This window comes from Sipha flava, unplaced genomic scaffold (assembly GCF_003268045.1).
Source record: "Sipha flava isolate LNK unplaced genomic scaffold, YSA_version1 73_pilon_pilon, whole genome shotgun sequence".
In the NCBI taxonomy this organism is placed as follows: Eukaryota; Metazoa; Arthropoda; class Insecta; order Hemiptera; family Aphididae; genus Sipha; species Sipha flava.
In genome coordinates, this window is record NW_020273613.1 from 317092 (window position 1) to 419276 (window position 102185).

The following is a 102185-nucleotide window of genomic DNA, read 5'->3' on the forward strand; positions in this document are numbered from 1 at the left end:
TAACAAAAATCAAAAAAATATTTACAACTTTCTAGCACAAAAACGTGGTCCTAACGTTAACAAATAATTATTTAACGACATTTCATTATTTTTATATTTTTTCCAAGTATCAATTAAAAATACAATATTTTCTTCTTGCTCTTTACGAGGCTTGTTAATATTTTTTTGTTTTATACTAAATATTTTTAAATAAGATTCACTTTGAATATCCAATAAAATATGTAAAACTTGATGAATAGACGGATGAGATGTATAAAACTGTGCATTATAGTGGTTATGGAAAGACTCTGGCCCATTGGTCGTTCTTGCCTCTGTTGAAGGTTCAGTTGCCCGTAAAATCGGTGGAAAAACAGCATCAGATGTTATATAATTGTTCAGTATATAATCAGTAAATTCAAAATTATCAGTAGGGCTATTTTCAATTAAATAAGTAAAAGCATTTTCTACATCTTCCGTGGGTAAAAATCCGAGTGCAAAAAATTGTTTCAACCAAACGCCTAGTTCAGATTTTGAATTATAATTTTTTAATAAATTACTGTCGCTTTGAATTTTCCTGAACCAAGATTGGCCTAAATGAAATCTGCAGGCCATAATTTTGCAGTTCGGGAAAAAATGTCTAACAGCGTTATGAGCACTTTTTTTCAAAATCAAAATGAAAATTTGAATGCTTTAATGTATTTTTTATATCTATGTCAATACATTTTAAACATAAATTAATAATTGTGTGCCACATTTGTATATAAGTTTCAGTTGATTTTGAAATTAAAAAACAGTAAATTACAGGAACATAAAACCCATTTTGTAATATATGTATTGAATACAGTTGTTCAAAATATTTGGGCGCATATGAAAACGTCCCGTCTGCAAAAATATGAGAAGATTGACTCAATAATTCAAGATTGGTTTTACAAGTGAATATAACTGGACTTGAAGTTTTTTCCATGTGACAAAATAGTTCACCAGTATTAGTTGTAATATTTTCACGACCATCAAACAACTGACTTATCGCTTCCTCTAAAGATTTTGGAATTTTTTGCATATGCTTTCTACGTTTATCGTACATACACTTTCTCCATAACTTTATATCAGAATAAACGGGCTGGATATATTTTTCGGTATTTCTAAGTTCTTGCCTAATTATTTTATTTGGCCTTGTGAGAAGATCATTTTCACATTTTCTTTTTAAACGAGAACTTACAATTTGCCTACCAACAATATTTTTTGGAATCACGCCATGTGTGTGCTCATTTAACATACTTAATATTTTAGTCACATCCTTGTCAACAAGTAAACTAGCAGAACAATTTTTATTTGTACAGCGATACCGAAGGTTCCCACACTTTTTCAGAACTTTAAATTCACTATATTTATAATCATCAACTAAAATGCATGGCTTACCTTTTTCTGTTTCGAATTTTTTTTTAATTTGTTTTTCCATTTTTTCAAAATGAAATTGTACGAAAATAAAATGGAAATATGTACTTTGCGCGATATAAGATTGCCACAATGACGTACGTATGTGACTGACGACTGCCACACTATACATATCGTTATTAACGTACAGGATTGTCGGGATTAGATAACTATCAATAAAATCCGGTGAAATAAATATTATCGGATGTGAATACGTTGGAAAAACAATATGTTTAAAACCACAGTCACTAACACTTATCAGTTATTATAGTAATAAAATATTATTTACAATTGTGTATAGGTACGTATACTATACTATAAGTGGGTTTCTTAAACTTATTATTTATTTATGTCCATCATTTACGCTAAAAATATTAAATTAAATTAATTTTGTGCACAATCGTGTGGTGTTTTTTCAAATATAAAAAGGTAAAAAGTGCGCAATCGTGTTTTATTTTTTTCAGGTAAAAAGGTAAAAAGTGCGCAATCGTGTTGTGTTTTTATCAGGTAAAAAGGTAAAAAGTGCGCAATCGTGTTACGCCCCCGTGCTTGTAGTGACGGGAATAGTCGGCATGAGCGCAATTTGGGGGGGGGCTTGGGTGCGCTTAGCCCCTCAATTTTCGAAATTAGCACCCTCAAATGTGTTTATGTTAATTTACATTTAAATACTCATTACTCATTCTGTATAGAAAAACATAATAGTTTTTGAGTGTTTTTATATAAATATATAAATTTTTATACAATACAATAATATTTTGCAATACGGAAAAAAATATCTTCGCTATAGGGTATAAGTTTCGAGTTTCTAGCCACATTACTTTTGGGATTATGACTAAATAACTAAAATTTGAAATGTGAAAGTCTTACTTACAGTGTATTTTTACCATTTCAGGACAGTTTTTTTTCATGTCTAGAAAAACTATTATGATTTTAAAAAATTATTTATCTAAAGTACCACCGCATGCCAATTTAAAATCTATAAAAGTCTAGAAAAAACTTTTGGACCAGTATTTCTATCCAAAAAAGTGTTAAAAAAATAAAATACAAACATCATTATAAAACCATAATATCCTTCGCTTCAGTCAGAATCTAAGTGATCATGTGATAAAACATTTGTGTTTATAGACAGGTAATTCGTTATACGTGTAATAAAAATATAAAATTAAAGTGAATAATTTAAATTTAGAAATATTTATATATTTACCAAATATTTTAGTAACTATTGAATTGTACGGTTTGCGGGTGTCTATAACCAACAAGGAATATGAAAAAGATAGAAGGGCTTCAGCACCCCCAGTTTTTTCATTAAAATTACGCCCCTGATAGTCGGTATATTGTAATAATAGAGTATATTAATATACTATACAATAAAATTTTGATTATTTATTATTTTTAAGCCTTAAATGAATTGTACAGAATTAGGTTTATTAATAAGATTATTTTTACGTACTGTAAAATTTGTTTTTCTCTTACTGACGGTGAAAATAACATTATTTGGATTTTAGAAATTAGGTACATTGAAAATGGACAGTTTACAAAATCTAATCGACCGTTACGGTAGTGTTTATTATGTGCATAATAATTATTAAAATGAGTTCTTTGCAATTAAACGAGAATTCTGTATGTGACTGTGTTTACAATGATTTGCCATTAGACGATCAAAGTTATACGACAGTAGATGATACAGATGAAAACCAGGACTACTTACCTCTACAAAAGGCCATAATGATAATAATAATCATAATAAAATATCTATAAAAAGACCATAATGGTAGTAGAAGATAATCAAGCTAGTGATGATACAGTTAATGCAGATAAATATTTAGCAGATATACTAAATTTGAATGACAATGAAATTTTAAAATTACCTAGTCCATATAAAATTTGTAAAAATTTTAGAACTATTAGTAAAATTGTTTCTCGTTCATTATTTTCTTCCGGTCCTACGTCCAGTTCAACAATTACTTTAAGTAGGGGAGACTTGGGTAAGTTGGCGACATTAAGATTTAAACATTTTTAAATAGTTCAATTTAAAAGATAAAAGTTTATAATTTTCACAATATCTGCTAAGATATTCACAGATTATATATAACAAATAAATACATCTTAATTTTCATTGTATATAGTTTTTTTTTTAAATTCGCCATCTTACGCGGAAGATGGGGTAAATTGACATCATGTTTCATTACAATATATAGTGCCCGTAAATGCTAAACTAAAAGTTTTAATAATGTTAAATAATAAATTATCAACCTCTTAAAATAAGTAAATATTTCGCTAAACAAATACAAATGTACCTGTTCAATATAAATAAAACTATTAAATAATAAAATCATTAAATATCTTAATTAAAAAAAATAGTATAATTTGATCATTCAAAATGAAATCTAAAACACTTTTTTAGATATAACAATTTTCACTTATTTTTATAATAACAAATTAAATATCTATATTGATATATATATATATATATATATAAAAATATATATATAAACAAAATCATTAGTAGTCAGAGTTTTAATATTTTTCTTTTTATAATTTTTTTGGCATAGTTAAACCAAAAACTATGTAAATAAGTACATATAATATTTCTATTAGTGTATACAATTAAAATTGTTCCCTATTTATTTTTTAAAAATCCTCACACAATGGAAAATTCAATAAATTTAGTCTATATACATTATACATTATGGTTATAAACTTTACATAAAAATAATCTACGGAAAATATACTACTTAACAAAGAAAACAAAAAATACATTTTTACTTACCAAGATTCAATAGTCCTTAAGACTACGTGAAAAAAACATTTAACGGAAATAATGGTTTAACAAAACTGATAACAGAAAATCATGACTTTTTCATAGGAACCGCAATCAAGAAATATTAGATGTTGGAAAAACTGTTTAGTATCTTGTGGAACAATTGTAATTTTTGATTAAAGTCTTAATGAGTTATAAACAATTCGACAACTTACCCAGGTATCTCCTACACCAGAGGTACTTTTACCGAATATTTCAAATATTGATAATTCTTTACAAATTCAAGTGTTTTATCATACCAAAAAGTCTGTCGAATTCAATTTCATACCACCGACATGGTTAAAAAACGATGAATTATTAATGAACCCATTATCCGATTTATTGGAAAAACAGGCCCTAGTGATTTAATCGACAAAAAACAAGATCATACACCATTTTCAGTTTTCAAACTATTATATTTCCGAAGGATTCGTTAATTTAATAGTAAAACAAACTAATTTTTATGCCCAGCAAAGATATATGAAGACAGAAAAATTGTATATGAAAATTACCAATCAAGAAATTATGACATTTATAGATATAAATATATTGATGGGTATTAAAAGATTATCTAGCTATCGAAATTATTGGTCATCAGCACTAGACCTTCTCGACAGTTATATAAGTCAATTAATGATGGTTAATCGTTTTGGTTGATTGCTGTCTACTATCAGGCCCGTATTTAAAAAATTGCCCCCCCAGCATATAATTTATGTCCCCCCAACCAAAAATAAATAATAATAATATAACATTTATTATTTCGTCCATAATCGAGATTCTTTAACAAATTATAACATAGTAAAACATACAATTACCTTTTTTTTTTAATTAACAAATTATAATATAATAAAAATACAATTTTTTTTTTTTTGATTTACAAATTATGACATAGTAAAACATACTTTTTTATTTTTTTTCATTAGGTAAATCATTTTTAAAATTAATTTTGTTAAAATATGTTGCCACCCCTGAAATTTGACGCCCCCGAGCATATGCCTACCTGTCCTCCCTAAATACGAGCCTCTCTACTATACACTTAAATTACAATAACATGATACCTAAAAAAGGTGAAATAGGTTATGATAAACTTTATTCAGTTATTAAGTTCGGCCATATTTAATAATTTTAAAATATAATTTTGTAAGTATTATTATACTAAGAAAATTATTGCGGTCGACGAATTAATGATCAAATTTAAAGGACGATCTACTTTGAAACAATATATGCCGAGAAAACCCATTAAAAAGGGATAAAAGGTTTGGTCACTTGCAGATAAAAAAGGGTAGGTAGGTACTTATGGAATTTTGAGTTATATTAAGGTAAAGTCGGTGACAATATGGAAAAAAATTTATGCTGTTGTGTTGTAAAAGATTTATCATTCATTACAGAACAAAAACCATCATTTTTATATTAATAATTTTTGTACAAGTTTGCCCCTCCTATCATAAACTGGTAATTATTTAAAAAAAACCATCTTAACAAAAAATATGCAGAAATTAAAGAATTGTATAAATTAATATGTTCTCCTCCTGATCTATGTTTAAATATTATATGTTTAAATAAACTATCCAAAATTATCCGAGGTTGTAAGTTTGGTTCGATCATTTTGATGGGGCGGGCAAAAATTCGCAAAAAATCGACAAAATTAGAAATTTAATTTGCAAATCGTAAAAATTAATTTACAATTATTTGCAAAATAATGACGTTGGTTCCGATTAAATCGGTTAACTTGGTGGAGCTACATGAAGTTAGCTCCCCCAATCGAATATTGTTTATTGCCAAGTGGAGGTGATTTGAAAAATATATAAATTTAATTTGCAATATAGTGACATAGGTTTGAAGTTTATATGTCAACTTGGTAAGGATAACTTTATGAACATCCATTGTTTTCACATTATGTCATCATATGATATCAGTGACGTGTGAGCTGGATGAGTTACCAGATTTCGCTACCGATCCCGGCAACAGAAAACCGATCAAAATATTCATATCAAGTTCACCGTCTGTACAAGCGATTCGAAACGAGGAACCAATTACGTAGGATTTTGGGTAAACAAGTTACTTCCGATGTCTCGAGGCTTAAGTCTAACAGGACTCGTTAAATTTGGTTTTTTTTCGCAACCGTCCTGATTTAATTATATTTTATTTTTATTTTGCAATAAAAAAAAAGTAGTTTTGAAATTTATTCGACAAAAACATTAAGTAATATAGAATGAAATCCATTTTAAGATAAATGTATAAAATTTAATTAATTCATTGTCATACATCAACTATAAAACTTATTTATATTTCAACAGTTTAACTTAATATAACGTATTTGTACTTTAACCAAGTGGATATTGATTATATAAGTACTTCAATAAACATTTCCTAAAAATTATACAGTATCCAGCTTATAATACTTATAATCGCAAAGATTAAATGGTCACACTTCTGAAATACTTGAAATACCAAAACCGAAATAATTATAAGCGCACTATTGTATGATGTCATCGTGTAATTTTTGGATATTTGTGAAGCGTATACGCTAGTATAAGGTCCCACTTCAACGGCGCAGAAAAAAAATAAAATTGTTCTAAATCGTTTTAAATACATAAAATGTACAAATATGTGTCGTCACATTGGACATTTGATATAAATATTATTACGTTCACACGCGCCCACGCGATTAAGGCAGACGACACAGGACGCGTTCACACACAGTGAGACTCTAACACGTTTAACCTACCTATTGGAAAGTATTTGAAAGTTAAAAGGCTATTTTGAAAGGCACGTTCAATTTTATCGTAATGACATAATTATATATTGCTATCACAAAAATCGCTAATCGATCAAAATGTGTAAAATTTATCTAGTGCGTTAAATTATTGTTCAAATTAATTTTTACTGTTTTCAACGTTGGCAACATCCAATTTTAATGGCTCTGAAATCTACATAACATATTTTATATTTTATAGTGTACATGCAAACGATACTAAGCAGGGCTGTCCCTAAGGCAGGCCAAGGAGGGCCTTCGTCCGGTTCCGAGCTTAGCTCTGAATTTACAGTCCCCACGTTTTCATATTTAGTTTTTCAAATGATAAATTGTTTTCGATAAACAAAGTTTACGAGCAAAACAATTGTTCGCAGGAGAAAGTTTAACTAAGAAAGTTCTTCTAATTCTACAAGTGAAGATCATTTTAATAATTAATATTATTTTTTCCAATTCTTGACCAAGGAATTTCTTCTTTGAGTAGAATATTTAAACAATTAAAGCAATATGTAAGTAATAATAAAGAGTAAAAATTGAAAATAATACATTTTTATGTATGACATCCCCCTCGTACCAAATTCCTGCGCACTCCGCTGCTTCACAAAGTTCGTAAAAAGAGAGTTATCATAAATAATATCTAAGTCCCTTAAAAACTTAATTCCATATTATTGTCTTTTGTTATAAGTAGCAAATTAATATTTTGAAATGAATAACGTAGGTATAATTAGAATAATCATCTGTTAGTGGCATAACCAAAAATGTCTTATAATGGTTTAAGGATGGACAGAATTTATATTGGTTTTAGTTCTATTTTATCGGAAAACGAATGGTAAAATATACTACGAGAATATTAATAAAAATTCCGAAATAATTAAAAGCTTAAAATAAGTGATTCGTAAAAAATGATCCAATTTGTCAAAGAAAATTGTCTAATCGATCTCTCTGCTAACGCGAAGAATTAGTTACGACTAACCGATCGATGTAATATTATAATAATATCATGTTTAATACAGCAAAGTACCGTGATTGGTGTGGTAACGAAGTCCCAATTCACCCGACGGACTATTGTACGAGAAATTATATTATACAGTGCGATCCATTTAACGGAAATTAGGATTTATTCTAGAGTATAAGAAGCAATATTTTCAATCGATGTTCACGATCCTCCAGTTCTCCTGCCCAATATTAAGACATTGTTGTACAATACAAAGGTACTCGAGAGGATTTACCAGTCAAAAATCAAAAGTTGATGGCGTCCTAATAGAAATTTATTTTAAGACAAAAAACACGTACTATAGAATGTATGAAACCGATAAAATCCAGTATGCCAGCAAACCTTGCTGGTACGCAAACACCGACGCTAAGTGTACCTAAAATATAATATTACCGATGTATTATCGCTGAAAGAAGAACGACATTGCCCGGACACTCTGTATGACGGTTGTCCTGTGTGTCTACGCGGAGTTCATATTATGAACCGCGTTTATTAGTTTTAAACGGCCGGCCATTACCTAAAGGTTAATTTACAGATTAAAAATCAAGGTCGGCGCGCGCGTTACAACATATTAATACGAACAAATTATAGGTATTAAAATACATTGTATACGTAGGTACTGTTGTCTGTAGATATGCGTGGTATGCACACAGTATAATGTTTCAATAACTTTATCGATGTATAATATAGCCGTATTGAAATGAATGAATCAATATTACACATTTCACATGCATTAAATGTAACATATTAAACCTACACGTTTCGTAGGTAGGTACCTACCTCCTGATATAGCTATTTATACCAAGCGCGCACTTTTACACTCGACACGCGCACACATCCTCACAACAATCCGTCTAGATCGCGTACGGATTGTGATTAATGTACAATATATATGTATTTGTGTCGGATGCAAAATGAATGAATGAATGGTCAATAATAATAATAATAATAGTATTAACATTAATTCGCGAGCCGTGAAAATGCGAATCAACAGCAGGTCGCCGTCGTTCTCGTTATTAGTTGCTTTTGTCGCGTTCCATCTGATGGTTTCTGTCGTCGTCGATGTGCACGGTCTGAGAAACATTAGTCCCGACGGTACGTACTTTCTTTTGACGTCCCAACCTGCAATAATGCATATGATAAAATTATATTATTATTGTTGTGACCCTTTTCTTTTATTAACGCGTGCGGTACATAGTGTCGTCAGGGTACGATTATACCCTGAACCTCGTGCTCACTATTTTTATTCTTCGTACTAAAAGTTAATTAAACTACATTATAACATCGCTGCTTTGATACCGAAATAATTTTAAATTCGTTTCAATAGTGATATTTAAAAAAAAACCGGAACGTTTTCTAATTATATTATACGTATATATAATCGATGTGTTAAAGAAAAAGTAGATACTTATAAAATTTCACAGGATTCAGATATTGCTCGATTCCCACTTTATAATCAATTTTTTCATATATGAATGACGTCTACAATTCTATGCACATTCCACACTTCATTGAAAAACCGTTTAAAACCTAATATAATTATTTGCACTATGAAATAATATACATAGGTATAACTAAAATAAATAAATTTCTATTTTTAAATAAAAATTCGAGAAAATACAGTTTAGACCTATATTTTACCTATATGCGTCTGTACTTTATGGAAACAACAGATAAGCAGTAGAATAAAAAATTGAGTTTGTTTTAACAGAAATCTAGTCAGTCATAAATCTAAATCTTATTTGTATTGAATTGGAAAATACTATTAATTAATAACTCCAAAGTATACTGATATTAATGATAAGAAATAAAACCTTATATTCAATAGACTATTATACATCAATGAAATATAATTGTCTTAATAATAACGTGTAAATATTTTTTATATAAATTATATTAATAATTATAATTTTAGATCAATGCGAGCCCGGAGAATTGGTATTTGTGGGTTTTTGCAATCTGTGCTTGTGCAATTCAAAGGGTGTGCCCAATCAGATTTGTGCTAAATCATGGTGCCCGGTCAAAACTACATTTCCATCTAAAAGTATACTCAATCCAAGCACAAGTACACCATTCACATAGAGATTATCATTTGCCAAGGACATAAAATCAAATATGTATCATAGTAATTATCATGTTTTTAAATTTTACTAAATACATACAAATTTTACAGGGCTTATTTATTGTTAAATTTTATAAAGGATAATGATAAAAATAGGCACAAAATATGCTCATGTCAGTTATTTAATTATTTAATATAATCTCTTAACCATGTTACAAAATATTAATGGTTTTATAAAAATTATACATGTTAAACAGTGGTTTTAATCTATTTTAAAAAATATATGTTTATATAAAGAAATCTAGTTTCTAATGTACTTTTCTTAACACCATCACCAAATGTACAGTAGTTAAGAAACAAAATATTAATTTACAATAAGCTATAAATTACAACAAAATTATTGCAATTATTAAAACTTAAACGAAAATTAACAATGATAAAAAAAAAAAACTATTAATAGAGATAAAGATTCAAACTATAGATTCATCTACAGTTGAAAAATAAATCTTAACATTATCGGAGACATTCAACATAACACTTTGTAATATTGTAGTTTGTTGGATAAAATTAGGACAACAGAATTAACCATAATAAAAAAACCATTGAATCATGTAGCAAATAATGTAGGTTTGTTTTTAATTAAAAATACTTAATTTAAATTGTTCAACAAAATAGAGTGCATCAATTGAGCACACGGATTTCTTATTTACATTTCAATGTACAATTATAAAAAATACCTCAGACTGAATATTTAAAGATAATATTTTGTATAGTTTATATTAATTAGCAATTTCATCTGACTAGATTTTGTAATAATTAAATACCTACTAAATTTTTTTTAAATAAATCTAACATGGATGATTTATTTACGTCAAAAAATTGTGGATGACTGAGGTATAGTTCAATTAATATCAAGTTCTTAATATTTACAACTGGACATTAAAGTTAATATACATATATATTTATTATGAAAAACTTGAAATAATTTTATAAAATTATTTATTTTTAATTTCCTTAATTGTTAGGGTTAGCTTCGATGATTAAAACCTTTGGTGTTATCAGGCCCACGTGGCTGTCGAATTACATTGTCTTCAACAGCTACAGCTGTACGAACTATTGATTGCCGAAGTACTTCAAATTTTGAACTTCCCGAAGAACTAGCCCTAAAGAAATTTGAAATAAGTTTCAATTGCATTTTATAAAATAATGGTTATAAATATTAAATAGTTAACTAATTGTTTATTATTAAATTATTATTTGAAATAATAAAACAAATATATTATATATCATAAATTTCTTAATTAAAGCTAAATAATACCTAAATATTTAAATAAATTTATTGCAAATTGTAAAATAATTAAATAGATTTTCTGAAATAACAACATAAATAAACTTTCACTAATTATCAGTATCATAACTAATATTTATTAAGTTTAAATTAACTAACTCAATGAAGTTAAATAATTTTTTATGAATAATATAAAGATTAAAGAGTTTACATTTTTCTATAAGTTCAAATCTAACCACATCTGCTTTAAACTAATTATTTATATTAAAGAATGAATTAAAAAAATTATCTAATTTAAGATTAAATAACTTTTTTATGATTTTTAATCACTTAACTGTATTAAACGAATTAAATTATAATAAAATAGAACTTTAGTACTTATTTATTTATCTAAAGAGCTTTTTTATTTATGTTAATAGAAATATATCATGTTTTTATAAATTGGGAGCTATCGTCAAAAGAGGCCAATATTACTTTTTGGAGAAAATAAATTGAATCATATAATTGCTTATATTTATCATATAAAAATGTGTATACTTTTTTTTTAAATTTAGCCAAAAGTGATGACATTTATCAAAGTTAAGATTGGTTCATTTTGAACCCAGTTCCAAAATTATAACTACATAGAATTGTATGTAAAAAATATTATTTAGTATTATTATAAAATACATTTACAAGTAAAAGCAAATTTTTTTTAACGAAAATACATTTTAAAGACTCATACAATATTTAACTGTTAAATTTAAAATATACTTTTCTTAAAGATGTTAAATGTTTTGAAATCTGTTCTCTGATTATCGTATTATATAAATGATCTAAAATAATATTAAGAATTTTTTATTTTGTATACTATTTAAAAAAACAAATTAATTTAAATGAAATGTAAAACATTAGATTTCCTTGAATTTAACATGTTCTATAAGCATAATGTCACTTATACTTTGTACTCCAAATAAAGGACACTTATTAGAATAATAATATAATAATAAAAATAATTTTAAGATAACACAATAAAAAATTGCATGGAATAAAATAATACTTCAACTAATATTTAAAAGAGAAACATTTGATAATATAATATAATATATACATATATATATATTGTTTTACATTTTTTCCAGAAATGTAATAAAAACTGGAGAACTTAAAGAAGACAATATTTTATGATATGAGAAAAATACCTTTATAAAAGCTTTAAACATTTTAAAGAAAAATAATAATATCAAATACCAATTTTATGAAAGAATTTTTGATTATAAACTACTCGTTCATTTATATATAAATTATTATTAATTAATAATACCTACATCATACTTACTTTTATATTTACAAAAAATTCATTATTTTAATAATAAATTGCATAACTAAATGTATAAATTATATGTACTTAATTTTTTTTTTTACAGTTATTTTTCATAAATTATATTAAATCTCAATAACTCTATACTAATTTCTCAACTATTATGGATCATGTGTATTAATTTAAAATACTATATAATTAATTTATATTTGGATAATAATTACCCTTCATCGTCGGCATTGAGGTCTTCTTCGCGTTCTTCACCCATTATTCGTAGTCTAGCTTCTGCATACTCTTGTTTTCTCTAAAAACAAAAATAATAATGCACTGATTATGAACAACAATTAGGTCTAAATTTATCATACTTGTTCCAGTGATTTAACTTGTACTTTAGGTTTGTCCGCATTTTCATTAGCAGAATTATTTTTCTGTGGTCGCTTAAGTATTTTAACAGTAGGTTGCTGAGGAATTGTCATCTGTTGGTGGCTGTACGTCAATTGTAAGCCGGGTGGTAATATTACAACATTGCTATTGCTAAAAATATGCATACACAAAAAATATGTTAAGCATCTATAAAGGAATAAGACTAATATTAATAATTTTTAAAAATAATCACTTTTCATTTTTATTAGCAGAAGCCAGTTGCATCTTTTTTATCTGTGTGTTGAGAACCTATAAAAGATAAACAGAAGAGTTGGTTCAAACATTTAAAAAATTAAGCTCAAAGATTGGCTTAATTTACATGGGAACCTCAGACACCTGACTTACCGTACCAGACGACGGATAGGACGAACTCCCGTCGGGACCAAAGCGGAAAACGGAAGAAAAAAAAAATAAATACATAAGATCAATCACGACTTACGGACGGATCATCCAGAGCTTCCCAGCTTTCGTACGGTTCGGTGCCCGAGTCACAAGCAGCCATAATATTGTACATACTACTCACTCTGTACGGGATGAAATAGGTGCGCGCGTATTTGCGACGTCAAGTGACTACAAGCAGAGGCATAGTTCGAAGTGAAGATAAAAACAGGACAAAAAAAAATTCCAATGAGAGCACGTTAACGACGACCGTATCGGACGGACGGGGACGACGGGGTTCCGTCGAATGTCATTGAATCGTTTTACAACACTATTATACGATGCGTCCGTAGAACGCGAGAAAAATTATTAAATACGTATTGGACGACAGGCGAGTTCTACAATGATCATATAATGATATGCTGTCTGTCTCGGGCCCGATGACAATTATTTGACAACACGTCGAGATTACACGCACCAAGGGCCGCTCATGGAACGTACGGTCGGCTAGTCAGGTTTTTATTTATTGCTGTCAGTTTCTCTTTCCCTTCGCTCTTCCACACACTCGCTGAAGAGGGTTGGCAATGTGTGTCACACATTATCAGTACATTTTTTCCTTCCAACCGTCACTACAGTACTGCCAATCTCCAAGGCACCAACCGTAATCGCTTACGAGTTACGAACTTACCTATCAAATTGTGTCATTTATAAAGTAATAATTATTAACTCGAAAATTCGAAACCGGTCACAATCACAAAACATATTATTGTAACAGCGAAACACATATATTGTTTAATGTTATCGTATTCAGTCTTACGACGGAATCAGTAACGGTTAAACGATCATTGACTAATCCTATGAGCTTGCCATAGTTCAACCCTTGCGAATTCCATCTGCTTCCAACATCTTCGTTAACGTAAGTATAAATCATTACGTTGTCACGTTGATGGCAACTTATTTGCTCAAAAGTCGTATGCACGAAACGTCCAATTTCTACCTTCACAGGTGAAACTATTTTGTGTTTTAAAAACATATTCAGTTTTTAATTGAGCAAGTTAAATAAAACGAAATGATCTTGACCTAGAAGTCTAAGCTGTATTACCGGCACATATAGTTATTTCTATTACAGTTTAACAAAACATTTATAAAATTTAAATTTTAATATTTTAAACTTTAAAATTGTTGAAACAAGATGTATCGGAAAATGTTCATTGTAGTTTATTAAAAAAAAACGTTGTACTGAAAGTAACAAAACAATTTAATAAGCATTAAATTATTTATATGTTGACTGATTTATTAATGGTATAATTTATTTTCTTGTCTAGAGACATTAACCATAGAAGTTTGAAATATATACTAGATTTTTATATTTGCATGATAAACATAATAATTTTTACTTAAATAAACTTAAATCAAAATACTTTTACTTTATAACTTAGTGAGAGAAAACAAATTGTATACCTACAAATTTAACACCATTGTATAAAAAAATTATATTAGATACCTATCAATGATTCATTAATTATATAATATTATATATTATTTGTATTATACATATTTACATTACACCGAGCGCAGTTCCAGAAAATTTTAACAGGAGGTGCTCAAAAATAAAAAAAATGTACATCTTTCTATTTATTTTAATTACTATTTTGTATTTGATTTATTGATGCTAACTTTTTTTTTTTTTTAATCTAATGCCGATTAGAATCCATCTAATCCACTTGGAATCGATTTTTGTATAGCTATTTTTAAACATTTGTCTGTGTTATTGTTGTATGTGATGGTGATTACGAAAAATACGGATATTATTATTATTTTTATTTTGAAAAATAACAAATGAGACCAGTCCAATGTGTGATTAACTTGTGATTGTTTATGTCCTTAATATAATATAATATAAATTACTTTTGTTGGTGGCTAAGACGACAGGGGGTGCCTGAGCACCCATAGCCCCCCTAAATCCGCACCTGCATTACACTCTATGTGTATTACAATGCATTTACATTACACCTGTACCTACATCTTACACAATCTCTATATTTTACCTTTTTTCTATTAATTGAAGCTCTTAATGTATTATTATTGTAATAACTCATATTTTTTTGATTTATTTTATAGGTAGAATTAAAGAAGACGTTTGTAACATTATACTCTAAAGTAATACTATACGATGGCTCCTAAAACAAAATTATATAAAAATCGGCAAAAACTTTCTTATATTCATAATAACAATTATGTAAAAAAACTTAATCGTTCTATTGCCATCAATGCTAAACTGCGTAACCGTATTGAAGAATTATCTTCTCAAAACAAAGAATTATCAATAACTAGAAACAGTTTATTGCTAGTTAAATTATCATTAGAAAATGAAAATAATTCTCTCAAAAATGCAAATATTCAACAAACTGCAATGCACCGGGCTATCTCTAAAAAACATGAATTAATCGAACAGAATTTACAAAAGTGTATACCTGCATTAGTAACACTGTCACAATGTATTCCAAGTATTATGGAAGATATACATACAATACGTAAATTTGATACACTCAGTGAAATTCAAACTACTGAAAAAAAAGAAAGACAAACAAAAACTGTACGACCTATGATAAATGGTATGACTATTAATCAACCAGCTGTTTCACTTAGACGATTAGAAATGTCTCCTATTGTTGAAAGTCCTGTAATTCAAAGTCCTAAGACTGAAAATTACAATTCTGAACAAACACCTAAACGACCTAGAAAATCTTTGTTTAGAGTATCACCACAGTGTAATCTTAATTTAGAACCATATGTAAGATTAAAAGACGTTGCAGTTATGTTAAAAAATTCAAAATCTGTTCAAAATTCAAAATCTCCTAATCGTCAACTAAATGAGGATTTAGGTGAAGGACCAAGTTATTTGTATAATCAATCAAGTCAAAATCCTGATATTCATAATACTGAACATCAGAGTGATAATTCTTTAGTTTCAAATGCAACACCTTTATCAGATAGTAAGAAAACATTGACATTAAATGAAGTTCATACTGATAAGTCAACAAACACTTCAAATTTTAGTCTGAATAACACATTTTTAGAAAATGAAAGGCCTCCTAGTGAGCTAATATCTCCTGAAACAAGTATACTAAAAAATATTACAATTCGAAAGCGTCGGACCCGCAAATCAAATGAAACAATGATTGCATCAGACATCAACGATTCAACTGATTCTATAAATTCAACAACTTCTACAACTTCAACAAGATCCAGAAGAGGTACTGCAAAGATCAATTACAAAGAGATGGAACTTCGGACTAAATTGAGACGAAATTAACAATTTATAATTCTTTGTTTCTATGTTGATTGTTTATTAGAGTTATTTTATTTTACTCAGTTTTATATTTGTATTAAAGTTAAATTAATTGTATTATTGTACATATTATGTTATATTTAGCTTCTAGATAAATTATTTGATGTTGGAAACATATGATTTTTGTTCTTATGCAGCAAATACTATAATTTTATATCATACACTTTACATTTATTAAGGTGATGCAATTTATATATATTGTAATATGTTAGGTAATATCTTACATCTATGAATTTAATTAATAATATATTGGATTTTAAAGCATGTTTTTGTAAAAATTAATCATTAAATATGGACTTACATAATTTATTTTATATTGCTTACAAATAAGTCTGATGATATTTATATAATAAAATATTAATTTAAAGAAAACATGAGTATTTTTGTTATTTTTTCAGTGGTTGCTAAAAGTGGTGAAATACACATATGCACTATTAAAATTGGCCGTTGGTTATTAATTATTATTATATTCATAAATTGCTTCCCAATTTCACATATTCATGGTTTTAGGTTGCATTCCTACTGCAGCAATATGAGAGATCATACATTGTACATAGAAATGTGTTCCAATTGTAAACATAATAGAAGCGCATTATAATATAGTAGTGTTGACGCATAATGAAAATATTATATTGCAAATATTTAATTAATTTTATTTTAGTTAGTATTAAAATATTAAATTTTATTATTCGTTACTCATTACTATCTAAATAGTCTGCAAGGTTCAGATGATGTGGTAAGTGTGATTTTGCCAAAAATTGTTTTCACATTTTAGGAATAAACTTCTTACTTGAACCCACTATTCATTGGCATAACAGGATTTTTTTAAGGGTGGAGGGGTTCAAAAATTTTATTATTTTAAAGTTTGTAGCAAATTTAATTATTATTTAATAGTTTGGTTATTGTAAATATTGTAATTATAATGTAAAATTGAATGATAATTAAATGTATTATGTAAAAAAAAAAAAGGTAAAATGTATGTACAAGATTATAGATTGAAATCTAAGCAATGTTTTGTACAGCTTAAATGTTATATTTTCAGGTGTTACACTAACTTCGTAGTAAACACTGAGAGTAGCTGATCCATTGAGTCTTTCTAATGTGAAATTTCTTAAATTAATCTTCGAATCAATTATTCAATTTTGCCAAACATTATCATTTTAGAAAGATACGACACGTTTCAATGGGGGGATACGGACCCGGGGATCCCCCTGGTTGCACCACTGCCACTATTCATTAGTTCATTATTATATGTACACTATCCTAACATTTGCGATTCGTAAATTACGAATTAGGTCTAGAACTATCAACGAGCATTAATAATATTAATTGTAACTGTAATTGTAATTGTAAATAATAACAATAATTGCGAGCGTAGTTTACCCTAAACCTATTCCGTTGATTTATAGTTTTTATTATTAATTCTATGAATCAATCATTTTATTGACTATTTTAAATTTGAAATGATAACAAAATACAGTTGTTGCTCGAAAAAAAAATGTCTATGGTACATCATATTCACTCTTCAATTACTTATTATTGTAACAGATTTAAATAAATAATTGATTTTATATTATTTTATTAATAATCAAAATAACTGTATTAATAAATTTAAAAGTTCCCTTAGGTCTATATATGATCTTACTATAATTTAAGAATGAAACTCAAACTGTTCTCAATATTGCAGAAATTCGATACCTACTGTTAAAAATAAATACATTTATTGCATATGTCAGCCTATGAATTATAATAGTTTCAAACAGACCCGAGTCATTTTCAAAATCTTAAATCACTTCCAATGTAAATTATGTTATGATCATACTGAAAATGTATTACATTTACAATTTTCAAACGGTTTTTATGAAGCCTATACTGTAGTTGTATTGAGTGTTCGAAATTAAATTATTCGATGATTTAAAAATACAACAAATCAATAAGCACATAATCACCAATCTTAATGTGTACATATATGTATATGTTGATAAACTATTGACAATTACTTTCACATTAGCAATATGAATTATAGTGTATACATATATCATTAACAAGTTGGTGTGAAACGGACCTGATAAATTGTCCAATGTATTCCCTACCACATTTTGTAAACCTAGCCGAATTTATTGAGAGGGGGAAGGTTGTTGTTTGATAAAAATTGTATTAATACATATAACCGGTCAAATAAATTACGCACTTTCATGTTCTCACTCGACTACATAGTGTATACATACAGCTCACAAGTCTTATGGCTCCAACATTGGCCGTCTATCCTATAACAATATTATAATACTATTATTATAATTATACAATTATAATAATGTCTACCTACTATTTCATATAAACACGTATTAAAACATTGAGAGACCAATGGTGCCCAACTTTATCACTTATGCGCTCCATAACAAAATAAACTTTTAATTTTTACATAATTATAATATAGGGTTGCCATAAATTTATAAGGCGAAACCGGGATAAAACAAACAAATTATTGAGTAATAAACTTTTTATATAATTTTTAATATACTGAGAGGACCAGTGGTGTATACAAGGTGGGTATGTGGGGTCAGTTCCCCTAGGCATTTTTTTAAATGTTATAAAATAATGTTCTTAGTGTGAGGGCGTTAGAAAAGTAAAAAAAAAAAATAACAATAAAATAAAAATTATGATTTGTTTGCAAATCACCCCCGCCCCCCCCCATACAAAAGTTATGTATACGTCACTGAAGAAGACCATTAATAGCCGCCAATATAATATTTAAAAATCTTTTTGTAAAATAAAATATATTACATGTGTAAATTACATATTATTTTTTTATTATATATTGTTAATCGATTACGATTAAAAATATACTTTGAGATAAACTGGTCGAAATTAAAAATTAAACAATACTACATTTCTTCAAGACGTCTAAGCCGGGATATATGGACGTCCCGAAAACATTTTTCGGGACACGAAGTCCAAAACCAGTGACAATCCCGGTTTTCCGGGACGTACGACAACCCTATTATTATATGATGTCATATAGTGATACTAAATGGCTACAAATCATTTATTTATTACTGCCTTCCTACTAATGTAGTACTTACTTTGGGAAAAAAATACAATATATAAGCAAATTACACTTTTTTCTCGCTTTTTCATTTAAAATTTTCTTAACATTTTATCACAATAGTAATGAGTACATATATTAAATAATCAGTATTATATTATTTTCGGATGCCGTTAACTTTTCATATGTAATGCTAGACGCTGGTGATTCTATACTTATTTTTAACTTAAACTAGTTAAGGCTCTTTCAACTTAACAATTAATACTCAGAGTATTAAAGGTTTAGCGAGCAAGCACCTGCCTAAAGCGGCACTGTAGTAGGGGTGGTATTTCAAAATTTTATCCGAAATCAGTTCTTATATAGAAACAAGTTGATAGAACTATACCCCAATACTTATGTGGTATTAAGAACTAAATTGAATTAACTTGTAACTGCTGTAATAGTCGAGAAGAGTTTCAAAAAACTTAAAATATTAAAAAAAATTATTGTTTCACTAAAAGCAAGAAAGTTAAATTTTAAATAAAATTAAGCTTGTTTTATTTTATTTTATCAATATTATTATAATAATAATTTGTTTAATTTTTTAAATTTATGACAAAGGTTTAATTTTTTGTAAGGTTAAAAGTGAAAAATATTTTAAAAAGCAATTAATATTTGATCATATGAATTCCTAAAATCTAAATACTAAAATTTTCACATAGGTAGGTATGATACATAGAAATAGCGGGAGGGACGACGTTAAAGTTAAAGCTCAATTTTTTTTTAGAAGTAACATAATTTGATTTTGCCTAGTGCACTATTTTTGCTTGAGCTAGCCCTGATAGTACTCGATACTTGAAATAGTTTAGTAGGTATATTTTGTGAAAGGGGTTACATCATGTGAGAAAATGCATACAATTCTAATGTTCGTTACATAAAATGAATAATAATATATGGGTAGTTTTCAAGTTTTTGTCTAAATTAATTCTGTCGATATTGACATTGCCCATGTCGAGTATTTTGAACAGTCGACGATAATGTGTGAACTATGACAGAAACTTTGCATATGTCACACCAGAGGCGTTCTCAGGATTTTTTAATAGGGGGGAGGGCAAAGCCCCCACACCCCCTTTTTTATATAAAAACAACATACATTAAATGAAAATTAAAAAACATTATTTGTTAGTTAAAATATTAAATTTACAAAATAATATTGAGTTTTCTTGATTTTTGAGCCATCATATCAAGAAATTCCTTGGCATCAATTGCGATTTCTCTATGGACAGCTAACAATGTTAAGCTGTTAAGACGATTCTATGAATAACATTAAATTTTAAAAAATATAAATTTATAATATTGAATTTCTAATTTTTGAAAAAAAGGTAGTATCCTTCAATTACTTCGTTTCATTTTGATCAAAAATAAAAATACAATTCAGTCGTCGAACGTACCTCGTCAATATACTATACAGTGCCGTAACAACAAAATAGGAGGCCCGTGTGCGGTAATTATATAAGGCCCCTTCCTAGAATTTATTTTTGTTGTACGTCTTATTTATAAGTATCAATTTTTTTTAGGTTTTAAAACACATTTCACATCAGTTAGTGTATAATATATGTATATATATCAAATTAAATACCTACAAATGTTGTATGTTATATTTCACTACATATTTATGTAGTAAATTAATTTAAGTACCTAGTTTAGATAGGTATGTTGTATGCCTACTCAAATACTCAATGGACTCATTGTTAAATAAATATTATATTACTCTAAAATATTATATCATCCTTACTTGCATTTTAAATAAAGTTTCTTTTTATTATAAAATAATAATATAATATTATTAAATAATTGTGTGTATGTAAAGTGTAGTTTATTTTAGGCTGGGACTAGAAGACCTCCCAAATGTATGTAAGACTTGGGGCCCGTGTTCGCGACAAACTCTGTACACCCGGTTTTTGCGGCACTAACAATATACCAATCGTTAAAAAAAATAATAAACACAAATTTGTTATCACTTGTATAATCAATGTTATTGTGATACTAATTTATTGTATACATTTTACAACAGTTTAATAAGAGATTACAGATATTATGCATTAACCTGTAACCATGGTCTGTAATCTGTTACTTGTGTACTAATTATATATTCGCATGGAAAATGCTATCGAGTCAAACAAATATATATTTATTTAATTTTCATTAAAATATTCAATATCACTTTTCAGTTAATTATGAAAATCCATCTTACCGGGAAAAAAAGGCCATGAGAGGATTCATCCCTCATACCTCCCCCCCAGTGAGAACACCCATCACACGCAGGTTTGGGTTCCTTGGTGGCTTATTTGAGGGGGGCGAAAGGGCATTCGCTCTCCCCATGGCTCGTATTTTTTTTAATACTAAACATTGATTTATTTAAATAATGTAATATATAAATAATTAAGAATATAAATTATTAGTCTATCACTATGATATGATAATAAATTAGATAATATAGTAGGTATTTTAATAAATATAAATTATTATTCATAAGATATTACTGTATTGGAATTTGTTATTTGACTACTTACCAACCTTATGTTTTCTACTTAGATATTTGTTAAATTAAGTTACCTATCTTAATTGTTTTTTAATGTTTTAAAAAAAAATTAATAGGTAGGTACTTTTACTACTATGATTATTTGTTACAGGATTCAGACTGAAAGTACAATTTTTATATAGAAACTATTTGTGTTATTATTATTAATACTTATTTTATAAGCAGTAGGTTTTAAATATACAGTATTTACAGTATTTATTAAATAAATATTTAATTGAATTTGGTAATTGTGTTTTTATTTATTTACTCGAATGAGCAACGGGAACATGAACAGTAGATAATGAACTGTAAATTATTTTTAAGTTTGTATAGAAGAAAAATTACTTTTGCCCCACCCCCATGGCTTCAACTCAAATACGCCCTTGCTTGTGGTAAGATACAAGTGCGTGAGATGAGAGTGGTCTATTTTAGCTCTGTTTATAACTATTTTTTTTTCTCTTGTTTTAGTTGTCTGGGTGCAGGGGTGGCTCCAGAAGGGGCCCTAGGGTTCGCGGCCCCCTCCTAAGCCCGTACCGTATTTATAAAAAAATGTATATGATTAACAAAAAATGCATATTATAATATGTACTATCATACGACACGCACAAGTATGTAGATAGAGCCATAGAGGTATGACGGTTGAAAGGAGTTTCTTCACATTTCGGAGACTAAAAATCTGGTTTCGTTCAATGATGACTGAAGATAGAATATCAGCATCATTTCTAATTAATGTATATCATAAAGTAGATATTCTACATCAAATAGATCATATTATTGATATTTTTGCCAATTTTAAAAATAGACGTTGAATTTGTGTTGTAAAAAATGTTGTTTTCTTTTTGTTATAAAATTTTGTAAAATTATAAATTCCCCCCCCCCTTCTAACCAAGGTTTTGGAGCCACTCTTATTTGAGTGTGTCCATTTGGATATTGACTTTTTTCATGTTCTTTAAATTTTTATCGTGTATGATGGAGTCCCATTGGTTTTGCCATGTTTTTATTATTAGCTTGATTTATTGAGTCAATGGTTGATAATTTACTTACACTGTTCATATTGTTTGTAGTTAAGACTAAAGACGCTTCATTCACCATTGCGTCTCGTCTGAATTTGACTGGGATTCCTAAATGAGATGAGAACCACATTTATTTTATTTTATTTTTTGATGAAAACACAATTTTTTGTATATGCTGCAGTGGTTTGTTTTTCGGATATTGGACGTGAAAAGAGATTAAAACACTGAGACAGTCGTTAATTTATAATGTAGGATTATTGTTATATATAACTGAGTAATGTGTTGCCATGTGTATTATGTTTATTTCCGCTGTGTAAATGAAGGTTGTTGGTTATGTATATATATGTATAAGTATATAAATGTAAATATAATAAAAATAAAATGTAAAATGTATGTTAAAATATAATTTAAATCTTTTAAAATGTATTGATCAGTGAAATGGTAGTGCTTGGTGATTCAGAGCCAATTTTTTTACGTTTGGTTTAAAGTATGTGAGATGAAGGCATAAGTCTCCTCTTTTGACGATGTCAAGTCGATTTCTTTTTTTCGTTATTAGATAATAACGCACTACCTCTGGTATATGTAGTTTATATTTCATAAACTTAGAAATCGATAAACGGGAAACAATTACAGATAAATCTTGATGTGTTGCATTGAACGGAAAAAAAGTTCAGCGCTCCCTTATCGCCCAAAAGAAGCTCACAGCCCCTCGGTACCCCTTCACCGCCCACCGGGGGGCGATATGACCTTCGTTGAGAAACACTGGTGTAAATCAATGTGTAATCTTTGAAATATTGTTCTACTATCTCATGGAAATATGATGATGATGTTGGCAACAGATTTTTTTTTGCTGTGTTTAAGGAGCTATGCATTAATTTTTGGAAACAAATTCCAAGGAAAAAAAGATGGAAATGGAATTTTTTTGATAGGGTCTATTTTCAGACCAATACTTTCTTTTATCTTGGAGTGATTTTCGTAGGATGTAGTACCTAGGTGTATTTGTTTGATTATGTTAAAAGTTTGAGAGGAAGTTAGAGGATGTAATATGATTTGATAAATTTAAGGTATTAATATTATGAACGATTTGAAAAGGAAGTTCACCGGCAATGCATAAGATGCTAGATAGGTAAGTATATCTATAGATATTTGAAGGATATACACACTATTATTTTACGTTATTAGACATATTACTTATTATTATTTGTATATATATATATATATATATATACATACATTTCGTCTCGTAAAAACAGATTTTTAATTGAAAAAACTGACAAGTTCGTTAAATATATAGATTAAAACGGTTCCACTTTTTTTTTTAATTAATTACTTTATCATAATTTACATTAAGATGTAATAAATAATAATGCGTAAATTTGGTATACCACATATTAAAATTATCATAAGTATATTTTGTTTTTCTGAACAAATATTATCAATATATTAATATTGTTAGTTTCAATTAAAAAAAAAAAAAAAACAAATAATTACAACCTCAAGGGGAAAAAAATAATCACTTCATAAAAATGTGTCTGAAGTATTAAATAATAATGCACTTTCAGTCTTATGAAAATTAGCTTATGACGTCATGACGCAACCTTTTCATATTGACAAACTATAACATCGGTATACAAATTAACGGTGATTTTATTGATTTAATTAATTAATATAATGTTATCGAATTATTAATTGTCCTGATAATTTAAGTTTTATAAAACTTCTTTGCTATTTGATTTTTCATGAGTAAATTAGAATATTATTTTATAGCATACACATACATAATCATTTGGTTTCTAAAAAATAATAATTTGACAGTATATTTTCTTATTATTATTGTTATGGAGACAACCAGAGGCGGATTTATCTTTTTTACGGCTATAGGCACCAACAATTTGCCACCCCTATATAGGCGAAGAAGTTATATTACCCCTTCCGAAACACCTAATCTAAATATTAAATATACAAACGTATGTATCTACATTCGTTTGAATTTTTAAACTATTTTTATCGCTTTTATTAATTAGTCTACTTTGAAAAAATGTCAATAGATGTTCCCCAAATTTTAATAAAAACAGATTTTATTAATAACAGTATAGGATTATTAATATATAGTCGAATTAGTAATATAGTGTGGCAGTGGGGGTATTTATTTTTTCCCGAAATTCTGATGATAACATATTAACAAAATGCACCCATTATTATCTAATTATTTTTCGTAAATATAAAGTAAATAATTTTCCAATTTTTTTGGCATACGTTTGATGTTTTCGAATAAAACATTACAGAATTAGCCGTCCCCAAATTTTGCCGCCCTAGGCAAATGTCTACAATCTCTAATGGGAAATCCGCCTATGGAGAAAACGAGTTGTTAAATAATAAGCCTTTCGAAAAAATTTTAAGTCCTAAAGTTTAAGGCCAATTCCTTCCCTCTCCCACTCATTAAGCCGGGATTAGAAAAATAGATAGTTTTAATTTGCAAATGATTAATTAAAATAATATTGAAAGTTTTCATTTTTAATTATATAGTGATTTATATAGTGATCCACTGAAAGATTATTATAGTAATTATTTTGTGATTAGAATCAACGAAAACTGTTAATCATCGATTAAAATTTACTATGGCTTTGAAGAATATTTTTATATTTTTCATCGCTATAACATTATTCCACAATAAATTAATTAATTATTGATCTTAAAAAGTCACTAAAATTTATTAGATTGGTTCAATTAAAAAAATTCATCGTACATAGAAAGATTGTTTATATTTTCATTAGTATTAATATCTGTTTTAATCATATTAATTTAATTTTAAGTAGGCCTCTATTTATAATACTTATATGATTTGTGTTACAGAAATGTTCACATGCGATGATGGCCAATAGACTGCATACGACAGTTGTAAAATATGTGTACGGAACAAGTAGATATTAAAAGCACAACAAAATATCAAAAGAAACTTTAAAAATTTTAAATATAGTAAGTTATAATATATTGCTAAATCATAGTTAAATATTTATTTTCTACTTATATTTTTATAATTCAAAAAATATTTTTGCTATGTTGAAATAAATTTATATTATAATTTGTATTTTAATAAATAAATGTATACAAAATATAGATGGTTATAAAATATAATGAGAACCTATTATTTTATTATCAAAATTAATTATATCAGCATTTTTGGACAATTATAGTGTTTAAAAGTTATACAAACTATTAAATACACCTTTCAGTACTTATAATGCAAAAATACTTTTAACATGTTATTTATTATTTTCAGTTTATGTTTATAGCATATATGGATATAGTGTTATTACTTTTCACGGATACGTTTAATCATGCATTAATCGTTGTATTCAAACGAGTTCGTTATTCACTACACAATACAGTATTATTAATTTAAAAAATTATTATCATACACAAGCGACAAGTTCGAAATAATAGAATGCCAGGGACTAAGTACTCAGGGTTCATTATAATATTATTATCCTAAAATCGAGTGTATATAGTGATCAGTATTTAAAATATCTAAATAGATACTTGATTTAATTTTCTTATTTCATACTTATAATACGTATATATATATATATAATATATATATATAACAATATAAATTAATATTTAAAATTTAAAATACATTATTTAAAATTTTAGTGTATTCATTTTTTTTATAAAAATAATTTATAAGACTTATAAATAAATATTATAACTTGAACTATTTGTTGTTGATTCGTTGTTTTATTTTTGCAGTTCTAATTATATGTAAAATGTTCATTAGGGTAATTGGGTAGGACACGATTGTAAACAGCTGCAATGGTCGAACCTGAGTGTTAATAATTAGTAATTAATGTTGTTTATAAATGATTTTTTTTTTTTTTTTGTTCATAAATTAACAATAATATTTGTATAGTTACAATTAGTTGCTACTTTTTATATTATATTTGATTACGATATTATTTATGAGAAGTAAAAACTAGTTAACTAACCACTACACCTGAAATACGAATAAGCAATCATAAGATTATAATGAGTGTATTGTTAGATTTTATTATTTGATCATAACTAGTATGAATTATTTAAATAATTTTTAACTAAATCTTAGAACCTTAGACCTTAGATTCATAAGGTCATAGAAAAAAATATAGATTTATACACCAATCATTTAAATGGTTTAATTTCGAATGTAGATACTAACAAATTTATTTTTACATCTTAGGTATTATATTTAAATTAAAAATTAAATAAGTAGGTTAAGAAATTTAAGAAACGTAAGTATATGCGATTAAATGTTCATAGAATATAGATATTTCAGATAAAGAAAAATACATTAATGATTCTTGTTAATATATAAGTCACACCTATTAAATTATTAAATTAATGAATTATCTAATTTAAATATGCATAATTAATGATTTCCCAATATTAACGAATATAATAATAATTTAAAAGAAGTAAACATTTTATAAGTAGGTCAACATACAGGGTATTCCATGTAAATTTATTAATTTTAAATAATGAAATGTTTGTACATGGAAGTGATTGTAATATATTAAATTATTTACGATTATTACGATTTAAAGTTAACAATCCATCGAGTATTTAGGTACATCCTATTAATGTATTAACGAGTTATTAATAAATACTGTTATTACATAAAAGGTCAGGTTCGGAATATTTTATGTACATTATGCAAATAGACGTATGCCTAAATACGTCACCTAATTAAGATTTTATGGATATACAGTATAACACGAGTATAATTAATCTACAACTGAAAATTATGAAATAAAATAAATATATAATATTATATTTTTTGGGATAGACTTAAATAATTAGTTATTTATTATAATTAGCAACTTATTATGATTAGACGTATAGTAGCCTCAGAATGGACTAAAGTGATATACTCATGCGCTGTTCAGAATATATATTATATGTTAACTGGGGAATCAGGAATAAAACATAACAATTAATACCTAGAAACTATTTGAAAAAAACTAACAGCTGAAAATGTTAACAAAATATCTTATACTACAATAATGACCTTTTCTTTTTCTTTACTACCCTATTTTTTTATAATTGTATTAGATGAATTATTTAACCTCAGTCGGAAGATATTTACTATTTAATATTAGAGCTATTACTATTTTGACGTAAAAAATTTTAGGTTAAAAAAGTGCATAATCCTTGTATATTTTACATTGTATTAATTTTTCTATCATTTTTCTATATCGCTGAAATATTTACATTATTTATAAAAAATACATGTCCGATGGTTTGTTCTCAGTGTACTCCAAAACTACTGAACCGTTTTTGATGACATTTGATACAGAGATAGATTAGACTTTGGAGAAGGATTTGGGAACTTTTTGTTGCAAAAAAAGGAAGAGGAAGCACCAGCAAACTTGATAAGGCTCGAACCGGTAATTGTTGTTTTGTTGTTAATACAGAAACCGAAAAAACGGTAAAGAATTCTATAGATACACGCATAAAAAATAGTGAGCGTGTATATTCTACTAAAAATAATTTCTAAAAGCCACTATCTTCTCTTCCAAAAACGATACGTTTGGAGATACCTCGGGTATTAGACTTGGAGCATAACAGGCCGATAATGGAAAACCTGCATTCAAGGAGATCCTGTTCAGAATTGGCCTGGTGTTAAATCTAGAAATGCCTTAAGTCGAGTTTACATGGTCCATGTTAGTAATATATGTGTAGAATGTTTTTGTTTGAAAATGCTTTTATATTATGTGAGTGGGCCAACTTCTTTCGAAGATTTAAAAAAGCTAAATAATCAGTATTTTTCGATATTTTGAGAAGCATCAGAGAATTATGGAAGTTAGTAGTACTTTAATACAAGTGCTAGATCATAATACTGCTTTTTTAAAATGACAAATAACGGAGGTTGTTCTATTTTAAATCCAGAACAAGGATAAATTATAATCATAATGATTAAATATAAACATCTATAATATTGTTGGTATTCACGATACCGTATCTATAGTTATTACATAGCACTACGCAAGACAGCAATATTTAACAGAGTATCATGGGAGTGATGATGGTATTAGACAAAAGAAGAACAAAAACAAAATAATCAAGTTTAAATATAATATATAATGTATTTAATAAAATAAATATGGTACAATTTATTTCAAAACTACAAGAGTGAAGCCGGGCAATTCAGCTAGTGCATATGTATATAATACAATAACCTAGGCTTGATGTATTTCATTTTTTGGTTATCTAGGAAATATTTTAATTGGTTTAATATGTTGAATTTAATTATTACCGATTGAGGTATTTAAAAATAATTATCATTATAATACATTAGGCTTGTGAGAATTTCTAAACTTTTACTATAATATTTATATAACTTATATCTAGGGCTCGGGACTTATAGCTCTTAAAATTATTAAAATAAGCACTTAAAAACATCATAATAAGCACTAAAATAAGCATTTAAAAAATTTAAAATTAAGCAAAAATATTTATCCAAAAAAAAAAAGCTATAAAATTCTAACTAAAAATCAAACAAAATAAAATAAATTAAATAAATAAATAAATAAATAAATCTTCACTTTCAAGACTTTAAGGATTTTATGGATTTTCTAAGGGATTTTTCAGAAAAATAAAATGTAAACTGTTTTCTCTGTTCTTGATCATTCTGACGTTTGAAACTCTGTTCTATTTTCAGCGTTTGGAACATCATTGTTGCGATGAACTACGTGACAACGTAGTTAAGATAAGAATTATTTTTAATTTTAATTCTATCAAAAACGACTTTGTAGGAGAAAACTATAAAAACGTAAAAAAACTGGTCAAATAAGCAAAAATTATTAGAAAAACTGGAAATAAGCATTTTTTTTAAAAATTGCTGAAAAGAGCAAAAAAGGTACTTTAAAATTTCATAATTGTACGTGTTATAACCTGATATATACTTCTATAGCACTCTGCTACATTTTAAGTCAATCCATAAAATAAACAAATGCTTTAAATCCCGAGCACTGCTTATAACATATAATATACACTTAATCATTAATTTTATCTATATTATGTATAGATAAGCTTGTTAAGTATTATTGAGTATATTCAATTTAAAATTTAAATATACCTACTCATTAAAATAAATGTATAAAAAAAATTATATGCCTTCTTCTAATCCTCCAATTAAATATTAGCTGATAAATCCATTTGTATGAAATTTAATTTTTGTAATTTAAAAAAAAATTATATGGATATTTAAATCATTACAGATTCAAGGAGTCGAGGTTGCCATTTGAAAATTAAAGTTACTACAAACTATAACCTACATGAACAGTAGCGGCCGAGCATAGGCGTGTTTACGGCCAGACCTGCAAAATCCAGTTCCGTTTTAAATGTATGGTTAAATCATTAAAAATAATGACTAAAAAGTAGTGCTCGACTTGAGGAGGGATGCAAGGGGACGGAGTACCCCAACTAATTTTCAGAAATTTTTGCGTCCCCCTACTATTATTACGCTATAATCATAACGCTCAACTAGTTTTGGGGACATTCTTTTTTTTTAAAATACAGTTCCCCTTCTTTAATTTTGCCAAGTCGAGCACTGCTAAAAAGTAAAAAGAATGATTAAATAATAAATATTTTCACATAGGTAATATATTATTTATATAATATGTTTGTGACAAAAACTAATCAATAATATTTATTATTAGTACCTATGTAGTTGTATGTTATATTATAGATCTTTTATTTTATTTTTTATTTTATTATTTTTTTTTTTTTGAAGGAGATTAGTATATTATTTACTAACTATAACCAGGGTCGGCCCTTGGGTAGGTCAACTGGGACATTTGTCCTAGGCCCTGCGCGAATTTTAGGGCCCCACGCTTAGGTCATGAGAGCTAGGTATATATATATAGTTTAATTGAAAAAAAATATATCATAGAATTAAAGTTTTATGTTTTTGTAGTATTTATTTGTGATGGGCAACAATATCAATAATTCGATAAAATGTCGATATCGTGACACATTTTCGACACTGATATCATTCTAGTTGTACAATATATCGCAATATCAAATTGAAGAAAATGAATATAGTACACCTACCATACAAGAATATTTTTTAGATTTTGTAACGGTCGATTCTACTACCGGTTTAAATTTGTCAGAAGTTCTGATCACACAACTTAAATTATATAAAATAAACATTGAAAATTGCCGAGGTCAGGCTTATGATAACGGATCGAACATGACAGGAAAATATCAAGGAGTTCAATCCCGAAAATTTATTAAATATAAATCCTCGAGCATTTTTTACTCCTTGCGTTGCCCATAATTTAAATTTAGTCCTGTGTGATGCTGCTAAAAATTCAACTATAGCCATTACATTTTTTGGTATAGTTCGATGTGTTTATACATTATTTTCGGCATCAACATATCGATGGAGTGTTATTAAAAAACATTGAACAGTATTCACGGTTAAACAATGGTCAGAAACGAGGTGGGAGAGCCGTATAAATAGCGTAAAAGCTTTACATTTTCAACTCTCAAGTATTTTAAATGCTTTAGAAGAAGTTTCTGAGACAGCTAATAATTTGATGGCCCAAAGTGAGGCTGTTTCACTATCAAATGAAATCGGTAATTATGAATTTATATTGAGTCTTGTGATTTGGTATGATATTTTAACAGAAGTAAATATTGTGAGTAAAAGTTTACAAGATCATAATACGGATATAAATACTTCGGTAAAAATGGTTCAAAGTCTTATACAGTTTTTGCATCAATATAGAGAAAATGGGTTTAATTTTGCGAAAATTGCTGCTAAAAAATTAGCCGAAGATGCCGATATTGCAGTTGCTTTCAAAAATCCAAGAGTAAGAAAAAAGATGAAATTATTCGATTATGAAAATGTCAACGAACCTGTGTTAAATAATGAAGATCGGTTTCGTACAAATTATTTTTTCATCGTTCTTGACCATGCAATACAGTCGATTGAGAAACGCTTTAATCAGTTGAAGACTTATTCGGACAATTTTGAATTTTTACATCGCATTGGCAAGTTGAAAACAATGGAAAATGATGATATATTAAAACACTGTAAAGATTTACAAATAATTTTAACAGATAATAATTTAAAAGATATAGATGGATTAGATTTATTTTCCGAACTAATTATTTTTCGATCTTTAGTTGACGAAGATACAAATACGTTCCAGGCACTTAATATTTTAAAAACAACTCACGGATCATTTCCTAATCTAACCATTGCTCTTAGAATAATGCTAACTATTCCTGTGACATCAGCTTGTGCAGAAAGAAGTTTTTCAAAGCTAAAATTAATAAAGAATTATTTGCGCAATCGGTTAGGCCAAGACAAACTTTCTGAACTAGCTTTAATATCAATTGAAGAAGAAATATCGTCCACCATCGACTATAAACATCTCATCGACATCTTCGCTTCGAAAAAGTCTAGAAAGAAAATGTTTAGGTAAGTTTTAATATGATAATTTCTATTTTACTTTATTTTAATTGTTAATGATATTATGATAAAAAGAATTAATCATGTATATTATATATTTACTTTCCACGATAAAACAGTGTAAAGAATATTTGATTTTAATTATTATTTATTATATTCCAATAGAATAAAATACCTAATAATAATTTTTTTGTTTTTTATTATTTTTTTTTTTTTTGTTTGTATATGGAGATCGCTGGGTCTCACTGAGAAGTCTCGTATGAAGAAAAAAAAAATAAAAAATATATGAACTAGACTGAAATGCATACTAAATATATCTGGGTAGAAAGAAAAATAATAATAATATATATAATGAAAACATGGAAAAAATATATCAAATATATGTACATATTTAAAAAAAAAAAAAAACATTGAAAATTATTTTGTCCGGGGCCCCGCAAAAACTAGGGCTGGCCCTGACTATAACTACTATAGTAACTAAAATTACTAAACATGTACGTTCTCGAGGTAGTGTATTGTGTATAAATTACTCTTTGTTTTCGTATTCTAAATGAAAATTTATATTTTCCTAATGAAAAATTTTACTGGCCATACCTGCGAAAATATTTTAGACACGCTTATTGCAGCCAAGTATGAAGACAATTAATTAAGCATTAAAAATACAGAATAGAATTTTATGAGAATAAGTGGTAACAAATTATATAGAATTGTAAAGGTGTTTCAAAAAAAAAGGCAGGATTTAAATTTGCTATAAATTAAATTCATTTCTTTTAAAAAAACATACATATTAAGTATTTTTAGTTTTCTTTGATCAGACGTGGGAAAATTTATCGTGGTCCAGAGCGCATAGTTTCACAGGCTGCGGACGTCGTTCTTCTGTCGCTACGAGTGGCTGCACTGGATTAACGTATCCATGTCTCACACTGTGAATATTGCATAGAGTACTCTATGGAATATTGCCCTGCTCGACCGATAAGGACAACAATAACAATAATACGATGACCGGGCGATAACGACGACGACCGACTTGTGACGACCAAACTCAGGTTGTTGTTCGTGATCGAGAAACCTCCAAAAATCAACGAGTTATACATGGCCTGTAGTCCGGTCGCCGAACGTGTGCTGCCGGGACGGTAAAAGTAAAACTTGTCGCTTTCGTTTTACGATGATCGCGTAACGCTGTAACGGTCTCCGGACCGGCACCATGACGACGTCGTCAATCATCGGCATCTCGCTCGACTCCTGTGATATTTTTCATGCGAGTTCTTGGGGGTGGGAGCATATGATATAATTCGATAAGACCGATTACACGGTGTCTCACATCGGAACGGAAACAAAATTATGACCGTTTCAACAATTTTATGTTAATAAATATTAAAAAACATAGTAAAAAGTCCGATCCCCGCCGCCCGTTTGGTTCGCGTGACAGCGCTTCGACGCCTAGGCTATCAAGTAGTGGCGAACGAGGTGAGGGGAGGGAGGTAACTTTTCCCGTCGCTACTCGCCGCCGAGGAATAACCGTCAGTGCTCTCGCGATTGCCGTATGTTCGTTACTGTTCGATGACGCTCGGTCACGCGTCCCGATGAAATCGTTCGCAAGATAACACACGGACGTCCTCTTGGTCATTTTTATTATTCGTTTGCACGTGAACGCGCATTGAAGCGATTGACCGCTTTGATAAGTATTAAATAAACCGTATTCCGTTTGCGATTTTCAACTTTTGGCTGTGTTTTCGTTCATCATCATACGTGCCGCGTTTTCGTGAAAGTCTGTCGTGCCTCCACCCTATGTCCCCGCTGCGGGCTTTGACTTAAGCTCGTCACACACACACGCACGCATCATACCGACATATCGTTCATCACCGTAACCGATCGTGCAATGGAAAACAAAAAGCCCAAAGAGAAAAGAAGGTAAAATAGTTATATCGAATTAACAGGAAAAATCGTTCGCGCTCTCGGTCATATCACAATTATGATAACGTTGTTATTATTATGAAACGCTGCTGCCGTGCAACGGGTCGGCACGTTACGCGTGTAATTGAGGTCACAAATCGTCCGCATTCGCGGTCATGTAAGCGTACGTCTTTGCGTGTATATTAATATTATTTATCATTATGCCTGCGTTCGGTAAAATTATGCCGTGCGTGGTGTGTACGATTGTCAAGCGAATTTGTTGGTCGTTTTTCCTAAGCGCCGTGCATTAGACACTCGCAGTGATGGGTTTTTGTCAACATCTCCCGCGTCGTTGACCGAGATCGTCCTGACGAATGACTAAAAAGTTCTGTCTCATCGCCAACCGCTAATGTTTATAGTATACTCATTTTATCTTTTTGGTATATTCATTAATGTTGATATTTCGTTCGCGTGCATCGATTGTAGACGTATTCACAACAATCATGGCGGTTTACCCGAATTCGTTCATATTATTAAATTAATTGACCACTACGAATTGCGCATATACATACACGTTCACACGATCGCGCGTGCGTACTGTAGAGGTTAAACGAGTTACTGGAAAATATAAGTTATCGTCCGTCGATCGGCTATAATGTTATTACATTATAAATAAAATTAATCTTTAAATCGCTTTATTAATATACCGATAAAGAACAAAAACAGAAATAGCTTTTCAAATCATAGCTTTTTTTCCGGTCGAAAGTCATTGTTTATTTCTTATCTCGTCATCTCGATTTATAATGTAAATCGGTAAATTAATGGTTCAGTCTCCAATTAATATAATAGGCAATAAGTAGGTAAAAGCTGTAATAGCTACTTATTTATAATGATTTTAGAGTAATATTGATACCATGTTTGCATTGAAAACTACTATTTTGAACAGAAAGAATCGTGTAGTTTATGTCACCTTATTTATTTGAACACCATATTATTTTAATATGCATTCCAACCTATTTTTATGTTACAACAGACATGAATTGAGTGCATTTTAAGTGTATTAGCAATTTAATAATTACAATTTAGATAATATGAGTGACTGTGAGTGTAATTTGCTTATTCTCAACATTCTCGTTTCTGTAATACTATTTTTGTCTATTAACCTGAAGACTTGCCTGAAGCTAGATATATGCCCATGAAAAACAACTTAGATTAGTAAATATTGTTCAGTATGGTAATTAATGATGTTATTAACCTAATGAACATGAATATCTAGATGTTTAGATAATCAACATGGAATAGCGTTATAAACAGTAAATCAAATATTTGTTTTGGCGTATGTATCAAAGAATTTGTGGAATTTCTAATTTTATCAGTTATTGAATTTAATATTGTATATATTTATTTACTGTTTATGTATTTTTATTCAGTTTTAAATTTTAATTATATTTAGAATAATATCCATCTATAGCAATGATATCAAATTATTAAATAAGTACCATTGGTTATCAATTTTATCATAAATGCACTGAACAGAAATGAAAAAAATTTGAACATCTATATATCTATAGATTCTGAGATTATTGTTAGCACTAGGTATATATTGAAATTAAAACACAATAAAAATTATTAATTGACTATTATTTATAGATTATGACATTAAAGTCTGGGTTTTGCTATATGTGTTTGTTATTATACTTATTTTTGTGTATTAATTGCTGCTTACAATTCTTTACAGTTAGTTTACCTAGAGTAAATTTTTTGGAAGGAAAGATTCACTGTCAAATCTCTATATTTGTTATGATAATGCTTATTTTTTGGATACATTTTTTCTTTATTTATCTTATTATTTTTGTAATTAGGTATAATTATCTGTGTAAATTAATTAAATGTTTATATTTTAAAAACACTTTTTCATATTTTTATGTTTTATATCTAATATTATTTATCATATTGGTTTGTAGGTATATTATAAGTTACGAGATAAGTAACAATAAGAAATTAATTGTATAACCAAAAATGTATATATCATTACTTATACATATTGGGTAGTTTCATAATTTTCATAGATGTGAGTATAGATGTTAAATATAATAAGAAATTGAAACTATTTTTAAGTTAATAATTAATATTTAAATTAAATTGACTGCTAGATTAAAAAGATTATGAACATTTTGACTTTTGTGATAACTTTTTAGTTGATAGTTAATCGTGGATTAACTATAAATTTAATTAATATTTATTATATTAAATATATTTATAGCTAGTATATGTTAAACCTCAATTACTTTTTTGCATTTTATTGCACTAATTTAAATAATAAAAATAATTTTAAAATTTAATTAAAATTTTTAAACATTGGTATATGTATTTGAGGATTATTCTCAGGTAATCTATTGGAAATTGTTATTATTTGAGGTTATTATATTTTATCGTGCATTTTATATAATCCTAAACTAGAGTTGCTTAAATACATCCAAACTAAACAAATCATATTCTAATAAATAATGATCAAGTCTTTGAAGTTGTAATTTGGTTGCGATTATTTTTAGTTAATTATAATTTTGAATTAAATATTTATTTTCATCAAATAATTTAAAAACTGTCATTTTGTTTAATTATATATTTTGGGATATATTTGTAAACATATATTTTGGTTTAAACTTAATCATACATTTTTATTTATAATACTTATTTAATAACTCATAATAATATATAGGTAACTTTAATTAGATATAAACTAATTCATGTTCTTTTATTTTTAATCTACCATATTTTAGTTGTGTAAGATCCAGTAAAGTTAATGACAGGATTAATGCAAACTTTTTCTTGATTCTTAGTATCAGTTGGTTATATCATTCCTGTCCATTCTGCTCTTTGTAAATTTTAATGCCATGTTTAAATATAATCCTTTAAAATAGTATTTGATGTTTGGTTTTAAAATACTGGTTGGATATTAAATAAACTTACAATTTAAATAATAGGAACCTACTTTTTAACAGACTTTTTTCATTATAAATATTAAACATAAGTCTGACTATTTGAGTTCGGCCACTCTTGTCCTAAATCTCCATTCGTTTTGACTTTCTACGTCTATGCACACACCAACATCCTTCATATTATTCTCAATCATATTCAACCATCTTTTTTCAGTTTTCTTCTTCCTTTTTCTTCAACATTCATTTTTTTATAATAACTCTTACAGCATTTGCTTCCTCTTGTCTCATCATATGTCCAAATTATCTCTGTCTAATTTCTTTCATCTGGTCCACTAACAATGTTTTACCAATATTATCTCTCACATATTCGTTCCTTATTTTATCTTCTCTTATCACTTATAATATTGGGTATAAATTCACTCATCTATGTAAACATTTTTATTTCCAAAAAACTCATACTATGTTTTATTCTCCTGTCAACTACCCAATACTTTGAATCATATAAAATAGTTGGTCTCACTAGTCTCCTGTGTAATAATGATCTAAATTTAAAATTAAAATAAGTAATATCCAAGATATTATCTATATCATTAGCATTCATTATATTTTTAAATAACTATTTTACCATTTACCTTACCTAGAAAAAAACTTGTGGAGTAACTTTTAATGATCATGCTATTGTTTCTTCTAGATTTTGATACTTAAAAGTATATAGTTAATAAGGTCTTACCTCATATTATTTTTCTAAACATAAATCAACAATTCATGCGTTTTCAATTATAATTGTTTTACTATACATGTTTTAAGTTTTAATTATAACTATATAAACAAGTAAATACTACTGTAAATATCTACATTGTACTCATATTGTTTTTGATATATTTATTGCTTTGACTGAATTAATTCCATGTTTGATGTTGCATTAGTAATTTTTTAAAAGTAATGAAATTATTTTCAGTATTTGTTGCTAAGATTAGTTACAGAATTAATTTTTTCTATCGGTTTTAACTATTTATTAAATTTGATGTACTTAGGTAATAAATATAATTTTAAATTAAAAAACTTAAACTAAAATTAAAGATTTCCAGATGGTATGGCCATCTTGATAAGAAAAATAGAATATTAATTATAAAAATAATAAATTAACAAATAAACTATAGGTAACACTTCCATGTATTTCCATGTTCAAATTACATTTTGAAAAGTAGGTTACCGATTAGTTTTAATTATACAATTATAACAGATATACTTAGTATTAATGGAAATCAATATTTTTACTGTAATAAGAAATTTTTATCATAGTATTCCTTAATACTACCAATTTATAAGAATTTTAATTCCATATTAGATAAAAAAACTAATCTTTGGTCGAATTCATATTTTAATGCTGTACTTATCTTATGTTATATCTACCCATAAATTATTGATTTATTATTTTCAAATTTATAAAATTACAGTAACTAAACATAGAATATTCATCTAAATAGGCATTTTGCATCCTTTTTTTTATTCACAAATTAGTTTTAATAGAAAATAAAATAAATAACTATGAAGTACTATTATTTATTTATTTATTATTATTAATTAATTTAATAAATATTAATAAATAATAAATAAATATATTTATTAGTATTAATTTATTTTAATCAGTATACATCATACAATGTATAAAAAAAACTTTTACATTTTACAATTTAATTTTAAAGTGATCTTTTGAATTGTTTGGTAATACTTAAATATTTTAAATTTGGTTCTACAGATCAGAACTGTTTCCAAGGGGAACAGAATCATTTTGCCCCATGCAAGTTTAGAAAAATTTAAAGGGTACCCCCTTAAAGTCTAGATTAGAAATAGTTTAATAAGTCTAAAGTCGAAGTTAGAAATACTGATCTTATTATATTATTTTTAAATTCTTTTTTTTTTTTAAGTAATAAATTTAATTATTAAATAAATAAAATTAACTTACATTTATAATTAAGCGCTATTATAGGCTACATTTAATGTTATTCTAATTTCTAAATAGTAATCAGGGTAATTTATTATTGTTATTGCTGGAGTGTGAAGAATCACATAATTTTATCCAAATTTACATATAAATTTGTTATCACAAGTATTGACACAACAACATTTAAGTTCTTATTTTCTGTGCTTGTTTATAATTTATCTAGGAATAAAATTAATTATTATTTAATATAGTAACTGGTAATATATTGTTGAGGAGTAAAAATTTAATTCATAGTATCGATTCATTTATATGACCATAATCGGTTGAGGTTTGGAAAATTATAGGTATTTACCAACACTTTATATTTATTAACACTTTGCAAACTTAGTGTATATTTTTTTTATCATACTCGTGTACTATTTTGATGATTTAATTGAGAGACCCTCAAATTAAATTGCCTCAGGCATTAACAATTCTTAGAATGGCTTTGTCACAGATAATAAGTAAACTAAAGTCTGAACCCACAAAAAGTCTTTTATGTATTTTATTTTTAATGAACGTGTATGATGATAAAACGCTTTTAAAAAAAAGTAGGTACTCATTATCAAATATTTCATGAATAATTTATTAATTCTAATTCATCAATTATTACTTTTTCTGCCACTTCCCTTTTTTTCCCGAGTATTCTTTAATCTTTTCTTGTAACATCAGGGATACGCATACCTCCGCTTGAGAAACACTGATTTAAATTAAATATGAATGAATGTGAGTACATTATTCTATTTAAAAAACATTGACAATAATTATATCTAATTTCTCTTATTAATTTAGAATCTGTTGTTTATAGTAATGATAAAACCATAAGTACACATTTGTAATCACTATAAGGTACCTTATAGGTAACCTACCTACCTATATAGAACTTCAAATTAAGTTAAAAGATAAAATACTTGTTGTGTTTACTAAGTTCGTTAAAATTAAAAATGCATATTATTTACTGATTTTATATAGAAGTTATATAACAATAATAATAACTTATAGTTAGGTAACTATTAAAGTTTTCAATATTTGATTCTAGAGCTTTTTTTCACTTACAGAGCTTAAATTAGGAATGAAACAGAAGGAAATCTCTTATTATATAATACTAGGAAACAATTACTCTTTTTATAATATTTTAAATTTTTGTATGTGTTTTGTGATTCTAGCTTAAAGAAATATCTGATATTAAGTAAATTGAAGTAACCACATAAGGTATAAAGATAACTAGTTAATAAATTCATGTTCTTTACTTTATTGGTTTGTTTTAGTTTCAAACAAATAGTTGCAGTAAAATTGTTTTACAGCATGACGTAACAATAAAACAAAAATGAAAATGGTTGCTTGTTCATTAGTTACTTGTCAAATTATTATTTGCATCTTGAGAATGAGAAATAGAAATTACATAATTGTTCAAATAATTTGTGTTTAGATAATTCCAAGGATTATTCATACATGTTTGCTTCAGATTCATCTTATTTCTAAATAGTAAATAGATTGTAAATCATGTACGTATAGGTATTATTCCAATGTTGCAACTATGAATATGACGTTTTTGTGCTGATCGAAACAGACTTCACTAGGACAACTGGAGTACTGGATTAGATAAGAATGGATTATCAAAATAAAGTATCAATACTTTTACTTGGTACTTGTATTGAAAACAAATATTAATTTGTATATTGTAATATTGACCAGTAAAGTATCAATCGAAACAGAATTACTGATATGAGTAGGTATTGAATAATTGGTATCAAATGAAAAAAAAATATATATATATATATATATATATATACGCACATTCCATAAATAATAATAATATAATAAATACGATTTTAATATAAGTATTCAATGGATAAATTATAGTTTATAAATATTTATCTGTTTAATACTTACATTAGAATTTATACATTTCCATTGTGTATATCAGCGGTGTGCAACTTTTTTTGATCTACGTCCCTTAATTTTATTTATTTTGATTAGGCAACCCCCTTCCTACAAACATTATATAAGTGTATAATATACATTTACTTAATGTGTACAATCATTTATTCATATAAATGAAATCGTTAATTTTAAGCAATTTTAATAATTCTTTATTTTAATTTATCCAAAATATGTAAAAAAAAAAAAAAAAAAAAATACAAAATTTGAGTTATATAAAATATAAAATTAAAAAAAAATACTGAAATTCTTATAATTATTATATTTCGTTTTAATACTTTTAATTTTATAAAATTACATTATTTAATAGTTTTAATGAGAGACTTAAGCTTTGCAATGTAAACATTAGGTTTGATATTTGACACTGCTACTCTTAAATCTACTTCGACATTTAATCTCTAACGATATTTTTTTTGTTTTTTTCATAATCACCAGTGTTGAAAATGCTGTTTCGCGTAAATAATTTGATGCAAAAAGAAATAAAATCAATATGGCTTGTTTTAATAACTCTGGATATTCAGATTTGATAGAAATCCAAAATTCCTTATATGCATTTTCTTGAAATCAGACGCCTACGTAGATTTTTATCTGATGATAAGTCATAAGTTCTTCACTTATTTTTAAGTTTCCAAATTGTACTTCATTGATATTACAATTAAATGGATTTCTTATCAATCCTAAATTTTTTTTCTGGAAAATCTTCAAACTGTAGGTATATTAAAGTTTGTTTATAAACTTATTAGATCAGGGGTGGCCAACTCATATGATCTTACGGGCCACTTTGGAAATACATTACGGTCTCGCGAGCCACATATAAAATTATACTAGTATTTTGCCCCAATGCAAAAAAAAATTTAGAGTAAACATTTTAAATAGGATTAATTATTATTACAAAATAAGTTTTGGTGTATTCATTATTTGAAATAAACAGAATGACGTATTATTGATTATATCACCGTATTCTGAATCCAATTTTTTCAAGTACTCTTTAAATTTTCGGTGCGGAAGCGCATGTGGTCGAATGTAATTGACTGTTTTTATGACTACCTACTTGTATAACATGGTTCATCGACAATATTTGGGAGCAAAGATTTTGTTGATGAATCAAACAATTTGTTGCGATTACATTGTTAATAATACGGATTCCGCATTGTGTGGGCATTCCAGAATATTTTATTTGGACAAAAACATTTTTTTTTGTAAATGATAAATCTTGAGAGTTGCAAACTTTCCAAGGTGGGTCGCGGGTTAGCCAACCCTGTATTAAATGATCAGTTGTAAATTCTTTTATCTTCTTAATATCCATATCGTTATCACCGAGGAATTCTGATAAGCATGAAAATATTTCAAATTTGTCATTGTCCATATAATTTTTTCACTGAAGTATTTTCTTTTTAAAAGTATTGATTTTGTTAACATGAAATTAACTATTAGTATTTTTCCCTTGTGGACATAAGTTTAGACAGTTTAGACGATTAAGTAAATCGCCAAGATAACCTAGAATCTCAAACTATTTTTGTCTAAAAGGTGTTCCAAAAATGTATTATTATGTATAGAACAAAAATGTGTGTTTTATCACTAAGTTCAAAAAAATCTGATGATATTTTACCCCGAAACAACCATCTTATTTTAGTATTAAGAAGAATCAATTTTTAGTGGTCAGAACCCATTTCATTGTAATGTTTAGTAAAAAGTCTGGAATTGAATGACTGATTTTATAAAATTTAGTACACTTATAACATTAAGGAGTACTTAAATAACACCGGGTTGAAGTTTTTTAAAAGTTAAAGTTTCTCTGTGAATGAAGCAAATGGTTAACATTATATTTGGAGACACTTCTAGAACTTTAGAATTCAAATCTTTGTACTAGAAAGGGCAGCTGCACGGTCAGTGTATAATGTCATACACTTTGACCAGGGAATTTCATTAATTTTTAAAAAATTATTTATAAAAACAAAAATATCTTCACTAATAGTACGTCCTTCTAATGATTGACAACATAAAAACTCTTCTTCAATTTTATCTCAATAAGAATATCTGAATTAAAAAAGTTAAGAAAAATTAGTTAAATTCTTACACATTACTTCATACTTTCTAAAGCTTATCTTTATAAACCTAGGTTGTCAATTTATTTTGGAAGCGGACTATAATTTCAATTAAATTTATCTGGTAGAACATCTTACGAAGAAAACTTGTTTACACTCATAATTCATCTATATTATATACACAGATACTCAAATACATAAGTATTTAAATCAAACAATATTTTAAATTGTGCATTTTATAATAATATAAAAAAAAAAACATCATTGATACCTACGAAAGATCTTATTAGCTAATAATTTTTCAATATTTGGTGATAAATTTGATGTTAATTATAACATCAATCTGAAATATGAGACTTAATTGACGAACTGTGATATTTATATTTTTACATAGGTTAGAGTAGAAAAAGTATTTTCGCAAATATATGTTGATCCAAATCTGCTTGAATTCTGCAAGATAATATCACACGTTACAGGGAAGTCTTCCTTTGGTACTGATTTCCAAAATTGTATTATTATTAACTAGCTTGAATATACAAATAAAAATACAGAATAAAAGTAATAATTAAAAAATAATGAAATGTATTCTACATCAAAATATGACTTTATTTAATATTAATGACGTATAATTACGACTGAAGAAAAAGGCTGGTGCAGGGTAATACTTGGGTATTTTTACAATATTTCGAATAACAAGTTATTCTCTAATCTTGTCGAGTCAATATACCACAACAAATACGTCGATGGACAAAAAGTTATGACAATATTTTATCATGAAAATAATATCGATAAGTTCGTGACAAATATACACGTACATACTACATGACTATGCATTTTGACAGGTCCGAATAAGCTTGATTACTTTGGTTCTAATTATAAGCGTCACACTTTAGCGTTTTATCACGACTGGTTGATTCCGGTTAAAACGTAGTGTGAAATGATCCTAATGCTAACTAGATGCACACGCCTATATAAAATAAAATACATAACAACATTTAAATAAATAATTATTAAAAATCAGGGCTTTAAACCGGTAAAACCGTTTTTTTATTAACCTTTTTATTGGAAAATGTGTGTGAACGAAAACAAAAATTTAACCAAAATTATTAATTTTATAGAACGAAAACGAAATAGTTAACCAGAAAAATATTTTTCGTTCTCGAACGGAAATAAATACATTTTTAATTACGAAAAATAATTAAAATTTTATTTTAGTTTTTACTCATTTTGTTAAGTTGGTCAACCTGTTTTGTTTGACAAAAGACAGGTAAAAATTATTAGATAAATAAAAAATAATTTGCAAAATAAAAATTGAACAGTTAGAAAGTAGGACTACTGGTTGTTATCCCACACTACTGTACACACTACGTGAACACGTATTATCGTATTATGACAACCAGAAACCACATTGATTATTGTTACAATACCACTTTTAATGGACGATGGTACTATCTTAAATTGTATCAAATATTTGTAAATTTGTTCAACATTTTGAATTAATATATTTCTTCTTTTTTGTCTTACTCGATAATAAATATTGCAGTTATGTGTGTTAGTATATTCAATATTGTAATAAAAACTTAAAAAAACTTAAAAAAAATGTGTATCATATTATTTATTGTATATTAATATACGGTTTCTGAAATAATATTAATATACGGCCTCTGAGGAGAAAAAAAATATATTATAAATATGTACATTATGAACTTATTTTAAGAATATCTCATGATAGTTGAATTTTCTAATTAATTATTTCATAATTATGACAATGAATTGTCTGAGGTATAAAATTGTTATAAAAAAATATATTTTTTTAAAAGAATAAAATTAACTGGTTTCATTACATGTTAAACCGGTTTTAAAAAACTATAAAATATAAGATCAATATTAATCATTTTTTAAAACCCAATAAAATAGTAGATGAACTAAAACCATTAACCATAAAAAATCATTATAGTTTGAAGCCCTGATAAAAATACATAGAATATTGACAGACAAATTCAAATGCGTTGATCGGCCTAGTTTTGGGCAGCTTGGTTCTAAACAAATAACACATTTTGGCTTACCTTTTTCAACATCGTAATTTAATTCAAACTTGATGTAACTGTCTTGGTATTTACTGTCCTTTTTATTAGCTTTTTCGTTCATACATTTTCGACTGTTCTTTATATCTGACGATGTTTCTGATATCATATGAACTGTAATTTCAATAACACTTTCATCACTATTCATTGGTCGTTTAATTAAAAATGTATCAATATTGATGTATTAGCTTATTTATTATAAAATATTAAAAATAATAGTTGAAAATAATACAAAATTCAAATATTTATTACAAATTATACAAACTTTAAGCAATAATATAATTAACTCAATGGCTTGTACATGATGAAGGATGGGTAATTCATAAATGATTCGATTCAATGGTGAAAAATTAATCGGTTCATTAGTGACACTGATTGTTTTATAGAACTGAAAGTCAAAGAAGATTTAACGATTCAATTTAATTAGTGATTCAATTCTACATTAATTATTGTAGTTTGTGGTTATTAGTAACCAGTGTTTTGTGAAAATTCTGTAATTTTATATTATCTGTGTTTATTTTATTTCTAAATTATTGCAGTAATTCTATGATATTTTTTTACAAGACTGTTCAATTTAACTGTTATAAGACATTTTTTTTATCATTTTTCTTAAATTAATAGTTATAATCTTCTAAATTAATTTACATACATTGTAATAATAAAAATAATAACAATATTTATGTTAAGTCTAAAAATAAAATTAAAACATGTGGTTAAATCATATTTTCATAAAAAATATTATAAAACATTTTAAAAAGTTGAGTAAAAAGTAAAAAGTTCAGTTTTTTTACAATTATAATATAGATTCTATGCTCCCCACCCACTTCCACAACTTGGACATACTTTGGGGACCTCTGCTTAAATAACGCCACCGGGCCTACATTTATAAGTTTATAACATATAATATTTAAAATGAAACGTTAAAAAATTTGATAACTGCTTTATAGTTGACACATAAACATTCTAAATAGTTAGTTATTATTATCAGTATAATAATAATTTTAATTCAGTTAAAATATCGGTTAAAATTATATTTAAATTATTCAAAATGAAACACTAACTCGATTTAATGAACTTAACTGAATAAGAAGAATCGATTAGTTTAACTGAATCATATTTCCCATCTCTAGTACATGGCTGTTTCATAATAATCATAAATTTACATAAAATTTAAAAATAACCCGTATAATGGTAAAGGGGTAAGGAGTAAAGTACGTTGTTTAATAGAACTTTTTAAAATTAAGATATGATATATTACATGACACGGCCATCGATGGTATAAAATAATTTTACATTATATGAAATAATATACATAATATGTAACTTTTTCGTTTGGTGTTAAATTATTGGTGACCTCTTTGGGGATCACGATCCCCAGGTTGCGTTCTATTGGTGTTTATTTAACTAATTTAGAATCTGTATAAATATTATACTTATAGAATGACATTCAATATTTATGAAACAATGTATTACCATTCTCACTGTCTTATTATTTTTTTTTATATTTGCTTAAATTAGAACATACATAAATAATTGTTCATCGAAAAAAAATTTTTTTATACCATTCGATACGAAAATATGAGACATGAGCATCTCGAATGATTGAGTACATTTGAACCGATATATCAGCGATATGACGGTATGTAAGTGGATTCGATATTATTTATTCGATACCAGTACTTTTTTAACGATGTGAGAATGAAGTATCGAAACAGTGGTATCAATAACAAATTAACTTGTATCGAAAGAAAAATATTGATATTTTACCGGTATCGGTAGTATCACAACGTTCTTTGGACTAGCTACTCTGTGATTTATCTTCCGATATTATAAGTGATGCAGAATGAGATCAGTTTGTTAAGCTCTCTTCAGATTCTTACATAAAATGGTGTAAAGTAATTGAATACAGCTCAAAATAAACATTAAAATATATAATATTAATAACCGAATATATATTTTTCATAATGTGATATAAATATAATATATCAATAAATACAATAATTTGTAAATACTGTTGTCATTTATGATACCTTTTGATTGTAATTTATATATTTAAAAACTCAATATAAAATGTATTTTAATTTTTATGTATTTTAATTTTAATTATTTAATGCGGTTAATACATTTAACAGCAAATCTAATTTAGTAGTAGATAAACGGATGTGTAGCGTACAATATTTTCAACTAAAAAATATACGTAGTATACGTGTCATAATTGTGTAAATTACTCACTTAAATATATGTTTGCGATGCTAGATCGATGCTTATCATTAGAGCGCGGATTTGTATGCATTTGTATATTTATTCTGGTTGATCATAATATGATCATCATATGATATGCTAAGTGAGCACAAAATTTGTTTTACTACATAACAATTTAAAAAATGAAAATTTTTTAGCACATATTTTTGCATATTTTGACATTTTTCTATTTTAAGGGCTTATTTTACAATTTTAATAGCTTTTTTCATATTTTAGGGCATATTTCGATGTTTTTTGTTTTTTTAGACATTTTTGAAATATATAGTATTATATTATAAGAAAAAAATATTATATTTTTATAGTTTCCATTAATATCAGAATAAATTAATAGGTATACTTGTAGGTATAAACGGTTTTCCCAAATATAACCTTAGATAATTAATCGGGGAAATAAAATATGTATACTTATATAAGATATAAGATTTTTTTTTTGCTAATTATTTTTATGCTAATTTTTTTATTATTTGTGCATATTTTAACATTTTAGTGCATATATTTATGCATATTTAGGGTTTTTTTAGCGCTTATTTGGTTGGTTTTTAATGCATATAAATCCGCGCTATACTTATCATACTATCATAATATTAAACGACAGTATATTGTAAGAGAAGTGAAATAGAATAATATATGGCACGCTCGATCTCGTTTACCTCAATTTCAAAGAAGATTCGTCTTTTATCTTGGTTCTAAAAATAATTATTAAATACTGATATTAATATAATTGTGTGTTATCTGTGATAAAATTAGAATATACGTACAAATAATGTATATTTTAAATATCATACATTATTTTAAATTTCATTATGAACATAAAAGCCATTCAATCGTATTATTTATAATATACATAACAAAAATGATAAAAAAAAAAAAATTCTTGTGTTGTGATTTTGTTTATGTGGTTTTGAAAGATATGTTATTTTAAGATCGTGTTAATTTGTATGAATTCATGTATGAATGATATATTTATCTATGTATGTATTTTCAATATATATAAATTGATGATTGAAGGCCATACATTCATATTGATGTAGGAGTTTTGTTTTTACTGCCATATTTATTTTATTCTAGATGTGATTATATATTCGGTTACACGATCTGTAAACAATTTAGGTATTTGTATGATGAACCTGATTGCATAAAATGATTGTTATATTTATACTGATGTGCTTCAGAAGATAATATGTTATTAGATATTGAAATTATTCATTTTTTTTAAATTTATTTAGATATATATATATATTTCACAAAATAATAATAATAATTTTTATCAGGAAATGTATTTATTCGCATGTATTACACATATGCAACAAGAACCTGTTTCTATTAAAACTATTAAAATGTTTTAATAGTGTTATTTAGCATAGTGCTATTTCGTATATTTGCACAATCGTTGAGTTTTAGAAATAAGTTTCTTGTTTTATATTTAATAATTATGTTCAGATTATATGTACCAAAAAAATGACATACCTTTATATTAGAGACGGCCAAACTTTTTTCGACCACGATCTACTAAAAATATACTTCACCTTTGAAGATCGACTTTATTAGACATTTTTTTTATAAATCAGAATAAAAGATAAAAACTATACAGATAAAACTCATCGACAATTTGTTCATAACCACCACGATTAATTATCGTGCACGTGGCTTAAAAATATATTCTAACATGATCGACTCTGAAATCTTCCGCGATCGACCGTCTTGCCGCCCCTGCTTTATATAGATATTTATGCATCGATTTGTGTTTGTGTGATACTTATTAGTGTATATAAGTGTTTATGAGATTGTAGGGATAAAAACAATGCTACTTAGATTTTTAGTTTTCTTGGTTGTACACGGACGGTAAATGTTTTGCTTTTTATCACTGATTGATATCTACAATTCTAAATAATAAAGCGCACTTTAACTACAATATCTTTGTATTAAAATTGTAGCTTTAATAATATTATTTATTAATTATCAGTTATTTGTTATTACTTAGTAATGTCATATTATTTTATTAAGGTATTGTCTAGCAGCTTACTATAAACAAAGTATCGAAACTTGAATTATCGTTTTAGTGGATTTGTTTATATTTCAAATGTCAAAATACCAAAATATACAGATTGTCGATCATTAAAAGTAAAAATAAATTAAGAGGAAGCTATATCTGTATGTGTTGTTTCTATCTTATAAACTATCAAGTATATAAAATTTGCGTTCAGTAAAACTAATCTTGTATTGTTAGTTTTAGTATCAAAGTAAACTGATATATTATCAAACTTCGAGGGAAAACATTATGTGTGATTAAACGACGATGTTCATGATATTTTAATTTTTAAGCAAGCTATGAATATGTAAAATATTATAATCTATATAAACTCACAAACTGGTTTGAAACTTCAAATATTCAAATCCGTCATAGAAACATCAATTATAATCTAATCCTATTAACTAGCTAAACAAAATAGTTATTGTTAATATTTGCCTTTATAGTAAAGGGTTTTTACTAGGGTTTTTTATTTCTTCAACTATCCAATTTATTTAATCTTACTTATTGTTATTATTATAGTTATAATAATTAATGGAATATTTTATTTTAAAATTTAACTGTAACTTATACATATAAACTCATATATTAGTTATTTATAATAAGATTAGGCATATACCCGATAAATTAATGTATTATTATTATATTGTATTTTATTTGTATTGATTGATTGATAACTGATTAATTTCTCAAATTTATATATATATATATTTTATATATATATATATATATATATAAGTCAATGTTTTTGGTTGTTTACTGAAACATTAAAAATTTTAACATTTTTATTAGTAATGGTTTGGAGCTGAACGATGTTGTGTTGAACTTCATCAAATATATAATCAACGTTTATTGCGTACTTTTATACATTTATGTAAATTTAATAAATTTTGTAAATAATAATACAATAGACGCCGCTATATATATATATATATATCATATATACGTATATGACTCACTTTGAAACCAGCATTAAGTGAATCTTATAATCTAATGAATCTTATAGGCTAAAAATCTAATTAAAAGTATTAACTTTATTTTGCTTTTACTACATATTAGATATTACATAATATGTTTTATAAAATAAATATATTATGATTATTTATTACAATTTATATTATTTCTTAAAAACATTTGTGATTTTAGTTTGTTTTTTTATTATTTTTAATTATATTGGAAATATACTGCTCGTATTCGTATTGTATATTAAACTAAATAATTCGGTGATGAGCAGCTCTCCTTAGCCGTTTTAAAGCTTCTAGACTCTTTGGTGGTGATTTAACTACATGTTAATAAATAATTACCAACGCAGAAGTTTATTTTCTACGATTTTTCTTACAAAATTTTAGTCTTTTATCCGATTTTTTTTTTAATGTATTTGGATACTTCTGGACCGTTCCAAGCGATTTTAATTTTATTAAGCTGCTAAATGTTATATCCTTGAATCTTATAAGCAGCGTCTACTGTATATAACTAATATTCTTAAATGTGTTAATTGTATTAAACAATAAATTTTAATTGACTATTCAAATATAAATATATACACTGTTGGTCTTCATTTAAGATTTTGATTTTTCAGTCAAAACATGAAAATAATATAGGTATATACCAAAGTTTGTACAATATTTACATTAACGTTATTATAGTAAAAATTTACATTTTAAATTATTTTTAATTTTTTTGAAACTGATGAAATATATTGAAACAAAATATGAGTAGTGTGTAATACTTCAAACCACAATTTATTTCATTTTTATTTTAAATATTATATTTAATGTGTTTTATTAAAACTATTTTATTTACTTATATTTAAAACATGTCAAGTTTTTTGAATAAGTACACATTTTGTGAAATTCAGTGTTACAATTTTATCTGATTTTTTTTTCAAAAACTTTATAATATATTCAGCAAGGGTTACTGCTTCTTTCAAAACAATTTTCTTTTCCGAAAAAATATGCACAATGGTTGACCAAAAGAAAAAACCAACTGGATAAACATTTTTATATTAAATTCAGTAAAATAAAATCAAGTTTTATTGATTACTTGTAGTACATTAACATAAATAATTTTGAATCAATAGCTTTTACAAGTAAGTTAGCTCCAATTAAAGTGGAATTATTTCAATTAGCAATATTTTCTTGACATTGGATTGCAATTACAAATAATTCAATGAAGTCTGTTTCTATATCATCACGCTTCACCCATTGTGTGGCACATCATTTTTTTAACGATTTTACCTAAGAATTATCATTACTATTTTCAATATAGGCCAAAAGAACATTTTTGCGTTTTGGGGTGTTAAAGAAAATTTAGTATTTTTAATAATTCTTAAGCAGTTTCTTATTGGTTTAATTTCACTTGTAGTTGAAACTATTAATAGACTGATACAACTAAATGTTTAAAACTTTTTTTTTTAAGTAGTTGCTAATTCCTTAATTTGTGTAAGATAACTATATATATATACGGCTTATGAGGAGTCTATTCCCCATATCCTCTCCCCTAGTAATTACGTCCCTGAAATGCATTAGAATTATTTCTAACTAAAGAGAGAGAGAAACCATTAAGAAAGAAGTTGTACCTGGGAAAACTATTTAAAACCTTTTTAAGTATTAATTTTGTTGAGATATTGATGATAAAATTGACAAAATTTGCGTTAATTATTATTATGTACTATTATATTTCAAATATTGTTAGATTTTTTTCTTCCATCTTAACCTAATTACTTCTAATTATTATTTGTTTAAAATATAAAATAAAAATATATTCAATTTATACCTTTGAATACTCATATTATTTATTATATTATGGTTTTTGTTATTTATCTTAAAGATCCGCCTAAGTATTAGTTTTATATCATTACAGGTGAATACTTATATTCTTTAAAATGTTTTTACGTCCTATTGGCTGCTTATTTGTGTAAATAAATATATTAGGTATAAAAATCATTATTCATTTTTTTATTATATTTTTAAGTTGTATTTATTTAATTAGTGTTTTTATAAATATTGGTAAATAATTTTAGAGTTGTGATATTATTATATATTATGTGTGTCAATTGTTATTAGTATGACATTTAAGTTATTGTTTAGTAATTGATTGTTAGATGTGAGCTAATTCAAAATGGCTACCATACTTCTAATGTTTGAAGACGTCCTGTTAATAATCACAATGCGTTAAATTACAATATCTTTAGAACAAAAAAAATAAATACTTTTAAAATTTTAACAACTTTAAATGGTAACTTACCTACTTATTTGAAAATAATTTAAATTTATATTGTGTTTGGTAAGTATTTTAATTTAATACTCCCATTGTAATGGGTATTGTACAATAATTACTTATTTTATTATTTATTGGATATATAAAAATAATAAAATCCATTCGGAAATTTTTTCAATAATAATTTAAAAAAAAAATTGATAACAACATCCTAATTTATATGATTTGAATAAATATATAAAGAAAATTGTCTATGATGAATTTATTGAATTGAAAAATTAAGAAGTAACAAAAGTATGTCAAAACATCTTGTTTTTATATTTTTTTTGTATATATATGCATTTATAAGTTATAAATTATAACTATATAGAATTTCAATAACCTTTGATAGTTTTTATGGATTTTATTTTTTATCTGAAAATATTTTATTCTATTTTAACTAACTTCATCTTTATTATATTTAGACTAAATGCCCATTTACTGATTTTATCGAATAATAATAATAATAATAATTGTAAAAAATAGGTTGATCAATAGGTGTAAAGAAATCAGAATGTGTTAAATATATTTTTCAAAATTATACTGTTGATATTATTGAGTAGAAATATTAAAAGTCGGGTTAATAGCTAAATTAGAATAGAAAAATCGAGTGAAAAATGTGGGCGTTGAGTTATAGCAAATGATGGAAACATTCTATATTGTTACATATGATAAAACATCAAAGTTTAGGGATTTTTTTTTTTAAATTGAATGTGTTATTTTAAATACAGTCTTCATGAAAGGATATGATAAGAGAATTCTTAAGTCTTGGTTACGAAATATTTTACATTAGCCATAGCATTTGGAGCTATTAAGATTTGTTAATAAGGTATTACGATCAATTTATAGTTTATTCTAATATTATAAAGATAAATCAACACCCTGATAAGAAGCTAGCAAAGAAGAATATTATTTATTTGAACATTTTATAGATTTTACTCAAAATTTCAGATTTTATAATTCAATATTATAAACCTTTTTTGAAATTACATTAAGTTATATTTTATACTAATAACTGAATATTTTAATTTATTTTATGTGTACCTATATGTAGATGTAGGTGAGGGATTTTAATATAATTAATTCTGTTATACTTAGCGCAATGCTTATTTTGCGTTAAAATATTCTTATTAACTAGAAAAATATTACGTGATAGATAAAAAATGCGTTTACGTACATAGTGAAATTAAAATATCAGTGCCCAAATAAATAATTAAATAAACTATAAGAATATTATTCAGATTATATATATTTATATACCTAGGTAAAGTTTTATTATTATCAGTTCAATTTTTTAATAACCGATTTCGCTTATTATTTATTTGACTAATTAATAATTTAATGAATAATATTTAATATTAAATATAAATTGTAATATTTATTGAGTAATTATTTTATTTTGAAGTATTCAAATTTAAACATCTAATTAATGTCGGATATAATAAATATTGTTTCATACCAATTCTAATATAATTAAAACATCAATTATTGTCAGAAAGACTTTTATGTACATTTTATTATAATGGGTTCCTGCCAATAAATATAAATGTATGTAGGTATGTATGTATGTATTATTATTATTATTATTATTGCACGATTTTGTTATTTTATCTATTCATTATTAATTATTTGTATTAAATTACATATTATTCCAAAATTAACGAAACCTTATTACTAGATTGACATGCGTATTAAAAATTAATTTCTTAAAAAAAAGAGTCTAGTGTTGATTATTTTTCTACCTTTTGGTATACTTGTTTCAATGTTTATCGACGTTCTTCGATCATTTTTTTTTTAACTTGGGAATAAAAGTATTTGCCGCACATTGATCAGCACTTGCAGCTTCATCAAGTAACTTTTATATTATGAAAATTAAAACGTTTTTTGAAACGCTCAAACCGACCGACCTCTACTAGCATTAATTTCAATAATACGAGACTTCACCATTTTCTTCTTTTAATTTATTAAATAACGATTAAGTTTTGAACTTAATAATGTACTTACTGGAATTCGACGTTGGTTTTTATCCTCAATCCACAAACATAACATCTTTTTCATAATCTCCATTAAAGGATTTCTGTTTCGATTAATTTTATTTGAACTAGTAATTGTTGTATTTTAGATACTTTCCTTAATTTTTACAGAATTGATTTTGATAGTTTGGATGGTAGTTGGTGTAAAACAATAATGATTAGCCATGTCCATCGCTCGCTCACCGGATTCAAAATGTTTTAAAATATTAATTTTTGTAGAGAAAGTTTGAGTTTTTCGATTTTTTTTTTAATATTTCCGGCCATAGGAAAACCTGGGCGATTTGTTGCCGTATTAATTTATAAATGAACAAATACTAAGTAACAGTAAAATAATACGTAATAGTACAGACTGCATATAATATACAGCAAGTGTCGTTGAATAACTGATTATCAATATGATTAAAAACGATTACGAAGTTTTATTACTAAAAATAAATGAAAGGAGTATCTACTCCTACGTATGACAGCTGACATATTTTTAATATTTTAATTCATAAACGTTGAATAACTTTTCTTCATGAAACTTTTTTCTAGAAAATAAAATATATATTAATTAACAACATTTGTTAATACATGTGTCAGAATATGTATGCAGTTAGTGATGATTTGATAAAATGAATTAGTTTTAATTAAATGTAATTTATTTAATATTTTATTAAATATTTATAGTTATGATATGACTATTATATTTTAAATTATACACTAATACATAGAAGTACTATTTCGATACTTTGCGAATAGGTATTGATAGAAGGTATATTGAGATAATGATCGGTTAAAATATATGTATAAATATATAGAGCTATTTATCTCAGTTAAATACTTTATAAAATAATTTCCAAAATAAGTATTGTATAAATTATAAAAAGTAATTTTATTTTATATTATTTTGTCTTCGTTAGTTTTATTTATATTTTATATACTATTATACTAATTTTTTTTTGTGATTACGTATTTAATACTTAAATAGGTACTTTATTATGAATTTTTAATGTTTTAATATCGTACATTTTAAATTTATAAATATATTTCTTTATAAATGAAAAATTTTTTATACCTAGGTGTGTATTTAATAATGTTATAAAATACTTAATTATAATAAATAATAAAGTAGTTATTTAATATTTTTAAACAATGAATATATTTTAGTCTCTCCTTCAATTTACTTTCGAAAAAACAACCTTCAAAATGTTCAAATGTGATTCGTATGCAGTAGTCTTTGTAGTCCTAACTTATAGGTCATTATCATATGGCTATTTTTTCTTATATTCTATTGTTTTTAATACAATAATAAATAATATGTTCATCTGGAATATTACTTCATATCAATCAACCAACTATTAATAACTTATAAGTTTGTTGTATATACAATTAGAACATTTGTTTTACTATATATATAATATTTTGGTCTTAAATTATATTTGTATTTAAAAATAAAATATACAAGTATCATGTTTTTATATTTTATTTATTCAACAATGGTTTTAAAATGCTATTTGGCATATTAGACATAATATATTTACACTTGGTAATGTAATTATACATATTTTGATAATATTACATATATATATATATATTGTATAATACGTATTAGATATCGAATATATATTATGAAATAGTATATATTTTATTATATTTATTATTATTTTTTTGTTGTACTATTTTAATTCAATCAAGTATATATCACCTAAAAGTGATTTAGTATAGATTACGAAACATCATCCTTGTAATTTTTATATAGTCCCTCCTATAATTTTTAAAATGTAATCAAATGTTATTTTTCAGGAATTCCGAAAGGCGCAAAGAAAAATCTAGAGATGCTGCTCGATCTAGACGTAGTAAAGAGACCGAGATATTCACAGATCTCGGTTCAGCATTGCCTTTACCAGAATCCGTTATAAATCAGCTGGATAAAGCTACTGTGATGAGGCTGACGATATCATCTTTTAAAATTATGGATGCCTTATCTTCAAGTAATTGTGATATCTATTATTTTATTTGTTAAATAATTACTAATATATTATACTCTCAATCAAATATAACTATTTAAATATACTGTATTTAAGTAATAATTATTTATGCGTTATTTCTGTTTGATAAATATTTTATTGCTTTTTTGTTATAATGTGTACTAAGACAATGAATTGTTGTAGGTACATTGCGTGTAGTACCTTTAGATTATAATTTAACTTAAAATTAATTAATTTTTAGTAATTTAAGACATTTACATATTCTTACAATTCAAGTACAAAATTAACTCGTGGAAAATCAATTCAATTATATTAATAAAAACGTATTTTATTAGTATTGTTGGTTCATTTTAAATGTTGCCTGAAATATTAGCATTTGATGATTTGTTTTACAATATTTTAATCTTAAGAGAGTTTTTGGCCTACTAATTTTAAGATTGCTTTAATTCTATTTGTATTTGTACTTAGATGTATACTAAAATGAAAAAATAAAAATTACCCACAATAAGTGTTTATTTTATTTATATAAATATGTATATATACATATTAATTTTGGTTTTATATATTTTTAAATTTTAGTTGAATTAAATTTTGTTATTATTTATGAATTTAAATGTTCTAACGTTTTATTCCGATGTTTTTATAATATGTAAAATAATAAATAATATATACGTTTGATATTATTTTTTATAAAGCAACTGCCCAAAATACATTTCATTGTAAAATATCTCCAACTGTGGCTTATACATAGTGGAATCCTGTTATCCTTGAGAGGTCAAATAATCCACAACTATTTATTATGTACTTAAATCGTTACATTATTACTATAACTATGGTTATTTACTATATTTTTGAATTATTTACTAATTACAAATATGAATTATTTCCTTATGGTTTATAAATGTTTCAGTTAATATTAATGAAAAATTCGACGAAAAAAATTGTCCTCCAAACATTAGTGAAATCTGCAATAAAGCTTTGGATGGTATTGTATTAATCTTGACAGCTGACGGAGATATAGTATTTATATCGGAAAATGTTTCCAGCTATTTAGGTTTATCACAGGTGATATTTTAAGTTATTTATATCAACTAGTTTTATTGATACACGTGTAAATCACACCGATTTATCGACACCATGTCATTTTTTATTATTACTATGTTTTATAATTTTATTACCTGCAGAAAAATTAGAGTGTGGAAATTAATATTCAGTTTTTTCTTAGATTGATTTGATAGGTCAATCAATTTATGAGTTTGCTCATCTTTGCGACCAGGCAGAATTGAAAGAAATACTTACCAGTAAAGACGTAGGAGTACAAAAGTCATTTTTTATTCGAATGAAGTGCACTATTACAAATAAAGGACGCAGTGTGAATTTAAAATCAGCATCATACAAGGTTTGTAAATTATACGTTATGTACGTTTATTAATTAGTAACTGATTATAATAAAAATACGTGTAGACATACCCTACGGCCTACATTGAAAATGAATTAAGACACGAGTTCTTCTATACTACTTATCCAATGTGTTGGAAATGTTTATCAGAATTCCAACATGCGTGCGTTACATAATGGCTTGTGTCTTAAGGTATTTTTATAGGAGGGAGATGAGATATTGTCGAACAGTATTTTGGATGAAATTTAATATTATAAAAACAATTTACTTTTAAAATATGTTTGTTTAAATGTATTGCAACTATATATAGTATACGCATACAATTTGGAGTTTTCTCCTTACAAAATATTTCGCCTCCAGAATATCATATAAATATATTTACTATATTACCGACTACCTACTGTGTAAGATTTAGCGGCCGCCAAGTGAATGTAATTTTTATGGATGATGTATTATATCTTGATAGGTTTAATATTCATATACCTGTTTGTCCAGATAATTTTCTTCGCAGATATTTTACGTTGTATTATCTGATTAAGTGTATTCCTAGAAATATAAAGGACTTAGTAACCTGTAATTTAAAACATTCTTGTATCAGTAAAACGCTGTGTGTCTTTAAATTTGAAAAATAATCACATGTAACTATTGTACAATATCTAACTTTCGAATATAAACTAATTAGGTTACAAGTATTGTGATCTAAAATTTATGACTAGAAATCGAACCACTATTTTGCTATCAAACTCATAGATGCGATTTAGTAGGACTAAATTTGATAGGTTTCTTAGCGTATTGCGTTGAAATATATTTTATTGAACGCTTATTATTCAATGATTCAACGATATTTCGTTATCGTTTAGTCTACATTTGGTGTGTAATCACTTGATATCTGGACTTATAAATGTAATATGTTAGTACTAAAACGTATTATATTTGAATATAATCCTTCAAAATAGATAAGTAATCAGTCATTACTAACCACTATATTGTATTAAACTATTGCGGCATAATACAATTTCAAATTTATATTGATTTATTATTATTGTTATTATTTTTATTATTATTGACAAATGTAAAAATTGATTAAATTGTATCATAAAATCAATATTTTAATTGTTATTGGTAAATATTTCTCGTAACATACAATGATAAATATTTATAACTATTATTATAATAACTTTATTATTATTGTTGTTGATCAAATGTGTATTAGTCTTTGTTTTGAAATCTGATCATGATAAACTGTTAAAAAAATGTTAATTGAATATCTTACAAAAAAAAAAAAATATATTTCTTTTCAGATTAAGTGTTAAATTATTGAAATTTTTTTTTTTTTTAAGTTAGTGTATGTATTAATAATTTTAATAATATTATATATATTGGATTCTAAAAAAAAAACAATTTTGAAATAAAGTTTTTTAAAATTTTGAATGAATCAGAATTTACTATCAATTTTTGGCAATTTTACACAAAAATTATTTATCATGTAATTTAACTAATATAATTAACTACTTTATAATGTGCTTAATATCTTCATTGTAATTTACATAAAATAAATATTTTGCATGTATAATTTATAATATAATTTCTTACAATTTTGGCAATATCCAATGAAGTTATAAACATTTCTTTAACAATAAATAAATAATAATACAAAACTTTTGGTTTTTAGGTACTGCATTTTACTGGACATTCAGTTCTCAATACTTGTGCCCAAATAAGATCAACAATTTTGCCAATAGAAGAATCAGATTCAGACTATGAATCAGATAAGAAAACAGATTCCGATAATAAATCAAATAATAGTGATTTAAAGTTTAATAAAGTTAATGATTTATCACGTCAAATATTTATTTCAATTGCTGAACCAATACCACATCCAGCAAATATTGAGATACCATTATATAAACAAAGCAAGATATTTTTTAGCAAGCATTTATTGGATATGAAATACATAATTGTTGATGATGTGTAAGTTAAGACAGGTAGTATTGTTAAAATGAAGCAATGGTTAAGAGCTGTTGTTATATGTGATTTACTAAATGTAAGGATTTACTAAAAATATAAAAAATAATTAAAAAAATTAAATAAATTTTCACCAATAATTTAATCATTGTTTTTTTTTTTTTAATAAAAGTGCCTAACTTTATTAAAACTACAAGTTTCTACATTATACACATTTTTATGAATATTTTGATTAATGTTAAACAATTAAAATTTTGATTTAAAAGAATTTTGTGGAAGGGTAAGATAAAATATATTAAATAATTTATGAGAACACAAAATTCTTTCAATACACTGACTTAATATACTTCTGATAAAAAAAATGAAAGATTTATTTAAATTTTAAATTATCAAATTTAATATTAATTATGTTTAAAAATATGAATGCTAATAAATCTCATAAAACTTTTGACATATGAGTTAAAAATTAATTTTGCTATATAATGTATGATTTTAAATATGATATTATGAAGTTTACTAATAAAATATTTAAATCTTTTTTTTATATTATTCTAATATTTTAATCTATTCATGTAAAAAATTGGAAACATTATTAACAGTTTATAGATTTTATAATATTAATTTATATTCATCTTGTTAAAGTGTTGATATTTCCCTATATTCAAAATATAAATAAGAATATTTCATTCTTTTATCTAAACAATGTTTGTCTTCTTTTTAGAAAATGTTGTATATTCAGTATTTTACAAACAAAATGAGTTCTTATAATTAAGGTTTTACATTTGAGATCATTCATTATTTCGAATATATATAAAATACCTAAATTATAGTTTATTATACAATTAGTATTATATAGTATAGTATTAATTGTATAATAAACAATAATTTAGCTATTTTAAATATATTAGAAACTTGTATTTTTTTCTCCCCCTCATTTCTCCTAACTATTTAGGGTCGGCCACCTTTATACTAAACCTCTCCACTCGCCTCAATTTTCCACATTTCTTACGCACACATCAACAGCTCTCATATTCTCAATTGTATCCAAATATCTCTTTTTTTTTGGTCTTCCTCTACCTTATTTCTCTTCAACATTAATATTCATAACCACTCATACTACTTTTGTTTCCTCGAGACTCATTATATGCCGAAACCATCTTAGTCTATTTTCTTTCATCTTGTCCACTATAGACGCTACACCAGAACTAAATCTCATATTTATAATACTTATTCCATCTTTTCTTGTCACTCCACTTATCCATCTAAGCAATTTTTTTCCGTAACACTCATACTCTGTCCTATTTGTCTGTCAACCACCCAACACTTCAAATCATATAGCGTAGTTGATCTCATTACACTCTTGTAAAATTTACCTTTCAGCCTCAAAAGAATTCTCTTAGCACATAAAACACCTGACACTTCTCTCCATTCCATCTAACTGCACTTAATCCTTTGTTTTACATTCATATTGAATCCCCTGTTCTTTAGTATAAATGATCCTAAATATTTAAAGTTCTTAACTTTGCCTATTACATCATCTATCACATCACTGATTATAATCATTGGTCTCCTAATCGCCTCAATTTCTTGGTTTTTTCTTCCAAAGTCATACTCTCTATACTCTGTTTCTATACTCTTTCCTTCAAAGGCCAAACTCCGTCCATTCGTATATATTATTGACTTCTTACACATTTTCTGCTATCAAAATTATATTTTCAGTAAACATTGTACACCATTGTATTTTTACGTATCTTTTTTGTAACTTAATATATATTATAAATTTATATATATATATATATATATTTAAATATATATATTTAAATATAAATATTTATGTATGTGTTAAACTTTAATATATTATAATTTTATTATTTTTGTTAACTACTCAAATGTTATAAAATTGATATATTCTATAAAAATTAAATAATACTAAATATTAAGTCATATGTTTTTATACTATGAATAAAAAATAAGTATGTTATACAAAACTATTTTCTATTTTTTAAATCAAATTAAATTTTTTAATTTAAAACTTCTAAGTTTTTATTGTTTTCTTCTTTTTGTAATACTTTTTTGCTTGTTATTATTCATTTATTCAAACATATAATCTACTTTAAATTTTTTATAAGTGTTTCCTTAATTAAATTTGAAAAATGGTCAGTTAATTGTTTTGTTATTATTTCACCTTATTTATTTACATATTTTAAATATTATTCAAATTGATTTAAATAAACATATATGAGAAATATGAATATAAATTGGTAATAGTTTATATAGTATAGTTTATAGTTTTTATAATTATAGGTGTATAGAAATTTTGTTTAGAAAATTATACTTATTGGTCCTAGGGGTTTTAGGTAGACAATTTTATATTTTTTTGATATATATTGAATAAAAATTGAAAATGAAAATAATTTATATTTAATTATACATTTTCATATACTAGAATTCCCATATTTCCATTATTATCATTAATTATACTATAATGTTAACTTTTATTTAAAATTAAGTTATATTCACAAAACTAATTTAATAACATCAAAATTAAATTCAATATTGATGTAAATTTTTTATAAATATTAATTAAAAAAATATTGTAATTATAATTATTATGATACATAATACTTAATATACATTTATTATAAATTAATAATAGTAAATTTTACATATATTATTGGTTATATTTAAGCTTTTATTCTAGTGTCTATTATTTTTAGTTTATTCTTAAAATATCTTTCAATATTTAATATTGACAAATTAATTTTTAATATTTCTATAAAATATTTAATGTGGTTAACATCAAATTCATAATCTTTATTCTATTTAACTTACATCTTAAATTTTTTTTGTATTCTTTATATAATATATGAAATTAAATTATCATACAAAATTATTACTTCCTGTTTACAATCATTTTGATGTAATATATTTTATATTATATCATTTGTTTATTTTTAAAAATTTGAATATTATTTATAATTGTGTATGAAATAGTGATGAATTTTTAATCTTATTTATCTGCCTGGATATATAATTTTTTTCAATTTAGTTACTCGAGATATATTTTATTTTGTTTAATATTAAGGTTTTAATTATTACCATTTGAGGTATATTTGAATTAATAAAGTACAAATAAATAAAAATAAATATTATTAGGATAATGATAATGATGCTGTTTAAATTTAAAGTTGTTAGGTTTAGGATTAGTAGTTGCTTCAATTTGAAATAGTTTGAGTCTGAGTAATTCAGTTAATTAATTATTTAAGTAATTAATATATTTTTATTAACTTGATATAAATGTTGAACCATTTATTATATCAATAAAAAAAAAAAAAAAAAAATTGAGTATTCAATATAGATAATAAGAGTTCTTTTTTTTTCAGTATTACAGAATATTTGGGTTATGAACCAGATTCATTGGTTTCAAAGTCAGTGTTTGATTATTATCATGCTGAAGATTGTAATTCTGTTGAAAAAAGTTTTAAAATATGTAAGTAAGATTATTAACACAATTATAATTTTATGAATATTTGTAATATTAGTATTTTTTTCAGTATTCCAAAAAGGACAAGTGGAAACGAACAAATATAGATTTTTATCAAAAGGAGGTGGCTATGTTTGGATAGTTACTCAAGCAACTGTACTCAATGATACCAAAGGACAAAAACCTGAGAGCATAATGTGTATTAATTACGTAGTCAGGTAAGAATGTGTTTTATTTTATTATGATTTATTTTTATGCATATTAGCATTAATTGTTAATTACAAAAACTTAATAAAGGTTAATTGAACTGTTTTTGTATTTATTTATCATATCTTTCAATGGTTGTTGGGTTAAAAATAATTCTATTGTTTAATTTGTTTTATGTTTATAATTAAACAAGGTAAAAATATTTAATAAAAATATGTTTGAAAGTTTATGAAGTTGTATTTATGCCAGTGATTACAAATATTTGGTTTTACTTATTTACTTTTTGAAGTAGTAAATACTTAATTATATTTCATTGAATTTATAACTTAAAAAGTTATTCAATTATTCCACTGTCACGTGCATAGATTTTCAAAATTGTATCATTCAAATATATTTTATAATTATATCTTATGTTTTTTGTTGGAAATATTAATATGGCTTTCATCAAATTGTTTGATGATCATAAAGACTTTATTGTTATTTGATAAAATAATATCATATAAAATTAATTTTAGTATTGCAAAAATAGGTATAATTGTATTGAATTATTATCTTAAACACTAATTAACATAGTAAACAGCTTTTTACAAGAATTTAAATTATTAATTATTAAATCAATTGAATATGTGATTATAATTTATAAAACGTATTATATTTAATTCTAAATCATTTTTACTAAAATAAAAAAAAATATAATTAAAAATGGTATCATTTAGTTAATTATCTTTGAAACTAAGTTCATCCATCTTAAAATTAACTTATGCAAATAGACAATTTCAATAAAAAGTATATGTTTACTTATAACAATATATAACGATATACAGATTCAAACTAGAAATAATTAAAACATACGACATAGTAGAAATCATTTTATGCATAAAAATATCCGTGTAATTATTTATGTAATTGTCGAAATAACATGTTTAATTAAAAAAATTAATATTTATTTTGCAATATCACGGCGTTATAAATAGGCAATTCTGATACAACGAAGTATAAAAACGGATGGGTTTGGAATGGTTTAACAGTAAAAGGCGTACTTAAAAAACGTTGAAATACAGATTTGAAAAAATTTTATAATTCATTTTTTTATTTTAATGAGTATTGTATTTATTATTTACATGTATCTGTGGATTAAGAATTAAAAATGTTCCTTAAAAATATTGATTTAACTCCGTTCATCATGCATTGTGGAAAGTTTTAAATTTCGTAGGGCTAAAACTTTAGACTCTGGTTTAACCACTAGTAAGTTAATTTATTTATTATGAAATTGAGAGTTTTGAAATATTATTTTTCCCATTTTTGTGTGTTGTATCATTGTACAACATGAGTACTACAGAATTGAAAAAAGCGCGATGGATTTAGGAATGAAATATGAAAAAGCCGTCAATGGTACAGAATGTATTGATGAGATTTTTGATTTTCAGCACATAGTGCAGTCAATTATTACAGGTCATATTAAATGTGCTATATTTCTTGAATTACTCCAGCTGATTCAAGAATCGTATTCAAACGTAGACATTGTACTTAGAATCTTTTTGACAATTCCTATAACTGTAGCTATGAACGTAGCTTTAACCAACTTAAACTCGTTAAGAATTATTTCAGATCAACTATAGTATAGAAAAGACTTTAAAAATTTGGTAATTTTATCTATTAAAAATTAAGTTGCGGAAGAAATTAATTTTTAAAATATCATCGATAAATTTGTGGCAATTAAATGTAGAAAAGTCCAATTCTGAAACTAAAAAACTTTGCATCGTTGTTTGCACAATGTTGTTTCTTATTTCAATAATCTATTATTATTTTTTTATCAATAAAAATAAATTTTAATTAAATACCTGTAAGTATGAATCCTCGATGTACTTGTTGCCGTTGTCGGTCGTTTGCTCTGTATGTGTCAATTACGAACCTTCGCGCTTGTTTCCATTCCAATTGTCGTTGTTAATTTCGTTAAACCCATATCTCTTGTGATTGAGATGCTCGCAATTGCGACACGCTCACACATAAATTTTCTTTTTTTTTTTTTTGTTGGATTTGTTCATCTGTTCTTTTTGTTCTACTGTTTGGCATGTTTATTGCTTTATTCGTTCGACGGCCCGAATTGGGCCCTTTGCATCGTACTGACATTTTTTATTGTTACATGCACATAAATAGACATAATTGTTGTACATTCTGATGAAAAACGGTATTACGGTTATATATTTATATTATTTTAGTATTTTAACATGGATACTAAATCTAAAATAATTAAATTTTGGTATTCCAAAATACTAAAATCGGAATTAAAAAGTGGAGGAGGAGAGTGAAAAATACTTTACGACCTATTCCTATACCACCAAATATGCAAAAAAAAAGTCATTAAAACAGGTCGAAACGTTTCGGAGGAGTGCGACCACAAACACGAGATTTTTAAATCTAAAAAAAAATATTTATATGTGTGTGTGTGTGTCATTATAATTGTCGCTGTATATTTTCCACAAAAATTAAAAGCTTTGAAACTAGTAATTCAAATCTATTAGTAAGAAAAAAAAATAATATCCCCACAAATGGTATTTTTTTACCATTTTTATATAATATTTATTCAGTGATATCACTAGTAGTTCACATTTCAATTATATTAAATATTAATTTGCCCCACGGGTGTAAGTATAATTTTGAATGAATAATATGTACCTAGATTTTTTTTTTTTTGAGGTATGTGTTTAGCATTTATAATTGAAAGTGTCATTTTAAAATTCTCTGGATTTAATTATGTATAATTATTCAATTTTATGTTGTATTAAAAGTGTATTGTTGCACCATGTTCTTGTTTATGTATATAATATCGTCTTCAAATATCTATTGACTTTTATTGTTTATCAAAACCACTTAGAAAATGTATAAAAAAAATGTAATATTCTACATTGATTTTTTTTAAACATTTTTCAGAATTATTTGGAATGTATATATTAACTTTATCTTTTATAAGTGATTTAATTCCATTAAATTTTCATATTAGCGGCTTCCTGAATAATCTTTCACAACATTCAACTCAAATATCTAGTCAATTATCATGTATCTATTATTATTAATTATTATTATATTATTGGCAAGTTGTAAAGTGTAGAGTGGAGTAATGAAGAATTAAAATGGTTTTAAAATAAGTACCATAAAATAACTATGTAGTATAATTCTTATTATGGTATTATTTTATGAGTATTTATTGGCTCACAAAAAATATTTTGTATCTCGTGAAATTTTTTTAATTGTACATGTTTTTAATGTTTGCTTTTGTTTTATGGTTTCATGTTTGTCAATAAGTGAATGTCTTACATACATATATATCATGTTGTAATAATATCTTATGTTTTTTTTATAATTTTATTATGGACAGTTCTCGCCATTAGGTTTTACTTGAAATGAAAATCGGTTGTCTTTTTTTTCATTAATTTTGAAATAAAAATTTTTAGTATTTTTTTTTTTTTGTAATTATGATTTAGATTTATTTCTTAATCGATATTTAACATTAATTTTTCAGTAAATTTCCTTTTATAGCAAAACTTATACATATTCTGTGATTTCTTAATTATTCTCGTCATATTTGGTTATTTTATAATGTGACGTGATCGTTGATAAATCCAATGATACTAGGTTTTTATTATAATTTTTAACATGAATTATTTGTCCACTGTTAAACAATGTTTCCTACATTAGGAATACTACTTGTATATTGTAATTTTAAATGAACTTTAAAGATAAGGTATATAATATTATACTAATATCCTAATATTAAATGTTTATCATTTTAATTTTAATTTTCATATTTCTTAATAAAATTAATGGACATAATGTTCGTTTAGTATTTTAAACACTAATGTTTATAATGTTCTTATAATGTCATCACTCTAGTGACAGGCATATCACGTTTTCCGATAATTATTAATGTTATTTTTATATTAACAATTTTTGTTATTACCATTTTCTATATAATTAATAAATTGTTATTTTTTTAAGGAATATTTGAAAAATTTTTAATTTTCTCATCTTTTAAACGATAAATGTTAAAAATAGTTATTTACATAAGTTACATAACAACTGATCTTATACTTTAGCTGAGCTTATAATTTAATAAAAGTTTTAATTTTATGAGCATAGTTTAGAGAAGGAACGGTCTTGGGCATAAACTATGTATGGTTTATGTTAATGTTACAATGTATGTGTCAAACAAAGCATATATACATTACATATTTTGACTTTTTAAATGGCTAGCTAAATATTCTATACAATTTTTCTATTTACCTAAAGGACTGGATGAACAGTTAGAATTAATATTCTGAGTGAAATAGATTATTTTATATTCTGACTTTTATTAATGACTTATAAATTATATGATTTATGTAACTAATTACTTAAAACTTATATGTTTATTTATTGCTGTGTCAATTTTTATTTTTATTTTGTACAAATGTAAATTTATTCAAATATTTAATTATGGAAATGTATTTTCGAATTATTACTATAAAAAATCGACATTTGGAATAAAACAAAAAAAAAATATATATAATTTTTGGTTAACTTTTAAGATTTTATTATTTATTATAATTGTAAGTTTTATTGTTATGTTACAAATAATTGTCTTGCTGTTTGTAATTTAAAAAAAATAAAATTGAGTCTTCGAATGAATTAACTCTCTATTTTGATGATTATAGTTAAACTATAAGATAATTTCTCTACAAAAACGTCTGTTCTCCACAATTCTGTAGGGAATAATAAGCTATTTCAAATTTAAAACCACGGGCTTAAAATTTTTTTTAAATTTTACAGGCTTATTTTAATTGTTTTGTCTTGTTCTTTAATGCACATTCATGTTATTTAATTTTGTTTTATAATTCAACTTCATTATATTAGTTAAAATTAAATTTTAACAAAATAAGTTTTCTGGTTATCATTTACATAAACATATGTCTATATATTTACGTATCCAGTTTTTTATCATTTGTGTTTTAAATGGTGCCAAGATAACATTCTGTTCTGGTATACTTCAGTTATCAGACGCATCATACGTAATGTTGATTACTTTATGTAAATTTTAATGTGTAATTAGTTAAAACATTATTAAACCCATTTATCTTATGTTGTGACTCTGTTCTATTTATTTAAACATAGGACATTTTTCATGCATACTTTATAAATATTTTTAGTTTTTTAGTGTACAAATATTGATCTTCGAAGCAACGTTTTAAATTCGAATTTTTGAATCTTTTATATATTTAAAATATAACTAGATTGTTATTTGAAAAAAAAAACATAATAAAATATGATCAATTCTTATTTACGATATAAGTTGTACATAATAAGGTCTTAAAATTAAGGAAGACCATTTAAAATAATTTATTCAATTAAATTTATTTAAACATATTTAACTATCATTTTCTTACCATGATTTCATATAAAATACACAAATTTACATCCATTGCGCAACTATGTTGGCGATAAAAATCGCTATGATAAAATTTGTTAGTCTTCTGCTTTTTAATTTTTTACTTATCTGTTTTCGAAGTTTATCTGATATAATTTTTGTATAACGGAACTATCATACTAAAAACAAAAAATATATCAATCCAGACTAAACGGTTTTTATTGCACTTTTGTTTTGTTTCGTGACCCATGTTAATAGATCAAAAACAAAGTTTATATGTATATAGTTAAAAAATTGTATACTCGATATATATCATATATTATATAATATCAAACTTATTGGATGAGCTTATTTATAATTTTTTAAATAATTAATTCAAACCTGTGGTTATGATTTTAAAAATTACAATAACGTGGAAAATATAAGTTTTAAAATATAGAATAGCTACAAAAATACCATTGGTTAGTTCACTCAAGATTTTTTAAAAGTTGGTTATTGTAAATACTTTGAGTACTTGTTTTATTGTTATAATAGGACTTTTATCGTTTGATAACTTTATAATTAAAAATATTTAAATTTTTATCCAAAAAATTGTATAAATTATGAATGAAAATCATGAAATAAATCTCATCAGAAGATTATAGAATTTTTATATTCTCTTATAACTTTTTTGACGATTTTCACACAACATTAAAACAGTAGTCTCAAACTGCTCATTTTTTTTTATCTTCATGTCCGACAACTTGTGTTATTAAATGCTTATTAAATGTATTAAGAAAACATGGCTTTGTTGAATTTTATGGGAAACGTTTCCATGATTTCTGTTTGTGTACAATAAAGATTCATTAAGAAAGAGAAACCAGGACAATTTTTTGCACTATGTCATTAGTTGGAATTCTTATTTCAAGAATAAGTCTTGCTATAGTTTTAAATAAAATTAATTTTTTTCATATCTATGACTAATTGACTGACCATAATATTCATGAATTTTTTAACGATACAACTATTTATGATGTACGTATTTCATTACTTTTCTTAGTATAATTCAGTTTATTATATTGATTGTCAATTGTATTTTAATGAAATAGCATTACATTTTTTTTTTACTTGATTTTAGAGATAATTATTTTTCCCCCTCTACAATTTTATTTATAGGTGCCCTTGATTATATACAGCATTTAGCATATACATATATTTATGAATTTTTGTATTCATGTACAGGGTAATTATGTTTAGACGTCATAGCTCAAGAGGTTGTAAATAATTTTAATCTATATTTATGTTATATTGATACAAATCACTGGAGATAACACCTTGAATTTGAAAATATTTCATATTTTTTTTTTTTATGTCAAAGGCTAATTAGGTAATTTTGTTCATCTCCTATTAAATATTGTTTTACGTTCTATACCTACGTATAATTTGGTAAGATATATATAGATTTTTTTTTTTTATTAAATTAAATTAATTACATTTTTTTATTATTTCCTCTTGTTTGTAGTGTATTCAATTCACGTTACACATGCATATATAATTCAAATCATTTACGATGATAAACAAAATCATACCGTACATCGTACCGTAATTATCAGTTTGTGTGCTGGTACGTAGTTACCTGGTGGTAATTATTATTTAAATATTATTTCGTCGAATTCGATAGAATATATCCGATTTTAGATAAATTTAATTTGAAACCGTTTTATGAACTCATAGCGGAAACTTAATTTACTTTATTGTGTGATTTATATCTTCGCAGATGAACAGGGACGGTGTGAGGGGGTGGGCAATAGGGGCAGTTGCCCAGGGCCCCGCGCCTTAAATTATAATTAAGGCCCCGTGGTTCTGATTTAACTCAACTTAAAATATTTAATTAATATAAATTATAAGACTCAACATTTATGGGCTGGCTAGCCGGCCTGCGAAAAGGATAACTACGACCCAAACAAACCAAATATATGTGACACTGTAAAGTATATACCATAATCTGTGATCCGCAGCTTATTGTAACATGCGACAAGAGCATGGCGTTAGAACCAAATTTGTAATTGTAATTATTTAAATAAACTATGGTGGTGGACCGTGGGAACGCAGAGCAGAGGCAGTACTCCCCCGGTCCGACGATACCAAGATAAAAAAAAAAAAAGTAGTAGTAGTAGTATTAGTAGTAGTAGTAGTATTAGTAGTAGTAGTAGTAGTAGTAGTAGTAGTATTAGTAGTAGTAGTATTAGTAGTAATAGTAGTTATTATTAGTAGTAGTAGTAGTAGTAGTACATAGTATAGGGACATCGCCTCGATGTATAACTCTATTTCTGAACGTTTCTAAAATTAGCGGCCCGCTGTGTAAAATTTTTCTCCAACAATGAAAACAAGGCCATACACTTGCCTTGAGTAACTTCTTGTCGCTGCATTAGAATTTTTTCATACCTATTGATAGTGTTGTTATCGCGGTGATGATGATAATTTGTTATACACTTATAATTTACTAGCTCTTACTTTCCGTCCTTATGTATTATATTATATCGTTTTATTATCAAATAGGTATAAATATACGTATACATGTATTCATTTATTTATTATGCAGCGCGCGCTAAATTACTAATTGAAAATATAATTCTGAACTTGCATCAATAATGAGAACTTTATAAAATTATATTCACAAGAAAATATATTTTGGACGATCGATCAACATATTTTTATAGCGTTGTCTTAACTATGTCTGTTGGCAATTCTGTTAGGTTTGGATATATTTATGATCGAACAATAAAATTCAAATGTAAACACACTGTATTACATTTTATTTTGTCGTTGTTCGGACGATAGAGTATTTATGCATATTAAAAACGAGTGCGTATAGGTATGATTTTTCGTTTTTATGTGTATAGTACTTAGGTACATGTCATTTGAGTACCGTTTTCTGTCTAAGTATAGTTGATGTTAATCATGTGTCGATTTCAACGTTTTTATATCGACGACGAGGTGTTTGTTCTACACATTTGTAAAAATAATTGTTTTTCTTGTAAATTACATTTATAATGTCGGTCTGTTATTAAATTATGAATTACATAGATTTATAAAATATCTACGTGGATTTCATATCTAAAGAAATCGTTTATTACGATTATTTACATATTATATCGATTGTGCATGGCATTATTTACCAATAGTAATTGTTGGTTCTTGTATTTGTACTTCAAAAATATAATTTCAACTAAACCTAAGGTTGTTTTTGTATGTTTATTTTATTCTATTAACTATTAGAAAAATGTCTCAATTAAATTATTTAATTTGTCTCACAAATTTAACAGGAATAAATCATTTGGAAATTGTAAAGTAAACAATTATTTAAAATACTACTAAAATTTTTCCATAATTATTTCAAGCTTTTACCATAAGTAATAATACTTTTTATTTATGCTTTGTGCATGGTTATTTTTCAATGAACATTCGCAAATAATAATCGTTATTTTAAGTAATAAGTTTACACGGCTGAAAACAATTATGTTAACCTTAACAAATTACTTAAGAATATTTATAAACTGTGTGTATTAATCATACGTTTATGTTTCGTTCAATGTACATAAAAACAAACTGCAGGACTTATCTTGGGTCATATTACCTAACTTTTTTTTTTTGTAGATTGGTTTCTATAATAATTATGTACCATGTACATACGATAAACACACAGAAGCATATAATGCTTTAAATATAATGAATATTCATTAATGTAATTACAAAAACAAAATTGAAATTTGTTTTTAGTTTTCGTTTTAGACTTCTAATGAATTTGTGAAAATCAAGTTATAAATACAATTTATTTTGGTATAATATTAATGAAAATTGGTTTATATTTTACGAATAATAGATTTGTCTCAATCAAGTACGACGATACTGTTTAAAAATATTTTTTACATTTTAAATTAAAAAGTGTACTTTAGAATAATAATTCTAATAATTTATTAATAACTTCTCGACTCTGTAGCTCTGTAAGAAAATCAATACTTTAACTTGTATTCTTTGATTTTATAGTATTTATAATATATTATATTTATACTTTACGCTTGTAATAAACTTAACCTGTAGTTATACTTAGTATACAATAGAAAATTTCATTAATAATTGTTGTACCTTATATTAAATGTCTTTGTAATTTGAAGCGAAAAAACCTATCACATAATTAATTCCATTACGTCAATGAATCAAAATTCATAAGTTATTAATTTGAGATGTATTGAAGTAGTGAAGTTTGTTAGTGTGAAAAAAATGTACGATAAAATATTAACTAATATGACGAGGTCTGTTCTATTTTAGCGAATACCTAACTCAAATAGTTACGTTTAAATAAGTAGATAAAGAATTTAATAGATTTTTAAGTAGTGTCGTCGTTTCTCGTTAACTAATTAATGAATTTTAATTAAATTATAATTATTAAAAAAATAAAATAAAACTACTGATATTCCTTTACTGTAGTTATTCAACATAAACAACTGATAAAAAGTTTTAATTTAGTGTTAGACACGAAATATTGTAAATTATTAACTACTTGACGTTTTCTTACCAAACACTAAGCAGTAGGGCATGCTTTTATGGTAATTTCATATGAAACTAAGTTTAAATGTATGTATGCATATATATATATATATATATGTATGTGTGTGTGTGTGTGTGTGTGTGTGTGTATGTGTCTATAGTTTTCTTACATAATTATAATGACGTCTAGCAGTACAAAAATGAGGTTTTTTTTACACATTATGAAAATGTATCTATTTAATATTTGATTGTTATACCATTCATCATAATATCGTAATTTTTTTTTTTAATTAAAATTTATATCGTTTGGAAATTTACGTCTTAGTTTAAGTGTATTTTACAATGAATAAATTTAGAATATTTTTAACTATTACTTTGTAGTTAGTACCGTATAATAAACTAAAGTGCATTCATTCAAACAATTTTTTTTTTTTTTAGTTTGTATATACATATAAAAAAATAATTATTATGATATAATTATAATAAAGTTGATAGTTTTTAAGTGTTGTACTTTAAAACGAACAGTTATTTGATTTCTTCTTTCGATAATAATCATACAAAAATTGTATAACAGTGTTATCGAGATTGATTAATCGAGAGTCACTGAAACAAAATACAACTGATGAATTTGTAGATGGGTATCATTATACTGTCAAACAATAAATCAGGATTATTGTGTGAAAACATTAATTAAATAATGTCATTAAACACATGACCTTAGATTTCGCAAATCTTAAATCAAAATATTTTTGTTGGACTTATTTTATGCTTTATTTTATTTTTTGAATATCTGTATATCTTATACTTATTTTTACAAATAATTCTGATATCCGGTCATTATTGAGTTGTTATAGTAAAGTAAATATATATATTTATTTTTGTATTAATTCATAAAATATTTTATTAAAATTAAGTTATACCAAACACAATTAAAAATAAAGTTCTAAATGATTCCGTAACAAATTAATTAAAAAAATTTGTTGGTTTTAATTTATTGTCCTTGGTTTCAAATTATTTTACTAATTAACAGTTTTTTATATTAAAACCTGTAGCATGTTTTCATAATGTATAAAAAATTATTAATGTAATATTAAATTTATTTAGTGGCCATAGCAAAGTTTGTAACATAATTGTTTGCTGACGTTTGGAGAGTTTTTGTTGTTAATTTAAAATTTAAATAGTATAAAAATTGTATTCTTACGGGTATTATTACTGGTATATCAGATTTGGTTTCAAAACGTGAAGCCGCGTTGATTCTTGGGTTTGTTACAAATGGTAACCTTTCCGAATTGGTTCTCTGATTATTAAAAAGGGTATATTGGAATTGGTTCCCGAGTTCCCGGGTCAAAGCATTTTCAATTTTTCTTCCCAGTTTATGTAGACTTAAATTTTTACATTTTATGAAGGTATAATTAAAAATTGTGGCTTTTTTCATAACTTTTTTTTTTTTTTTTTTAATTCAATATCTTTTTTTAATTCGTCCATTTCTGTTTTTCTATAGTTATGTATGTATTTGTACTATTAAGGTAAATATGTTTAGTGAACATTTTTTATAAATTCTATTTATTTCATTATTTTCATATTTATCCATTTCTATTTTTATAAATATTTCTTTATTTTAGATTCTGAGTGAAGTGAAGTATTTTATAGTTTTGTAATATTGTTTATTTTTTATTTTTTTTTCCGTATACACTTTTATTTGGATAGAAATTCTAGTTCAAAAGTTTCATCTAGAAACTTTTTAGATTTGAAATCGGCTTGCGGGTGGTACTTCAAAGAGATCTTTTTACCAAAATCTCAATAGTTTTTTTCAGGCGTGAAAAAAGACAAGTTTTTTCCTATTTGAAAATATTTTCAAAGGAAAAGTACTTATGGTTTAAGTATAGTACTTTGAAAATACATAATTTTTGATAGTTTTTATGTAATAACATTTTTATTTTTGAATATTAAAATTTTCAAGTCATAAATATCACTTTACTCATTTACTTTCCTAATGATACTAAAAATATTCAAAAGTCGTTAGTCAGGATTTTATTTTATTAAGGTTTAAGTAAATTATTTTACAATTTTTATGGAGTTTACTGGTTTTAAATACATTTTCAATTTAAAATGTTTATTGAAAAAAATTGGTCCATCCAATTTCTTGAAACTTTAGATTTTAAGAAAATACATTTTGAATCATTTTTCTTATAGTTGATAGTACAATTAAGTATACTTTTTTTGATAAAATAATTCTTACAAAATCTAAAATGCTTTTTCCATAATATTTTTCTAATTACAAAATAGTAAGGGAAGCATTGCTCTGTTAGAGGTAGGTAGTTGTCTCTTTTCATTTCCCTAGCTTACGCCTATGTATGTTTATATTGTTTACCTGCTATGAATTAATTAAAAGGACCATAAATATAATTAGATTATAATATGCGGTTCCGTGACTTATGTATCATGATGGCAAGAAACAGACAATACATCATACATTTTACATATTTTGACATATTATTTTGAGTTAAATTTTAAAGAGATTTCATACGATAATATAATACTGGTTATCAACTGAACTTGAAAGTTGTTACTCTGAAATTGTAGCAAAATGTAAAATGTAGGTGAATAAAAATAAAATAACTCATGATGTGTCTCTGGAGTATAATTGTTATTTCTCGATAAGTATTATATTATAATAATTTTAAACTCTAATGCCACTAAGTAATTATATTAAAATATTTTGTGATTTTTACTATACAACTCTTTAACTGTGTAGGGAACACAGTAATATATTCTCTAATCAAATAGTTTCGGTTAGTAAAATACTTTTGAAAACCGTAAACGTATAAAACGAAATCTCTTGTATTTTACTCCACGGAAATATAAGATAGAAATTTTTATTTTAGATTTGTGTTAATTAAATTACAAATAATTTTTATAAGTTTCTTTTGGTATTATATTATAGGTAATAATTTTGCATCGAATATTAATATTAGTTAGTTATGTTATACTGTAGTCACTTTAGTATTATTTTGTTCTTTATATTGAAAGTTTTCATGAATAGTCTTTTGTACGGCCGACTTGTGACATATATACCATTAAAAAATTATTATAAAATAAAATAAACGCAAAAAACCATTGTTTTTGCAATCAATTAACTAAAATTAATTTTGATTAATAAATACATTTTCGTTATTTATTTTTAACTTTTATTCATATTGGGCACTCTTTAGACAAGTGATTAGTAAATTTTATATAATTATGTTTTGATTATTTGTCGAAATTTTTGTCTATTCTTATTTGGATTAGTTTAAACAAATTTTATAAAATAAATTAAACTTAAGATGAATAATTGTTATTATGTTCAATGAGTTTAATAGTAGTTAATTAAATCGTTGTTTTTCTGAACTTTTTCCACACTATTATATCCATTCAATGGTATACTACTAAAAACTCAGAAAAAAACATAATTTAAAATTACTTTAATCATTTCAATAATGAAATAATCATATATGTTTTCATCTATTAAAAAATAAAAAGTTAATACAAATGTATCAATATATTGTTAAATGTTAAGATTTTAACGGCGAAAAGTATTGAGAAAAAAACAACTGTTTATTGTGGTCTCTTACATTTTAAAGATTCCAATTAATAAAATCCAATAAGACAATTTTAATTAAAATTTTTATAAATTAATATAGAAAAATTAAAGTAATTTTTTTTTGCAGTAGATATGTCTTAAAATTACATACCTTAATCCATTTCTAATAATTAAATTAGAACACCGTTTATCTCATATATGTATGTATTTCAACAAATCAGTTGTTTGATTAAAATGAATTTTTATAAAATAATTTATTCTCAAATCATTAAATGTTTATATATAAAACGATGGATAACTGATAAGTTGTTGGTGTGTGCTTCAAATCTTAATATTAGTATGGTTAAATAAAAAGATCTGTGGCACTTCAATTATTTTACCATACAGAAAATGCCTTTTTCCGGAAAAAAAAAAAATCGTGGGTTCAAAACAAAATAATACGTAGGCTCTATTGCCCTGTGCCTATATACTGCCCCAGAATTTACACGTATTCGACATCGGCGATAATCATGTGCACACACAACATTTATATATTGGGTATCAAACCGTAGCCAATACAAATAAAACAAAATAATTTGGATCACAATCAAGAAATAAAATATTTCTGCTGGGAAGATGTTTATGTCAATTTATTTAGTAGCAATATAAAATCTAACTGTGCATTGGTTAATGTTATTGCGATTTCGCCGTTGATTTGAAATACAATGACGCGAACGGAAACGTTATTGTAGTTTTGTCAGTTTTAACAGCTACAGCGTTTTCGCCATGAATCATTTAATTTAATTTTGTCACTTCGTCGCGGAACCAGGCAGATATGTATGTGTTATTATCGGAATTTTTACGAATTGTTGGATTAGTCGTGTAAATTTGAATAGTTTTAAATTAATTTTGTGTATTAAATCGTTGATATACACGTTTACAAAACAATTATTCGGGTCCAAAGTTATTAAATAACAACAACTGAGAAGGATAATATAATATTATTAAATTTTAGATCACAAATAAAAATTTAATTAATCATTAGCTTATTTAATGTGGTTCGGTATCGAATAAACAAATTAAGTCTCTGTATATTCGATTGATAAGGTAAATACTGAAATAGTGTTCAACATAAAATTGTGAATCCAGTTGATAACATTATTAAATTAATTTATTTTAGACATGATTTTAGATATATTATTTCAACACTAATTTGATTTACATTTTTTTTTTAAACTTATTAAATTTTTTATTTATTTTTTTAGTTGAAATCAGGTTCATTAAATATATAATAAATCATCGATAATAATGTGTTATCTGTTTTAAAAATAATTTTTTCCATCGATCTTAACAGTTATATTTGAATTATATTATTGTATAGGTATCAACTAATGTTTCTTGATGTATTTTTTCATATAGTCTTACCACAATAATAAGAACAAAATTATAACATTTTGCACACATACTTTTATAATCAGGGGTTTCCATATTCATCCTCAAATAATCTACAATCTAATGGAAAATGTATATTTTAAGTACTCATAGTACAAACAATTAAAAGTTGTCTATAATAATCTAATCAAATTAATCGTGTTTTATGGATTCTATGATTTTTTGATTTCTTTTGAAACAAATATATTGCACTAAAATACTAGTTATACAATTGTATTTCAAGTAAAATGTGTAGTTTAAACTATTGCCAGTAGATAAAAATTATTTTAGTTACTTTAATTTATTGATTCACTTTTGTTATGTATAATATACGGTTCAAACTCCATTCTTGCATTTCAAAAGTTTGAAGACCCTTGCGGTAGACCGTTAAAACCTTATAGATGCATATATCATGGGAATATTATTTGATTTTGTTATAGAATGAAAAGAAACGAATAAATAATTAATGACGTAAATTTTAGTTTGTTTCTTTGGGAACTTCTTTTTGAAAATAGTTATATTGTTGTTTGATAATATCTCTTTCGTCGTTCCCAAAACTAACCCACCATCCGATGCATCGACTTGGTTTTATTTTGTGTTATGTATCAGTGTGCTACAAATAGTGAGTTATCATGAGGTCGGCTTGCGCGTAGAAAAAAGGGCATAAGTAGGATTTTCGAAACAGACCCGACGATAGATTCAATATATTATTCCCATAATGATCTTATAGAACGCACGTATATGTATGAGTGTTTTTATATATTTTATTTATGAACCAGTAATTATTTAGTCAGAGACGGTGAGTCTGACTCTTTTTCGCAAACTAATGCACAGTCACCAAGTGTTTTAATTTATTCACGAGGCAAACGCCTAGATACTAGTGGTTCGTGATTTAGGCACATAAAGATCTCGCGTATATCTTATGTATATAATATATATGTGTATACACTGAACTAGGGCGTGTGCTATGCTAAAGCGCGAGGCAGCAAAGTGTTCTCATAAATTTCGTCTCATATTTTAAAATACGAACATTTAAACCGGTTGCAAACGTACAGTTGTATACACCCGTATACGAATTATCGACGACAAATGCAACATTATTGTAAGCATTGAAAATCTAGTTATAGTTCATGTAATAATATATTCATTTTCGTTCGATAATTCGAAAAAATTAATAAATATGTTTTAAACATCTTACCGCGCAAAATGTTTTTCGTCGTTCTATGCCGTTCGTCGAGTTGAATTTTGACACTGGATTTGTTTATGGAAATGCACGCGCTTTTCTATTTTAAGATTATAGAATTTTTAACACTGAGAGTGTTTTATACGTACTCGTACATATTATATTTACGTGCGTAACTCTTGACTATTCATGTCATTAGAAAAAAAAAAAACGACAAATAATAAATAACATAATTATCTAAACATATCTTATGTAGAATGATGTTCATCATTGTCGATTAAATAGTTAATGTGATAACGTGTTGATACTCGTGTTATTCCACGTCGATCGCGAATAACTTAATTTCTCAATAAAAAAAAAAAAAAACAAATTTTATTCGTTTAAAAAAATGCAATTCGTTCTAACGAGAATCAAAACTAATAAAAACAAATATTTTTCTTTGATCATCAGATAGACTGCAGCTATTTATGCATTTAAAATTACTTAGTATAATTTGTCACTAGCGGCCAATGGCGACAGCGTTATAACTGTCTCATTTTCACACTACGTGTTTCTATATTATATTCGAATTATGATCGTTGAAATTACCTATTGGTATTTAATAGTGGTATCAATGTTTTTAATTGATGTTCATCTTCATAATTATTATCTTTATTATTATTGTTATTGTTGTTCGGTGTAAAGAGTAATTACACCAAAAATCGTTATTGAAAATACTATTTCCGATACAGTTGTAATGAAATCGAACTTTTGCGAACATCTATTGTCATTGTTTAACATATAGTTCATCATTTACGTAATAATGTTGCTTTATTTTTATTTTTTATACTTATGACTATTTATATCATTATATAACGAAAATGGATGTTGATCAAAAAATACAAATTACAACATCCTATTTAAGACAGAAAAAAATTCGTACATTAAACTTTTATGCATGCATAACCGGGTGATTTTTTTTTTTGGCGTAAAGCACTCATTTTCCTCTTGATCAATTTATGTTTGTAAAAAAAAAAATCATTTTTTTTTTTAAGTCATTATACTTCACAACGCGTTTGTGAACTAATCATATTTGTAAATGTAATAATTTTTCGATTTTTTTCGTTGGCGATTTTTATTTTTTATTTTATATTCCTCAAATACACTGTAATATATTACCACTATGTTCTGCTACCTGAAACTTAAAATTTTGCTTCAGTCTTATGAATTTAGTTGATATATGTTGTAAAATAATAAAGTGGAAAAACTTTTAAAAAAATAATTATTAGAAAGTACAGATATCTAATTTGTTTGCAAAACGTTGTATATTGAAATAACTTAAAATTAGACATTTAAAATTATTTATATTCAAAATCGCTTAAACTGACCATTAAAAAGAGTGGTCGACAGCAAAATACCGCTTTTTATACGATGGGCTTGCGTTAATAAATATTTCGTAAACTAATAATTTAAATACCTAAATCATATTATTCTGTACTTAAATTAAGTATACTTATCTATAGAATCCTGTTGGCAATTGTAGTGTTATGAAATAAAAAGGTCTAAAGGGAGTAAGAGAAATAAAACAAATCGAGATCGCGTATATTGATTAGATAGATATAGCATACGTCAGAGCCTTATTTACAATTGTTATTTTTACGTGGAAAGAAATGGAATAAGAAAGAAAGAAAAAAATCTAAATATTTTTTACAATATAGTATACCTATTATACTTACGTACGTATGTTATTATTGTATTTTATTAATAGGTTATCAACGTGTATTGACAGGTATATTATATTATATTATACTTTACATTAATGAACCTAATCTGTGTTCTCGAGCACGTGAATCGTGAATGTTGTAGTTGTATTACTGTTAGATAAAAATTTGACAAAACGATGATAATAGTATAATTGAAATTTATGTTTTTCGTTTCCCTTGCCGGTAAGTAAATGTTTGTAATAGTGGTCACTCTGTCTCACAGCTGTCGACTGGTCTAGTCTAGACTTGAATAATATTATTCAGTTGCGTGCTAGCTGCCAGTTAATTTTTTTTTTTTTTAAGTTTCGTGTGATCTCTTTCGTACACTTTAAAACGAATAGCATTAGTTTTGTTTTACTTTGGTTTTTAATAATAGATCTAAAGTTTAAATTCCTATTAGTAGTACAAACGTTTTATTAATTTTATTATAATTTTTATTATTTTAATATTATTTGGTTTTTTTTCATTTGTTATTTATTTTAAGGTAAATGCAACTGGCAAATTATTAATTATTTTTTTATTTACTATCGTGGTATTATACTTGCACCAGATCGATTTAAACTCAATCGCGTGTTAATATTGTTATAGTGTCTTTAACAATTTTTCGGCTAAAAATGTACTGTTCTCACTTCCTGTTATTTTTAATAGTTTTTATGTACTTAAACGTTTTTAATTTTTTTCTTACGCCCGGGGACGCGTGTTTATTTTTTACGAATAATGATAGTAAATTTACCTTTTTCAATCGTATCTCTAAACTGTCATAAAAAGCAGCAGTTTTTGCTACGATTAAGACGCTGTAATACTTTATAATTAAGCCGGTATTAATTTCATTATATGTATTCAACGCAGAATAAATCGAAACGTCTTGAAGATATGATGGTTGTTTATTTTTCATTCTTCTAACAAATGTCTTACGTTATAATAGGTTCTAAACGATGTAAGTACACGGTTTGTTGGTACCTTGTATATTTATTATTAATTGTTCACTATTTCACTTTTACTTTTTTATGGACACCGCAGCAAATTAATGCATTTATGCCAAATTATATACATTAATCTGAAATATTTGGCTCTCGGCTTCGATGAAGTAGTAATGTGTACGGGAATGTGGTTTGGATTGTAAAGCGTCAATTATCGAAATATTTTATTCTTTGTTTATTTTTTTAATTTTTTTATTGCATCTCCACTCGGAAACTTTATATTGAATTGATGTACGTTTGTAATTCGTATTCATGTAAATGTCAGCAGTTAACAGTTCGTTGACCAGTCGTATACTGTCGATTATAACTATTATTATTGTTATTATTATTTTTATTATTATAGTTATTTTAATTATTAATAATATTTAATACATCTTAACAAGTATTTGGGCTTAAAAAATAAAACCTAACCGACAAAATGTATTGAAGCTTTATTAGCCGTTGCTAAACAAAAAACCTTGGTGTGGTTTCCCATAAAATATGAATGAAATTGTTTATTTTTAATACGTTGATTAAAATCTTAATGAGTAATTAAATTTAACGAATTAAAGTTGGTGAATACGTAATTTATCTCTATAGAAGCTGATTTGAAAAAAAAATCGTAATTTATTTGAAGAAAAAAAGTAATTTTATTGATCGTAGTTCAATAATTCGATGGACTATGCTGATAAAAATGAAATACACCGACAACACATTTAACTAGTGTACTCTTATCAACACTATTATTCTTCAGCAAGTTCTAGCATATTAATATGCCGTTATTGATAACGGAGATGCTGCACCAAATTGATTAGGTAACAGAGCGGCCTTGAACTTTTTGCTCATAAAAGCCGAACTTTTAAATCTTTCCACCAATATCTGTGTTGCAAAATATATTTCGATAGTTATCATTCATTCTATACTCTCATGTTACTTCTATCGTTTTCGCTGTGAACTTCTGGGCAATCGAAAATAAACGTCCCAATTGGCACATTCTTTTCGGTCTCCGGTTGCCAAGTAGAAGAGGAAAAAGAAAGGCAATTAGAAAGAAATATTATAAAATTGATAATGCGAGAAAAAGAAAAATCAAAATACCCGTACGCATAACTTATTATTGTGTTGTGCTACATGAAAAACCATTTTTCTTTCATTGTTTTAACACGTTATTCGTTTTGTTTGTTTTTACAGTGGCGTGGAATACGGCGACGAAATATACTCATTGTGTCAAGTGCCAACAGTCGTTAAACCCACCATAGAAGCCAAGCCGCTGCCACCTCAGCAGCAACCTGCAACTGCGATCAAGAAATCGTCCACCAAAAAGGTTTTCAGACCAAAGGCCCTGGTGGATTCCACTACGTTTTTGTTGCCGTCTGGCAATGGACCAGTTTACTTGGATGTGAAAAATCAACCGAAGGTACTATCGGCACCGGCACGAGCTGTAGCATCATCGACTGCCAACGTCTTCAAGAAAAAGCAACAAGTCTGCTCGGAGAGCCCGAAAGCCACCACAGCCAATATATTCGCCCCGCGGACCAAAGATATGAACAAAGGTTTCTTGACGTTCTCGGATGACGACACGGGACTGACCAGTAAATCGCTTTTCCATATTTCCACCTCGGAAAATCCCTAACCCGTTTTTTCTAAATTTTTTTTTGTTTCCTCTTTTAAAGTGCTCAAAGACGAACCTGAAGATCTAACTCACTTGGCTCCGACTGCTGGTGATGTGTGCGTACCGCTGGACACGTGCGGCCTCGGTCACTTGGGTTTCGTCATGTCCGACGTGTTGGACGATTTGATCCTAACCGACTGTTCGCTCGCGCCGTTCGACTCACTACCCGCATCTTCTCTGCACGATACGTACTCGTCAACCAGCTCACCGTCACCGATGCAAAACGTTGGCGAAGATCTGTCGCAGCAGACCGCCGATCTGTGCGACCCTACCATGTCCTCATTGTTGGGAATGGACTTAGATAATAGCCCAAACGACCTGGACCTCGACCTATCGCTGAAAAACCAATACATACCCATGTACGAAGACGACCTGTATCCGCTGTTGTCGGGTGACTTACTTTGGGGCAGCGATAGATCTCCGTCGCCGAAACCGACTACGAACTGGTATTAGAATAATTGAAGATTAGTTGGCCGCGGGGGGGGAGGCACGTGCTCGTATAGGTGAACTCTTATCGTAAAGGTCATTCTAGACGAGACTTGGTAGTTTGAGATTATGTAGATATCGAGAAGTTAGTTGGCACATAAACTATGTGACGGTAAGAGGGATCAAAAAGGATAATATAGACGTGCATTTAGGGTGACCCCTCATCGTTTGCTGATAGATCTTGTTTCGTCCGCGGACTTGAGCTTACGTTTTAACTTATTTTGTTGTAGGCACATACCTACTACGGCTAACATGCATGACACCTGCTGTAAAGATGTTCCAACGTCACCGAGTTTGGCCAAGTTACTGAAAACTGAGGTAGCCGCTGCGTCTTGTAAACAGCAGCAACAGCACTTCGGCAGTAGTGACGGGGACTCTTGGGGGTCGATTAGCAAAATGTTGCATCAAAGGTACAATACGGGTGGTGCTATTGAGGTGACAGGTAAGGATCACTCGATTACTATAACGTATAGGAAGGAGGCGGGGGAGAGGACCGTAGAAATAGAGATCCTTTCTCCTGAGGTACGAACGTGAATGTTGATTTTTCCCGTGATATCCTTCCGCAGACGATCATCAACTGGACAGCATGTGCAGGACAAATAGTGGCGTGAAACGGGTCGGTCATAACGCGAGTCCGACTCCTTCGCCATGGAAACGTTGCAAGCAAGAGGAGACGGCCAAACAAGGGACGTCCAACAGCGTGCTAATGAACCTGCTGGTGAGCGGATGCGACGTGAGTGCCGGTTACGTGTGTTTCACGTCGTCTAAACAGAAAAACACCGGGATCGCGACTGATACCGTGGTCCCTGCACCGCAGCGTTCCTCGCGTTTCTATCACCACCACCGGCAGCTACAGCACGTTGCCCCGCAGCGGCATAGCGCTGTGACGGCTAAGTGACGTGAAAAAGCTCTAACTGGTTAAACCGTTAGGCGTGATCTTTAGATATATAAATTATACGTGTTTGTTTTAAAGTATACGGGCGCGGGCATGTCGTCCTCTTATACACTCCTACCCATCCCTCCACTGGGTTGCCTAAAATTGTTTAAGTATAAGCTGGAAGTTCGGCTTCTGTCGGTGTTTGCCGCGATGTTATTATATTTTTCCTAATACTGATATTCGACGTCTGTGCTCCGTGTACAAAATACATAGTTTATAATTTGAAATATAGTCGAAGAAGAGAAGAATTAACGATGGATATATAAAGTATTTTTGCTCGTGTGTAGCGTATAGATACGAGACAATTCGTGTGCTCGTGAGCAACATTCAGGAGCATTTCCGTATACAAAACTCACCTAACATATACTACATATGCTATATTATGTTGTTATATATTGTTTCTTCTTTAGTTAAAATAAAACGGTGAAAATAATAATAATCATCCTAACACTTTTAGTCTCGGTCTATCTATATGTATTTTGTTTAGTCGTTCTTTATATATTATTATTATTATGTGTAAATCGGACGACCAATGTTTTCAGATCCTGCGGTGGTGTACATTGTCATCGACATCGTTAATTGTTTATACAATGTCTTGATACTTGTTATTATACGTAATTTATGATAATATAATATTTATAATACACATGCATATTATTTTGTTTTAAAAATAATTTTGTCGATAATAAAGAACGAAACTTTTTGGTTTTTATATTGCTCTCTTGATCATCCTTTTGGCACTGCAGTATTGTATAATGATAAATAAATGAACGCTCCTCTTTGGCTCGTTGTAGATTTGTAAAAAAAAATTATGTCCTAACACGAACGCGTGTTACGTGTTTTTTTCCTTTACACTCGAAAAAAATAAATATTTCTATCAGCCGCCACGGCTATAACGTTGTTACTGCTACTGTAACGTCGTCGACGTGTATTATTTTATTTTGGTCACACGTGGCTATTTATAAATCATTATGATGATCGTTGCTAATGCGTCAAAACCTATGTTCTCACGATCATCTGTGGATTATTTCAGTAGTCTAGAAAAAAAATCACTCGTTGCCACGATTCATGTACATTATTGTTGCAATACCTTTATAGACATTTATTGTAAATCTAAAGATGTACGACGACTATCGATGACAATAAAGCATCACGTTTATTAAGACAATATATGCAAAACGCACGTTTCTGTTGATAAATCGTTTTTGGATAGTTAATTCGTACAACATATACCGTCAACAAGTGCGATTGATGTCGAACGGCATTATATTTCAAACAATGTGTGCGAAAATCTATTTTTGACGAAACTAATCGAATTGGCTAAAAAGTGCGCGTATAAGAGGGTATTATCTGGAGTAGGCTGTGGTTTTTTCCATTCGAAAGCTTGCATCGAAATCATTGTACTGTAAATTAGTTCTCATTATTCGTGTGCACATTCAGTCGGGCGGGGAAGGAGGTGAACGTAAAACTTTAATGGCATCCTAACCCACCACCAGGGTATGAAGAAGAACACGTCGGCATAGGAAAAGCGTAGACCATATGGTTTTTCCTCGTAATTATTTAATGTCCCTTTGCCGTTTTTCCTTAAAAAAAATATCTATATCTAATATCGTTGTGAATGCACGTTTGCTTATCATCGCGTATATGTAGACGACGTGATTTCTGGTGTTGTGTTTATGTATTACTGCTGTAGTATCGTTGTTGTTAACTGTTTTTTTTTTTATTTATTATATTTATATATAATATATATTATATTTATATTACAGAACAATGCAGTCGAAAATCTTAGGGACAAGCTAGTAATGAAAAAATCGGCGGTCAAAGACGAAGCGCAGCCGAAACACCGATCACGGCTAAAGAGCTCGTGTCTGTTGGACCCGGGCAGCAAGGCCATACCGTCGTTAATGGACCTGACCGAGCAGGACTACGACGTTAACGCGCCAGCGGACGGTGTGCTGTTGCAGGGTGCGGAGCTACTGAAAGCTCTAGAAATCGGCAACATCACCACGTGAACACGGATTTCCAATGACGACGACGAAGCAAACAGAGAGGATTGTAAACACGTGTTCTCCCTCCACTGCCGTCGAAATCTCGTGTCCGTCTATATATGTGCATACACACATATATATATATATATATATATTATATTTTGTAATAGATTATAATTTTTAATTTTCGTTTTTTTTCTCCGTCTCTCCAATTCGATTACATATTAGTAAACACTTCGTACGACAATATAATATAATATCGTTATTACGTTGTAGTTGTATAATATATGTGAATGCGCAGAGCCCGTCTGTTTACGTGCGACACACACGCACGCGGAGCATCTTCGAAACGAATGTTATTATTATTATATTATATTACAACGACGTGATTATAATAATATTGAAGCCGAAGGGTTCGTCGCGAACAACAACATCGATCGGCCATCCATGTTATCTCCAGTCGCTGTTGGAAATATTTATGATGTGCGCCCGAATTTTGTTTTGATCTCAAATAACAGGTTATTTTCCGTCACTCATCCTTAGGTTATTATCGTTGTTGTGTTCTGTACGTTCGATGCACCATATTGGACAACATCTACGTACATCTTTATGGTATAGCAATATCTGAATTGAATTGTAGTATTGCTTAGACGAGCAATATTGTAATTATTATCGTTTATCTTCTCTGCAAATTTTTTCCTCGTGTTCGACACCTCGTTTCAACGTGTTTCGTATACCATGTTTCGCGTGTATCACGCTCTGCAGGCTCTGCGTTATAAAATATATTATACCTTCGACCTTTATTGTTTTGCATTTTATAGTTGCTTGTTATACCGCTTAGTTTTTAATCTTCTTTATTTTCTATTTACTGAAAAATAATACGCATTAACTACGTGGCGCGTGCTTGTGTTGGTTTTGGGATAAAACGTTTTTCACTCCGCGTAATAAACGATTTAATTTTTATTTGGTCTATCTCATTTGATACGATTCCGATATGATTATTGTAATTGTAATTATCATTTTCATTGTTGTTGTCAGCGATAAACTCGTTACAATTGATCTTTAAATGTTTAAGTTATAAAATTAACAATTTCTTCTTTTTCTACGTTCGATGTGAACTTTATATAATCTCTTTAGGTTACCGAAATTAACGTATAATATGTGATTGTAATTTTAATGTTTATTTCTTTTTAAATGGAGGGGACGAATGTTTAAAGATTGTAGTACAAAAAAAAAAAAATAATAATAATTTCAACCCTTTACCTGTGTAGAGACGCAATTTAGCGTAAAATATAAGAGTAAAATTGTTTTTATTTTTTCTGATTTGCGTCTTATATTAAGGCTAACGGTTTTTATAATTATTATTATATTTTTTTTTTCGTTATCGAGGAAAATGAATACTGCAAATGAAGAGAACGGTGAAAGTTTTGTAGTATTCGTCCGAATGCTCAAATATTATTTTGTATAATTCTTTTTTAGATGGAAAAATTATATTTAGTGATATTTATTAAGGACATTTTTCATGATTGTAAGCGTAATATATTTTTCGATACATATATTTTGTTCAATTATTATAATTTTTATTTTTGTTTTTGATTTTTTTTTTGTCTCCGTAGTTATTTTAGTTAAGCAGTTTATATTGTTTGCTGCGTATTCATAAATATTTATCTAATATTAAACATAACCATATAATAATATTATACTGTTGTCGCATTTCAATGTACTTCCTGAGTCATCCATTCACATAACTAACCGCTGTGGTTTCCTCGCTTCAATGAGATCTTTGTGCTTGTGAAAACATTTTATCGTTTTATTTTTATATCTCAACGAATTAATCCGTGCGAGTCCACTCTCAGAGTAGTAATGTATGTTATATAGGGTGTTTCAAAAAGAACGCAAGATTTAAATCTGCTATGTATTAAATTTATTTCTTTTAAAAAAACTTAACAAATATATCATTCTCTTCAGAAGAAGTTAAGGCTTAACAGTAGAAAACAATATCGGGCTAGGATCCTCTCTACTGGCCCTATAGGCGATTATTCTGTCCATAAAATTTACCACCACTGGATAACACATTATACATTACTAAGTTAAACGATTTAAATACGTTTAGCGGTGTTTGAAACTGGTCGTTTTTTGCGTCTATTTTATTCGCGTGCATTCGTAATCATTGCATAACGTGTGTAAGGTTAACTTAACTTTGTTAATATTATATTTCATTAAATTATGTAATTATAAACAAATTACCTTACTTAAATTTTCTTCTTCCTATTCAAACAATTGTGGTTGATTAGATGCGTAACAATCCTGCGATATTGCATTATAGTTGTGTAATTAAAAATATTACTTACCAAATAACTATTTAATATAATTATCTACTCTGTTTGCATGTGCGTTATTAAATCAGCTCTTGCATCTTATGTATGGCATATGCATTATTATTATTCATATATTATATTATTATTAGTTCATTAAACAGTCTAATTATGTTCTTTATTGATATAAACAATTTTAATATGTCTGGGTGTAACGAGTGTATTGGAAACTGGTGATAGTAAAATCATATTTAGAATAGATAGTAATTATTTCTGATTACCAGTCGTTTATTTTTTATTTTTTCAGTTCAAATCAAATCCTAAACCAACTCAAATAGATAGCAACGTGGAATTTTTCAACATATGTAATTAAAATAAAATATTATTCCGAGCAGCTTAACCTACATTCAATCTTAGGTAACCTCACCTAATTCAGGATATTCAGGTTATTCAGGTTAATAGATAGTTTTCGATTACTTTTATTTATCACACACAATATTTGAATTTATAATTTTATTGACATGCACGGAAAAATATTTAAATTCAAAGCAAATCTGCTGTATATAATTATACTAATCAGTGAATATAAGTACGGTGTATGAGTGTGCATTATATAATAATGCGGAGAACCACAGTTGGGTTTTCGAATATAGTTATAAATCACACGCTTTTCAAGGTGAACAGATTTAAACGAAACAAAATAAACGTAACGAACATTGTCGCGATGCATGATTCAAAATATACATATATGTATATTATTATTGAGAAAATAAAAATAAATAAATTTAACAAATAATAAAAGGGTAATAACAATCTTAGAAAGACAAAAAAACTAAACCACATTCAAATAAAATAATAAGAAAAAGGAATAAGATTTAATAATATATATTCTTGGCGAAAATAACTAGAATGCTGAAAAGAACAGTAAAAGGCCACGGAGGCAGCTAGAAACAGATAAGGCGGTCGTCGTACCGTTCGCGAATGCTCGTGACACATCTCCAGAACTAGTTCGGTTAATCAAATCGGGCGTCACGATTGATAATCGAGCTTGTGGAAAAGGGGTGAAATCGCGATATTTGTGTCTACTTCCATCAACGCACTGTTTATTCGAACCCTGTAACTTATACTCAAACTTATAGTAGGGTTACCATCAATTTATAATATAAATTTATAAGCCGAAACCGGGACAAAACAAACACATTATTGAAAAATATCCTTTTTTTTACTTTTATTACTTTTAATATATCATTAATGGCCGGCAATTTAATATTTAAAAATGTTTTTGTAAAATAAAATATATTATATATTTATAAGTGCAAATTACATATTATGTTTTTATAATGTATTGTTAATCAATTACAATTAAAAATGTACTTAGAGATAAAATCGTCGAAATTAAAAATGAATCAGTTTAACATTTTCTCTAAACGTCTAAGCCGGGATATGTAGACATCATGAAAACATTTTTCGGGACACCGGGACACGAAGTTCAAAACCGATGACAATTCCGGTTTTTTGGGACGTATGACAACCCGAACTATAGTGCTCCAGTCGAGTCCATGTTCATGTTCATGTAAAGTTACATGAGCCGTCCGGACTTGTTTTCTATCATGTATAAAGGTATCTTTTATTTCTAGATAACTGGTCTAGATTCCGCATGAATTTTTATTCGTACTTTTATATTAGCGGTTGAAACGTTGCCGCACGTAATTTTCCCGTAAAATCTTGTTGATTTGATATTTTACCGGATCTAATGTTATAAAATATATTTGTTTTTGAATTCGCTGGTAATGCGGTAGGAATGCCATTATGGCATTATGGTTCCAAAATAGAAAAATGAGTAAAATAATAAAAAATTTAATTCAAATTAAAAGTTATTAAACTATTAACACTCGTAATATAAATACATAGACAAATACTTTATACATAGAAATAAATAAATACTTAAACTAGAGTATTAGGTTATATTGTACTTTACTATTATAATAGTACTCCATGCTAAACATTTATTTATTTCTATATGTAAGAAGAACAAAAAAGAGATACTGTTTTTATCTCCATTGACACGAATAGGAGGAGGGTTTATTGAAATGAATACCAATTGTTTTTTACATATATACATATAAATGGACTATATTCAGTGGCGGCTCATGAGGTTCAAATAAAGTGGTGCACAAATATTTTGTAAGATACTTGTGCTGGGAGGTAAAAAAATATTAATTTTATTATAGGTATGGACGGCAATACACGGGCGTTATTTTACCGCGTAAACAAAATGTACTCTACTCGATCATACCAACACACGAGCGTTTACTCGTATTTACGGCACGTCTATTTAGGTACCTATGATATTCACGATAAATACTCGTATATTTACTTATTTCGTTAAACATAAATTTGCTATGTTTTATTAAAAGGAATAATTTTAATTTATAGCATATTTAAATTCTGCGTTCTTTTTGAAAGACTCTATATATTTTTGTTAATTATAGACTATGTGCATAATAACCGATTATAATTTACTATAGAAATCTGATAATTTTGTCGAGTGGTTCACGTGCTCCTGTGCACCATAGCACGAGCCGCCACTGACTATTATTTAGAAAAAATTGATTAAATAATATTTTAATTATATTCAAACGTAGTAATGATACCGAGCGCGCACATGGCGTGTGGCACCGGATCGACACACAGGCGCACACACACACTCACTGATTTGAGGTTTAGAACAAAATATAACAAAGATAAAATACAATTTGATAATCGCAGGTACGTGTTGTCTTGTCGGCGATAATCATTCTCGTCGAACGTGCTGGCTTCTTTAAACAGACATGTTCAATACAAAATAAAGTAATTAGCCCGCAATTAAAATATTATTTCAATTACAGCAGTTACAAAATATAGAAACTCTGTGAATCTAATGAATGTTTATAAATAATACAAGTTTATCTTTCTATCATGTACGAGAAATGAACATACAATTATAAAAATAATAATTAATTAATAATAATAAATAATAATGAAGAATATAATTTTATAATATTTAAATTTTAAATTTTAATTTTTACGTCTATTGGTAGTGGATATGGCACCTGAACTACCCTTTTCTTCTCACCACCACGTGTATACTTTAACTACTAGGACCTCCCTATCACTTCCCCGGAAAACCTTCATAACTCGGCCCGAACTCCATTTAATGAGTGGTAGTGAGTGGAATCCTTTAAGAGCACCAGTGACCCGACCTGCATTTGATATCTTCTGGATTGAACTCATTTATGACGCCTTTGAAATTGAGTGATTTATTCCGTACCCCATCGTTACCAAATTTGTTGTGACAGTTTTTGCAATTTTTGCTAACGAGAGAACGAATGTTGGAAAATGGTTGTAATATCGGGTTCTGGCAGTACCAGTTAGTGAGTCTCTAATTAGGAAATGAGCTGGATGGAAAACTGATAAGTCGTGATGATCGGAAGATAGAGGAATTAAAGGATGTAAATTAAGATAGGTTTCTATTTGAATGAACAATGTATACATTTCGTCTTACGTAAAATTGAATGTTGGTAAACAGCGATTAAGGTATTTTTTAACACTTCGAACTATGGCTTCCCATAGGTCATTAAAGTGGTATTCTCTAAGAGGTAAAAATGATGTAATATCTCTTGAATTGTTGAATACGAGATCGGTATTTTTCCGTGTGAATAAATCGACGAAAATCATGAATTTTATTACTTGCACCAACGGAGCATGTCACATTATTGGAATAAATGTTCTTGTGTATTCTTCTGTGTGATATAAATTTTGTAAGTGCGGAGATATAGGAGTCCGTAGTGAGATCGCAAACCAATTCTAAGTGTAAAGCACCTTTAAAGCAAAACGCACAAATACGCATATACAATAAAACTCGCTTAAGATGGTCCCGCTTAAAACGCTTTACCGCATAAGACGCTGTTTTACGTTAGTCTCTAGAAAGTTCCTATACTAGTCAATGTAATAACTACTTGTTATGGCACTTGGTTTCTCTCTATCTAAATACGCTCTTTTGTTCAGCATATTATGATTAAGTGCAGTAACTGTGTGGAAGTAAAAATTTAAATTTCATCCACTTATGTATACTTTTCCTGTTTATCGTTTTATTTTATCATACCACCTATAGTATCTTAAGGAGTAGGTACGTATTTAATCGTACTATGAGGTCAATTAATTATTAAGACACTCAAGATGAAGATTCAGACAATCCAGTATCGACACCTATAATTCAGTGGTGGTTCGTGGACCGAATGAGGGGAGAGGTAGACAGCTGATTTACAAAACCTATCTGAAATTCGAAAAGTATTGTCTATATTAGGTGATCAGTATACGATCCTGTGAAAGCGGAATAAAATTTCCTGTGTACTATTAACTGAAAACCCCAAACGCAATTTTAACCATGAACAAATAGTATGCGGTTATAAAAAAAAAAAGAAAAGATTAGTGTATATTTTAAACATTTAAATTCTCAATACTTATATACCTAACTAGTGATTATTGTATAATAATAGATCACAATTAATGAACAAATTATAAAAAACAAAAAATGTTATTAGAAACAGGGGTTTTTATTAAGTGACAGTAATGATTAAATTATTTACTTATTTAGTCCTCTTCCTAGTCCTAAGCTATTAGTAGTATACGAGTATCTGGTTGAAAATTGGTATTGATCACCATGATCAACGCCAATTAATACTACTAATATTTTATTATGTTTAACAAATTGAAACGGAAAAAAAAATTTCTTACATATAAATAATATCAAAACTTAATATGAATTGTTCATTTTTTTAGTACTGAAAAGAAATCGAAATACTTAATAGCTAATGAATATTTTTCTGACATGATAAAAATAAAAGTTATGATGGGCTCAGTGAGTTGATAGTAGCAGGATTGATATTTCCATTTCTTTTGAAGTTTTTCGAAATAGTCTCTTATGCCTGAAGTCCGCATTTAATAATTGTCAATTTAAGCGTTTACAATTTAAACAAGATTTTTCCAATGGATGTTTTGATTTTAATCTTCCTACTGTTGTGAAAAATAATACTCGGAGTCGTATTGAGTTACTGATCGATGACCGCAATCCTTATCCATCATATCTTCAATAAACCTTGACATTTCTTCTATTAAAAGTTCATTAACCCAGCCAAATGAAACGGATTATTAATCTGTGTCGTCCTCATTAATTAAAAAAAGAAAATGTAGAGCTAGATGTATATACTAATTATATAAGAAAATTAATCGCAAACGAAGCCGTGGCCAAAAGCTATAATTAATAGAATAAGTAATGATAATGATTTACTTAATAACTAATTAATATATATATACATACATACATATATAAATATATAATATTATTTCAACTAACACCATTAAATTAAATTTAAATAAATTAAATAATATTGCCAGATAACAATAATACGTATATTTTTATACTTAAAAAAATATAAAAGTTTCCGGCAACGACGAGTAATTCAGATAGATTAATCAATAATTATAATCAATATTATCAATAATAGTCCCTCGTCCCAACAACCTGTTAGGGCTTATTCAAAGCTTTGATTGTTGCATCGGTGTATTGTATATAGTAGAGGTCATAAAAATACAATCCACAATAAGTTTTAACTTCTCCCTCCCCAAAAAAAATAACGGTAAATAATTTAAAAATATGTGCAATATCTTAAGTCGTTATCGCGCACATGTGTCAATTACCACTTGTATCATCTGTATCTTAATTTTGGCCAGCGTTTTTAACATAATATGTGGCCCACGGATGAAAAAGTTTGGAGAACCCTGGTACATTAGTATATTTTGTAAGCCTTTGCGATAAAAATATATTTGATCGAATCGCGCACGAAAGTTCTGTGAGTACACCGCAGCGATGTCACTTTCGGCTGAAACGCGTATAGTGTTCTATACGGACGTAGAAGCATTACGTATGCACAATATGCACAACACGATTCGTATATTAGATTACCGTGTATGATGTATATTTTATATATTATGTCCTCGGTGTGTGGGAGACTATTGCGTGCGGGATATCAACTTTATACACGGGAGTACGGCGTTTTTTTGTAAAAAAATTGTCTCGACACCTATGTGTCTGATCGCAATGAATACGGGGTAGTTTTCGCTTTTTATCTCTTCCGTACGCGCGTAAGTGAATTTTCGAAACTCGCGTTCCGCGCGTAAACTTCACCAACCCCAGGCACTGTTTTCCTTTCGACGGGGAAAATTTGGACCCATCGCACCGATGTTTTTTCGTAAATCGTTTCGAACGCGATGGATTACAATAATATTGTTTCGTTTCGCTGTTACAGTATATCTATGTACAACATCATTATTACATTTAAATTACATTTTTTTTTAGGACTTTGTCTTGTATAATTAGTCTCAAAAAATTACTAGATTATCTACGTGTAGGATCCTGTGCATCATTACATCCAAAAAATAAAATAAGTTGAAGAAAAAATAAACGAAATCGCTTATGATATTATATTGCGTCATGTTTATATTATATTACATTAATTATTAACGAATCTACAATTTAATTTTCTGAAAAACGTCAACAATAGAGAAATTTATACCATCATTGTAATGTAATTTTTTATAAAATATAAAAATATAATATAAATACTTTAATTTTTTGCGTGCCATAAATTTCCTATCCCTATTCTATATTATAGAGCAGAAATGGCAAATATGAATAGGTTTGCGGTCACATGGATAGATACAAAAAAACTAACGTTCATAGACACATTTTATATAATTTGATAGTTTTTTTGTATATTTATACCTAAAAATTTAAAACTCATAATAATATACATAATAAATACATTTTAATTTTATAAACAAGTAGCAAGCCGTATCGGACAGTGATTAGAGCCACATGCCGCACACGAGCCGCAAGTTTGCCACCACCGCTATAGATTATAGTATTTGGTTAATCAGACCCAACGAATTACATAATACTAATGGGACCGTTTACAAGCTTCAAGTATTTGACTAAACTCGCAGGAAAACGTACGTTTATGATTGAAATATAGGTACCAATTGAAAGGATAAAGGATTCAATTTGTACGCAAGAACGAATCGTATATATTATTGGGGAAAAAAATCGCATTCAATCATTTTATAAGTACTTATTATACATCGATGGGTTCTTTTCGAGAGAGTGAAACGGCTCACGTCATGTGAGTGCGTGTTTGATGTACACACCAGTACACCACGTAGTTCGCACGTGACTTTGGAATGGCTATTGCATTCGTGGTCGTCTACAATAGTACATAATGTATTTTAAATTATATGGTTACGACTTGTTTACGACTTGCACTTTAGTCGCATTTTCTGACATGTCATTCGATCGGTGCCAATATTAAGACAGCCCGAGGGTGGTTTGCTCAAAATAAAAATATCTTTATAACTCAAATTCTAAAAGTTGACCGGGGGTATTAATTAATGTTATTATAAATGTTGAGATTGAATAATTTCAACTCGGATGTATAGATGATCCCGGTAATTATTTAAACTTTAAGATGAAACGGTAAAATATTTAAATTGTCACGTAAGATAACACTAACATGTTTAAAGAATGATTTTTGTTGCCTTAAACCACTATACAAAATAATGATGATTATTATTTTAATAAAACAATGATAAGCTGGAAAAAATATCTACACAAGACTTGGAGGATTTTTATGACTTTCTCTTAACGACAGTGATCGAATTTTCCGGATACAAAAGTTGCAGGACGTTCGTTGGCCAGTTCGTTCAGCTTGCCTTCATTGCGTTTTCGGCCAAAAAAGCGCCTACGGTTGTAATAATGTTATTAATCAGTATAATCTTCAGCATTCACTTAAATTGAAAAAAAAAAAAAATGTTTTTCTTGTCGTAGAGATTTTCGTATTATGAGTACGTCATAATATCGCTCATGACTGCCTGCAAGCGACGTTGCTGTTAAGATTTTAAAAATACTTTTAGCCACGAGAATAATTATATTGTGCTTCTCATCTCATAACATCACGATTTAGATAATCTGCGCAGTCTATGACTTTTTAAGTTTGACAGATTCATAAGTACATGAACATCTTTTATAATTCCTAAGTTATATTATTTGAACTCAATCGTATTCACGTGCTTTGGAAACCTGATAGTTAACGATTTTAATGGAAATTATTACGAATGTTATGGATAAATTTAACTTGAACATTTAACTAAAGAAGAATTTAACCTAAGCATCAGGGTCGGACTGGCGTCAAAAGGCCCAATCCGCGATCTGATCAAAGGGCCCTAAAAGCTTAGGTCGGAGGGGACTTGGCGATCGCCCCCCCTCCACTACGGATTTTTTTTATTACACATAATTTTGATATAAGTATACAGCTGTATACATTGCTATATATATATAATATTCCTATTTGTACTCTCGTTAAATCAACTTCAGATTCACCACTGACTTAGACTATACTAAAAAACTTTTAGTTTTTAACCTATAGAAAAACATGTTATAATGGTGATTGATGAACATTGAAGATAGCAGTTTAATATTTCATTTACATGCTAAATAATACATATTATGTTATATACTATAAAATAATTGATAACAATTTGTTTGACCTTAGCAAATACGAATATTAGACTTAAATTTATTACAATACGTCTATACTTATTAATTTAACATTTAAAATTATAATTTTTTTTCATGACAACTTTAAAAAAATAGTTTTGAAAGTTCATTAGAACTCTTTCCAACATTATCGATTACATATTCAGTATTAATTTTAAAATCTTTTTCAATATTCATTAATAGCAATGCTTCCAGTATTTTTTGAATAATAGTTGACCTTAATTTTGTTTTGATACTTTTTAATTTTGAAAATGTTCTTTCACAAGTAGCTTGTGTACGCGGCAACGTTAATACAAATTTATATACATAATATATATTGTTATAACAACTAGAATGTTGAACTATATTATGTAACACATTGAAGGCATACCGTAAACACTTATGACATGTTTTTCAATCATTGTGTGAACTAATAAAAGGTGCTTCGTCTTGATTTAAATCTAGTTCATGTTCATGAATAGGAAATTGGTTGTCTTCAGTTAGAAATTTGAAAGTATCTTTAAAAGTTTTAGTAATAGAGTTTTATTGCAAAGTGAATTGTTGTAGTTCATTTGCAAATGTGTTTTGATCAATAGTTGTTAGCAGTGAAAGTTTTAGTAGGTAACGCATTCGCAGGTACTTCATTTTTTATCGAATCAACGTTTTTTGGATCCAAGCAAACACAATCACTGAGTAATTTTGAATTACTTATAAATTATTTGCACAAATATCATGTATATAATTAAATGTTTCAATTTTAAACCAACAATTAATGAAATATTTGGCCATATCAGTTACATCTTCACCAGGCATATTTATTTATTTTTTTTTTTTTTTGATATCCTTCCTATAGATTTTCCCTAATGAAAATAATTTTTTATAGTGAAATTACTACCATTTAATTCAAGCTCTTTATTTATTTTTATAATTAAATGTTTAATTTCAGAATAATGTTTAATAAATATACTATCAGCATTATCTCTTTTAGATCTAATTTCTTTATACAAATTTTTAATCATATTAAAAGCAGTTAAATAGTTTAACGATGGAGATTAAAGAAATTTAGAAATACACTAGCTAATATTGAATATGTCCAGATAAATTGCTCGTCATAATCACATCAAAATTAGACCAATTTTGTAGTAAAGTGCGAGCAGTGAATTTTATTTTTGTATCAAATGTTTGAAATTATTTCCAGCAAAAAATTTAAAAATAATAAAAGCCTAGAACTTTTTGTTAGTCTTATTAAATTTTATAGTAGAGCTTGATGCTTTATCCTTGCTCTACCAAAGTGTATCACCTATTAAATTTAATCTCCTTAATTTATTGTTACCGTTTTGAGTTTTTTTTGTCAAATCAGATAAAATGTTCATTTTTTTATAGGAATTTGATAAAAATGTTGAGAATTGTTGTACTAAGCTAAATAGAAATTCTGCATTCACGCAACATTCAGATAAATCGACCATAATCAAATTTAATACATGCCCTAAAGCAATACGGGAAAAATCGATTTTATAATAAAATTATATAATATATATGAGTAATATTAATATAATTCATTTGGAAAGACAAAACCATGTACAGTGGTTCGACTCAAAGGGTGTAATTACGGGGGGGGGGGTGATATGGAGGATGGATCCCCCCATAAGCTGTATTTATATATTGTCTTAAACCTACAAATAGCTTAAATACGAACTTATAAATTATTACGAAACTAAAAAAAAAAAATAACCAGTTTATAAATATTTATGCGTAAATATTTATTTTCTTTATTACACCAAAACATTCATCAAAATATTCTTTTAAACAACATTGAAAATAGTAATGAGGGTCCTAAGGCTAAAACTTGTAAATAGTAATTAATAAATATAATTTATTTTATTTTATAATAAAATATATTTTTAGTTGATATTTCCTTTTGGATTACAATTGTGTAAGTTGCTATAAAAAGAAAAAATTGATTTAAGAGAAGCAATAAACCTTGCTGAAGATATTATTATTATATTAAAAAATATCAGATTAAATAATGATACTGAATTTCACAAATTGTTTTTGCTTGCAAAAGCGAGTATAATAAAATAAAGTATATTATTATATGAATTATATAAAAAGAATTATGCTTATATTTGATATTTGTAATAAGAGATGTCAGTAATTATAGATATAGACTTGAGTACTAAAATAATATTTAACGACAAGTAAATCGAGTAAACCCAGATCCCAATTTAAGTGTTGAAGAATACTACAAAGTGTCAGTATTTATACTTTACTTGGACTTTTTTATACAACAACTAGAAGAAAGATTTTTAATCCATTCGGAAATTTTTGAAGGTACCTATGTTAAATTGGGAGATGCCCGTTTCCACCAAAAGTAGACATTTCCCTTTTTCATCAATACTCGTTTCCACCAAAAGTATATCTTTCCCTGTTTCAGCAAATAAGATATTGACTACGTTTTTACTAATGTAATTGTATACTACGCTTAAATTAAAAGCTAGAGCACATAAATAATTTTATTTAACATATACTAATAATTCGATAAATGTAAAAGCATTATATAATATATAAAAAATTGGTTGGAAAATGTTAAATTTTATTTAAAAAAATTGTCAGACATAAAGAGGTAAAAAAAAATGATATATTATGGTATATGATACAGGCCCGTAGCCAGACCAAATTTTCAGGAGGGGCAAAGCAAATTTTTGGGGGGGCATTATATATAAATATATTAAATATTAATGCAATTTTTAATTTATTTACATTGACATCTAATTAAATTAACACAATGAATTACAAAATAAATTAACAATGAAACATATTTTACACACGTGTACTGCTGCAGTCGGCGATAAAATGAAAGAATATTTAGGTGTTCTATAATAAAATGTCAATTGATAGGAAAGTATTGAGCTACGATTACGATAACGTTAGCAATCAATTTGCCAACAGTCGTCGTGACACGTCAGTATCGTCGTCATGGCCCGGAATTTCCGAAATAAATACTACTATACGGCTAAAAAAA

General features: G+C 26.8%; 5 protein-coding genes across 8 annotated transcripts; 4 read left to right on the forward strand and 1 right to left on the reverse strand.

Annotated features, from left to right (window-relative positions):
* Nucleotides 1-7828: 7828 nt before the first annotated feature.
* Nucleotides 7829-10089, forward strand: LOC112692423. Its single transcript, XM_025567100.1, has 2 exons — nucleotides 7829-9054; nucleotides 9875-10089. Exons 1-2 carry the CDS (start codon nucleotides 8886-8888, stop codon nucleotides 10039-10041), a joined length of 336 nt encoding a protein of 111 aa, XP_025422885.1. The 5' UTR covers nucleotides 7829-8885; the 3' UTR covers nucleotides 10042-10089.
* Nucleotides 10020-16795, forward strand: LOC112692419. Of its 2 annotated transcripts, none has more exons than XM_025567096.1 (2): nucleotides 10020-10084; nucleotides 15532-16795. In XM_025567096.1, exon 2 carries the CDS (start codon nucleotides 15584-15586, stop codon nucleotides 16724-16726), a length of 1143 nt encoding a protein of 380 aa, XP_025422881.1. In that variant the 5' UTR covers nucleotides 10020-10084; nucleotides 15532-15583; the 3' UTR covers nucleotides 16727-16795. The 2 variants fall into 2 exon arrangements, with proteins under 2 accessions (XP_025422881.1, XP_025422880.1); XM_025567095.1 differs by lacking the exon at nucleotides 10020-10084 and adding an exon at nucleotides 14023-14326.
* LOC112692421 (SUZ domain-containing protein 1) lies at nucleotides 10966-13849 on the reverse strand. Of its 2 annotated transcripts, none has more exons than XM_025567098.1 (5): nucleotides 13556-13849; nucleotides 13226-13281; nucleotides 12975-13143; nucleotides 12834-12913; nucleotides 10966-11184 (listed from the first exon to the last, which is right to left on the reverse strand). In XM_025567098.1, exons 2-5 carry the CDS (start codon nucleotides 13255-13257, stop codon nucleotides 11049-11051), a joined length of 417 nt encoding a protein of 138 aa, XP_025422883.1. In that variant the 5' UTR covers nucleotides 13258-13281; nucleotides 13556-13849; the 3' UTR covers nucleotides 10966-11048. The 2 variants fall into 2 exon arrangements, with proteins under 2 accessions (XP_025422883.1, XP_025422882.1); XM_025567097.1 differs by having other exon boundaries at nucleotides 13472-13849.
* A 15169-nt stretch (nucleotides 16796-31964) lies between the features above and the next one.
* On the forward strand, nucleotides 31965-32857 carry LOC112692434 (zinc finger MYM-type protein 1-like). Its single transcript, XM_025567114.1, has one exon. It carries the CDS (start codon nucleotides 32117-32119, stop codon nucleotides 32855-32857), a length of 741 nt encoding a protein of 246 aa, XP_025422899.1. The 5' UTR covers nucleotides 31965-32116.
* Nucleotides 32858-34330: 1473 nt separating this feature from the next.
* On the forward strand, nucleotides 34331-89775 carry LOC112692403 (hypoxia-inducible factor 1-alpha-like). 2 transcript variants are annotated; one of them, XM_025567069.1, is made up of 12 exons: nucleotides 34331-34755; nucleotides 57098-57285; nucleotides 58193-58347; nucleotides 58508-58681; nucleotides 60354-60652; nucleotides 64030-64136; nucleotides 64201-64348; nucleotides 84328-84728; nucleotides 84810-85254; nucleotides 85525-85736; nucleotides 85861-86012; nucleotides 87998-89775. In XM_025567069.1, exons 1-12 carry the CDS (start codon nucleotides 34724-34726, stop codon nucleotides 88241-88243), a joined length of 2559 nt encoding a protein of 852 aa, XP_025422854.1. In that variant the 5' UTR covers nucleotides 34331-34723; the 3' UTR covers nucleotides 88244-89775. The 2 variants fall into 2 exon arrangements, with proteins under 2 accessions (XP_025422854.1, XP_025422853.1); XM_025567068.1 differs by having other exon boundaries at nucleotides 34334-34755; nucleotides 85861-86027.
* Nucleotides 89776-102185: the final 12410 nt, after the last annotated feature.

Excerpts from the sequence above, each read along its gene's own strand:
- LOC112692423 (XM_025567100.1), top strand. The coding sequence starts at position 8,886 with ATGGTCAATAATAATAATAATAATAGTATTAACATTAATTCGCGAGCC. Across the intron at positions 9,055-9,874 it reads GAGAAACATTAGTCCCGACG|ATCAATGCGAGCCCGGAGAA; the intron begins GTACGTACTTTC and ends TTATAATTTTAG.
- LOC112692421 (XM_025567097.1), bottom strand. The coding sequence starts at position 13,546 with ATGTACAATATTATGGCTGCTTGTGACTCGGGCACCGAACCGTACGAA. Across the intron at positions 13,282-13,471 it reads AAGCTCTGGATGATCCGTCC|GTTCTCAACACACAGATAAA; the intron begins GTAAGTCGTGAT and ends TATCTTTTATAG. Across the intron at positions 13,144-13,225 it reads TCTGCTAATAAAAATGAAAA|CAATAGCAATGTTGTAATAT; the intron begins GTGATTATTTTT and ends GCATATTTTTAG.
- LOC112692419 (XM_025567096.1), top strand. The coding sequence starts at position 15,584 with ATGGCTCCTAAAACAAAATTATATAAAAATCGGCAAAAACTTTCTTAT.
- LOC112692434 (XM_025567114.1), top strand. The coding sequence starts at position 32,117 with ATGGTTCAAAGTCTTATACAGTTTTTGCATCAATATAGAGAAAATGGG.
- LOC112692403 (XM_025567068.1), top strand. The coding sequence starts at position 34,724 with ATGGAAAACAAAAAGCCCAAAGAGAAAAGAAG. Across the intron at positions 58,682-60,353 it reads TAAAATCAGCATCATACAAG|GTACTGCATTTTACTGGACA; the intron begins GTTTGTAAATTA and ends TTTGGTTTTTAG. Across the intron at positions 64,137-64,200 it reads TGAAAAAAGTTTTAAAATAT|TATTCCAAAAAGGACAAGTG; the intron begins GTAAGTAAGATT and ends TATTTTTTTCAG.